We start from the raw sequence: 137598 nt of genomic DNA on the forward strand, positions 1-137598 counted from the left end.
TAGGATGGCCCCTTTTTCCTAGGGTAGGCATTTGACAAACTAATTGTCAACAGCAATGTCCTCATCTGCATTCTTCAATATGACCGTATGCTACCTCTCATGCATTCCTGAAATAAAGCATCCAGGAAGAACTTTTCAGTGTGAAATCCCACTTAGGGTTAATAACTGACTCTCAGCCTGAGAAGTTTTATGACTTTTCAGGCTTTCTGTAGGACAGTCCACTGAGAATCCAGAGCAGTGTCTCCTAGGTAAAAAACCAGCTTTATTCAAATTGATGTTAGCCACTGGACCCTTGTGCACAGTGGCTGACAGCTGTATTTTAACTTAGGGAAGTTTCACTTAACATTAACCTTCCCTTCAGGAGGTCATTGCTAGCTCAGCATGACAGTCAAGATTAAAGAAACAGCAAAACCCCCTCAGAGATGTCCAAAAGAAGTGTTTCTAGACAAATGCAATGAAACAGGACCAAAACAGAAACCCTCAAAGCAAATCTCACACTATTTGCTAAAGGACTAGCTCTTCTTTGTTTACTGAATAAATATGTTCCAATCTACTGATCTGTAAATACACAGAAGCTTTTCTTAAAAAATAATCCTTTGTACTTACATGCCTCTAGTTGATCCCCACCCCAGGGGATTAAACACATTTCTCTCAGTTACAGGCACATGGTTTCACGATGAAAAGGAACTTAACAATAAATTCACAATTCAGTTTTCCAGGCCAACATACAAGCAATCACATAAGCAAGTGGTGTAAAACTGGAACTATACCCAATAAGCCAGTTATTAATAGGAGACCAGCCAGTTACTTGAAAATGTGATTAAAGAGGTCAGCAAGTATTCTCATCCCTCCTTGTATTTTCAGTTTACCTGAAAAATGCAGTCCTTCCTTCACATCTATACTTATAAATGCCTTTCCTCATATAATTTGGAAGTTAAAGGGCCTCATGTACTCTATGTCATTCAAACCAAGGCTTTTCTACCATATAGGTGTGTATATATGTATATACTTTCCCACTTAAATGACAACATTTAAATTAGCAACTTTCTCCTCAGTTGGTGAGGGACATGGTGACAGCAGTGGTGCCTATGGCAAGTTCTGGGGCAAAACACCCAAAGAAGCTAGGTTGGAGATTCCTGGAGTCAGGAACTCTGTCTTGTTAGGACGCTGAGGCCTATCTTGGGAAGAAGTAGAAGACCCTCTCCTGCATTTTGAAATATCCCTATTGTGACTGGTTTTGAGGCTTCATTCAGTTACTTCAAAAGCCAAACCTAAAACTCTGCTGTTTGAAGAGATCAACATTTTACACATTGACCTTTCATTCTCTCCTTTTCTTAGTGAGTATTAAATGCTTCTCAATCAGATTTAAATTTACTTCCAACGTCATCTAGACTAACGAAATTAGCTACCACTGCCTTAACTTGATATTCAAGCACAAAGCTATTTTAATAAATGTCAATGAGCAAATTAAATATTTGAATTTTGATGTTGATCTCAAGAAGCAGAAGAGATTTAATGCTCATCTAAGGAAAAGCATGATTAACACTCAGGTCAGACCCAACCAACAAAACCTGATGAGTGTTCAGCACTGACACATTCCTGGTTTCTTTTGGAAGCGCTAGTCATAAGATCTGTTTGCATATAAACATATGTGACAAAACCGACAAGCCAATCATGTGTAATTTAAATATTTGCAGATTACTACAACATGGTTACCACCAAATTGGTGACATAGATGCTGTTGCTATGGGATGTGGTTTGACATTTTTATAACACAGAAGGCATTTTTCCCACGAAGCAGGTCAATGCATGTGTGAGGTTGCTTTGTAAAAATGGAGTTTTATACTTCATTTGGCTGTGGCCAAATTCTGTTCAGGACATCAAAAAAACCCAAAGCTTGACTTTAGACTGCCTTCACTCCCCATATGTATTCTGCAATGATTTATAATAGCTTGGATAGTTCTCCAGTATATGCCAGGTGGTAACATGTCCTATTCACCAGCTATCTTTGGCAGGTCTGCTCATGGTATTCATGGCTTACCTGGACCCTTTGACATCTGGCATTATGGGTACAGATTAGCTGTCCATAGAAACAGTGGCTGTCCTGCTCTGTGGGGTAGCCCACAGCCTGGTCAGAAGAGGAGCAGATTGCTGACACAGCAGAACACAGGCACCTGGATCATCTGCACTGGCCCGGTGGTCTTATCACAATGTCAACAATGTGACATAAATCTGGCAGGAAGGACCAGCACTGTAGCACTTAAGCCAACATAGCAGGAAGAAGGGATTCAGCAGGACCTTGGCAGAGGTAGGTCTGCAGTCTTGACTTCCTCAGTCCAGCCCAGGCGGCCAACATTACTCTGAACACAGGCACAAATGGATAAACAGGGGACAGGAGGAATTGGAAGTAAAGCATTTGGGGTGGAGTTCAGCACATAATATTGTATACAGAACTCACTAAATGAACATCCTTTCTAATGCATTCTGTCTATTTTCCCTCCCGCATTAATCAGCAAGCACTTCAAAGTCAAGACAAAGAGATGCAGATTTGATCAGATTCTTGATTATCATTGATAGAAGAGGGCAAACAAACACAAATCCCCCAGACAAGGTAAAACAAAGGTCTAATTGATATTGTAAACAAATAAATTGGAGATGAGGCACTGCAAACCCTGGATTCCATTTCTGAGGAAGTTAATAAGTAAAAAGAAAGCACTTTTATCTGGAAACCTCTCTGACCAAGGCACATAAAGTCAGTCATTAGCAGTTAATAAATTGCACTCTGGATAGAAAAACCTAATGAAAAAAAAAGCTGAGTGCAAGATGAGGTAGTGCCATCCTGAATATCATTGTGCAAGTTCAAGGACTCCACACATCACTACTCCTCACCTGGCGCATCCTGTATTAATGACCTGGGGCCTTACCGTTAATTACTGCTGCTCCCAAGTAATCACTAGGGTAACATTGTGGGAAGTGGCTGTGGTGTGAGAAGCCACTGGACAGTGCTGCAGCCACAGACAAGCACTTAGGAAGACTAAGGGCTGAAAGAACAAAGACCAAAATAAACCCAAACGCTGGTCAACATCTCTACTTTGAAGAAGAAAGAAAAATCCTCCCAGGAAAAGAGCTGTTTTGAATTCAAACATGGATTGCCCTGAATCTCAGTCACTGTAATTCACCATTCAAATAGAGCAGACATATAGAGAAAAGAAGCAAACACTATGGTACAGGAAACATTTGTTTTCTATCCTTGGATAATCCTACCAATGTGTCATTGAATTCAGGGCACCACAAAATTCTAAATTTTCCATTAGAACTAATATTGTGGACTCTGGGGTCAACCTGAGCTTTCTGTTAAGAGACTGTAAATTCAAAGACTTCATGAAGTCATCTTGGATTTATGAAGGTATATTTGGCCTTTTGAGTCCCTGAACTTAATGGTAATTGAGATAATTTTATGCGTTAAAAAAAAGGAGAAAAGCTATGTTATGATCTTTTCAACAGCAATTTTTTTTAAAAGAAACCATGAAAAGAAATCTTCAGAGAAAACTACTATTAAGACAGCATTAAAGGAGTTGAGAAATGAAAAAGAGAGTAAAGTGCTGAAGGATGCTCAATTAAGAAACATTCTGATATAAGCTGTGTTGTGAGCTATCACTGACAGAAACTGTGGTATCTAACTGGTAGGGAAGGTCTTATGAAAAAGTGGGGAATTGCAGAGAAAACAGGGAAGCAGTTTTACTATTAACTTTAATTTACCATGTCGAGGTTTAACTGAGGTATAAAGCATAAGCAACAGTGCCTCACCTCGTAGCCTCCCTGAGTGAGAACTGTCCAACAGCTTCACCCTCAGAAATAAGGGGAAAAAGCTAAGGTAAAGAAAAAGACAACTAGAAAACAGGGTGGAGAAAATATAGGAGATCTCTCATGTCATAGCCTCAAATCTACCCCATCTGAGCAGTGCCACCAAGAGACCCTAACACACTACTTTTCCTCCAGAAACAGAACACATGAAAAACACAGAGGACTATTCTGTGGGAAGCATTACATTGGTTTCAGCGAGGTCTCTATGTCTGTTACCAGCTACATTACCTGAGTACCAGAGATACAATATTCACTCATTATATCCCATGTCAGAAATTTGGAGCTACCAGGCTAAAGTGCCAGGAACCAGGTGTTTAAGGGCCCAGGACAGGGAACTATTAAGTTCCCAGATGCAAGATCTCCCAGAATACTCTCACACTTTCAGCAGTTCTCTGCCAATCACTGTAGACCTTCTAGCTGTAGCAACAAGGCAGTAATCCTCATTTAGCAGGTTGGCTGCCCCATCTGATAATGGGAAAATTAGCAGCTACCCCTATATCACCTTGTATTTAATTGTCTGTGTTGATTTTGATCCTAGCACAAAGCTATAAGGGATTAGAAAGCCATGAAGAATGTAGTTATGGGGAATCTAAATTCAGCATCCTCCTGGACACTAATAAGTTAAAAAGAACATGCAAAAGTTTTCTGATTTTGACTAACCAAAACACGTTGCAAAGCTCATACCCACGTATGTAATTTATTTGGCACTGCATTTAAAACTCCTTGAAACTCATGTGTCTTTTCAAGTTAACTGAACTATGTAATAATAGGCCAAACACGTCAACTGCTGGGAAATCTCACGGCGTCCTGTCTATTTTTACTTCTTTTAGTATCCTTACTAATTTAAAACACCATCATTCATAATAGCATGTTACTCAAATTTTAGCAAGAACAACTCCCTCGGAGGCCAGTATTTGGTAAGATTCTGTCATACCCAATTCAATTTAATTTAACAGCAATAACGATCCCTTCCAGCACCAAGGATATGACAAGCAGATATCTGAAATGGAGCTCAGGGTCCTGACTGTTTGCGTGTTACCAAACTATGATCTACCTACACTTGGTTTATTTTTAAACTCGTAAGAGTAACTTTGCATCTGAATAAGTTTTTTTTTGCCAGAGGAAAGAATCCCTGGGCAGCATGTTTAATACAGTTGAGTTTGTTGATTTGTGATTTGTTCTTCCCCTTCTTTGTGTTCTAAGCTTCTCTGCCCTCTGATGGATTACCTCCTCATGGGCAATGCCCACCGAGTACGTAAAGCTGTGATTCAAGTTACTTGATATATATTGGTTTGATCCCAGGATATTTGGTTGAAACATCTGTCACATAAAAATAATTTGCATCTTTTTCTTATGCCAAAATAGATCTGTTACTGTAGAAGCTGAAGAGTAGCCAGCTCCACTTACATACATCCACCTCAACTTAAGAACAGAATAAGTAAGGTTAAAATGATAGTCATCCATTTTGACTAAGAAGAAGAAAAAAACCTTTGTATCTACTTTTTCCTGACTTTTTAACACTTTATATGTTCTAGATGAGGCCAGCAACTTACCCATTCCCCAGGTCTGGCAGGGCACACACGCATGTCAAGACAAGTTGCAGGATTGGTATCCATCCCTTCTGACTTCAACAGCCTGAAAAATAATCCTAAACAGTCCCAGGGGACTGGTGAAAATTCACTACTTTGAGATATCAGAATGAGGAGTGCTATGGATGAGAGGTCAGATTTTAAACATATGTAAAAAACCACAGAAGTTAAAGATGCCAAATATGAAAATCAAAGGCACTGATAAGCCTAATTCACATCCCTCAAAACCTTCTCACTGTAGGAGTGAAAGAATCCCAGCCCCAAAGACCTCCTAGTCTCAATAAGATTCAGAAGAAAAATCTTGACCAATTGTGTCAGTGCTGTGTCAGGAATGCAGACACAAAGATTTTGGAGCCAGATTAAGGTATTCGGGCACTGAACTGCTAGTAATTTTGAACAAAACGAATTTCCAAGTTCCCAAGGATATTATTATACCAGAGTCTTCAAACACTACATCTTCTCAAACCCAAGCCAGTGTTTCCTCCAAGCTTCCAGGCAAATCTTTGGAGCTTGCAGACCGATGTGTCTGCACACAACATACACTACACATCCTCCACATACACCATCAAAGCAAAACTTCCAGGAGATGGTTGGCATTTTCCTGAGCACTATTTGTATTTGCATTCATATTCATTTGAAGACCTTAGGAGGGTTTTTGGTCTCCCAAGTGAAATTAGCTGTGAATTAAATATAAAGATGAAAATATGGAATACGCTAATATTGTGCTGCATATAATAGAATAACCTTTGAGAGATTAAATGCAGCAGCACAGCACTTATGTGTACTACTGGCTCAAATTCTTGTTTCAGGCTTTCTGTGTTCCATCCAGCTCCTTCACAGAGAAAATTCTCAACATTTGTCACTTTGCCTAGATCAGCATTTACCAATTTACTAAGACAAAGTCAATGGATTAGTTTTCTTCCATTTCTTCCACTTGAAATAGTGTTAAATGTTTATCAATTCAGTGATTTAAGAAAAATAAATTCATTTCCATGAAGAATTGCACTGTCCTTTCAAAAAATGAAGAATTAAGCAAAGACTGGAACTGGGGAGAGAACCTGGATATTTAGGGATTTTTTTTTATTTGTTTATGATTTCTGAGATTAAATCACGCGATGTACATGTAAGAGTTTCCACAAGCAGCACTATAGCTAGAGATCTGTTTTCTTAGCAGATTGATTCTCAGACATTGACTGAGAGAGCTGGACAGGATCTAGCACACACAGTGGAACACTAGTACCCAATAAAATATTATTGCTAGATGCTGTTATATTGTTGAATCTTTTGGTTGAAGATCTTCAAAGGCTAGGTCTTCATCTTTTGCAATGCATTGATAATGAGAAGTCTGCCAAATACTTCTCATAAGAGCCATTCTACCCTTTGGGGCAGCAGATATATTATGGTACTGGACTGCATCTTTAATTCACCTGGCTTTTCTTACAGTGGTATCAATGTGACTGTAAGCAAGTATTTGTGAATATTCTGCATAATGCAACACCATCCATTCCCTTGGTATCTTAGTCACTGCCTAAGATCTTCTTCCTTGAGGAAGAAGTTCCCTAAGGATGGCTTGGGTACTTCTTACAGGGCAATTGCACCAACCTGAGGTGCTGCTACACAAATGTGTCCACCAGCCTCACTAATAGAGAGTGTGCAGCTGTTTCAAAAGAAGGTGTCAGAAATAGGGCATACCAGAATAGGACCCAGCTCTGCAAAGTGCACAAGTTATCCAGAACAAAAGCACAGTGGTTGTACCTCCCCACTGACATCCCAGCATACACTAGCAGACCATAACCCTGAGATGGGTCAGACATTGAGAATGATAAACATTTATAGCCTGTCAGAAGGTGCTCCAGACAGAAAGATGGCTTAAAAGATTGCTTCTTCCACTGAATTTCTCAAGTATCATTGCTGATCTGCTAAACCTTCTGTTGGGTGACATAACTCACTTCAAAACATCAACACTCAAAGTATTAGAAGATGACAAACACTATAGTAGGACAATGTAACAGACATAGGGGGTGCTATCAGTCATGTCTGAATTTGTTCACATGGGGAGGTGGGAATAACAACCCAAGCAGCACAGAAAGGAAGAAAAAAATCTTCTCTATTGGATATTTTCAAGAAAACCAAAGTACTTCAGTAAACAGAAGTACTTTGGTTTAATGATTTCACTCAGACAAAGCTATTGCTTCTTATCCAGCTATACTGATGTTCATGTCCGTGGTAGAAAAACAAGGGAGAATAACAGCATCCCTAGGGATTCTTTACGTCTTAGGGCCTTTGAATATTTACTACCACTGAAATGCAAAATGCTAGTGGTGAAAAATGAGATGCTTTAAATTCAGTGCTTTAAAACAGTACATAATGTGAACTCTGAGGTTGTGCTGGTCAAGCTGCTATCTACAAAGCTTTCCAAAAGCCACCAGTTGCCGCTCTATACACTTATTACAGATGGCAGCGCTCTTTGATTTGTTCTCAGTTTGCATTACCTTATGTTTTCTTACAGAAGCTGTAGCTGAACACGAGGGAACACATTTTTTGCTTTGTTCTGGCTGCCCCAGGACCCATCCAACAGGTTGGAATCAGTTCTTTGACCAAAGGACCTGCAACCTCAGCTTTAAAGCAGACTGAATGGACTCAATTTTTAAGGGTCACAGTGCCATTCCATGCTGTGAAGTCCCACATCTGACCCTGTGCCCAGCCTGTTCAGTTTCTTGAAGAAAGAAAAAGCAAAATCCCACAAACACAAACCAAAAAGTCCCCCAATTTTCCGCTGGCTCAGCAAGCTGAACAGGTATGAGGACCATGTGGCCAGGGAATAGCATCAGAAGGAACAGGATTGCTATGATTACAGTGATGTGTACTACTATGGATTTCTAGCCTTAATATACTCAGCTAGGTGAACCTGACTGGACAAAACAAGGAGACAGAGTCTGTGAGGGGAACAGGGAGCAGCTGATATCCAGTACTTGCATAGTTAAACTTCAGGGATGACTGAAAGAAGACACAGAATGTAGGAGTTTTGTGAAAAACAAGAGGATGCTCCAGAAAACTCCTGGACTGGAATAAATGACTTGCCCTGAAAGGGCTCTATGGGCAAATCAGAGGTTTACTTTCCAGAATTTAATTTACCTCATCCAGTCCTGAGTCCTGATAATTACAGGACCAAAGAGGGGAAAAAGCAAGGAGGAGATGACTGAGGCTAAGGAAAATAAAATATTAGGCAGGGGAAATGGAAGAAGCAGCTAAAAGTACAAGACTGGAAAAAAAGACTCAATACAAAGCTTGACAAGAAGCAAGATTCTTGATGAGTCTTTTCCTGTATAGGGTGTCTTCTCTTCCTCTTTCCACTTAATATATCCCCAAATCTGCCCCAAGGATGGGGCAGTGCACGTGTGTGAGAGGCTCCTGCTGAACTTTCTGGTTATCAACTCCAGGGCATTACATCCACAACATGACCATACACCAACGTGCCTGGTTTGGCAGTGTACACCCCTGTATGATGTTGGTCATATTCCCACCAAATGCACTCAAATTCTCACCAAGAGCAGGCAATTAAAAGTCAACTTTCCAATCTGTTCAATGCCCAAGCTGGTTAGGGCATTAGTGTGCAGTCAGCTCAAATTTATATCCCAGACTGAGCCAGACCAGGAATTGGACCCACATCTCCCTGTCCCTGTAAGTTTCCCAGGCCCTGAACTGTTTCAGAATAAAGTCCCCTCTTCTAGTCCTACCAAAAAGTATCCCCCATGCCCTTCTCTGCAAACTGGGAAATATTTCCTGAAAACACTTATGTCACAAACATTATTCATTAATCAGGAAAGTTTCTGCTTTTTGCTGAGCAGAAATATTCCCAGCAATATGCTCTAGTCTGTCCAACTAACAGATTTACCTTACCCTGCCATCTACTTCATACTTCTGATTTCTGAAAGTCTCTCATTGACAGTATTTCCTTCTTCTAGAGGGTCAGGAAATAGCACACAAATAAAATAACCCTTGATTTTTCCTATTTGCCTCTCCAGCAACTATTTATCCTATGTATCAAGCACATCTGTGATTACATTCTTAGTGGGAAAATAAAATTATTGCCTCTTATTAAAATCTGGTGATATATATGGCAGGAAAAAAAGTGAAAATTGCACAGCATATCTGTTAAAGAATTGTTATAAACTCATCTGTGATGACTTCAAAATAGAGAAGAAATATTCTGAATGTGGAAAACAAGTCTGTCCACAGGTTGCCATTAAGAGTGCTGTGGCTTGTACAAGGTTGCCTTTTTAAAAGTAGTAGGCTACTGCACTGAATGTTGATCTTCACTCATAGGGTTTTCTTTAAAAAATTGTGCTCCATCTGGAACAATAAATTTCTCTTGCCTCAAATATTAAACCTTTTTTAATCCTACAGACTAAACAAGAGGTGGGAGATTAGTTTTCAGAATTAGCAGCCAACTGCTAGAGCAACTCTCAGCCCAATTACTTTGGTTTGTGGTTTGAACTTCATGGTTTAGCAGTAGCCTACATTTCTTACCAGTAGAAACCAATGTCAATACTCCAAGACGTGTCCCATTACCCCAGTCCCTCCAAGGTGAAGACGACTTCATAGTCCTCACACTAAAGGGAAAAACACTTTTGGGCATTAAACCTCAAAATGTAAAAGGACTTCCGCTGCAAAATATAGGAAAAGTTTTCAAAAGCATTCTGGATTTTCCTAATATTTTCTCCCACTGCGCATAAAACCCCACAAACAAACAAACAAGCAAACAAAAAACCAAACAAAAACCACTCCACCATACTTTTACTAAAATGAAACATATTTAAACTGGTACTCAATTGAGATAGATAAATAGGACATTATTTTACCTGTCCAGGAGAAAATATAAAATAAAATAAAAAAAATTCCCTGTGTCAAGTTGACACTAATAATGAAACTGCAAAAAACACAAAACCATTCTCCAAACTAAAGGCACAGTGTCAGCTAAAGTCAATCATATGACTTGAATTGTTTTGTTCTAAATTTGATCAGTAATCAAAATAAAAATGACCAGTTACATATGCTTTTAAAATTTATTTCAGTCTAGAAGACAAACTTTTCAGTCAGCATGTGTTGGTCTGAAAACACCTTAAATCTGACCTTTTTTTCTTTAATTTTGTAGACACTTCTGAAAACATGTCCAAACTTCGTGTTTCATTAAGCTGGAATTTTCTGATTAAAAATATTTGAGAAAATCCTGACAAGCTCTAATGCAAAGCAAGTCTGAAAAATTCCAGTATTGAGCAATTTAAACCATTATCCCTCATTTGTATAGGTGTATACTTTTCCAAGCAGCCGTTTTCACAAGTGGCCATTAGGAGTGCTGCCATGGGAACAGGCAGGCTATCATTACGGATCTGGAAGTCCAGACAACAACTAAGCCATGGGCATCTCCCTGCTCCCTCCTGCCCTGATTGTTTGGTGACCTGTGTGAGGTAGTTACCTTGTTTGTCCCGAGTGAGAGCAGGCACCTCCAGAGCGTACAATTCATCTCATCTATCAAACGCTGATCTCGTGATTGGACTGCTCAGCCTCCTCTGCAACAACTACAGAAGGAGGGCAGCTACCTGGTTTGGTCAAAATGCTATTGCACTCCACAGCTCAGAGCAGAGAATGCTGATCCATCCCTGTGTGGGCTGTTGGTAGAACTATCTAATGAAGGCCAATGTGCTCTCTTGCAGACTAAGTACCCACAAGGCTGATTAAGGGGCAAGTAATTGCTTGAGAATGGCTCACCTGAGATTAAAGTGAAATAAATGAAAGATAACAGGCAGAGACAAGGATATCTAATCTCAAAGTTTTTCTGACTGATACATTTCAATGAGAGCTTCCCTTCCATTTCAGTTAAATCTACCACCACTCTATCACTGAAAATACAGAGAATCACCTGCCCACTAGAGTTCACCACCAGACTTACAGATAACTTTTGAGTATATTTAGACACAAAAATAATTAAGCCATCACTATATACTGGGCTTGTTAATTGAAAAATCAACTACACTTCACTTTAATTAGCAACTGTTAGGTATTTACTTAGTAGCTTGTCATGCTAGAACTTGTTTAGCTTGCTGCCAAAGATATTTTTGCCATGCATATTTTCCATGTTGGTTTGAAATAAGAGGAGGATGTGGTGCATTGCACAAAGATGTATACATTTATGCAGCAGGCATAATTTCCAACATGATTCTAGAGAAGAGCAACAATGGAGGTGCCACAATCATTTTTGCTCTGCTCAAACACACAACAAATTCCAAGCCTCATTACAGCTGTTTGCCAAACCCATTACCACTCTCCTCCCTGTCCAGCCTAATGCTCAGTAGCTTCTGCAATAATGGGCCCATCTCCAGAGCTGGTTCCAGCTCAGACCCACTCAACAACCTGCTGCTGCTCTGCCCTCCTGGCTTGCTTCACTGATAATTCCTAAAATACTCCTTGTTCTGTGCCCCTACCGTATGTACACTGGTCCTGCTCTCTTATACAGGTTGTTCAGCTTCTTGTCACACTTCCCCACCTTTTTTAGGACCTTACTGAGGTATTTGGTTAGCTGTATGCTATTTTTTCAGATGTCTCTATGCTTTCCACTCTCTGTCCCTCTACATAGGGATCTATTTTATTCATGACAAAGGCCCTCCAGACACTGATCTACTGCTTTGGTTATATCTGCAGCTCCAGGGATATCTGCTTCTTCCATTTAGTTGCATTTCTCCTGCTAACTCAATTTTTTCAGTCTCCTCTCGGTCTCTTGTGCTCCTGCTGCTGTCTGTCCATAACTACTACTCATGGTAAGAGCCATAAGGATCTTCAATGCTTTTAAAACTTATTTTAGCAACTCAGCTCAGTATTTATCAGAGCTCTGTTTGTTCCTGCAACTAGACAAGGGTATTATTTCTCCTCTTTGTTATCCCATGAACCCATCTGAAACGGTTTCTGGTGGGATTCAGATCAGACCTACTCCCTACAGAGTGAAGCAAACTTTGCAAGAAGGGAGTTGGAGTGATTTAGTTTCCATACCTGTTCTCATTGAGGCCTTGCCCCTGAGAATATCAATGAGCTGCCAATTATTACTCTATTGTCAGAGCTCAATGCCAGTAATGTCAACAGTGAGAGAGAGCTGTAAATCTCAATTTGATAGGTCAGAAAAGGTGTATAGGGTTGACCTTGGCTGGATGTGAGATGCCCTCCAAAGCTGCTCTTATCACTCCCTTTCCTCAGCTAGACAAGGAAGAGAAAAATATAAGGAAAGCTCATGGGTTAAGATAAGGACAGGGAGAAATCACTCACCAATTGACAGCATGAGTAAAACAAACTCAACTTGGAAGGAAAAAATTATTACAAATTCAAATCAGAATAGCATAATGAGAAATAAGAACGAATCGAAACCCAGTTTCCCTACACCCCTCCATTCTTCTTGGGCTCAACTTTACTCTAAATTTTCTCTACCTCCTCCCTGCCCAGTGGTGCAGGGGGACAGGGAATGGGGGTTGTGGTCAGTTTGCAACATGTTGCCTCTGCTGCCCCTTCTTCCTCAGCGGGAAGACTCCTCACACTCTTCTCCCTGCCCCAGTGTGGGGTCCATTCCACAGGAGACAGTCCATCACTTCTCCAACATGAGTACTTCCCACAGGATACAGTTCTTCATGAACTACTCCAGTGTGGGACCCCCACAGGGTCACAAGTCCTGCCCCAGCATTGGCTTCTCTCTCCATAGTGCCACAGATCCTGCCAGGAGCTTGCTCCTGTGCAGGCTTCCCACAGGGTCACAGCCTCCTTTGGGCATCCACTCGCTTCAGCGTGGGTTCCTCCACCGGCTCCAGGTGGATTTCTGCTTTCCCATGGACCTCCATGAGCTGCAGGGGCACATCCTGCCTCACCATGGTCTTCACCAGGGGCTGCAGAGGAATTTCTGCTCCGGCTGCTGGAGCACCTCCTGTTCCTTCACCTTCACTGACCTTGGTGTCTGCAGAGCTTTTGATATCACGTATTTTGATATCACTTCTCCTCTCTGGCTGCAGTTGCTGTTGTGCAGGGTTTTTTTTTTTTTTGTTTCCCTGTCTTTAATACATTATCCCAGAGATGTGGCTGATGGGCTCATCTTGGAACCCGCTGGCATTGGCTCTGTCAAACATGGGGGCTTCTAGCAGCTTTTCACAGAAGCCACTCCTGTAGCCCACCCACTACCACACCTTGCCAGGCGAACCCAGTACAAAAGGCCATAGGAATGCTTATGTGGAAAGTCAGGAAGCAACATAGGTCTCACACCATTTAAGTCAAAGCTCCAGAGTTACCACCTTTCCTTTCTGTATACAATTCTCCTGTAACGTCTTCCCTTAGATACTGTGTATTTTAAAAACCACCTGTTATTTAACACCCACTTCTTTAGAGCCTGTGCTTTGTCTGCGATATTTCTAGACAATAGCAGTAAACATTTAATTTTAACCTTAGAAATAGCAAAAGACCACAATGCGCTGAAGATTGAATGTAGAAACAAAAACCCACAAGCATAATATTCAATTAAATTAAATGCCACTTCATTTGTTTTCTTTGATTCTTGACAGCTCAATACTCAATTTGGAGGAACTGTTCTTTGGCAAACATATTGAGGCGGTAAACACATTCTACTGACTTTTTCCTGTTTGAAGAATTCTTTCCCTATAGTCACCATTTGTAAGAATGCAATTATCAATTCCTAAAATGTACCTCCCCATTGCATTGCCTTCATTTTGGAGAGGGCAGGATGGCACTTGCTCAAAATGAACTTGCTATAAGAAGAATTTTTATACCTCCAGGAAAAGCAAACACGACAGAGTCCAAGAGTGCAGAAGTTAAATATGCAGCAGAAAAGGGGATGGAAGTCTTAATCCACAGGACCATTCAGAATACAAAATCTCAGCAGGATCTTCTATTCACCTCACAACTGGTGAGAAAGAAACAGGATACTCCTGGACTACATCTGCACAGCAAGTAAGTAATACAGCCCTGTCTGAAGACTGAACAGCAGACTGTGAGGGGTAAGAAAACCCACGCGATATTCAGAATGAGCTATTCTGGCAGCTCATGTGATGGCACCTTTTTTTTCAGCCAGCACAAGACACAACATCAAGCATCTAATGGATTTAGGCATATTCATTCCCAAAGGACTACTGAAAATCTGTTATATAGCCCACATGCATATCCATGTCAAATTTTGAAGCTGAAGTTCTAGTAAGGCTACATAGGGCCCAGATACTAGAAAGAGATTTGGATGCTTCCAATGCCCTTACAGTAAATAGTCTATTGTGCTACTAACTGCTATTGCCATATGCACACTTTCAGGTGAGGGGTTGTATTGCCATTATGTATCTTTATTACCTGCTAGAAGAGAAGCAATTGGACTTATTATTATCCATTACAGCTACCTGGATACATTTCCTGAGGGAAGCTTTCCACTAATTCATACTCTTGTCATGCTTGCTGCATTGCATCTAATGTCATTTTTCTAAATTAGATAAATAAAATATTTATATTTGGTGACCTTGAAAAGAAATGTGGACCACTAGCTCAGGATGAATTTCCTGGAATTCAATAAATATTAATAGAATGCAACAAGCACCAGAGCAGAAAAAGAACGACTGATACACCTCTAATGAGTGTGGTGGCATTTATTATTTAAATGACCATTAGAAACACTCTTAGCCTTTTGAGGAATTCAAGCAGAAGTAGTAGACAGATGCTCCTGAATGCAGGAGATTAATCATTCTCTCTGTAAAATGCAGGACCAATTAATTTGTTTTTTGAGTTGTGTTGTTTTTTTTCTTTCCTGTCTTTTTTTTTTTCCCCTCCAGTAAAGAAAAGCAAATTAGAATTAAAATCTGGTTCTTTCTAGGTGTCTAACTCATGTAGTTGTACCATGGTTTGAGATAGCCCAAAATCCAATTCTCTAGTTCTATTCCCCCTCCCACATCTCAACCCAATGTGAGATAGGTTTTTTCCAGACAAAACACAACCAGACTCAGAATGGGGGAAAGGGAATATATTACAGTGACTGTACAAATAAATACTACAATACATTATACACAACCTTAGCTATCTCTACGATGACATAAGTATTTACAATGGATCAGATCTCTTCTCCCCTCCAAATAAAAGTCCAGGAGGGAAAGAAGGACAGATCTCTTCCAGTCTCTCAGGGCAGCAGCTTCTTCAGAGTAGCAGTCACTAAGCAGCAGTATCTTCTAAGGCAGTAGGTTCTCTCTCTCTCTTCTGTTTCTTGCAGCAGCTGATAGCTGGATCTCTGCCAGCACACACGAGGGGGTATCCCCCTCGGCCACTCGTCCCTCCAACGAGGGGTCTTCCGTGGGCTGCATTTCCCAGGACAAGGGCGCTATCACCACGTCATATCACGAAGCACAGGGGGTCTTCGCGACAATCCTTATCTTCGGGGGACTCAGCCCCTTGCAGAGCTCCTGTGCCCTGCCTCAAAGATGGCTGCGAGCTTCTTTGTAGCTTGCAGCAAGGGAGGGCCTCAAGGTCAACCTCCACACACCGTCCTGGCTGAACTCTCAGGACGACTGAGCTTCTTAGCTCCTTTACCCATTTAGGACTTCTAATCAGTAAGAGTCCACCTGCCTCCATTTTTGGAGGGATCTCCAACGAGGTTTAGGGGAGTTTTACAGTCCTTACCCCCAAGCTTTCTCTCTGTAGAAACTTAGTTCTGTTCTCTGCTGCCGGTCTTTCTCTCTCAGCTTGCAGAAGTTCTGCCTGCTTTGTTGCATGGTTGTTTTGCTGCTCTCTTATCTTTTGGCTCTGCGCCGCCACTTTTTCTCCGGTCAGTGCTGGTCTGCTGCTGCTGTCTCTGCTCACATTGAAGAACCATTCCCCAGTTCATAGCTACAGATACATAGTCCAGCTCAACACTGTTCCAAGTCTCTGTAGCCCCCAGCTGGGGCTGGGGGGGGGCAGAGGCCCCGAGGGGCTCAGAGCCCCTTCCTCTCGTGGCTCACAACATGGCTACTTCTTCTAACCTAAAACTACAACTCTTCCGTTTGGCTGTGGTATGTTTACATTTTTGCAGGAGCGCTCATTGGACAGAATTTCAAAACTTCAGGGATTTCCACCCCTTGGGGTCTACCACTTTTCTTATCCTCTGGGGGAAAACAAAGTCCAAACCACTACAAGTTGGAAGTACTGCTATGGCTTTTAGGTAGGAGATGACACTTCCCACACAAACTACTGTGCATGGCTGCAACCAGTTTTGTTAATCCTCACAAGCAAACCATGTTTCAGAGTCAGGATGACGGGCATGCTGTCATAGAATAAAAAGCATTCTGAGATGCTTGTGCCAGAAATAGCAGTTGAGGTCAGGAATGGAAACTGCTGGATTCTAGGAGATCTCACGAGCTGTGTAACAGACAGATATGAAGGACGGGCTTTAAGACTGAAGTTTCATCATACTGGGATCTGGGTAATGTAAGTTACCACATTTGATTAAAATCAATAGATCATGGCCATCTACACCAACCAAGACCATGGCAGACCGTAGTAAAAGTTGAGATAAGAAAGAGTGGGGATATATAAGACAATTCTTCCCTTTATGTCTACAGTGACCGGTCTCAGCATATGTCAAAGAAACACCAGAAACCCAGGGTGCCCCAGTCTCATCCTCTAGTTGATTGCCCTTGTCTAACCCTCTGGTGCTGGTACAGGTCTATGGTAGGGTAAGTTGGTTGCAGGGTCTGTGCTTCACCTCCAGGACTCAAAACTTGCAGAACATCCCCTGCCATAAAACCACAGGCCAAAGGTATCAAGTTTGCACTCGCATAAACAGACCCTGAAGTCAGACAAAGGCTTTAAATTCCACACTGTACATTTTGCATTTCAGTGAACAAGCACAGCAGATTTGTCACAATGAAGTTATGATGCTGGTTACAATGTAATTCTGATTATTTCCAAAAGGATGAAAGGGGAAACAAAATTATGTCAAATATGGTGCTACATAGCTATATAAGGCAAATATGATAGTGAAAAAGAATACTCCGTTGATATAATCAGTACTGCCTGGCATCTCAAAAAAATAAATTCCAAAATAAGAGACTGCTATTTAAACACAGAAATTTTTCAAATCAGGATGAGTGAAAATAGAAACAAAATTTAACATTTTTGTACATGTAAAGCAACAGCATTAAAGGCTTAGTACCACTTCTTCTGATAAATCTTTGTGAAAGATAGAAGAAAGCTGAAGATTTTAGGCATCTTTTTATTAAAGATAAATGCAGCAGAAGAGGCACATTTCTTATATACCTTGCTACTGCATGTCCTTAGCTTCACACTTTGATTTGCTGGCTGTTAAAAAAGAGGAGATCTTGCTTTACAGCCGGCTTGTAAGGTTTTGAAAGGTTATAAAATTTTGAGTAGCCTGAAACCATTTTAGATAAGGGTCAAAAAAAAAAAAAAAGTAAGATGTTTGATGAGATAGTTACTCCACCCCTCCCTTCCCCTGCAGAGTTCTGCTGATAAGTAGGTATCTCTCAAAAGGCCACAGACAGGAGACCTTTTGCCTCCAATCCCAACTCGAGTCCATGAATATCCACGTTCAGGGTTCATCCAAGTTGGCAAATGGCATCCCTAACATGGGAGCTGGGACACAGAAATCCTAATGTCTTTTGGATGGGTTTTCTTTGTGATAAAGGTAAGTTGGTAAGATTTTTTTTTTACAAGCTTCAGAGTTTAAAGCCAGAGCCTTATTTGGTGTAAAACAGCAAATCAACTCTGATTTCTGATGACCTATTTCAATGAAGATTAAACAAGTAAATGACCAAGTGAAGGGTAGTCTGCTTGTGGAGGAATAGAAACTAGAAAGAGGATGACATTTGACTTTTAAGACTGCTTTTGTAAAGGTCAGGTCTAAATGCCTGTACATTACATCATACTGGTTAAGGATCAAGTTATTTCACAATTGCCTGAATAAAGTCATGTTTACTGCAAGGTGGATAATGATCATCTACTTGAATATGAGAAAAATGCATTAGGTACTGGTGGGTCTCTTTGAAAAATAACATTGGTGCTGAGATGTTCCTTTCTGTTTCCTCCAACACTCACCACAAAAGTTTAAGTGAATTTCCTGTTAGAGTTACAGACTTAAAGTTCCCGAGACTGAATTTTTGAGTTCATTATCAGAGCAAAGAGTATGGGTAGGAGCTGAACAGCTTGTTGAGCATGACTTAACACATTCCCTGGTACTGCAACACAGCTACATATACAAACTAGTAAAATGTATATCCTTCCTGATTTTTAAATTTCTTGCTGCTAAACACACCAGCTTTTGCCACCACTCACTCCTGTGCAACACCGCATTTAAGCACCTGATTACCATTGAACAGGTGTTTACAATGAATTGATTTCAGTGCTTCCAACAACCACAGATTACAATCAAGAACATTTTAAGTTTTGGGATATTGTACAGAAGTAGGTGGTTTGCACACTGTACAACAGAAAGATCCTGCACAGCAAAGCAGCACTCCAAAGGTTTTGCTGTCAGTCCCCAAAATCATTTAAACAGAGGCAGTGATGAGAGATTAGAATGCTGGCTTGGGTTCAAGTCCTGCTTCACCACTCACCTCTTCTGTGATCCTGGACAAACGATTCAGGATAATGGCACTGCTTTGCTTCCCAAAGATGTTGCAAGAGGTACAGATACAGTGGTGACTGAAGATCTTTCAGCCTCCTACAAAGAGGTGATAGGTCATGTCTGCATTTGCAATTAAGAGATATCCTGGGGAATATGAGAATGTGAAAGGAAAGCATAGCTAACTGCCATTTTCCAAACTTAATCTTTTCATAAGATTGAATCACCTTGATATTTTCATGTATCACAAAAGAAAGTCTTGCCAAACACAGACCTGCATCCCCATATTAAGAGAAGACAAATTCATTCTTTCTGCTTCAAACAAGAGGGTAGTTTAGAAACATCTATGCAGATTGGGAGGAGGAAAATTAATAGATAAACATTCATTCAACTATGAAGTTGTTATGACAACTTCTATGTAAGTATGAAGTATTTCCAGACAACTATTTCTTTCAGTAATATCACTTATCTATAATGCAAACTGGTATTTGTGTGTCTTACAATAAAAAAAAAAAAGAAAATGCCCACATATCTCTGGAAGAACAACAGACCCCTGTTACTGTTGTCATGAGGTGCAGCTATGTATGGACACGCGTACCTCTGAATTTGATGGAGTTGACGGTCTTGGTATCATTCCATCTGTTCCTCCACGAGCGGCTGTTGCAGATCTGCAGTATTGTCAGGCTAGTGTTTTAACTAGCTAAAAGGACATTCAAACCCACTATGGCTCTTGCTCAAAATTTAGACACAGCTAGATGAATTAGAAGCACTTCCAAATGAAGCATGATGTCTATTCAATGCTGGCAACCAATGCTCCTGAATTACTCTGTGATCAAGTCTGAACTTCACTGTTCCAGAGTCAGGACCATATCATTCAGTCTCTGTATCAACAAGTTTAGTCAGGTGAACATGTACCTGCATATGAGAATTTTCTCTCTAGCACCTGTTACAAATAAACACAGGTCAGGACCAGTTTCCAGTGAAGCTTTGAACAATCAGTTTTACTCAGAATGCATTGCTCTTATTACTAAAAAGTTATTTTCACCATGACACTATAACCCACGAATGGTGACTGTAGTGTCCACAAAGTCTACATAGTTATCTGCACTTGGAGTTTACAAATAGGTTTTCAATGACTGGAAAACCTTTGGATATCCACAGAGTGGAAAACTGCTGACTAATATTAGCAATAGTACAGGCAGAGTGGCATCGTCTGTAGAAAGTGTCCTGGAACTCCACTCCTTTGGCTGGTCTATGACAAACCAAACAGACTCCTATTCACCAATTTCTTGGAGGGTTCTGGCAACAATACCCACTCTTACCTTCTCAAAGCATAAGTCTATTCATTCACACACCATAGAAATGGTTAATGGCCCTAGAATCAACTGATGTGTCCTCAATCTGATTTTTTCACATGCTGCAGTTACTGTGTTAACAAGTCAGATATGGCAATGCACTTTCTGAGCCCTTTCTAATGAAGAATGGTGTGAGACAAGGCTGCGTTCTTGCACCAACCCTATTCACAATCTTTTTCAGCATGATGCTCCAAAGGGCCACGGCAGACCTTGAGGATCGGGACGGTATCTACATTCGATACCGTACTGATGGAAGTCTTTTCAACCTAAGGCGACTGAAGGCCCGCACCAAGACCTTAAACCATCTTGTCCGGGAGCTGCTTTATGCTGATGATGCTGCCCTTGTTGCCCACACAGAAGCAGCTCTGCAGCGTTTAAGATCCTGCTTTGCAGACACTGCTGAGCTCTTTGGGCTGGAAGTCAGCTTAAAGAAGACAGAAGTTCTCCATCAACCAGCACCTCAGGAAGTCTTCCATCATCCCCATATCACCACTGGCGAATCAGAGCTCAAATCAGTCCAGCAGTTTAATTATCTAGGTAGCCTCATCTCCTCAGGACAACAGGTTAGCAAAGGCATATAGTGCCTTCGGAAAGATTCATAAAAGAGTTTGGCGAAATAAACACCTGAAGAAAAGTACCAAGATCAGTGTTTACAGAGCCATTGTGCTGTCTACTCTCTTATACGGATCTGAATCATGGGTCATCTACCGCCACCACCTGCGACTCCTGGAACGCTTCCATCAACGCTGCTTCCGTACAATCCTAAACATCCACTGGTCAGATTATGTGACCAATACATCTGTTCTAGAACAAGCAGCAGTCACAAGTATTGAGGCCGTGTTGCTGAGAACACAACTGCGCTGGGCAGGACACGTCTCCAGGATGAAGGACCACCACCTCCCTAAGATCTTGCTTTATGGTGAACTTGCCACCGGCTGCCGCATGAGGGGAGCCCCAAAGAGAAGATTCAAGGACTCCCTGACACAACATCTCAGCCTTGGCCATATTGATCAACATAAATGGTCTACTCTGACCTCCAATCGTGAGGTCTGGAGACACACCATCTATAACACTGCTGATGCTTTCGAGAAAGCACGCAGGATCACTCTTGAGGAGAAAAGACAACGCAGAAAGAATCGTGTCTTGCAGAATATACCACCTAAGGAGTCTTTCTGCTGTGCCTTTTGCAACCGGACGTATTGTCCTCTTTAGCCACCAGCACGCTTGTAACAAACGGGGGTAGAGCCCTCCCCAAATCTTCGTTTGGGAAGCCCAGCCATCATGATGATGATGATGATGATGATGATCACCTCCCTTTCAGGTGAACAAAAGGCCTCTGCCTCACCACATATTTGTGCTCCAGTAGCAGAGAGCACAGGCTTGTCTTGGTCTGTGACACAAGGCAACAATAGAAAAAGCTGTAGAGTTGTACACTGGCCCTGCCAAACCAGACAGTGTGAGGTCAATTTAAAACAAGAAATGGTTTAATTACACTGACACTGCTCATGGACTTTACCCTCTCTAATCCTATCAAGTCAACTGATTGCTATGTTCCACCATTACAGCTAGAACAGAATGACCCCTTTTGAAAGTGTCATGCCATGTGTGTTGTTACCTGTCACTGGGAAGATGGAGAACATCACAGTTCTATCCCTAAAGCAATCAGCTCAGATGGGCAAGAGTTAAAATCCCTGCCAGTTCCTCTTGCAAGTAATGGTTTGTGTAGTGCTCATGCACACCAGAGTGTCAGTCCTTCTTAATAAACTGAGAAACTTCAAAAAACCCACATAACCCAAAGTGTAATTCGTTATTCTGGGGAGACGAAAGAGCCAACAAAAAACCCCAGAGTAAAATAGACTTCAGAAAAAATGTCTAGAACATAATTATAAGAATTGTAACAATTTAAACATTTTTCCCAGTGTTTCTGCTATTCTGTAAATATCAGGGAATTGTATATGGATTTTTAATCTTCTAATCATTTCTATATTCCAGAAGATACTAATCCCTGTGGCACTCCACTGGATAAGGCACTAAATTACAAGCAAGCACGCGATACTGCAGAGCAGGCAATTCAAAGCCTTTCTTAAAAGAAAAAAATAAAACCATCATTGATTGAAACATCTGTGATTTGGTTTATGCAGGTGATACTAAAACCAGTTTCCTGATGAACATAGCTTCTGGTACAATTATTTATTTTGAAGAAGCTATATGTCTGAAGTGGATTTCAAAAGGCATTGGGCAAAATAGGCATTTAAACTGTTGACTCAGAAGATCATTTTTATCTACACTGAATTGAAATGCAATTGAAAAAGAAAAAAACCCCATTACTAAAGTTAGAACCATGTTTCTTGTTTTAAAGAGGTCATATATACTAGAGATAAAAATTCCTCTTTTTAAATGTGAACAGAATATATACACCATACCTTTTCTCTCAATAATAATTAAGCATGTGTTTAAGTGCTTTGTTTAAATATATGCTTGCTTAGTAAAGGCAGAAGTGTCTTATTGAATTCAAGAGTGTAATGCTAAGTATACACTTCAATGCTTTGAAGAACTGCTTTTGATTTGATGGAGAAGAATTTCAGAGGGAAAAGAAAAAGATGAACTCCCTGAGTTCTTAAACTGAACTGTATGTGCGATTTCTGATTTACAGGAAAGGACTTCATCTGCTGCACTTGATGTCTTTCAAAGGAGCTCTGTAATTACCTCTTGGAGCTTGCCAGTGTAAACACAATGGAACCCAAGAAGCTGCTGTGCGAATGAGGGTTAATGCAGCATATGATATACCATATAGGACCGGACAGCATTAAACAAAGGTTAATCCTCAGTAGCAGAAGATATTAAATGGACTCTCTTATTGAATACCCTGATAGCAAAAGGGGAGAGAAGAAAAAAAGCATTGCCTCTCAGATACTTAATTATCTGCAGTGTATATGCAAATATCCAGATTTTGATGAGGTCTTTACTTTTCACCTTTAAGCACCACATTAGTAATTCATGAAGCCACTACTAACGTTGTTGAGTGCAAGCAGCAGTGAAAATTAAGCACTAATGACTTCAAAGGTAGGGTGCCCATAAAATGAGTAGATACCTCTGAGGTCATCTGTACTATCTGAACATAAGTGATGGAAAAATGTACATTAGCTCAGCATTTCATCAGCTGCAGGTTTCTAAAAATCATCGCTAATGCCAAGGGTAGTTACACAGGCAGCAGGTGAGTTCCTATGAACAAAAGTTCGCACCACCATTACTAAACAGATCCCCATACATATCCTGGCCTAAAATACCACCAGCTTATGAGGCAGCATTTCAAGAAGGTAGAAAAGCAAAATAACACACTGGTGAGTCACTGCACCAGGGAGGTAAGCCAACAAGTTGAAAATCTCTTTTGGTTTTGCCTCCTTTCCTGAGGACATGAGATTCAGGCAAGTTGCAGAATTATGTTTATATAGTCATTGGGCTTTTCAGGGCCACTTGTAAAGCCCTAGTTACCTAAAGAGTTAAACTGTGACAAACTATACTGCAGCAAGTCAGTCAGCAATGACTTTGTTAAATTGCTGCAAGAAATCCACTAGACTTTCAAACTATCCAAGCAAGTATATATTGGATACAGCTAGTATGGTATGTTTAGTCCTGCCTGAGAACCAGCAACATAGTTTATGCAATATTAAACAGCAAGTAATGAATTTACAACATCAAATTACAAGGTTATTTTGAAGTGATTGATAAATTAGTAAATCAAGATACCTGCTCTTGGCCTAACAGTAACTGAGCCTCCTATGAAGATGTCTCTGCACAACTCATTTTCCATCTTACTGTGGTTTCAGGATTTCAACAAAAAAAGAACACTGAAAGAAAATTTTTTAAAATAACTTAAAAAAAAAAAAAAAAGAAATAGACCTAGTGTTTCCATGCTCTTGAACTATTTATGTACTAACATGATTCCAATATACAGCCATATCAGAAAATATGCCACTCTGGAAGACCACAGCCCCTGTTGGTGTCCATTTGAATAGCCCCATGGAGCTGCAGCAATTTATACTCATGGTGGATCTGCTCTAGACCAGGAATTGAGGGGAGATTTGATTTGTAATGTGATATCTCTATGAAAACCTGTGCTTGTAGATGAGAGGTGTATCTGTGTGGTTTGATTTTTGACAATAATCATGAAGACTAGTGAAATGTATATTTAGAATCAATAAACTTGAGTGTTAGCATGAATGGGTGGTAAAGGCCCCCACACTGATGTGCACTAAAAATAGTGAAATCAGTTCATTAAAAATAAACAGGGACAATAGGGGAAAAAATACATTTTCCAGAGTTATGGAACAGCTTTTTAAGTAGGTTCACAATATAAAACAGATTAAATGGAAAAAAATATCCCAATACAGATGCTGCACAATCAGTCAAACGGCATATATTTTATTACAGGCAAAAGAAACAGGTAGTTGAACCCTTTGCAACACACTGAGATTAATCATTCATTGCGGGTCTGTCAGAAAATGAGAAGGACAGGATAAAAGACTGCTGCCACGAGTGGTACTCCCTGAATTTAACAAGGTAAAACTCCTGTTCAGCTGGAACAATGAAATTATTGAGGTCTGGGAAGCACAGGACTGAGAAAGCATAAATGATTTATAACTGACTGAGGACTCCGCCTTAGTGTGTTTCTCTATGAATTCAGCTATGAATTCACCTGCCTCAAACAGGAGAGAAACTTCTGACTATCAGCATGAGCACATCTCTCCCATCTCTCCACAGACCAGGCAGGACACCAAAGGTACATGTCAGTCTCAGGTAGGAACATGGGGCCCTTTTATGCATGGTATCCTTTTAAACGTGGCACCTTAGCCAGTCTACTAGGCTTTTATGGAGGTATTTCCTGCTTTACTGGGTGTACCTCACACCTGCAAAACTTGCCTATTCTTTGCAAGACTTAGTCCGGTGCTCCCTACTGCTGCAGTGCCTGGATCCTGTCTATTTTCTACTGGGTCCAGGTATCTATTCCTCCCAGAAATCATGTGAAGGCTGAAGATGTGGCATGGAATAGCTGCTGCCTATCAGCTGGGGACACCTATGGCAATCAACATATACAAGGCGGGTAAGAGATGATTGCTAAACAAATATAGTTTCCACACCACGGAGTATTTTGCAATAAGTAGTTTTTTTTTTCAGGAGCCTACCCCCCTTCCTGCTCCCTCCCTGGCCCTTTGACCTGCTGGCAGTGGGAGGAGAAGTACACTAAGAAAACAGAATGCCACAGTTTCACTTAAGCCCCACAGTGCCCCTAGAAGAACAGTTACCGTTGGAGACACTAGAATATGTTCAAGAAATGCTTTAAGATAAGCATGGCCAAACTGGCCCTTTAGGGCCAGTATCAGCTGGACTTGCAGACTAGACAGCAAAGTTACAACAGTCAATTCCTATTTGAGTTATAAACTTGCATGCTGCAGGGCCACCACTTACACCTGAACCTGTGGAACAACATTATAGATATAATAACAGATATAGAGAGACATAGATAGATAGATAAATAATATAGATAGGTATAGATAAAAGTTCTGTTGAGGATGGAAATTCTCAGACTTTAATGTATAAAACCCAGGCCCTAGTTATAGGGATCTGCCTAGCTGTCAGCCCCACATTGGCTCTCCATTCCCATCCAGTCTTACTCAGCAAGAATAGGAAGATGTCTGCTCAGTGGTCTAGCTATGTGTATAGTGCCATGTTCCTGCCTTTGCCTCCTCACAAAAAGTGGATTTGTGACTATTTAAAGTGGAAATATTGCTTTCCAGCACAAGAATTTCACTTGCTGTTGGAAATCTTATGCAAAATAAAAATAATATATACTAACATATGTAAAACTGAAAGCAAAAAACTTCAAGGAAAGCATGTAGGCAGCTGGGGAGCAACTCCTGAGAAGACTGTTCTGCAGCAGTTAGTGAATTACTTTTTCCAGAGAGGTAGTAGTTAAATTATCAATATCCAGCAAGTGACTGCCTTGATTGCTGTAAATCCTAAAGGCAGTACATCCTCTTCAATGGAAGAACCACTGCATTGCTATTTGCAGAATCAAATAACTTACTTCATGTCAAGCCTTTGATTTCTGCATGCTTGTTTTGGACTTTGAAGACTGAATTATGCATTAAAACCTGAGCCCCACAAAGTTTCCTCTGCCTTAGAATGTGAAAAGCGTTTTAACTGTGATGATAAAGGGAGAATAATGTGAAAATTGATATGGAAAACCCTGGACAGCCAGCCACAACTTACAGTTCATGGCTGATCTTGGAGACCTAGCAAGGTCCTGATTCAGCTTCAGTTTTATTGCACAAGAACGAAGCAGTGTTAACTGGGAGAATTAAAAACAGCCAGAAACCCCACCTCAAACCCAAGAAAAGAAACTCACCTTTAGTATGGCTTTATTTATCTACAGTGCTTCATTTAATCTGCCTCAACAACCAACCTAATCTTTTACTATTTATAGCATTGAATGCTTCCAGTCTATCTATTGTGCCCTATTAAAACTGATTTTAAAACTGGAGACCTCAAGCTCCTCATGCTCATTTTAAGGACACAGCATCAAGCTCACCAATGTCAGCAGAAGCCTTCATAGGTCCCCTTCTTATTTACAATAATTTTATTTTTGTTGGATTTCTGGGATAGACTTTGAATAAACAAACCTTTTCAAGAGATGGAGACAGCCTGTTTTTTTTCTGTTCTTTCTTACTTTCCAAAGATGTTTCTAAAAGCTCTTAATTTTAAAGATAGGACAGATGTAGCCAATTAATTGGTGCTCCAATTTTCTATGGTACTAGGGTGCCTAACTGCAAATACCACCTCTAGATTGCAGTTCTTTCTCCTAGCTGAACACGGCTTCACAAGAAACAGTCTATCTTTTGTGAAGTGAATCTGAGAGACTCACATTTAGACAGCATCATATTAACTCATTAACTCAAAACAGGTGTGTATAAGGAAACTAGGGACAAAGTGGAGTTCAGAGACCTCAGGAGATAAAAAAGACCCTTCGTAGACATGCACTAAATGAGATACCACCTGTCAGAACAAAAGCAAGGTTTTACTGATTCCTCAAACCTCCATGTATAAAGTGGGGTTTATTGACATTCAGGGAATGCAATATATTTTCCCTGAGGTTTACCTTGTGAAGGCACCCATCATTATTTAATGTTTGTCTTGCATTTTGCTATTCAAATATATGGACATTCAGTATTTTCTTGGGGTGTAGCACAATCCAGAACTCACCAATATTCTCAGACTTCTATCTGCAAAGTGGGCTTTGAAATTAGGGAGGTATAGATGAGTGGAAACATCCCACACCGATTTCTACTTTTGCTAGAATATCCTTTGAAATCCTGTAACTATTAAGAATGGAAAACGCGGGAAAAAATCAACAGCTTGTTTCTTAATATAGATGTGTAGAAGAGGATCATCATACCCAATACTAAATGGCTAAAAGCCAGGCATCTAGGCTAAGCTAATTATTTTAAAGAAATCAAGTGTCTCTTACAGATAACCCACTCCTATCGGAGGGAGCTTAAACCATTACTTGCTCCATGGATGGGCAAATTAATCCTTCCCTGGAATTCCTGCTTTGCATAGCCCTGTCTTTGCTTTTCTACCGTAGCTCAACCCACAAGCAGCAGAAACTGCTATCTTGTATTTACAATCAATGCATCACAGCTCCAAAACAGAAACAGTACCTGGCTGAGTTTCAACAGAAGAAGCTGCCCTCACTCTTCTGTACAGAAGGAGATGCTTGTTGCTTTCAAGAGTAGAATTATGAAGAATTTTTAATGCTGATAGTGTGACATAGTCACCTTGACTATTATGAAAGACATACACATGAAGGCTGCACATGTGTCATAACTCCATCACTACTAATCAAAATCATCCTGAGCAGTTTACAGTGTTGGTGCTGAAAAGTGACACAAAACTATGTTAGTCTATTGTATCAGCATTCTGCAGGTCTGACCACAGCAGTAAACTCAAGTTATGACAAATGATCAGAAGAAGCATCTCTGCAGATGGCTTTTAGTGCCTAATCCTTTTTCACAGCATTAAAGTGAAAGCAGTTAAAAACATACTCAGAACTGGTAAAAGAAGGCCTATGAATAAATGAACCCCTCACAGACTTAAACTGCAAAATTGATAGTAAAAACAAATAATTTGTGCTTAGTCTGACAGTCTCTCTCATACCTTGAATATCCTTGCTGTCTGAGAAATTAGGTTGCACCCAGTGTTGCAGACTATTTGGACCAAGTTATTCTTTCTCCTCCAAAAACCAAGTAGTAACCCTTCTGCATGACACCAGTAGCTATAGCAATACACAGAGACAGTGACAGGCCTCCATAGTGGTCCAGCTTTCCTGCACAAAAGCATCAAGACTTGTACTAATACAAAATCTGCAACACAGAGCTCCCTGTTAAAAGAGCTGGCAGATGGCAATTCAGAGGAGGAATTCCTGGAGAAAGAGAAACAACGAGAAGTAAATCACAAAAAGGTTGGCACAAGAGCCCAATTCACGGCCTTCATAAAGCCCTCTGTATACACAAAGCCTAGATGTGTTTTATGGCTCAAACTAAACATGATTTCTTTACAGCTCACAACCCTGTAGATGCAGATGAGTAGACAGCAAGCCAGGGGCAACAGCAGCAGTCATGGAGTAACCAGAGACTGGTCAAGGCCTCCAGCTTTTCCTTCAGTTTAAACTTCATTTGATGTTTGTGCTACACATGGTGCCTCAGCTCTGCGGGGGAAAACCCTGTTATATAGGGCTGGAAGTCAAAAACCAGGCTTTTCCCAAAGGTGGAAGAGGGACAGGCTGTGGTCCAGCCCAGTTCCTCCCTGCTAGCTGCAGCAGCTGACAAGCCTGGATAGATGCTTGCCACATTTGTGTCACAGAGGTGGGTGCTGGTGGCACCAGCCAGGAGATGCTTTTAAAGGCCAGCTTACACATTGTTCCTAGACATATTTCCTTTTTCTTCTGGTTCCCTTGGTCCTCATTCATTGCAAAAGTCTTTTCAAAGGGACAGACGGATTCACCCTGGCTCCCTTACTCTCACCATCAAATGAGCATGAGGGAACCATTTCTCCCCTCCATCATTCAGACAGAAGATGCACAGCCCAAGCCACCTCTGCTCCTGGATTGCCTGCATACATGGAGGATTTAATTCCCACAACACAAGTTCAAGGCACATGGGAAGGACCTTATGACCCTTTGTCACTGTAGCCAACAGAAATGGCCCTCAAAACACTGAGTACCAAACTAGCTGGGAATTACATTCACTTCCCCTTGAAACTGCAATATAGTTTTCACTGACCTGAAAAACAAACCCAGTCTTCTTTCCAAGCAAACATAAACAGTACAGCTACAGTTACTCAAATACTTCATGAGAGATCCAAAGTACCAGTTAAATTTGGAAATGTTCCCCCTGGGCTTTAAAGACTATCTCAGGCACCCACAGCCCAAGTACACAGACTTCAATGCCTCTTGGCTGACTCTCCAGGTTTTGCAGGCATCAGGGCTGTGATCTGGGATCAGTAACCCCAAAGGGCAGCTCAGAGGATTCCCTGCAGCCAGCTGGCTTTGAAAACAAGCGGGTGCTCATGCAAGCAATGCCAACACAACTGGAAGGAGATGCCAGACATCTGGTGTAGGAGTACAGCATAGGGAACATTGTTGTATCCTAGACTCATATTTCCAATTTATCTAGCTAGATTGACATAACTGGTACACACCAGCAAAGCATCTGTCTCCCTATGACATCTGCTCTTTGCTCTCAAAAGAACACCAAGCTTCACACAATCAATGAGGTGATGAGGTTATTTGTGAAGAGAAAAAGAACAGAACTCACTATAGACTTAGTTACATGCAAAATAACTTTGAAAACTACAACTAACCACAAAAGAAATCCTACAGCCCTCATTATGTCATTAATAAGGGACTGTTCATCTACCTTCCCCTGTTTTAACCAACAGGTCTGTTATCAACAGCACTGACAGCAGGATGATTTCTTACATAAAAGCAGTCACCATGTGCTGCTTTTCTATGGTCAAGTTTACATTACAGTTTTAGAAGAGTGTAGCATGACTAAGTTTCATAGAAACAGAATTCTTTTGGGACCATAATGCTTCCCGTTCTAATTAAGCTTTGTTAGGATTATTTTTGCTATATGTATGTATAAAAAGCCCCCATTGTTTCATCAAAACAAACTCTGTACAGACAGAGCTTGCATTAAGGATAGCTTCACTGGAAGAAATTGTACAGATCCAGGAAAGATTTCCAGGGAAATTAGTATTTTGACTATAGGAAACAATTTGAGATACCTTTGTCCCTGTTAGAGAACTACATGGAACATACTGTGTATCACACTAGACTTGGCTGATGGGTACATCACCAGATTCAGACTCAGTTTAAGATGCCACACAGGGTGAAGAGACTAGCAGCCTTCCACAGTGACTTTTGGGTGACCTGAGTGACATGATCACAGCCAGCCAGCCTGCCAGGCTCCAGTCATGCTGCTGGCAAGCAGCAGCTGGGCAGAAGGCTTCAAAAAAATGAAAAGAGACAAGGTACTTAAAGGGTCAGGCATTAGCCATTGACTGAATAGTCAGCAATGACCAAATTAATAATTTAGCCATGTACCCTGAGGCTGAATGGACTGTCAGGGAGCTGTACAGCTTAAGTTCCTTCCCACCCCCAAGTAGCTACTGTTTTTCATTCAAGAATGTTTGTTCTATCTAACATTTACTGAAGGAGAAGAAAAACCATGAAATATTAATTAATTTGAAGAAGTGGCCTTTCAGTGTAAAGGGATTTTATTTTACATGCATAATTACAGAGTCTGAAGTATAGGAGTTAAATCCAGAAGGGGACATCCAACAAGAGCATCCATGGTGGAACTGTCATCTCCAAGGAGAGACTAGGGTGCTAAAAGACCTTCAGTAGCTAATGGTACATGCTATCAAAATTTGTGAGCACATTCTAATTCTGCCAAAGCTTGAATTTTATCTTCCATAAGTTATATGCCTCTAAACCCCATCCCTCGGGCCTGGTTATGAAGCATGAAAGACCAGAGGACTGTACAAATGGCTGCCCTTTTAAAAGACTTTTCTGAAGTGTAGGCATACACATTTGTTTGAGACATGTCACAAAACTCAACTCCATATCCATTGCCACTTTTCTTACACCACTGACCATGCCCACACCTGCCAAGACAACCTTACTAATTCACTCCAAAAGCACAACTCACCAATGGTAGCAAACTGACATTGCTGGATTATTTTTTTATTATTGTTTTGTTTTGGTTGCTTTTTTGTTTGTGTGGTGGGGTTTTTTTGTGGTTTTGTTTGGCTTTTGTTTGTTTTTGTTGTTGGGGGATTTGTTTGATTTTTGTTGTTGGGGGTTTTGTTTGTTTGTTTGTTTTAATCTGGATACTTGGGGAAAACTCATGAAAGTACCTTGTTCCTATTCAATGAAGAGGCAACAGCAACCTGAAAAATGTATTTCTCCATCCATTTGAGTCTTCAATGTTAAGAGGAAAAGCTCTCACAAGCTGAAACTCTAGCACTGAAAGACTTATTCAGAAAGACTCTAGCAAAAACTCACAGGAACCATACCCAGCTTAAGGGACTGTGTGAATCACCTAAATCCAGCACATTCTGGCTGGACCACATCTCCCACAAACTCTCCCAAACTTTCTTCCTGTGGTAGAAAATAAGAATTTATGGCTTGTCATCTGAATAAACTCTGCATCCCAATGCACTGCAAACACCTTCCTAGTAGCAGAGCTGCATCAAGTCATCATCTGTGTTGTACTTTGAAGCTGGAACCCTAGCTATTTTCATATGTTGAAAAAAAAACCTAACAATGACAGGAAGTTCTTGGGCAAAATATTTTAATGCAAAACAAAGTTCAGCCAGGCTATTGTTTCTCCTTTACCTATCGCAGCAAATAGCAGATGAGATATGATGTATTCTTTATAGGCAGCTTTGTGAAACCTTCAAGTGCTTGCTATGTGTAGTAAAGTCTGCTGCTGAGATTATGATCAAAAAACCTAATACAGGACAAATGTCAGAGTGAGAAGAGAGCTAGGAAATGTTAATAGTATGCCTTTAATCGCATGCTGGCTCTTCATCACAAGGTAAATGGTTTGCTAGAGCTTCAGTTGTACTACAGTAACAGTTTGCTGAAATGAATGTCGCAGCATTGTTAACGCTGAACTACTATTATGTTCTTAAGTGTGCATGACTTACTTTTAACAGAACAGTTCAGCTCACATTTTTGACACAGACAATAGCGGTACTTTGGAAGCGGGTATAAAACTTTCAAATCTCCAGAGACACATTCAATGTGACAGTATTTCACGGGTTGTTCAAAGATCCCTTTGAACAGAAAATAGTCTCTTGCACTAATGCAAGCTGCTAGCCCTCCCCCTCCCATTTTTTTTTTTTAAACAAGTATTCCATTCATAAACTGGAAGTCGAAGTAATAGCAAAAAGTTTACAGCCACTGCTAAAAACATACAAAGAAAATCTAAAACCTTCTCAAAGTTAATTCATTTAAGCTGCAAACATACCCAGAGAGCATGAATTTCACTGGGCATGAAACAAGAAAATGGCATCATCTGTTGATGTGCAATAGCCCATCGTTTACTCGAGGCAGACAGAGGGAGCTGTTGCTGTTCAAACGGGAGATGCTCCTAGACAGACACATGATTATATACAATCAACTAGTTTGAAAGACAACTGACACCGAAGGCCTCATTTACTGAGGGCAAAGAGAAAACACATCTGTAATTCCCCCCATTTCCTTGCATAGTTTTCATCTCTTCTTGCAAAAAAAGCACCAATAATAGAGAAGTGTTGTCTAACATTAAAAATAAGTTTTTCAAGCCTGCCTCCATTACAGCCCATTATTGAAGCCAATTAGATTTGAAGGCATTTATCCTCCGATGTGCCTTATACCGCTGTAAGGGGAGCACTTACCATGCATGGACCAATAGAAGATGTTGCAGACTGAAAGGACCAAGGGGCACTTCCCATATTGCCTCAGGGCACCACTGACCCAGGTTCAAATTGACTGCTGCAGGCTTGCAAAATGACCTTGGCCAAATCGCTTAGCTCTGGTCACCCTCCCTGCAAGAGTGTTCTGCCTCCCAGCACTGCTGATACCAGTTCTAGACAGGATCCAGCTCCAGTTCACCAGGCTCAGGCTATTTTCTCAGTGACCCTAAAGGCTAGCACCTAAATTGCTGAGGAACCAGTTGTCTTCAAACTCTAGGAACAGGAAGCTATGAGGATGTGTTCTGGATCAGACTGAAGTCCAGCTAGCTGATGTCTTCTATAGAGGAAGGATAAATACAAATTTTTACCCTGCAGCATCTTTTCACTCTGACAGGTAAGAGATGAATCTTCCCATGAGGGGTTTTATCTAGAGCATTAACTGTATTCATAGATATTAAACATGTTCATTAACTTGCCTAAAACTTTCTCAAGTTTTACTAATACCCTCCAGAGCATTCTCTAGCAGTGAGATCCACAGGTTAATTAATTTCTGCAAGGAAAAAATATTTTTAAACTCTCCACTCAACAGCTTCATTTGTTGCCCTATTTTCTTCATATGAGGAGTTTATCAACAGGTTTTACTTTCCACCCCATTTACAGAAACAAAACCATTGTAGAGTTATCAGCTACATCACTGCTGTTCTCATAGAATAGGGTTTCACCATGGAGTGAGGAGAAAGCCAAAACCTCAGAGATGCATCCAGCACAACCCAGTTATAAAGCCCACAGCTTTAGGTTAGCTGCATAATGCTGTTTTCTTTGCACTTCTTGACTTTTGCTTTCTAGCAGCTTCCTTCAATGCACTAACAGATTCCCCCATGCAGCACAGCAACATCCTTGGCCTCAAAAATTGTGACGAGACTAGCAACAATTAGCTTTAACTGAATATCTGAAAACCTTTCATTAGCAGACTCCGTAGCAAATAGTCTGCAATCCTCTTAAAGCAGGGAACTCAGCTCTGAACAGGAAATTTTAGGAACACAGAAAACATGCCAAAGTATTTTCTGCTATATTGCTTTTGCTCATATTGGCAAGAACGTTGTGCTGTATGAAGTGAGCTTTAGTTCAATATTTACTGCAAAAATAATAAAAAAAAGCCTTGCAAAAATTAATGGCATTTTAACTGCTATTGGGTGAAACACCCAATAAAACAAAAAAACACAGGAAACCAGCCTGACTTTCTGATCCCTTTCCAGCACCACATCCTTGCTAGGCTTCGCTCTGTTACAAACAGCAAAGCAACAGAGGACAACAAGAGGGCAGAGACGGTTTACCATGTTTAGAAGACACCCTTTGGAAGATTACCAGAGAGATTATTTACTCCTTTTTGCTATGTCTCAGCTTTAACAGATGGAATCCTGGTAATTAAACAGGGAATCCTATTGCATGCTCCTATGGAATTCAGTGACTGACATCTACTCAATACCAGAGCTCAGGCTTCTTGCCTGTACTTCATGCTGAAGTCCTTCAGTTGGGATTCCCCAGAGTACTCAGCCTAACTCACCTTGTTGCAGCCAGTGAAATAAAACCTCCTGACCTATGCAAGAATAGTGTCCACCAATATCCTAGCTGCTCTTTCTCCTGCCTTTGAATTTGTCTCCCTACTGCCACAGACAGTTTAACTGATGTCAGTCAAGTTGCTAAACCCCCTTGTTCAAGTACATGGACGAGACATACATAAATGCTCTTCCAAGCAAAGCCTCAAGATATCTACTGCACAGAGGGGATTCAGTTTCAGAATATAGCCCAAAACTTTACTTTCTACCATGTTTAATACTTTGATTTATATTCTCATTAGCATGGGGAATAGCTCCTATTAAAACTATTAAAGATAATTTTTGCAATAATATCAAAGGATATGAGTAGGCGTAATGATAGCACTAATGATAAAAATTAATAACATTCATTATTTTTAATCATATGTACAGTTGAAATGAATAATCAGGAAAATAAACAAGACATTTTATATGAGGGGATGTGAAAACACTATAAATTACCCTCTAAATTATCAGTTGTCCACTCAAAGCTTAATATTGCACTTTTGCAGACAGGAAAGTATTCCACAGGCAGGCCAGACAACCAGGAACCTGTGACCAGCATAACATCAAGCAAATGCCTGTTCACCTCTTCTGTATCTGCATCCTTGATCCCCCCTCACTCTGACATACCCAGAAGAGTGTGGGAATTCAGCACTTTACTTCCAGGTGTGTATGAGAGATCACTGGATTGGGATGTTATTAATGCTGAAAAGCATCAGTAATAGCATTTCTTTCTTTTGTCTCTACAGCTGTTCCTTTACCATTCTACTGGCCATATCTGTTCAGATCTTCAGCATGACACTATTTCTCACTCATAGGAAGGACAGTGCAGCCAATGCCTCTAAAGACTTTGGCAGCAACACATCCTGTGTTCAAGATCAGTTGTCAGCACAAGCAAACAATGGAAACACCCATGAAACTTTGCAGGATTTAGCACTCTGACCAGTGCCTACCCAAGCTGGGTTTCACACAACAGCTCTCAGCAATGCAGGTAGAAAACTGGCCTGACCTAAAGCAAGAACTGTCCTGCCTTAATACATACACAGTAGTTGATTCTTCCAAACATGTTCCTTTCCAGCTTCAAAAAGTACTAACTTGTTTTGGATTTCAAACATGCAAGACTAATGTCCAGCAAATAAGACAATGTACTTCCCATCCTTGTTTCAAAAAACTCTAAAAACATAGCTCACACTAAGCACTACCTTCATAAATACATAAATGGTACTTGCACCTTTTGGTCTTAAAGGTGGGGAGACTTCTTCTCGGAAGAAGGGCTGTCATTCAGATTTTAATTAAGGACAAAGTGGCGGGTGGGCAGTCAAGCAAGAAATAGACCTCTTAACCAATCAAGTTACTTTCAACAATAGAACTGCAATTTTGCTTTTCGTTACAAGTCATCTTAAAGGTTTTGCAAGAGCCTTTGTTTGATATTAAATTGTCCAGTAAAATATGATAGTTATTTGTAAGTTGAAGTGATTTCATCTTCATAGTCAAACATAAGCTCTGCTGATGTCAAAACTTCTCTGTTTGTGCCATTTAAAACATATGTCCTGTCTTAATTCTGAAATAAACGACACAGCTTTTGGACTGCAGATAGGTTACACCTTTCAAAGTTTCACTGCCCCAAAGCTTCAGTAGCTACACTATTCCAAAGCCTTAGTAAAAGGAGGGGGAAATCCAGGTCACACAAGACTTTTTTGAAAAATATGGTTTTATCTTCTCCTCAGATAAGGTGCTAGGACAGTGAAAAAAACTGGCAGAGAAGTGAGCACTGAATGCTTATAAAGGCCCTACCCAGCTGATGAACTGGAGTCACACACACTAGTTGTCACCTCAGCAGCTATTGGGGCCAGGCAAACCTCTCCAAACTTGGCCACTGTTACAAAAAGTCACAGCTGCTCCCACCACAAGATTCGCCATGCTAGGAATTGCAGTAGTAGCTCCCAAAAGAATTTTCCTCCTGGGCCACTTGCCAAATAAGGTTAATTTCCATTATCTTGTCAGCTTAACACACCTGAGATCAGAGGAACAGTTTCACTAAAGCAAGTTGCCCACAAATTGACAGGCAGAGTCCCTTGACAACAGTGGCCAGGCTGTCCTAGGTCAGTAAAAGCTCTTCATCAGCAAGAAAGAAAAAAATCCAAAGTCAAAGAGGAAAAAAAAAAGGGTCTCTTACCTCCTGCAGTATTTCAGTTCTGTGTTCCACCGGCAAGGTGTTTGTCCAGGCCTCATACACCTATTAGTCTAGCACACAGCTTTGTGCAGGACAGTGCTCATGAAGTTTGTGACCTGTTCTTGGTGGGAGGAAGTCTTCACTATCTGGAGAGAAATCAGAGGAAGGAGAGACAACATGAGTTCTGCTCCAAGTCATCAGAAACACAAAAGGACTGTTGGTTTGGCCAGTTAGAGGATCACAGAAAACACAATCCCTTTACTGTGTGAACAGGGACTTTATATTTTGTGCAGCTAAAGGATTTAGATGCTTTTCCCGTCATGTTTGCTTATTTGCAAAACTTGCACTCTGACAACAACACAGTGAGTTCATGAATATCAGTGATGCCCTGTAAGCACGTGGAGATGATGAAGCACCCAATTTCAGAGCACTGTGCAGATTGTTATACAGGACTTGCACAGACAGGATACACAAGCAAGTATATGTTAATCCAAAAAAACTTCAGGTTCATAAGTTCATACAACACAGGTCAGCTCCTGAAACTGGCTGCTTAACTCAATGGAGGAAAGAGCCCTTAAGGTCTGTTACAGACTAGAACTGAGTCAGAGCTGAGACAGCCAAGGCTTACTTCCATAGAGCCCAGGGCAGCCATCCGCACTCTCCACAGCACAGCACACCTAAGCCCTTGTCAAATCCTGTCACTGTCTAGACCCATTTCCCTACCCCAGAGGGGAATCCCAGTGAGGTACCAGGTAATACTGCTCAGGGCAGTTAAGGCTTGCTGGTGCCCTCAGCCACTGGCTGCTCTCCACTACAGGGAGAGGTCTAGAGAGGTTCCAGGACTGGCTGCTCCCAGGGACCCCTCCTGAGGCGAGTGAGGAGACAGAGAATTAACAAGGTAGATATATGGAACTAGCCAAGCATTTTGTCTCTTCCAACTTCCCCCCTGTGGGCAGTCCTGGAAATCAGGTTGGTCAGGGCCACATTGTATTCAAGGCAGCCACCTGCCCACTGTCAAGATGTGACCAACAAGTCCCAAGTAAGAGGCCCCAGCAGCCCTACCAGGGGAGCTGGATTGCTCACAAGCAACTTCTCCCTGGGGGTGAAGAGACAGAAGAAAGGTCGCAGGCAGCTCCAGGAGCTACTTAGCTGCTCTTAAAGGTGCTGATCCCCAAGCTGTGGCAGTGCATCAAGGTAGAGAGAGGTATCACCCTATATCCCCAGAAGAGCCAGAAACCAGCACCAGACATCTGAGCAGAGCAGCATCTGATAAGGAAGGGTCGTAAGTTTTAGGGTGTACAGTTGCAAGCTGACAAAAGCCTTCTACACCACTTCCAACTGAACCTAAAGGTACAGGCTAGCCCCAAACAATCCCACGATGGGAAACCAACCAGAAACAAGCCCCTGACATTCACCAGCCTCATAGGTGAAGCCCAGCTCCCCCAGAAGCCAAGCAGAGCAGAGCGAGAATTAACAGTGGGTTCTGCCAAAGGTGCAGCACACAGAAAGGAAATACAGAAAGGTGCTGAAACTGAGACATCCAGGGAAGGACACCAAATTTAGGAAGGACCTGAGGTGCACAAAGACCTACCTGCAACAAGGAAAAGAGGAAGGACCCCTCAGCTGGAGCTTAAATGGCAGTGGGAGGACCCTGCTCAGGTTAATTAATTAATTAATTAAGGTTAATTAATTAAGCAGGGGCTTAATTAAGGGCCCTGAGGGACTGCTGCCCTTTGCTACCTGAGAGCAGGTTGTCTCTCTGGGAGAAATAGAGCAAAATCAGACAGTCAGTTTGGTCAAAAATCCCTGGCTTTTTGGTCTATCTTCCCTCATGTTCCTTGCATAGTTCTGGGAGAGACAGCCAGCTCCCAAGACATTTTCGTTTCCCAAAACAATTAGTGAAGAGATCTTCCAAAGTCAAGAGAGTTAGTTCACTGCCCAGAATCAGGGAGGAGGGATGAGAATGAAAGGTTCTGATCTTAATTTGAAGGGTGCTGTTTAAATCCCAGCCCAGTCAGTCTACAAAGTAATAAAGTATGTATGTATGGCCAGTCTTCGCGAACGAAGATTTGGGAAGGGTCTTTACCCTTCGAGCCTGCGCAGTGGATTTTTTTAGGTGAGACACAGTGTGCGCTGAGCTGAGCCCACCCTTTAATCCTGAGGTTCATCTGCCGGGGCCGAGCGAGCTTGGACAGTGGCAGTGAGGTCCTCAGGACGTAGGTTTGTTTTTAGAGTGACCTTCTCTTAGAAGGATGGCCTTACAGGGCTAACGAGCTCCATCTACCCGGGGGACTTTTTCTCTGACCGGGAATCGAACCCGGGCCGCGGCGGTGAAAGCGCCGCATCCTAACCACTAGACCACCAGAGGGCCCCACAAAGTAATAAAGTACTAATACAACAAGGTGGCAGACATGACACTGTGGCATTACAAAAGAGCTATGCCTTTCCCTTAGAAATATGTGCAAGCAGCTGGGAGGCAGTTAACTGTGAGCAGAAGCTGATGGCTCCTGAAGCCCTGCAGCCCCCCAGACAGATCCAGGGAAAGGAAGGGTCTGTCCAGCATAGGATTTACCAGCTGCAATGCCAGGCTGGGTGACTTCCTGTCCGTTTGGAAAGGCCCCAGCCTTCACTCACCTCTGGAGTCCTCTGTCATTGGCTAGGGCTGGAGACTTGGCTTCCATGCATGAGACTTCTCTTTTCTCCTGGCACTTGTTCCAGCGAAGAGTTGTAGGAGGCTTTGTGTCTGTCCTTCAGGCACAATGAAAGAAGCAATGTGTGTCCTTCATACATCCACACTCCTATGCACAAATCTGATTGTAGAAAAGAGGCACTAAAGTGATGTCAGAGAGATCGCTGGGCTTCTCTTTGTTTTTATCTTTCCCCTTGCTTAGTATTTTACTTGTGAGAGTCCTACGGACCCAGCCATGTGCTCTCTATTGAAATTGCAGTTCCCAACATGTCTGTGTGCTCTCACAGCAGCTCTGACACTTTCAGTGCCTGATCCAGTGCTGCTGTCAGTATATGGGACCCTGAGGGAACTTTCTGCTCTGCCCGAGATGTGGAAATGGATCATTATGGTTGTTTTTTTTACTCTGGCTTTGCTTTCAGAAACATCAGTTCCCAGATACGAAGGCATTATGTGGCACCCAATAAGCTGAGCGACCCTTGGAATGAGGAAGGTGACAGGCAGGCTGGGACTAGAGTAACTGGTGCAACCCAGGACACTGAAGCCTGTTCTAAACCCTGTTTTCCAGATACGGGCTCAGGGGGGCAGTTTTGGGGGTGCAAAACCCCAGCTCATCTGACTTCAAGAAAGAAGGGCAAGTCATGGGCTGTGGGCCTCAAATGAAGACACATGTCCCTGAGCCTTAAGACCAAGAATCATCAAACTCAGAGACTAAGACCTGTGTTTTCTGTTGAAAAAAACCTCAAGTCCTGAGTTTTCCAGACTTGAAAACAGGTTCACGGAGCTGTTTTGGGTGCTCTAAAAATGAAACACAGTCTTGTGTCTTTGGGGTTGGGAAAAGGGTTCCTGGGGCTGGGCTGTGGAGTTGGAGCAGAGACCAAGTCCTGTATGTTTGGGCTCAGAAACTGAGACTGAGTCATCTGTTTCTGAGCAGGAGGGTGGGAGGGATTGGGAAGATGTTGTGTTCCAGGTAGGCAGGAGGTGGGCAGGGTATGTAGACCTCTACCAGGGGTGGGGGTTCGGTCATATTGGTCCCCAAAGTTTGAGAGACCAGCCTACAACAGGCTGAACTCAATGTCTGAAAGAGTCTCTGGGGAAAAAGACACTTTTCATACTGTTTTTGTGTGTCCAACTCTTTATTCAAGGTGTGTACAACAGCTGGAATAGTCATTAACTCATTAGTTCACATTTAGACAATGCACAATTATGACAGCTCATATTCCTAAGACAGTGATTGATTTATGACCTTGCCAAAACCCACACTGCTACAATGAGCAGAAGCTTTAATTAGCTTAAAGATGGGCAGGGCTACCCCTGGACAGAAGCAGAGCAGGCAGCAGCATTGTCCTCTGCACAAGCAGCCTGGCTTCTTCCTCAGAGATTCAGGAAACCCTGGGCAGGTCTCTCCCTGTTTCCTTTCAAGGGCAGAAATGATGTGTCCCAGCACATGTATGGTTCCTGCTAGGCAATTTGTGGGAGCAGTGCCACTGGCCCAGTTGCCCACACTCACCAAAGACAAACTCAAGACTGAACCAGCTCCTCCACTCCGGGAAGGAAGGCACTTTTCCAGAAAGCAGCCAAAGAGCATCTTCAGTTTGATATGTTACACTTTTACAATACTTTCTATGCTTATTAACTAATTATTGAGTGTTTAATAATCAGACAATATTTATAAACTAGTAATTCATTACTATTTATATATTTGTAAGTTGATTATTCAACACATACTCAATATTAAACTATGCTACTTATAATCAAGTGATGGCAGCAATTTATTTACAACCATGTCAAGAGCTCCCTCTGGTATGACAACGAGCAGGAGTTGCACTCCTACCCCCATGAATGTGGTAGGAGCCAGGCAGGATCAGGCAGCACATGGGCAGTTGCCCAGCACAGGCCTTTTGCCTCTGCATTGGGCACATATCCAAAATATGCAGGAATATGAGTGGTGTGTTTCATTTTTATGAAGGTACTGTTGCCCTTACCAGTGTGACTTTCCAGTATCATTAAAATTAATAAGGTGTTGATTAGCAAAGCAAGAAGGAATAGCAGTAACTCTGTTACTTCTCAGCTTTTCAGTTTGCAGTCTCATATGTAGCAAACTTAAAAGTTGACTTAATCTGAGACTGTTGGGTAGTGTAAGATATTGGTGTATCTATCAACACAGTGTAGAAATTTTAGGGAGATGCAGGCTGTGACAAATGCCATTTGAATCATTATTCAACTACACAATAAAGCTACAGCATTTTTACATTTTACATAGTTACTTAGGTATAACTAAGAGGGTGAAGCTGAATATGCAAGTAGAATACATGAAAGCTCCTATGCAAATTCTAGCTAGTAATGATGGCCTGTTGCAGACGCTAATCACAACAATGAGAACCAGATAACAGCCCAGGAAGCCCACTTAAAAAGTAGGAGAAGACTGCAACTTCAAAAAACTAATAGTATTTTTAATTGGAAAAAGCCCCTAACAATCCAAAACAAATGCCCAAATAATGAAACAAACGAAGACACTGACAAAGTATTCAAACTTCAGGAGCAGATAGTCTTACAAAGTGATTCTGTAAGTCTCCATCAACTTCTAGGAAAATGCTCTTAACCCAAGCACTTTTATGGCGTACTGGGGCTCTCTGGTTTGCTGTACCTCTGTAGGATTACGCTCTGCAAGACAACATTTTAAAAGAAGCAGCTGAACCTAGTCCTCAAGCTATTGATTTTAGTCATGTTCTTTCAAGAAAGTCTATGTAAGTACTGAAGAAATCTCTGAGGGGAGAATAATTAATAGGAAAATGTTGATTCTTCTGTAGTAGAAGAAATGTTGAAGGAAAATGGTTGTTTTGGGCAAACTCTGGCCAGCAGCTCAGCCCCACACACCTGCTTGCTCGGAATCAGAAGAGTAAAAGTGAAAAAACTTGTGGCTTGAGATAAAGACAATTTAATAGCTAAAGCAACACCGTGGAAGGAAAGCAAAACAGGGAATTCATTCACTGCTTTTCAGGGGTGGGCAGGTGTTCAGCCACACTCAGCAGAGCAGAGCTCCACCATGAGTAATAGATACTTGGGAAGAAAAATGCTTCATGTCACCTCTTTCCTTCTTCTTCCCCCAGCTTTTACTGCTGACCATGAGGACATGATATGGGACATCCCTTTGGTCAGTTGGGGTCAGCTGCATTCCCTCCCAGCTTCTCATGCACCCCCAACTTACTCAGCAGCAGGGCAGTGTGAGAGGCAGAAAAGGCCTTGATGTTTATAAGCACTGCTCAGCAGTAGCTAAAATGTCCCTGTGCTATCAACACTGTTTTCAAAACAAATACAAAATATAACCCTTATAAGGTACTATGAAGAAAATTAACTCTATCCTGGCCCAAACTAATAAAATAGTAGAGGATAATCTTACCTGTTTATAACTGAGGCTTAAGTATTGCATTTCATGTTTCCTGAGGTTGACACTACAGCACATGATTATAAGTCATAGGTTAAAAGCTTCCTGTGAGGGAAAGGAAGATGGTAAAAATCTGAGCCTAAATGTAGCAATTGCAACTGTAAACATTATCTTTTTGTTTTTATAGGCCAGAGATGGAACAAAAAAATAACAAACAACCTCATGAACAGCAGTTTAAGAATAATAGCTAATAAACTGAATAAAAGAATTAAAACCCCCACTTCTGAGTATGCTGTTAACATCTGACTCCTATGGAGTAAGAACTGAAATAGTCATTAACATCAGTTTTATCTTATTTTTAAATGCCTTCAATAAGTATTACAGGAGAGCAAGTAGTTAATTCCACCACATAAATATTAACAAGTACTCACTGACTAACTTTGCTTTAATGATTTCCATTTTTACATATTTATATGAGGAGGAAAAGGTGCAACACTTAGTTTATGGCCAAGACTGAAGTTATGGAAAGAAGAAAATAAGGTGTAAATTCAAGTGTCTCAGAGTCCATAAAAGAGAAACTCTGTTTCTGCCCACTATTAAATATGATCAAAATGGCCTGATCGTGAATATGTTTGTGTAGAAATTGTCAAGTATGTATATAAGTCTCTGTAGATATAATTTATGTATTTGCAAATGATATTTAAGTTGGAAGAAACAAGTGATTCAATTAAATCCAAATGTTTCCCACATGCAATCTGGTAAAGTATAATTTGTTATCATTAAGCTATCTTTGCAACTTCAGAAGTGAGAACTATACTTTCATGTCTTTCAGAAAAATGTTATAGAAATTAATGGTCCTTAAATAGGTAAAAGGAGTAGGTAAAAACAGATTAAAAGCAGTACTTGGCAGAGAGAAGAGCTTTCTCAATTAGAGACGTCAAAAACCCCTAAATTTGTAGTATGTGGGCATGTAACTTTATGAGAAAGTGTTATGAAATGACTAACCAGGTAATTGTAAAAATATAAAGTTATTCTATTCCTTTTCTGCATGCCAGCCGTTATTTTCCCATCCTTTGAGCCAGATAGTAAAATGCGTAGTATGTCAACTTTGCAGTATGACCAGTCTGAAGTTGCCGCCCTCACTGTACCCGCGTTAGAAGAGACTCCACCAGTGACTGAACTTGTAGGAATCTGTGAACAAAAGGGGAACACTCAGCACTGTGCCCTCAGGGACAAAACTGTTTCTAGGAAGTGACTGTGGGTTATCCACTGTGTCAAAATGTTGGTCTGCCAATTACAAGACATGATAACCTCCCAATAGTGCAACTTGTTCGGGCCTTTCAGCTGCACAGCTGTTGCATTTGGCCTTGTACCCTGTTGTAAACTGTCAGTAATATCTGCCATAGTGTGAACTGTATGTTGATGGTTGTGTAACTGCATCCTGGCTGCTGCATGTGCACAGTGTGAGCTTTCATCCTAGCAGTAAGCAAGAACAGGTCAGTGGGTGGGCAGTAAGGCTGAGTGTTGTCAGAGCATGCTGTGCTAGGGTCATTCCCACTGATGAGCTGTGCAGGTCTTTGACCTGTGCCATGTGCTGTGCCTCTCCCCTTGGAGTCTCACCACCTTGTGCTGACAGATACTGAAGGCTGCACCTGCTGGTGTTGTCATTAAGGTAAGAATTGTCCTTTCTTCTAGGTCTGGTCTGGTCTGGTCCTACAAGTTTACACACTTGTGCTAGGGAGCAAACAGAGTTTATAAGATACAGAAGATATACTAGAAGCTAATAGGTAGCCAATAAGTACTTCCCACCAATGCACCTGCATAAACCTTAACAGCCAATTAGTGCTGCAACTTCTGTGCTGATAAAGCACAGTCAGCAAGATTAGCTTTGTAGGTGAGAGAAACCAACTGGGAGATTGAGCAGGACCTGATGAAATTAGGATGCTTTTCAAAAGCCTTGGCACTTGACTTTCAGCTTACAAAGATCTCTTTTATAGCATGTACTCAGGTCTGCTTTGTGTGTGCATGCCTCTCTTTTCTAAGAAGCCTTAACTCAGAATAATATAGTTGGAGGAACCTGAGTATGGCTGGCACAGGCTAGAAAACATTGAATCAAAACCTTCCACATAAAGAGTATTTGATAAACCGAATCACCAGCAGCCCAGAAATTCAAATAGGAAGATCTGATAAACCTGACCAAAAATCCCACAAAATTCAAGTTTTCTCATGCCAGGGCCAGGGCTACCTGGTATTACCAGACGAATATGAAATGAAGCAGGACTTCCTCCTGTCTGAGTCTCAAGGAGTTTCATTTTGGCGTGCAGATGGACTGCAAGGAAGCTGCAACAAACCCAATATATGCATATAAAAATGTTTCTTGAGTTAATTTGAAAGGGAAGTGTCAAGAGTATTTCAAAGCAGCCTGTTGATTATTAGAGAAATTGCCAACATTTTTTAATTCCATTTTCATTTGACAGCCCCTTGAGTGCTACTGAGCTAGGTTCCTTTTCAGTAAAACAAAACCATTCACTGAAGCGCAAAGATGAACATCAGCTTCCTGGGAAGGTTAAGCAGATGGAGTGGTGGACATAGACACTGCCTGTCAGACTGCAGATGAGAAGTTTAAGGTGGGTTGTCCCTGCATTTGGCTTTGAGGATCTCAGGCAACTAATACTTGAGTTCAGGGAAAAAATTATGGGATAGTAAGGATAACATTTTTGGGTGAAATTCCCAAGTATTATTCATTACATGGATTTCTCAGTTCTCCTGTCACTTGGGCTGTAGTCAGCCAGATTCTGCCCACTTTCAAACATATTTAGGATCAGTATTTCAGCTTCAAGAAGTAGTTGAAATGCTATCTATTCACTCCAACAAACACATGAATGTGTTCGATATTCATTCGATGAAACACATCCATCACCCTGTCTTCATAGTAGCTCTTTGTGGGCCAAACTAACCACAAGATTTCTTATTTTCACAACCTCAAAATAATACCCCCAAAGGAAAAACTCAAGGAGCTAGTCAGAATTTTATTTCTTAAATTTTTATTGTTATTAGGCTTAGCTATCCTCCCCCCCTCCCCAAATTATCCCAGTAGCTGTCTTGTCACAGCAAAGATGTCCAAAGTTACTGATGTCATTCTTCAAAACCTAGAAAACCTGAATATCTCTAGCACTGCTGAAGGAGTAAATATCCCTTCAAAACTGTGCCCCACCAAAATACTCTAAGTAGCAGCGGTGAGACAAGAGGCTGATGAAGAGTGGCTTTATGTAAATGTTGCAGTCTGTGATGCAGTGAGATGTTCTTTAACATCCTCATGAGGGGAAGTGGAGGGGCAAATAGCAATTTCTTCACTCTCATGACCAGTGACAGAACTCAAGGACACAGCACGAAGCCCAGTCAGGGAAGGTTTAGGTTTGATATCAGGAAAAAGTTTTTCACCTGGAGGGTGGTTGAGCACCGGAACAGGCTCCCCAGGGAAGTGATCACAGCACTAAGCCTGACAGAGTTCAAGAAGCATTTGGACAATGCTTTCAGGCACATGGTGTGATTCTTGGGGTGTCCTGTTCAGGGCCAGGAGATGGACTCAGTGATTCTCAGGGGTCCCTTCCAACTCAGTATATTCTGTGTTTCTATGAACTAACCCCTTAGGCAGACTGCAAACAAGTAGAAATATCTCTCCTGTTTTGTACTCAGACAGGCAGTGGGCTACCTCTTGAGAAAAATAGTTGTCTCCCACAGGTCGTATTTCCTGTCTGCCATTAGGCATCCAGGTTCAGGCAAAATGAATGTCTAAACTATTTCTAGCTATTATCCTAGTGCCGGGCACATGCAGAATCACAAGGTGTTTGCAGCAGTCCAACTCTGTTGTTTCCCCTTCTCCCACAAAAAAATAGCCAACCACACTCTCATGTTGAAGAATATAAATCAGGATCTATATTTAAGTCCTCTCCCATGTGTATCTATGAAGGCATTACTTGTTTGAGGTGCAATTAGGTAGGTCATCTAGCTTGTCTACCCCAATTATTTTTGCTTCTGCATTTGTGCACCACTTTAAAACTCTTTCTTGATTTTGCTGTATGAGATATGACACAGAAGGAATCTGTCATGCTTTGACCTTTCTAGAGGGATGCCTGTGTGTCTTATAGTTCATGAAGGCAACTTTTTCCAATGTGAGAGGCCTGAAAAAGATGTTGAACTTTGATGACAGGTTGCTACAAAGAGCGTAGGATTTGTAGGGTGTCGTGGCAGTTTAATTCTCAAAGTTGAGGGGATTTTCTTGCTAGCAAAACCTGCTTTCTTGTCTGACATGTGGGTTCTATGGACTTGATGCTGAAGACATTGAGTTGTACTCTCAAAAGGACTTACGCATTACTGCTAGGATTTTTTTCTCTTAATGATTTAAGTGTCTAAATTCTGGTTTTGAAGTGATTTAGGGCAGAGTCAGGGAAGTATTTTAGAATCCAAAGTTATAAAGTAGCTCAGTAGAGGGATTATCAAAACGGCTCATAAATGCTTTCAAATCTCCACCATTGGGACCATTTTGAAGAAATGCACTTGCCAGCACCCTTGAGTTCCCTATAGTTTTCAAAAATTCAAGAGTTCCTAAGTGAGGAAGGGGTTATTTGAATATAGAGCACTGAAACAAATACAAATATCCTCCACATACAGCAGAATATAGTTCTGATTTGAAAAAGGGAGAGGGAATAAGGTTTATTTTTCACAAAAATATGAAAACTTTCATGCAAAATATAAATTAATCTCTTTAAAATAGATAAACTAGTCTCTATTCATCACTTCTCTTCCCATGGACTCTTGGGGGAAAGTAATGATTGACACAGCTAGGTAGGGAGGAATTGTACCTGAAGGCTGGGTAGCCAAGGAGGCAGGATGGCCTCCAAACCCAGGCAGTGTGCGACCATGGCATGTTACTGCCCACATCAGACCCAGAAAAAAATATCCCTGCAGCTTCCAAATCTATGATACACCCCTCTTCCCCATGAGACTCAGACAGCTCAGCCAGGCACTAAGTGGCTGCATTAGTGTGGGGCTGTGTGGTGGCATTGCCCTCCTGTGCCATTTAATGTTCTCTGCTTTGAGTGCTTCACCAGCACCACAACATGCAAGTATTTGGGCTTGGCATTTGGGCATGACTTCTGTTCTCCACTTCAGGTTTTTGATACTTGAAAGTCCCAGCCTTTCAAGTTGCTAGCAGCAACTCTTTGAATTGCTTATACATGCATTAATGGAAATATCTATCAGTTGTGACTGGAAAAAGTGCTGTGCTAAGTGTTAGAAGAGCCAGTAAAAATATGTCCGTGTATTTTTAGTCATCCTGGGATTAATTCCCAGGCAAGTCTTTGTTTACAATGCTATATTAACATGGAACAGCCATGTGGAATAGGGATATTCCTCCTGACAGCTGCTCTGCTTTCCTCAAAGCAATGGAGGGAGGGACTGATTCAAAATCATACCTGCTGCATTTCTGTCTCCCTCCAAACACCATCACAAGTGCAAAGGTGACAGCTACCCCAGTGCAACCCCTCTGCTTCTCACAGCTCACGTTGGTAGGCTGGGGACACATATTGTCATCTCCTGCCAGGAGTGCCCCAGACAGAGACCTCAACCCTACCCCTGGGGAGACATGGTCTAAATGTTGCCCCATCACTCACCTCTCAGCACTATAAGGCTTGCAAACAGTGTGTCCCTTCATTCATCTGAGGGAAGCCACTTGTTTTAAGGTGTGGTCATTGGCCTACCCATGCTCTCCACTATGTTCATTTAGGACACTGTCATTTCCTAGAGCAGAAGACAAAAATAAATTGAGTGTATCAGTGACAAACATGACATCTTTTGAAACTGCTGATCTTCATTTTACATATCTGAATTTTTAAAAGCAACTCTTATTTGCTCTTCCCCTGACTCCTGTTAAGTTCTGATCTCTGAGCCCCCTTTGATCTCATTCACAGGCTTGGTGTGCAGGAAGAGTTTCTTTCAATCTTTCCTGACTGCAAATACGAGGTCAGAGACTATTCTAGCCATCTCATTTCCAGAGAGGCAAAATTTTGGAAGACACCCCCCCCCCATCAATATTCTAGTCCTGCACTGAGGAGTCCAGCTCTTGAATAATGTCTGGCAACTGCAGCTTCTCTTAAGGTGATGTAGGAGAACCAACCACCATGCCAGCAACTTTTACAAGACCTTTGCTAAAATAGTCATTCATAGCTGTGCCTGCCTCGGTGGCTCACTACAGATATCATAATTGCTGAGGAACAGAGATGAACGGAACATGTGCCCTGTGGATACTGCCTTTTACCATTGCATTTTTCTGTGCAGGATTGAGGTGTTATTAGTAAGCAAGGATGAGGGCAGCTGTGTATCTCTGGATTCTTCTCATTAAATAAGGTAAGATAAGAAGCAAAGCCCACTTTAACCTGTCCCTTTGTCACGGCAGTAGGAGAACAAGCACACTGGACTGCCTTGTTCCCCCAGAGAAACCCAGGAAGCAGTAGAATGAGAGAAGTGCAATTGCCTAAAAGGATTCAGGTAGTCCAGACCAGTGGCTGAACTATTCCCCTGTTGTTATCCTGCCTTTACTTCATGCTGGGGATACAGGGCAGGGACATATCACCCACAATCACAGCCTGTATTGAACATTTTAGAAAAAGCTTCCCCACAAAGGAATTTTCTCCCCTACTTTGCCAACATGAGCATAGCCAGCCAAATGTTCAATCTCATTCTAAAAAGCCTGACATCTGACCCTGTTGAAAATTTAACAGTTTTTTTTCTTCCAAGTTATGCTGAGCTGCATAATAGAAGGGACGTTGTCAAAAGTTGCCATAGAAATGGGGAAAGAAAGCAAAAAATATTACAAAGAAAGATAACAGATGACACTGGGGCATGTGAGGTCATAAAACCCTGTCCCACATCTTGCTGAGCAGGGCAAAGTGACCTAAGCCCTTACAGGACTGAGGCAACTTAGAGAAATACAGAATAAACATCTGAAAAATCCCTGAAATGCAAGAAGTGTGTTTGCTAGCTTCAGCAAGCAGATCAACACTGCAAATATTCCCAGATCCATCTTCCTTGAGTTAGGCTTCCCAGTCCAGAATTCAGTTCCCTCAAAGAACATTAGCTGTGATTTACCTGCCTGAAATACGCCTATTTCCCTTGGTATAAATGGGCTTCAAAGGTATTTTTCTTGTTCAAGTGAGCAGATCAAATTTCTGTGAGCTCGCTACACATGGAGACTGGAGAGTTCCTTCTCTAGTCAGCCAGGCCTAACTTTACGTTGACCATAAAGTTTGTGAAATCATTCCTCCCCAGGCAATTGCTACAGGTTAATTACTTAACACAGAAATTATTTCTAAGCTGTTCTGCAGGTGACTTTTTGCAGATGATTCAAGTGATTCCTGCATTCATAAAACTTCTTGGCACTGGGAATTTCATGTTCCTTCAAGTCATCAAATCCACAGGACAAACCTCTAATTTCCTATTTGTGCTGTGCTGGGACCACTGCAGCCCACCTTTCTTTAAAACTCCCAAGGAATGTCTTAGTCTTCTAGAGATATGAAGAGAAAGAAGGTGTTTTCTGGGAGTAAATATGACTTGTAGGCAGGTATATGGCCTGACAGATGATTTCAGTTGGGGTGAAAGGAGTGTGGAAGGCTTATTGCTGAAGAAGGAACAGTCTACAGAAGCTCTGAGTTTCATCACAGCATTTCTCAACAACTGTGAGGAGTACCTAGAACACCAGTAGGACTTTGTGTTTTCAATGTCAGATTAAAATAGAGAAATACTCCGTGAAACCAATGGCAACGGACAGTAGAAATGAAATTGGAAGAAGTGACTGGGTTTGGGCCTTTTTGTGTGCAGAAATGTCTGGGTCTGCACTTAAGGCAGCATGGGGGATGAGACAGAGGAGGACTAGCCCACTGAACAGTGGACACTGTGGGTCCTGAGACAGGCAATACCAGCAGAAGACATGAAACTGTAACATGATTAGCTAGACTGGCCTATCTGCTACTGCAGGGACAGGCCAACCAGACTACAATTTCAACATAACCATCCACTTGGGACAAAAAAAGTAAAAATAAAAAAGGACCACCCTTAGCACTTTCCACTTCCACTGCTATTAGGAGCAAATAAGCATATATCATAGCAGCATTAGGTGCCTGGCATTCAGGTTAGCCATGGAAGGAGCAAGGGTTCAGCAGTCACTTGTATATGCTCCTTACCTCCCTTTCTAGTTTTTTTGCCACTCTCCAGTTATTAGATTCGGTGCCCTACTACATTTCAGAAAAAGCATTAAGCTATTCCAAATTTAACTTGAAAATTAAAGCAAAGTAAAATGACACTGAGAAATCCTAAGTACTTTTGCTCCCAAATGTATTTCTCACAAGCAGATTTTACTGACTTAAGTACTGTATGCATGAATTCTGGCTATATGATTTAATAAATGCCCCACAGATTGGTTTCGGTCTGTTTGTTTTCCTCCTAAAGGACTGCGCTGCCACTGCCTTCAGTTGAAGAGGATTTCAGCAATTCCAGTGCAGGGCTAACTCTAAAGCTGTTTTTTGGTGATAGCAGAAGATCTGTAGTCCTCCTTATGCTCACCTGTAATTCAGATGAATGTCCTGTGCTCCTAGATAAGCACAAAGGAAAGCATTTTCTATCAGAGAATGCTTTTGGGGAAAAAATGGTGATCTGGTAATACTACAGGTTTTTTTTTTTTTGGAGAAAGAACCTTTCGGTTTGCCTTCACTTTTTTTTTATGTCAGAGTGGGTCTAGGGAGGGAACAAGGTGCAGGATGGTAACCATCTAGACATCTCAGGTTGGCATGTTGGGTTGGGTTTGAGTTTTTTTTGTTGTTGTTTTGTTTCCTTAAACAAATACTTCTGTCATTCAATTCCAAGTGACTGTTCCTTTCCAAAAGTTCCTTTACATCTTACCTTAAAATGTCTTAAAACCTCAGCCAAATACCAAAAAAATAATAGCAATTAAAAAAAAAAAAAAGGAAAAAGTTTGCTCTAAAATATTTTAGTTGACTAAAACTTGGTATTTTCTGTCTATTTTGTATCGACCTGAAACAGAGTTTTTGTTTTTATTCTTGAGTACATAGGGACTGATGTATCTCTACCCTTCTGATATGTGTCTACAAGCAGAATTGATTAAACAACCCACAGGATCACAACTGAATTAACAGGCTCTGTCAAAATATGAGGAGATTCATTACCCCATTGGCAATTAGTTGCACATTTTTTCATCTTTCCTGTTTAATGTGAGAACAAGACAGGACCTGCAACAGACATCTGTCTAAGCGGAACCTGCCACAATAAATGTCCAGAGCTAAATGCAAAAGAAAGCTTATGAACAAAGCATTTTGTTTTGAGTCACTGAGAGGTCCTAGTAACAGGCTGCAATCATGCCAGTTCCTTTAAGCTGAATCTGACATCTCTCTCTTGTCTAAACAACTGAGATTTTCAGGGACAAAAAAATGATGGACAATCAAGAATAAAAATGCTGAATCAGAAGCTTCAGTAGTACTTTCATAGTCATACAGCAAGGCTGAGCTTTAAAAGGCAAAAATGTGTCAGCAGAGGAAAACAAACAATACCCTCTGAATTTTTAGGGAAAGCTAATGAAAGTGAGAAGATCTTGCATATAGGAGAGGGAGCACATGGGTGTTCAGCAAGAAGACGATGATCCAGTCTCAGTTGAGTAGAAACATTTCACTACCTGCATTTGGCACTGAAACTTTAGTATATTTGACAGGTTATTTTTACCAGATTTCCTCAAATAAGGATCAAACTATTTTAATTTCTTTTTTGTGAATACACAAGCATGAGTGCACACGACTGTTTCCATGTGTTACATTCAAGATACACTTAACAGAGGTTTTTAAAAACATCTAGAAAACAGGACTGAAAAGCAAAAATATCTGCTCAAGAAACAAAGTGCTGAGAAATTTCAATCTGTGGCGGGAACATCAGTTTTAATTTGGGAGAGGCAATAGATGTAATTTTGGTGAAGGCAAGAAAAATTAATATCACCATCATCTGTGTAAGATTTCTGCTGTCCACAACAGATGTACGCCAAATCCTTTCCTCCCAAAGTTAAAATTCACAAAATCGCACGTGGCTCCCCTTAAACTGCAGCTGCAGATAGAGACTAAGAAATACCTAAATCCAGACAGCAGCAGTTACTTATGGGTGATTGATTCCCAGCCCTACATTTGCTTTAGGCGCAGATCAGTATAATCCAGGTGAGCAGAAAGGAAGCACAAGGTGGAAAATTCTCAACTTTTTGTTCAGAGAGATATGTCCTACCCGTCACTGGGTAGGCAGCCCACAATCCTCTCCCTAAAGGGATTGAGGAGTGCAGTCCCGCTGCCTTGCAGGGAGCCTCATGCTCTCAAATCTCCTGAGCGCTTTGGAAAAAATCACCTACAGAAACATTAAGCCTTTGCTTTTGAAACTTCTTCTTAAGAGATCTGAAGGCTCACTTCCTATTAATTTTAATTCATTTCAAAATCTCTGGAAAGCCAGCAAACCTGGTTCCCAAGAGATCCTCTGAATGGGGACAACTTTGCACACATAGCCACCTCTGAAAGCAATTTGTCAGCTGCCACAGATGTGCAGGATGTACCCATGCTGCCATGACCAGCTTGGCTTTAGAGAAGCCTCTGGTGCTGCAAGAATAACAGAAGTTATCTAATATTGAATATTTTAGATTATCTCATCAGTTAACTAATGACTAATGGGAGATAAGCCTTTTGGCATTTTTCCTCCAGTTGTGAGCACTGAACTCTTGGGAAACTGATGCTGGGATATCTCAGAAATGGTTCTTCCCAACACTGTGCTGCAGCATCCCCTCAGGTAAATGTACAGCCACCCTCATCTTCACACTGATGGTACAATTGTACCCTGCAGTGTCACCCTTAACAGCAGAGCCTGATACAGCCCCTAACAGACTGATTCAAGCTCTGGGAGCAATACAGCTGCCCTGTTATAAATCCACCACCCCCAGAGTGAGAGCTTGACCCGCATTGAGCTCTCAGGCCTTGCTGCAAAACCATGTTAACACATAACCCTGCTCCCATATCCATCTGAGGGGCAGGGGTTATTAAGGGAGACCAAAGTCATGCTCTACTGAGAGGAAAAAGCCCATCCCGCTTATCAAAAAAAACAGTGCAGTCCCACAAGTCAAAGAGCAGTCCCAGAGGCAAGACAAAAATGTCTACACATCTCCCTCAATAATGAGTCCAACACCATTTCTAGAATTATGGATAACCACTCTCTATGGTGCTGTTATATGGAGAGAACAGCATGCTTCAAGGAGACTTACAGAAAACATTACAGAAAATATTGAACTTAATAAAAACAAGGTCAAGAATTTTGGTAGCCGATAGCCCAACTGCAGTCAAATTCACAAAAATTATTTTTGATGCTTTACATGTATGAAGAAAATAAACAAATATTCAGTAAATGTAGTAGCTAAGAAGCAAGGCTCAAACAACTAAGCACTTGCCAAACTGTGAAATAAGTTACCCTTTAACCTTTGTCTCTATTTTATATGCTTTATAGCTATAATTTGTAGCAGAGATAGATGTATCTGTCCTAGTTGTTGCTTGAAACATAGCATTATCACTACATAAAATACATTTGAAAGGAGTCAATTAAGATTTTTTAGAAATCATGCCCCAAAACTAAAGCTAAACATCTTCTGTTATAGACCCCTCCAAGCTGAGGAATTTTGTTGCCTAGGCAACCTGCTCACAGTGTATCTGTTCAGACTATCCTCACTGTTTTAAACAGAAATACCATCCATTTAATGCACAGCTGATTTTTAGCAAAAGGTATATATGTGTAATACATACAGATAGTGTATTTGTTTTGCATTAAGAAGCTGATTTGCTCATGCAGTACTCACAGAGGATCATATGAAGTGTAAATCTAAGGATGAGTGAATAAAAATGTAACGACGCTGAAGTAGCAGTAAAGCCTCATTAGCAGGGTGGGATTGTCAGCTGCATGGAGAGCCCGGCATGTATGAGACGGTCCTGCTGATCTCATCACAGAGATGTGAGGAATAATTGAGCAGTGTTAGAGGGAGTGTATACAGCTATTTTGCTTTGCTTCATTATATCCAATTAGAAACTGGTCAAGCAAGTGAATCAAATGACTTTATGATCCCACTTGAAGAGATACTGGCTAAAGACAGAATCATGCAGGTGTGTGAAAAGATTTCCCCATAAAAACACTCCTTTAATTTCATACCTAATTTTTTTTCAAGAGTCAGTAGTGCTAGCAAACGGTGTGGTGTTACACATTGTTGAATCCCTTGGCAGGAAACATCCTGGCATTGGCCAAGCACAGAAGAACCTAGGAGGTGTTCAGTGTAAGGCTCAGTACCTTCTGTATAGCTGGGTACGGCAGGTGATGATTTCTGTGAAGATATTAAAATTTCCTGGGCAAAGCTGCCCAAAAGATGTGAAGTGTCGCACTACCAGAAAAAAAACCCAAAAAAAACCAAACAAAAAACCTTCTGAAGAAGTTGGAACAGAGGGACTACAAGACCTCAGAGAAGAGGTTGGGCTGTAAGTAATCACAATCACCAGTGGGATTTGTATTGATGGGCACTGCCTACATTGAAAAAATGGGCACTGGAACAGTCAAGCTGACAAGGGAGAATCAACTTTTGTGTGAGTTTCTGCTTATCAGAGACATGATCTTTACAAAGGTATCACTTAGTGAAGCGATGCCAAACTATCTGCTTCTCAGATGATATGTCACCTCTTTAGCCCATTGAATCATTACCAAATCCCTTGTACTGCCTTTGCAAGGAGAGACCTTCCACATGAAGACAGAGAGAAATGGTTGGTAGTGAGACAGGAGAAAATCCTTAACCTAACTCTGCCTGGCATGGTTTTTAAATGGCAAACTCTGCTTTTGTATAGCTTAAGTTAGTTGTGGGAAGCCTTGTGTATCTTACAAGATGTCAAAAGACTCGAGGTTGTTCTAGGCAGTATATGGGACAAACTTCAGAGATGGCATCCCTGTGTGAGCATCAGTTAAATGCTGTGTAATACATCACAAGAGTGGTGACATTCCAGAAATACTTACATTTTTCCAGTTACTTTTATGTACTGTTATATGTTTGATGCCTAATACTTGAATAATGCACAGTAGTTGCACATGTGTAAGTGGGCAGGCTTAGCTGCAAGCATGGTTCCAGCAATTAAGCCATTTCCCCACATCCATAAATTCTACTTCAGAGTTGTTTGGGTGACAGTGCACCACTGATTCTACCTTCTACAGAAAGCTTGCAAAGCAAATCAATAGGACTGTACATTTGGAGGTCCCTGATGCAAAAAAAAAAAAAAAAAATCACCTGCCATAAATACTACCATGCCAAGATAACAGTTTGTTTTGGAACAAGATTATGCTAAGACATTGAATTAATTGACCTGATTTATTGCCCCTTGAAAAAGGTTATAAATTATGTTGACCTCAGCTTTTGTGTCCACAAATACCACTACCTAACCGTCTTTATTTTCCTTCTTGTAATTTTTTATTTGTTTAAAAGCCTTATTTGCTAATAAACCCCATACATTTACAATAATTCTCCCATCCTGCACTGCAGGTAAGGAGCATAGAAACAAGGAATACTGAGAAATTTAGCAGAGGTAAGTGGCTAATTAGATGATGACCTAGGCATTGGTTAGGTAATTTATGATCCTCAGAGTGCAGATATGCAAACAGTTCCTTTCAAATAAAGAAGATTTAACTTTTATTCTTCCTTTGATCTGAACTGAATTCTTTCACAGATTATTGAATCTTGTAGGGAGATGGAGGTTCTGACCTCTGTTTATTTATTCCATTTTGCTATTTAACTTCAGTTTGCTAGAAAAAACAAGGACAAGGCTGTGACAGTTCACAGAGATGCAATTTGTCTATTGAACTTAGCTTGGCATCTGTTAGACACACAAAGAAACAAAAGAAACTGCATAAATATTCATCTGCAAAGAAGTCAACCAGGATGCAGGATTTGAAGCATTATATGTTATTTTTATAATGATAATAGTGATTCATCAGCCCTAATGATACCTCAGTACATTGCCTGACTGATCTTTTACTCGTGTGAGTATAATTTATTTTTCCATTTTATGTCCTGCCTATCATTTGTTCCCAAAATAAGGAAGCAGATTTACATAATAGAATTCTACTTGGTAGTACTGGACAGGTTGGAGGTTTTTCTTTCAGGTAGTGACAATGTATCAGCTCGTTCTTCCCTTTGCATTTCATTTGAATAAAACCCATAATGTGACAAGTAGAAGATGGCACTGCCTTACAAACAGCTAATTGGGGGAGGAATTACGGTGTAGGCATGAGGTAGCAGAGACTGAGCTTTGAAATCTATCATCACCTCTTGAGAAAAAAAATACTTTTTCAGCCTCGTTTCAAAAGCTAGCTTTCTTTGTCAATTCTGTTTATCCTTGTAAATGAATCTTTTAATGACTTGTTTTTCTGGATTATATGTCTGCCAGAACACAGAGAAAAACTATCCTGTCTTACAAAAAGGCAGAGTTCAACTTAACACCTTACTACTACAGCTATTGCAGCTGATATTTTTAACATATTGAAGAAAGTCATATTTTTAAAAGTGCAGTATAGTCCTCAGTCTAACTGACTTTCAGTAGGTGCCTAAATCACTCAGGGTCTTTTTCATGTATGCCTGAAAGCCTCTGAAAGCTGATGGGGAAGGATAGCTCATTCTTCTAGACACAAGGAAAATTCTGACCTGAGCTCATAAATGTACAAATATTCTACAATGCATCACAAAATTGCCTACAAATCATCTGAGTTCCATTTAAAATGTGAACTGAAGGCTTGCTTGATTTGTTGGAAGAAGGTAAAGGGAGAAATACACAAATGCATTGTTGCACTCAAAGGATTGCAAAAAGATTGGGACAGATTTTATTCAAAAGAAAGGTACCCTTCCTTTTCCTTCAAAAAAAAAAAAAAAAGTGGAGATATTACTTGAAACCACCAAATATGCAAGAAAAGACTCTTCAAGACAAGCTGCAAGGGGTGAGTGAAGATGACAACTGGAGCACCAAAAGGTCTGCAAAGAGCTGAGATACAGCTACAGTCTGACCCTGCCAGGCTCTGCTAACCTCTGGCAACCCCAGTCCTGAGAGCAGATAATGTACTGAACTGTGCTTTCTGGGAGGACAGGAGCAAGGGCTCAGAGGGGCTGCAGAATCTCAGACCTCAGGGGCTTTTAAGTCTTAAGTGGACAAAGCCTGAAGCAAACATGTCTGGAAGCAGTGCTGGCCTTACCCTGAGTGGAAGCTCGACCTCTCCCTCCAGCCTTAGGCTTTCTAAAGGATCACAGCACACAAGTCAGCAACAGAGAAACCTGGTATATTTTCAATATGGGCTGAGTGATTTCGGCATCACTGTAAAACACCACTTATTCTTGCAGAAAACAAATGAGATTTTGATGAACTGTGCTGTCAAGGTATGTTCATTTCAGGTCTCTTGGGAGATGTTTTCCCTAACAGTCTTGTCCTGCCCAAACTCACTCCCTCAAAACTCTTTACAGTCTTGTGGTTCTCCTCAAGGTACATTCAGCAGCACTGGAGGTCACAGAGGTCCCTAGCAAACACCCTCCTTGTGGCTGTGGCTCCTTTCACCTGTTCTTTGCTGAGCTCTGATTGGGATGGAGTACATTGTTCTGCACTGAATGGAGCATCTTGCATAACTAATACACATCCCTTTCCCTCTGCTCATTTCAGAAAACATTTTTGCTTATTGCCTGCTTGGTTAGGAATCATGAAACCAAACAAAGTAGGTCTGGGAAGCACCTCATGGGATCACCTCATCCATTACCCCTTCCCTAAGGCCTACAGAGTTAATAACGGAACAACAGGCTTGCAAACTCCAGCTGCCAGGCTTTTAAAGTTTGGCTTCTCCTAAAGAAGTACATTGCTCTTGTCAACATGGGACAATCTGCATGTGCTTGCTGATCTGTGCACAGATTAATTTTAAAGCGTACATTGTGCCCAGACGGCCCACTGCTACCATTACATGCATCAGTGAGTTTCATATTATGCAACTACCAGCACTTATGTTCAAAGAAAGCGCTTTTTGCTCCTGACAAAAGGTAGTTGCTCTGGTCTCATTAAAAGACAAAAGCAATGAAAGATAGGTCCTTTTGAAGCATCATCTTCTGCCTATTCTCTTAGAAAGCATCTATTATATTGAGGAATGCATTGGTAATTTTCTGCACCTCTCTTTCATGTAGCACAGCTGATTTCTAAGGCATATCTTCATTGGATTTGACTGCTCATTTGACTGCCATTATCAAATACTCCTTCCATTGCGCAGTTTTTCTGTAGGTCATTTCCCTGAAGACATATCCATACAGGAAAAGCATTGTTGTCTTTTCTCTATTCCTTGTTTCATTTAGCACTAATTTATGGTCATTCCTGCCTCTGTAAAGCTGGATTTAGAAACATTATGTAACAAGGAGCCCAGATACCTGAGCATGATCTTTTCCCTCCCTAGAAGGTTCTGTGTATTAAGTCTGGTCCCAGGACAGTCAGAGCAGTCAAAAAACTGTTCTAAACCAAGGACACCAAAGTCCATGTATATCAGCAGCTAAAGCAGTCTGACAGGCAATTTGCAATACCTGCAACACAAGGAGCCTGAGGAACTTAGTTCAGGTACCTCTACACAGCGTCATGCATCAGCTCTGAGACAGATTAGCAGAGTAGCCTCAGGCTTTTAGCCGGTCCAGCCTACAACTGGACTAGAGTAGACGTGAGCTGTGTGGGTCTTAAAGAATGCCTGCGTGTTCCTTGTAACTCACTGTGTCCCAAAACTTAAAGAAAATGCACTTGACACTGAGGTGGGCAAACCATGGCCATCATTTCAGCTAATGGAGAGCACTCTCAGTGATCAAGGAGGCTTTGGGCACAGCAACATCTCTGAACCCACAGTTCAGCTGCAATGTACTCTGGAACCTTTCCAGCCATATCTGACTCTGTTGAGGTGACTGATTAGTCCTGTGTCCCTGACATTTCCAGCACATAACACTGATCACTTCTTCCACGCTTTTTAAAGTTTGCAAAATTTTTGTGCAGTTGCTCTCACCTGTTTTGAATTCTGGTGAAAACAGTGGCTTCCCTTTTTTGCTTATTACAAATAATGATGGTTTGCTGACTCCTAACACGCTGAAAACTTTTTACTACAGATAAAAGTTTGCTTTGAAAACATCCATCCAAATAAAAATCTCAGCACATCTAACACATTATATTATTCCACAGTTTTAAATGCCCAGTCTCAGGCTGTCAATCACCAAAAAATTTCTTGCAGGACTGTTCTACAAAAATTGAGGGATAGTGGAAAGTATGGAGAAATACGAAGGGTACAAGAAGAAAACCACTGATAATATACATAAAGGCAATGTTAGCTTCCGTTGTAAATGAAGGATATTCCTTTTTTACCAGTGAATGCCACCCTCCTATCTTTTCCTTTTCCTCATCAGATTAGAGTGTAAAACTTTCCTTTATGGGATAATCTTCAACCCTGGCCTAATGTGTAAGAAAGTCTAAGATCTAAATTTAATAACAGAGCTGTATTATGCCAAGATGTGATCAGAATCTGCAAATGTTCTCTACAGAAACTTTCCTCAAACAAGAAATCACGATTTCTCTCAGTTTTTCAATCAGTAAAATCTTTCACACAAGTACAGCTTAAGAAGAGTATATAGAAATGACATAAAGTATACACAGAAATAGCCCAAATAGCAAAATCCTTATCATTTCCATGGAAATGTTGGCAATTTATCAGAAAAATCCTGCATTTTACTGAACCCTATCTGCTCTTTGTGTGAGCTGATAAGTATGATTTTAGCAGGTTCATCATTCTGCATGAGAGCATTTCATTGCCAGAGATTTTTACTCCTGTGTCTACATTATTTTTTAAGCCACGTGCCTTCTTTCATAGAGGTGGATTTTATGAGTTCAAATGATATTTTGTTTTAAATCCCTGTTTAAAAAAAATAAAGTTAAAATTTAAACTTATAAAAAAAGAAGCTACAGAGACCACTGTTATATCTGCAGTAAGTTACCTTCATGGATACTTAAGGTTAACTTTAAAGTCTATAAGCTAGGCTTAGACTATAGGTCCAAGCACGTGATGGAAAAATAACTTCTAGCAGTATTCACCGTCAGCACATGACCAGCCTTGAAAGCAGTAAGGAAGCAGTGGAAAGCCTCATAGACAACAAAGCAAAGACCAACACTTTGATGAAAAAGTTAATACACATTCCTTCCACAGATTCTGTATATAAGATGTAAATTGAGAGCTACTCTGTGAACCTGAGAAGAAAATTTATACTGCTCTATCTGGAAGTAAAGATTTATTTTGATGATGATAGTGGAAGTTTTTGTAATAGCTTCTAGCTGACTGAGATGTAAGAAAATAGTATTTTCTTTGGGCTTTGCTGCAGTTGAAGTAACTGCATGTTGTATGCACAGACTTCATTTTATTTAGATGAACAGGATGTGTGCCACATTGTTTCCCTTCCTTTCTTAACCCACTCCCCACATTACAAGGTGATGTAAATTCAGTCACATCCTTGATTCCTGTGGACGGAATACCGCAAACATGGAGGTGTGAGACAATATAAAATGAAGGTGTGAGTGATGCAGTAATAAATGAAAGACAGGGCATTGCAGAGGCGCAATTTGTCTGGAAAGAGATTAAAAGAGGAACAGAAGCTGCCTTCCTTTGCAGTCTTCCATGGTAGGAATATTTAAATAGTCAGCTGTGAACAATATTGTGATTTGGAAGTGCAAGACCTAATGAAAAAGGAGACTGAACAGAAGCAATGTGGTTAGTGAAGGAGTACTGAGCAAGTTATAGGGTTCCTCTTGTCTTGTGACCAGTCAGTGAAGTTGTAAACAAGAACCTGCTCAGCCCTACTGTTCAATATGTGATTTTGTTACTGTGTGCTATTTTAACCTAGGGAAACTTGATGCTGCAGTAGCAGTGTGCCTTTTAGGACTAGAACAGCCTTGCTCCAGTTATATCATAAAGGTATGTTTTTTCAGAAGTAGCAAAATCTAATTTGTCGCAAAATTCAATAGGAATGTGAGTCTAGTTCCTGTAAAACATCGTGGGAAATTCTCCTTAGTAAAAATGCAATCCAGCCTAATCCTCAGCAGCAACACAAATCCCATGCTCTGCAATATTTTTGATTTCTGGACAGTTTCTCTGGGCCTGAGCTAAAGGAATGACAACAAGAATCTTTCCACTGATTTGACTAAAATCTTTTTCCAGCCCTGGAATCAGTTCCCAGAGGACTACCTAGAATAAACACAGCATTTTGCCGCACTGTAAAATACAGAAGTCTCCAGTCAGATGAGAAATTCCATGAAGATCTCATGGTGATCTCTGAGACTCATGTGCAATGCTGAGCACTTAAGAGAATTTAAAAAAAATCCAGCCACTGTGCAGAGAATAGATAAGGATCTAGAAGCTTTCATGAAAAAGGGGAGTAGGGAATTATCTAGGCATTGGCTGGAATATGTAGAAACATTTGCAATGTACATTATACCAGAATCATCTACAGGAATGAGCTCCTGCAAAATGGTTAAACTGGTGTATCTGAATCACTTAGATGGCTTCGAAAAAGTGTCACCTATCATGCATAAATAACAACTGGAAGCCCTGTGGAGTCACTGTAAAGAGGTAGCCATAGTGTGTTCTCAGATTAAACATAATGTGTTGATTCAAGGCACTCATTGCACAGCAATTAACCTAGGAGGTTATCAGCAGTGATTTGCTCTGATACCCTATCATGCAGAATTGCATGTTGCTCCACAGAACTGTACCAAAGCATCCCTTATGCACTATAAAATAGACTTAATGCCAGAAAAAAAAAATCCCAAAGTTATTTTCCATAGTGGGGGAAAAACTCATCCCATACCTTTTATTTTCCTGAGGAATTAGGTTTAAAAGAATATCACCAGCACCGGACAAGAAAACTATCAGGCAGAAAGGTAGTTGTAACTGGACTGAAACAGAAATTATTAGAGGGACTGGAAGACAGAATGGGACTTGTCAACTGGAAATGAAGAGAAGAGAGAACTGTACTTGGATAAGTAGCTCAACCTCACTGTTCACTCTTCAATAGTTATTCTGCATGATGATCTGGAAGTTCCTCTGTGGTTATTCCTTTTTAACAGTTCTATAATCGCATCTTAATTTGTCATTTCTTTTAAGGATTAAAAGAAATGTTTTGCCTCTGCCAGCCCCGTCTGCACCCGTGTACATGGAGACCACATACAGGCAAAGCACGTTCAAAGCCTGGGGGCAGTCATACCAGCCTGCCAAAGCCAAGGAAAACTATCCTTGAGAGTCTGTTTGCTGTACCTACATTCTCTTACCAGACTCTTTCCATATTAACAGTGTTTTATTTTCAGGAAAACAACCCTCAACATCAGAGCATCCAAAGTGTTGGAGAGACCCCAGAGATAATCTAAGCCATAGGCAGAACAAGTGCTTTCTGTTAATCTGAGGGTGCTTTACCTCAAGAAAAGACTTGAGGTAGCTTGGTGGAGATCTCCAGTCAGGTAGAATTCTCCAAGAACTATTGGAGCCTTATTGGTAGAATATTTTCCTAATGCTTGGCTTGAAGTTTTAGATTTTTTTTGCTCTGCAATTGGAGTCCCATTGCTTTTTCTTGTATCCACCCTGAGCAAGGAAAGCAGATTTATTGCCTTCCTCACTGCAGCAGCCTTTTATTTATTTGGAGAGATGTCCTCCATCATATTCTCTTCTTTACACTAAATAATTCAATTTATTCTCTCTGCCAACCTAAATAAGTCCTTTCCTTACAGTTAAAAAATCCCAAATTTTGCAAAATGTCTTGTTTTTAAGTGTCTCAATTAAATAAAAAAATATGGACACGAGGAGCAATTTTAAACTGAAAGTTCAGATATTTCAGCCAACAAAATTTTGAAATTCAGTGTCTCAGATAATTTCAGTGCCTCAAATAAAATTTCAGGTATTTTTACTGCACTGAAAGAACTAAGAGTATGTGCCCACAAAACATCCTGGTATCAACAGATCTATAGCATTTTTCACAAATATGTTTGCTATGAAAGGTTGTCTCAGCTCTGTCACTTATCACTTTGACCCAAACTGAATAAAGCTCTTAAGAACATGCTTAACTTCAAAAGTGTGAGCAGCCCCACCACAAACAAAATCCAACTTAGAAATAAAGTGTTTCCTTAAAATTCTTTGTCCAAGAAGCCAATGCTTGCAGTTATAAATGATCCCTATTGTGGAACCTCCACGCCTTAAAACTGTGTCCATCATTTGAGGGATGATTTCCTTAAAAATATGTATTTAAGCATTTTTAAGAAGTACTGTCCAGCAAACCAGCAAGAGGGAAGGGATGTGTCTTACACTGAACTGTGTGTGGAATTGATGTTAATGCTAACACAAGCTGGAAAGGACACAGGGGTATCTTGCATGACACAGTCCAGTGGTGACAGCTGTGCTGAATTACTCTGGATAGCCTCTGAAATTCTATAGAAATAGATTCATAGGGCTTATTCTGGGAGGGCTTTCATGGTCACTGAAGAAGACAAGGCATCTCTGAAAGGGAATGAACTGTAGGTGAGCAATTGGAAGAACCCTTCACTCTCCTAAGCCAACTAGACTTTCTAACTCAAGGCCTCTGGGAAATAGCAGGATGAATCTGGGGGTGTCGGTATCTTTTGGGATTTTTGTTTGTCCTTACTGGTACTCAAAGAAGGATTACGGTAGAAGATTTCCTTCTATACTAAAAAGAAGCAAAGTCTTTTTGTGGAGTGTAATAGCTTGTACATAGGAGGATTATATCATATTGCATTATATCAAACCTGTACTTACCCACTGACTTCAGGGGTAAATCAGCAAGAGAACACCAGTATTTTCAAGGGGGGAAGCAGGGTGGTGTGGGTGTTATACCACTCTCCCCTCCAATTACTTATTGAGGCTGCAGTTACACTGTGTGAAATGGATGGATTATAATAGACTTTCCTTCTATTGCTGCCAGGTCCTGATGCACACACTCCTCCACTTCATAACAAGCAGCACTGGCAATTATGTATGTCAGATTTTTGTTAAAAATGTCACACATATATCTTCTGTCCCAATATTTCCCTAATTTATCCGATACTAACTTTGCTGCTTTCATAGTTCATCCCTAACCACTCTAATTAAACTTATTGAGAGCTTCAGAGGAAGGATGTGTAGGGAATGGGAATGTTTTTTTACCTTACTTCTATCTCCCAACTCTGTGAACAGCTGCTTCTTAGAAATAAACTTACCCTTTTAATTACTTGCATAAAATTTAGGTCAGGTATGGCCTAGAGATATTAGTTAACTGCGTAACAGCAGATACTTTGGGAATCTGTATTCATGGGATCCCACAGTAAAGTGGGACGTGCTGGGAGGCTGTATGGAAGGAACTCAACGTAGATATGTGGGCTGCTATAGGCTTGTCAGAAGCTGCAAAACCTACCCAAGGATTTGGAACTTCTCTGAGGATCAGCTTAGACCAAGCCATACTTTGTCATGGGTAGACAGGAGGACCAAATACAAAGTATATTTTCTGGTCTCATGTCCCTTTCCTTCTGTCTTCTCAGGAAGTTCTGATGGATGTTCCACTTTCATCAACATAAGCACTGTCTCTTTGCCTCTTCCTCCCAGTCAAAGTCCCATCCCACCTGGGAATACTTCCAGAACCTCTGTGCCACCTCCATAATTGGCTGCACTTCAGGTTTGCTCCCTGAGCCAGCTGCCAGCACCCTCCAGGGGTATGGGTCAGAACAGATGGGCTGTCCTGGCATGGCAGAGCTGGGCCACAGCTTTGGACAGCACACAGGGGGCCAGCACAGCCCTCAATTCCCAATTAGACATTACTAAAATACTTGGTGACAAGACATATTAGTACTTGGATAGATAAACTATTATGAGAGGGAAAAATGATTAGCCAAAGATGGGAAGTAGGGAGAAGAAAAACCTTTCACTTCGAAATGTAAAGTCCAAAGCAGAAATAATGTATTTCAATGATCATATATCCCAGTTTAAAGCTAATGTATCCTCCATGAAAGACTTGGGGCTTAACGCTGAGCTATATTATTTCATATTCTTTGACATAATAAAATACATATCTTTATGTATGGCTGTAAAATTGCATTATTCCTAAAAGTTGTTTCATTGAAGTGTTTGACCTTTTTATGATTCGTTCATACATTTCTTATACAAAAATAGAAAAACTGACTGTAAACCACTTTATGTTAAAGTACATGCTCATTTAAATATCATAAAGTAGATGATTAGAGACCACTATGTGATATTTGAGGTTGTAGAGATAAAGAAATGGTTCATAAAAAAAAAAAAATCTGAACCTTCTACTTAGAATTCCCCTGTTATTTGTTTTCACTTAAATTTGATTTTCTTGTTTTTAATTTTATACACCTGGGGTTTAAAATGTTCAGCAATTATCTGATTTGTAGCTACAACTGTAACATGTTTACTTGTAAAATGTCTTGCAAATTAAGATCATTATTCGTCCTTTTAGATGTTCTCTTAACTTTGCAGCTGAACATTACAGAAGCAGTACTTTTTACATTCCAAATGGCTCTAATGCCAAAGCATTTTGCTGATTTAATGGCTGGTTTTGCAGGATAGAAAAATACTAATAATTCCCAGCAAGCAGAAAATCAACAGCTATCATTTTTCAGATGGGATTTCTATAGCTCTGTCAAGTGTCCCATATTGTAAAAAGGAAAGGCAATTCAATCCTGTGTTTGATTTTGTCTCCAGAGACAGAATCTTGATTCACCCTTTGTTTGGAACCCAAAATGCCAAATAACGCAGAGTTCTAAGGTGGCTCAGAACCTTAAACACAAGACTTAAGTGTCAGGAGTGTCTGAATCAATTGGGCCCAACTATTCAATAGCATATTCAATGCTCAAGAGCTACTACCACATTTAGATGCCTTCCATCAATGTCCAGGGATAGGGCATCCACTGATTCTCTGAGACACCAGCTCCAGTGCCTCACGACCCTCACAGTAACTAATTTCTTCCTAATATCCGATCTAACCCTATACTCTGTAAGTTTAAAGCCATTTCATCTGGTCTTATCGCTACAGGCCCTTGTAGAAAATCCCTCTCCATCTTTCTTGCAGGCCCCTTTTAGATGCTGAAAGGATATAATCTCAACTGTCTCTTTCCAAGTTTCTTCTTTCCTCGCCCACAAGCAAGGAAAAAATGGGCTTATGCCCAAAATTTCAGGACAGCCAATACAGTGGAAAATCTCTGTAAAAGTAGACGAGTACCTTCTCCTGGTTTGGTTAGCTAAGCAGGTTCCTGATCTGCATCCTCCTCTCTTTATTTCCTCCCTCTTTGGAAGTCTGGCATTGGACAAGTGCTTGAACAAGTGCTTTGAGATGAGGAACACATTTGCCTTCTCCCTGATGTTCACAATCTGACTGGGGTGCTGTGCACACACCTAACAGCACCAGTCACGGCTCTGCCACTTCGGGTGCAAGAGGACCACGGCCATCAGGCATGTGTGTGCTGGGAGTCCCAGAATTCCAGCTGCCAAGCCTTTTGGTAAGTGTGGTTTTGTTGCTGTTTGCATGGTGACAGTGAGCTGACCGCTAGTTTGGGTGTACCTGCACATGCAGCTGTTGCACCTCTGGATGGCAGTGTACACATTGGCGCAGGGATAGGGACACGGCATGATGCACATCTGAGCCACAGCTGAAAGCACAAAAGTGAGAGCTGTTTGAGCATGTGAGCACATCTGCGTGCACAGAGGACATTTTGTAATCCACAGTAAAAAGCAACAGTTAGGCAAAATAATTTAAGCACAAATTCCCAGCATCTTAATTTTTCACTCAAGCTTACTTCTGGGTACTTAGGGTGTGATTGTCATTCATTGCACACAGCAGCCACCGTGGCTACTCTGAAAGCAGCACTGAGTAAGGAGCGTGTGCACATTACCAGAGTTTCAATGTGGTTGGAGCCCTCACACCAGAGCCAAAAGGGATCACACAGGCATTTTTCAATACCTGAATAACTGCACATTGAACTCCTCCTGTGACTGTTTAATTCCCAGGGGAAGCTGCAAAGTTACAGTGAACTCAGTACTGCAACAGTTTTGCTTTAGAGAAAGATAATTGGGAATTTTCTGCCTTTTTCTGAAGCAAAAAATTTTGAAAGGGGGCTACTATTGAAGAACAGTGGAAATGCTCAGCCAAATCTCAGGGTGCATCTCTCAGTGATCTACCCCGCTCCAATGTCAGCACAGACCTGCAAGCTCAGCTTAGCCAACCTGCTAAGATGAGGGACAGACTGCTGTACATCATAGCTGTGTCACAGCAATCTGGTAATGTGGAAAGCAGTCAGGACTGGTGAACATGACCCACATTCCTTTCTCAATTCCCTTGGGTGCCTAGGGGGGGTGTTTTTATTTTTCTGACACCTGTATCAGGTATTGTGCAGCCCTGATGATTTTTTTCCCAAACAAATCTCATCTGTGATTCTCGGAGGTTTTTAAAAGGTCAAAGACAAGGCAGTGAATTCCCTGGAGACTGACAGTGGGGTCCTCACACAACATCTAACTGCAATGACTCCTCAGAGGAAACAAGAGTGATGGCCTGAAGAAAACATGTAGGAGACCACACTGTATGTTGCACTTTCTGTGTTTTGCAGGACAGCCTGAGAGACCAAGAAAGTTTCAATACACCAAGCAGACACAGTGGAGGGGAATGAGGGACAAGAGAAGACAGGATGGTCTTGCCCAGAAGGTTTCCTATAACTGTGGACACTTCACCAGCCAGGTGTCTTCAGCCTGACTCCCACACATTTGCCTATTCTAGAAACAAAGGCAGTGAAATGCTCGGCACAATCAGACATACATTGAAAAAAAAAAGTCCTCTGCTTTTAAATAGTGTTCCTAGTGTAGATTGATGAAATGATCTGTACTCCCCCACCACACCACCTTCTGACATCCATCCATTGACTTGACAAAGCAGGTAGTCACACACACTCCACATGAATGCACCCGTGGCCAGGTTGCCTTGGAAACCTTCACTGCTACCTAATATTGTTATAATTGGCAAGAAAATATAGGTTTTCTCCAATGATTCGCAGTATGTTTCCATTTTACATAAATGTAAGCTTTCCATCTGCAGTTTTCTGAAGGTTTGCTTTGCTTTCTCCCAAGAAATTTTAGAGACATTTCCTCCCCAGAAAAATTAAACTGTTGTTTAAATGTTAGAAATGCTGTTGTGTCAGCACAGGGGGCCAGACAGCAATTCCAGCTTCCCTGTCTGTCAAGAGAGACTTCTAACATTGAGGAAAAGGAGCCCTGCAGTTCTCTCTACTGCATTTAATTCTTTGCACAGCTCTGGAGTTAGAACAGGTCAGCCCAAGTGCCTCCATGCAACCTTGCTCAGGCTGCATGCTCTCCACATCACCATCTACCATCTACCTGGTCCAGCACAATTACTAGAAGCCCTGAGTAGATTTTACTATCTGAATACTTCCAGTGCAGACTAGGACTGTTACAGGATGTTTGTTCTCATCCAACACAGAGTCTCAAGGGAGTGTCTGGAGAAGAATCACCTAAAGGAGGGCTGCATAAAAGCTACAAGTGTGTCCACATTGCATCTACTTACCAAAAAGAGATAAATGAACTCCTGGTACTGTGATGCAGACAGACCCTAATTTCTGAGCTCCTTTGGAGAGCAGCAGCCTGCAGCTACTTCTCCAGCCCAAGGCCCAGCTTGTGATAGGTGGGAACTGCAAATTCTGATTCTCCCATGAGCAGTTTTGCCTAGAAAAGAGACAGGCAAAAATCAAACACTCTGGAGCACTGCGTGTCAATGGGTTCAAAAAGAAATATCTGGAGGTGGCTCTCAAAAAGGGTACAACCTAAAGTAACAGCCTCCAAATGAACAACCCAAAACACTTGGTGGTCATTGAACAGAATGCCTTAAGTCCAGCTGAAATGAAATTTTCCTTGGAAAAGAAAAAATGAAGTATTTCTAGCTAGCCCAGACGAAATGCTGTGCCACTCCATGGTCACTGTAATACCCAGTTTCACCATGGTATAATCCTTTGAGTTTGAAGCCCCACAGCCCCTTAAAAAGCTCCTCCAAAAGAAGCTTGGTGACCCCCAGGCAAATCCTGGGGCTTCTGTAGGTGCTTATCTTAAGATGCAGGAGGCACCCTTTCCCAGGGCTGCTGCCTTAGCCAGGCATACAACCTGGTTGCCACAGCAGAGCCAGCAGAGCCCAGGGGGCTCCTCACCCTGTCGTCCTGCTTTGGAAAAATAGTGAACCCAACTTTAGCTGATAACAAGTTACATGAGGGAGGGAGTTTTGGTAAAACTAAAATAAAGTAGATCTCTGACTTACGACTTTACATTGGCAAGTTAAATCTGTAGTAAATCAACTGTAGCAAGACCAGAGAGTATCGCTTTCCCATGTATTTTAGGGGAAAAGACAGGAGTTTCTTTCCTGTGCCTGTGTGGTACAGCTGTTCTGTGTTTTTGATTACGGCCTCAAACAAATCTCTTGAAACTGAAATGATGGTTTTTAAATGTAAAAGTATTGACTTGTATTTTAGCAAAAAAAACCCCAAAAGCTCAACCAATTCAATTCAACATTTTTAAGATTTCATCTGCATGGTTTTTGGACAACATAGTTTGAGCAAATGTGTGCTTTAGTCAAATGCAATTAAGTGTCTCAATTCAAGTTTCCCCTGACATTTTTTCCCATCTATCTGCACCAAGGCAGTTATGTTTAGGAGATGCAGTGCTTACCTTAACTCTATTCAAATGAGTTTTAGACTTATGTTCCAAAAAGAGCACAAAGCCTAATTTTTAAATGCTCAACATACACATTTAGAACTGTATTCTTCAAAAGATCTCAGGGCTTTTGAGGAGACATGGTAATACGGATACCACGTTTTGAAAAGAACTAAAAACTATCAGTGAGATACTCAGTTTCCAGCATTTTCACTCTTCAAAACACCTGAGTATTTGAATTCCAGATCAGCACTGGTGAATTTGGCAAATCTACCTTGAAAACTTTGGCTTTGGTCGAGCAGAGCTGCTGCAGAACAAAACCAGTTAAACTAGAGGATCTGCATTTGAGATCATGGGAAATTTAGCAAGAAGGACAGATAATAAAATGAACAAAGTAAAGGTTAATAACTCACTAGGTGTCACTCAGTACTCATCCTCTCTAAATATCACACTATTTATTAGGGTGTCTGCCTAATCCTTCGAAGTCAACATCACATATCCATGTATGTGCTATTCTTGCAAATGCTCTAAAGTATAGTCAGCCCATGCAGGTTGAAATAAAAGCAATCTAGATGCACCATCATGTAAAACTTGCACAATTCTTGGCAAAACACCTCTTTGGTTCACCCTGCTTTTTAATTTTGATAAATCTCCAAGATTCAAAACTTTGCAAGGAGGAAAAAAAAACCTCAAAAGGTAAAACACCACAGGTGAGAGTTCCCAGGCTTATGAGACTGGAAATTAAACTCTTCTGTGAAGAAATAGGGCACTGCCCCAAATTATTTAGTAGGGTTTTTTCAGACAGAAGGGCTCCTAAATCAAAATCTTCTTTAACACAGACCACCAGAAGCTGAATTAAAGCCTAATTCTCCAACCCTAACAAGCTTTTCTAACAGCATCTGATCCAAGGGCACAGTCACATGACACTTCAAAACATTTTGTACCAGATGTTATATTTGCAATTTTTAAGACTAAAGCAACATGATTCTTTTCACATGGAAGACTTCTAGATCTGCTTTTTATGAATTTTACACAATTTCTTGGAAATTTCTTGTGCTGTGAAAATCAGCACCAAAAAAAAAAAAAATCAGTTTTCCTGTAATCTCAGACACTAGTCTTAACATTCTTATTCATTTGAAGTACTGAAGAACAGATCTTGTAAAACCTGAAAGAAATCATGATGGTGGGGACGTATTTTCTCCTGCTGAAAATGTTAATGCTTGATTTATCAGTGAATTTCTCTTATAATTCTATGGCTTTTCTTGGAGTTGCTGCATTGTTGTTTAGGGGAATGGAATTTTTTTTCCTTCAGCTCTCATTCTGTGCTCATACTCCTTACCTTTCTGATCAGAGCAAAATGCTGGGCAGATGATACACAGCAGAGGGAAAACATTCTGATGGACCAGCTGTTTCCTTAAACAATATTGTTTTAGGAAACATTCCAGTTCAGACAGAAGAGAAACTATCTGACATGGAATAAAATACTGAGCTTTTTATTACTGCCTTTTTTGGGGTCTCAATTTCCTATTTCGTTCCTACTTTTATATGACAGCCTGTCATTTTGAGTCCAGCATCTCATAATATATGCAACATATTTTTATTTATTGTTCTCCTTCAACACAATAATCACATGAGCAATTCCAATGTGGCTGTTTCACTAGTCTCCATCTAAAGTGGTACTCAGCAAACAAAAGTAGCCATTTCAGTGAGAGGGCATATGGGAAGCAGGGTTCTTGCCCTGACCTGTTGTAAATAGCTAGAGAAATGTCCTATTACACTCACAAATACCATAACAGGGATTAGAACTGCAAAAATACAAAGATGTAGTGCACCCCCCTTTCCCCTTTTTTTGTAGTAAAAGCTATCAAACTGCTAACCTGGGCTGGCTGTGTGCCGCAGTGATTTCAGCAGAAAGGCAGAGCCTGGCTGCAGCAGGTTCTGCAGGATGGGAAGCAGAGGAAGGTTTGATACTCAGCAGATGGCACAGATGGGCACCGTGCCAGCCCAGAGGCACTACCTGGTGTGCTTACGAGATCACTTGCTGCATTTGTTATCGAGCTGGGAGTGAGAGACAGCTTTGTTTTACTCTCCTTTCTCTTTCCTCTTTATGTGATTTTGCTTTTAGCCACCAGACAACAGCAGTACTCTTCTCCGGAGTGTGAAAGATTCAGCAATAAAAGGGGCCCAGAAAAGAAAAAAAAAGAGGAGGAATCTGTTGTTTTTCTCTAACAACTGGTCAGCTCAAACCTCCAACCTCTCAGCCTCCCGTGATTGCTAATAACTCTGTTTACTTGGAGCCAGACCACAGTGGGGCTTTTGGACCACAGACTGGGCTGGCATCGTGTAAGCGTGTAAAGAAGCAATATTTATCATTGTCATGATTTTGTTGCTTTCCCCCACACTTGTAAGAGTTGATAACAAGCAACTCCAAGGCAGCACAGCTGGCCTGCAAGATGTCTCTGCATGAGCGAAGGAATGGCTCTGTTCAAAGAGCAGGCACGAGTTATTTCTCCCAATCTATAAATAAGTGCCAGGGTAATGAAAAAATAGCATTTACCCTTGCACCTTCTCTCTTTGTTTTGTCTCAGGACTTTGTCTTCCTGTATGTTCCATGGTGCAGACCTGGGGCACATTCTCAGGACAGTTTGGCCTCAATGGCAGAAAAGTGAGGCAGGGTTCTTTTTTTCCATCTATATATTTGGGCCTTCCCAAAATGGGGCTGAACATAGGGCTGGACATTTATTCTACCAATGTGTCAGCCAACACGTAGGGCTCCACTATCTACAGTCAACTAGTCACTGAAAAATCTCTTGTGCACACTTCAAAAATGAGGAATTCTTGGAAAACCATCAATAAAAAGTCCTTATAGATTTCTTGGGTGAGTGTGATGTGAATTTTAGAGATGACACAACTGACATCCATCACCCCCAGACTGAATATGTGGAGAAAAAGTAAGTAAATCTTTTCTCCTCCCCATTGAGGTGGTTCAATGTAACATTTTTCTCTACCCTTTTTGTCAGCCATAATGTAAGACACCAACAAAACCACATTGTACTCCAATACAGCTCAGCAAGAGTAAATCTTTTCTCTTGGGAAGGTTTGCAGCAAAGCAATAGAGAATTTCAGGGCAAGTCTAAGCTAAATTGACTCAAGCTGCCTCAGAGACGTTTACCTAAATCACCCTTCTTGTAGTGCAGGCACAACTATCCTTCATTTTCAAAAGCACTAAAAAGAAAACAGAACCTTTGAATTCATTTCTTCACAAATAAAGAGATGTTGGAAAGCAAACTCAAGTTAACCACTTGAAAAATACTTTCCTAGTACTATAATTCAAAATAACAAGGAAAGAAAAAGAAGGTTTTACATTAAATTGCATTAACCAATAATCTAATAATCAGCCAACTGCATTCTTTGTGAAAAAACCCTGCTATATAATGGTAGCCCACATGCAGAAGACTGATACTTTGTAGTAACTGGGTCTTTGCCCTCTCATTATAAAATAAAACATAGAGTATTTTAATGTAAAGGATAATGTCAGGTTTGATAACTTGAGGTAATTAGTAGCTGTGTTTTAATACTGTGACAGCATCATTCAGGTTTCCATTCTTGACGAAAAGTAAATTCTTTTTGCACATAAGGAAATACACATTGTTTCAAGATTTTTGTAACAAAAATGGTACAGACATTAAGTCAGAGGCATGAAAGATTATTCATGTTCAACTTTAAAATCAGGCACATCCAAAATATTATCTTTCAATTTGCATTTCTTTTGATCCGCTAGACTTGAGCTGCGACAAGAGAGGAAATTAAGTCAAAGACAATTTCCCTTCCAATTAAACTCCAGTAGAGGCAGGAGGATTAACCCTCTCCCCTGTTCTGCTCAGGCTGTGTGCCCTGCAGCTCCTGAGGGGTGGTGAATCACCCATACAGTCTTATGGGGAAGGTGTCTTTCCCATGGCAGCTGGATACAGGTCACCAATGATGAATTTCTCTGAATCAGCATGGGATACTCCTTGCCCTGGCATACAACCATCAGAATGCCCCCCACATACAGCAGTGGGACATGGAAAGTTATCCCCGAGCTCAGTTATTGTGAGCTTCACCCTGAGCTATTCTGAAGGGGGAATCAGAGATAAGGGGAAAGGAACCTCTTCAACCATGTCCCTCTGGGGGGGAGTTTTTGGTGCATCTGCTAGTGCCAGCAGACTGTGGGATAAGAAACTCTGAGTCTTCTCTTCATCCCCCCTGTAGCAACCAGACTAGTTGCATCATCTATTATCTGATTTAACTGATTTTGGGATGTAGGACTTGAAGATGGGGACAGTTTTTTGACAGAGACCTCTGTGTAGTGTGTGACACATGGTTTTCTGTTAAAACAAGAAGGAGTTAAGCTGTCTATGCAGCTGATGCATGGTAGGATTTAAAACTGTAGGCAGTAAAACCCACATCATTCATATCTCTATGTGCATTAGGATTTAAATAAGGATGCCAAAAATGAAAATGCAGCATACTGAAGAAGGGAAGAACACATTTCCTAATATAGATAAATTTTCCCATTTCTGGAAGAAATTGGGAGAATTAGCAGCACCTGCAAAGGCAAAAAACAAGAAAAGTAAAAGAATCATAGATAATTAATACTTTGAAGGAAAAGACATCTTTTATGGAAAAACATAATGGGCCAGAAATTCAGCTGCTGTACATTTTCTGATTTACATCAGCTGAGAAATGTGTTCCAGTATGATTTAACATTCTTCTTATGTTACCTGGGAGATGAGCGATTCAAAACACAGAGAGAACTTAACATGCATCATCTGTCATCTTTTGTTGATTAATAATTTCAGATGTTGCTGCTATTATTTAATATAGACAGTCATTACACAGTAAGTTAAAATACAACAAAACATTAAATGCAGTGAAGCACTTAAGCATAATCTCTTAAAACCCCAAGTAGATGCCGCAAATAAATTTTAAAGGTCATTTAGGGGAGCTGAAGTTGTAACAATGAAATTACCAAACTATCTCAGGTTCCAGGCTGCTTCTAGGATACCTAATGGACAGGGCAGAGTTTCCAATTTTGCTCTCACTGATCACCCTGAAACACTCTGCTGGGGTGAGAACATCCTATTATGTTCTTACTCTTCAGGTGGAACAGCGTGTTTCTGGCCACGGTGTGTGTGTTTGTGTGGTTGCACTTTGCTTGTCTGAAAGGTTCCTCTTAACAGCATTTGAGTTGCTTGACTGGTTTCAACCGAGTTGGAAGGGAGGGTAGAAATCTCACAGATGAATTAGAGCAAACTGCAATAATTGGGGATAAGTGGAAGAGTTCAGCAATCTCCCAGGCCATGCGTCCAGCTGAGCAACTGAGCAGCCCACTGGGCAGCTCAGCGTGAGCCTCAAAATGTGCCATCTCCTTCCTGGGCAACCATTTGCAGAGAGATGGAATTAGAGACAGAAAGCTGAGGACAGGGAAAAAGGGAGGCAGGGAGATGAGGAATAGTTGGAACAAGTGTGGGGAGGAGAGTGAGAGGTGATGAGTAAGACCCCCTTCAGCACTGAGAAGCCATAAGAGACTTGCAAATAAAGAAACTAAGGGATGGGTTTTGGGAAAAACATATCAAATTAACTGGAAATGTTCTTCTCTACGTCATCTTCCTTAGCAGGACAGTAGTCTGCAAGAGACAGCTACAGGATGGCCAAATTTGCTTAGGTTATCCAAACTTTAGTGCCATGGTAACTGCTGGAAAATTAGCATCCAGCCTTGCATTGATTTTGTATTGTGAAACAACCACACCCCACATCACTGAAGATCTCTACAATGTGTACTTCAATGTGGTGAGAACCAATAAGACCAAAAAAGTTATGATTGGATGATGAAGCAAATGCACAGGAGAAAACAGGATTGTGTTTGTACGTGTAATAGGCACGTGGCTCCCTGTACCAGTCCAGCTTTCCAAGTGACGATTTCCACATCCTTCAGATCTCTTTAGGTTGTGGTAAAAAAGGATCATCTTCTTTGATTTAAAGGTAAGATTAAAACATGAGCCATTAATTAACTGAATGAAATTCTGCAGTGGTACTTTGTAGTACAGTAAGACCAGGATACACACTTTTATTTCTGGAATAATGCAGACTCATTCCAATGCTGTTTAGAGTGGGTCACCTTTTCCTGCTGTGACCTAACAGCCAGCATCTTTGACAGCTGAAAATTAGTTCAAATGAAAGAGAGAAAAAGCTTTGAGAGCACCCAAAAAAAGGGAATCACCTATAAGTGCTCAGCCTATTGCCCATCCAACTGAGGCTCGTGTATACAACAGATTGTAATACAAGTTCATGTACCAATAAGTATAAAAAACAATGTATTAAAATCAGTGTAACCAAACAATCATATTTTCCTGCTTTCTGAGCTAAACTATGAAGTCCCAGTTGAATTTAGGAAAGATGGAGCTCTGGCCATAGGAAGAAGACTTCTATTTACCCTAAAGTGTAGCATTAAAGGGTTTTGGGAGAAACTAAATGGTTGCAAGCCTTTCTCCTTCCCCATTAAGTGTTCTAGACAGTGACACAAACAGTGTCTGATACCGGTGCAGATACTTAGTGTGGTTTACAGGAGATTTGAAAAAATCAGAGGCTACCTGGGATCTAATTCCTGCACAAAAAGCAATGCCTACCTTAGCCAGCAGGAAAAGCTGAATGCAAAAATAATTAGGGATAACATAAAATAGCTTCTACCTGTGAACAGCAGGAAAACATGTACTGCAAGTAGAGCTGCGCGACTAATTGATTTTAGGGGTTTGTTGGCAGTCTGAAAACCAAACACACCCAACAGTAGGTTTTTGAGTTAACAGAGCTAATGTATCCTATGACAATAGGCTCCACTATGTGGCTTCCCCAAAGTCTAGCACAGCATGAATTTGGAAGCCCCTCCCTCAGCAGGATAATTGTTTTCCATTCAGACATTTATTTTCGTAAAATTTAAAGGAGCACCCATGAGACTTTTGGGTTCCATCCAGACACTGGGTATAATTGTAATTAAGGGGGAGGGGGGCAGGCACAGGCATATATGCACACAAATATGTGACAAGATGGGGTAACAAATGCTACTTTCTCTCAGGATCCTACTGTATTTTTTATAGGAGGAGAAAAAACTAGACCACTATTTTGTCAGACAGTCACACATACTAAGCACTATGCTTGTGCACCCCACAGTACTGAGAGCACTTGGGAAAGAAAACTCTTCCCCATTTATCCATGTGAAAATATATCCCTTGCAGTAGGGTTGAATTACCTTGAGAAAAGAATTATCCCAACTTGACCCTATTATATCCCGTTTGTATCTCCCAAACAGGATTGCTTTCTCCTCAGAAGAGTAAATGAAAGAAGTTAGGTGAAGGCAAAATCGGGTATCCTTGCCTCTAAGCATTTAACAAACCATCAGTGAATAACAAACAGATCCTTTACCTTTCCTAGCACAGCAGCTGTGAACTCTGACAGACAACAAGCTCTTTGCATCAACATATTCTGGGAAAATTTCCCAAATACTGTGCTACCCTGGTGGTCTAGTGGTCAGAAAAAAACACCCAAAACAAAACAACAAACCAAGAAGAATTAAAGATAACCTGTTTCAAAAATAGAGACAATAAGGGGAAACAGGACTTCTTTATTCTCCCACAAAACCACTATGAAGTAGCCCTTCTGTTCATTTATCATAGTACAAGCAGAACACCTTCCTAAAACATCTCATCTCTGTAGTTAGTACAGCATTGGTCATAACAGCAAATTTCCACAGTGATACAGTTACAAGAGCTGTTGAGACAGAGCTATACATAAACACAAAAATACAAAACACTCCTGATTAGCTCCTTACAAGAGAAAGCTGTAGCATAGGCAGTGTCAGACAGTGACCTCCTCCAAATTGCAAACTTGCATGATGAAGCACTCAAGAACCCCTCTTGGGACAATTCCTGCTCAGAGCTGATGAGATGCCACCAATTCAGCAGCTACAGCAGGGATTTTTCCAGAAGGGATGCCATATAAGTTTTAGGGCAGCAATTCCTTTTTACCTTACTATACAAATTTCCAATACCTAATGTAACAACAGTCTAATGTAAGGATGAATTACCTTCTCTCTTGGAACAAAAGAACTTGGTTCAAAAATCAATAGCCTGGATTGCTCTCTACACCTCTGCTTTTAAGAATAGCGCCACTTTCATCTTAGTAAGTATTCAAGATACATGCAAATATCTTGTGCTTTGTTCTCTTAAACCTGATGATCTTTGCAGAGAGACAGAAAGGGGTGTGCCTCACATTTTAGAAACAGAAGACATATCTGTTACTCATTTCCAGGCCTGAGAAAGAATTCAAGTAGCTAATTTACAGAATTAAACCATTACAGTCTGACACTTCCATCCAAGACCATGGAAGAGCATAACCTCCGACCATGCCTGAGGGCACAGCATAGAGGCACATGTAAGAGGTAAGGTTTTTAACAAGAGTAGCATAAAATTAACAATTAGCCTGTTAACAGTTGGTGTGTATTAGCCTTTATGTTCACAGGATGCTTATTTCCCAAGTAGGTTCAGACCCACGAAAAAAGAAAGATGTCTCTGTCCTCAGGAGGGTGGAAAAGAAAGTCTGAACAGTGGAGGAAAAAAGGCTGGTAACAAGGGATCTTGGGATGCTGCACACCTGCTGCAACTTTATTCTTTTCCAGTGTGAAATGTCATGACACACTTGGAAGCCACATTCAGTCATCAATATTTATAAATCCCAGAAACTATCAACTTGCTTTTGAGAGCAGATTTTTATATACAGTGCAACTCCAGCAGACTATAAGACAAGCTCGATACCAAACTAATGAGAAATGAGATGAAGTTAATACACTGTAAGCCTTGGTTAAATCTATTTGTCCTATTTATTCATTGCCTTGTTGATATGGAACCTTTAAATATGAAATCTGTTCTGTTCACAATTATTGCTTACTTAATCCTTCAAAGTCTATGAATAATGAGACAAAAATATCTGTGACCATCGTCGAAAGAAGGAATACAGAGATTAAATACTCTGTCTAGAACAGGCACTTGTAGAATAAATATCCCCATTTCTTCTCCGTTAGCAAATGTAAAAAAACTCTTTTTCCTAAAAAAATTATAAGACTGCAAGTATAAATGTCAGCCAGCCCCAAGGTAATCATCATCTTACTTGAGAAAAAAAAATTATAATTTTTGTGGGAATATGTTGGTTGATGGGAACTGCTTGGCATCTCCCATAGCCAAGCCACAACCTGGACAGAGAGATACTTTTCTGAAGCTCAGCTTTTCATTATTCAGTATCTGCCATCTTCATGTGTACAACTGAATTTACCTTCTTACAAATCAGCCTAGTGAGCCAACACTTTAATGCCTATTTCAAAAGAGGGAAACATAAACCAAGAGTGATCAAGTGTCTTGCCAGTATTGGAGGAAGAAAGCTTCACACAAGAAAGATGTTGAGGAAACTGCTCTCATTTCTCTAGCTTACTGGGGGAAAAATTAGATAAATGTATATGAACTCAGTAGTTCTTTACGGAAAATTTTTAGTTGAAAATTTTCTGGTAGAGCACGTAGGCAGTAATGAAAAATAGCAAAAATCTGGGCTTGAATGAATGATCCTTACAACTATAACACACTGTAAATGAAAGACTAGCTAATGCTATGTCCTGTCTAGCCCTGGCTCCATACATTTTTATATGGTGTGAGACTTGGTCTGGAAAACTCTCATTTACACACATACCAATACCTGAAACGGAGCCTGAAGGACTGACAAAACTTCATCCAGCAAAGATTATAAATCCTATTATTAGAGATTTCCAAAGAAAAGCAGCCTTGGGTTGACACAAATGTTTTGTTCTGCTTGAAAGTCCATTTTAGTGATCATCACTTTTTTTTTTTCTTTTGCTTGCAAAAATATGTTGTTTTCTTACAGTGAAGATCCAATACTCAATGATGATTAAAGTTGCAAAGAGGAGTTACCTTCTTACTCTGGGCTAAGAACAAGCTACAGGATGAACAGGTTACACCCATGTGAGAAAGAGAGGAGAGAACTGCTGTAAGCTTCTAAGGAACCTGGTGATTTATTTATCCAGAAAGTCTCCATCCATGCTCTTCTTCAGCTTGTCCACCCTCATACAGGTCTGAACAATTCTCAGAAGACTAGCATGGAGTAAAATGGAGAGGTCCCTTCTGAGAAAAGGGTTTGGACGGGGGGGTAGGGGATCAGGGGAGAAGGGAAGACCTCCAGGGAAAAAGACAGAGGTCAGATGACCAAGTGATTCTCAAGATGGAGTCCTTTATCTCACTGAAAGGAAACACACGGGGGCAGTGCTCAGCTTGCTGGGGTCCAAGCTTAGGCTCTTTTCAGACCTATGTTTTTCTAGCAAAGTGAGAAGTCCAGCATACTGCTGGATGTTACACTGAATAACACTGCCCTTCTGGATGTGCCAGTGGAATAGCTCCCACATGGTTCGATTAATATATACAGCTACTTCAATTCAGGCACTACCCTCTGTAGAAACTGAACCCCAACTACATGCTTGCCTTGAGTGCTCAGGAAGGCTGGCCAGATGCTGGACTAACCTGTAATGTGCTAACACATTGGTTAATTCTTTCCTCTAGCACCAGCTGGGAACCCTTCCGAAGGCAGGTGCTCTTCAGCTGTGTCTTTTGCTGTAGCTCCTATTGTGTCTGTGTTTTTGTAGTGGGTGTTCTCCTGGTTCTTGGGCTGAAGTGGCTCAGTGTGCCATCAAAGAAAGGCTGATTCTCTCTCCAGCCTAATCAAAACAGTGCAAATGCTGAAGTAGAAGAACATTTTGTATGTTGAAATACTATGAAGAGACAGTGGTCTGAAGACAAAACAAGACACTTACCAAATCTGCCTTCCTAAGATGGGTCATCTTGCAGTGAGGAATAAAGTCTGCAGGTTCATTTCTTCTTCCTCTAGTGCCTCAGGGCATTTCCCTTTTTAAGTAGTCTCTGCTCTTTGTCTTCATGGACACACACATGTGTTTCCCACCTCTCTGAAAGGGAAGGTAACAACAGAAGAAAGATTGCAATCATTAAAATCCCACCTGCAAAGAGTGCAACACCCAGTACCACCCTGTGAGAGCCTAGCAGGTAGAAATGAACCTGTCACGAAGCAACTGAATGTTTGAGCCCTCTTCCATTCAGACTACCGATAAAAGCGAACGCAGGTGGGATAAGGCTGTCAAACAAAAAGGTCAGTCTTTTAACTCAGATATTTAAACCAGATTTAAAATAAACACCCAGCCTGTCTGAATTATTTCAGAAGACAGATGAAGGGAGGACAATGAATAACTGCCTTCTTCTCTCTTTACTTGGCATTAAACTATCTGACACAGGGAACAGTCAGAGGACTAAGTAGATTTGCAACCTGAAGCAGAATGGATTCAGAAGAACCAGGATGCTTTGGGGCTCAATTCCCTTTATAACTCCAGCCTCCTTGGTCAGAGAGAAAAGGAAGGGGACACTCTATGTCCTGCAGTTAAATTAAAGTGGCTTTTCTGTGCTTCAGTCTGCAGCCAGGTATCAAGGAGTCGGATGGGATCTCCTAAGGAGCTGCATATTAAGGATCAGGTGCCAGAGGCTCTGAAAACCTCCACATTGAGATTGTCGGCTTCTCTGAAGCTGGAAGTGTTGAATCTCATGTGACATAAAGCTAAGCATTACTGAAGTGATTAAATGAGCTGCCCAAGGGAGAAGTCTTTCAAAGAGGCTCATCCCCTCAGTCACCCTCACTTCCCCCATCTCTTGCCACCCCTCAGAACTGGGACTGTCTTTGTGCTCTGCCACATACCTTTCTGTTACAGCCAAAACCTGTTGCACAGGCAGCTGGCAAACAAAAGTATCCATCCCACTGGTATACAGGCAGATCAGGAATGTCCTCTCATAAAAAGTATAATGACCTCAAAGCAAACGAGGTGTCTCTTACTACCTATCTTAAACATCACTAGAGTGCGGAATGAAACCAGCTTCATGCTAGACAGCTTCAAGTCTAGACTTGACACTATTGAACCTTACCCAAACAACCAGAAGCACTCACACTAGTCCATAAAAAATATTACTGACAGTCTCTTTTCTCCTCTAAGCCAAGTGAAAAAAAGCAGTGCCACATGCTTGCCAATGATATATTTTGCAGTGAGTATCATCTCAAAAAACCACAACCATTTCCCAATTAAGAAATGTGGTCTCCAGTGAGGCTTAGCACAGATCTCATGGAGCCACACTCTGTATTAGTACGAGCTGAGCACTGGTCAGGTCTCGTATCAAGCCGACTGCTACACCCAGCAGTGTCTCAGTGCCCCCAAACCAAAATTTGAGCATTAAACTAATTAGCAGTATGCTACTGCTTTTATACATCCCCTGCAAACAGCAGGATAAAAGATAAAGTTGTTAACCTCTCCTAAAGGCTTCCAGACTATTTATTTATAGACTCATTTATAGGTGCCCTTCACAGAAGCATCTGACCTTTTCATAATGATTACTGAACCTCTCCCATAAAGTCTGTGCATAATGAGACAGCATTATGGTGCCCATTTTAAAGAGATCAGAACATGGACTGAAAGCAAGTAAATGAAATGGTCTGGTTGTGGATGCAAGCTGTTCCACAGACACATGCCAAACAAAGATGCTATTGCTCTATTACATCTCCTTTAAAAGCCACTCAGACTGGTCTGGTGCTGCTGGAAGAACTTGGCAAGACTATAACAAATTGGCACTGGATCCAGCAATGGCAGTAATAAGGTGCTCATAGACAAGCCATCCTATCAATCACCAGCAGCACCTTCTGATTACTGTTCCTTTTTGTGGAATGGACCTACAATGGCAAACCCACACTTTTGAGGCTGACCTTCATTGTAGTCTCCTAAGTTGTTCTTGATGCACCACTCACAGCGGGCAAAGGTTTCTTCTGCATGGAAATTAGGGCATGTTGGAGAGTCAGAGCAAAGCTTCATTTCAGCCCTTCGAATAAACCCATCACTCACAATATTTACCTTTCATTTCCTATCAGTGAAACAGAGATTGCTGTACTGACGTTTTTCCCTAAGTACCAACTGCAAATTTGATTCTTTCCTGCACTACCATTCTGGAAAGTTTCCAGGTGGTTGTTCTCATGTGAAGGTGCCATCTTATCAACAAAACAAATGCAAAGAAGCTACTGCTAGAGCTGCATCTGGGTGACAAATAGAACCTCTCTATTTCTAGAGGATTACTGGTTTTAAGCCTGCACCCCAGGCCACTGAGAATCACCTAATGAAACCAAAGATGTGGGAATGGTCACTGACTTTCATTATCAGAGAAGGAGAGACCTAAGATCAGCTGCAAACTAAGTACTGTCACGCCCTAACTTTGTGCTTTTTGCCCCAGAGGTAGTTGACATATCTGCTGAAAAATTCTGCTGGAAATATAAGAAACATAAGGGACCACCCTAAAAACTCCTTCCAGCTTGATGTTTATACCAGAGAACTTTCTGTCTAAATTCTGATTTAAAACAAACAAACAAACAAACAAATCACAACAAACAAACAAACAAATCACAACAAACAAACCTTTAATTTTCTCCACTGGTGAAGAACAGAAGCGTAGGCATAACATGTCTCTCCCCTGAAGGTAATTTGTTAGCAAGTCCATGGAAATATCTTCAGTCTTACTCTTGTCCAATGTTGAAGGGATGCATGTATTTCTCTTAAGTTGTGCTACCAACAACCTCTTTTCCTATAGACAGGATCATAAAATAGTGGAGATGGGTAAATCTGGCCCATTTCTTTTCACACCAGAACAGCTTCCAGAAGAGCATGAAACATCCCATCACTCTCATGTCCTACAGCAGTGTTTGAGGCATTCAGGGATTCAGCAGCAATGATGTTACAGAAACTCACCCAGACAGGAAAGAACAATCCCAGCAAAACACATCAAACGGCTTAAGGGTAAACGCTTTTATGAAGGATTTCATGACCTCATGGGAAGCTATTGCTATGTCCCTATACAGTTTGTACAAGTTATTAATGGATAATTATCTTCCTAAGGAAAGAACAAGAAGTGTACAGTTTAAGAAACTGAAAAGATAATTACTTTGGAAGTATGACCAGGTGATCACAAGCACTTTTGAATAGATGCCATCTGAGATATGCCATGCTTTTCCTAAAAGTGCCAGGCCCTCTCAGGTGCCCCATACAGGCAACATGGCAAACTCATGACGGTGCTGACTGAAACTGGAATCAGAGGGAGGAAAAGAAGAGTGAGTGAGTACTGCAAGTGCCTAGTTTTTCAAGTATATTTGAAGATTCAGGAGGTTGTTTTCCACTCAATCCTTCTTATCACTGTAAATAGAATTTCAATTTCAAGGTAAACACTATGTTTAGAACTCAAAATTTCAGTGATTTGTGTCATGGGATTATCTTTTCTTTCAATAAGAACAATCAGAGGCCTTAATTATCTTTTTTTCCCTTTTTTGTCCTGTAAACATAACTCCTGCCCCCATGTTATTTATACAGTTTTGTTCTATATTAAGGTTTTGTACTAACGAACCCTGAGATTTCCATCCCAAATGGTAAATGATTTGATTTTACACTGTAGTATTCTAATTGAAACAGCTTCTAAGGGCATCACCATACAAATAACTCCAGACATCTGTACCACATCAACTAAACAAAATTTTCAAGTAGCATCTCAAAAGCTGCATTCAGGACACAACCCTCTCGTTACATTTCAGCCTGGCATCAGTGAGAGAAACAGCAGCATCCTGTTGTGTTACATTATATGGTCTCAGTTAAAACAGTGCAGTTCAGAGGTTACCACTCTATAAAGTATTTGTTTTTATTGCCTTGTTCTTTTGATACTTTGAAGAAAGATAAGGGTAAGAGAGGGACATATATAAAGCAATTTTATTGTCTGAGCACTCACTGTGTTACACAAAGATTCAATGCTTGCTTTCAGCTTTTTTATTATTATTTTTTAAATAAGAAAAACCTTGCAGGAGACATAGAAACTGTTATGATTATTTGTCCAACTGACATGATGCCTCTTAGGCTAGTTTCTAGTTTTAAACTATCATTTTGGCAAATAAAGATTAGACTATTTCCAGACAACAGTGGATGTACTAAGCCACCTTGTAATGCCTGCAGAAACAGAGGAACTAATGAAGGAAAAAAATATCTTTGTTATCTAGACCTAGCCACAAGTGTACTCTTGACAGGATTCTTAATGAATATTTTGCTGCTTTGTGCTTTTTGCTTGATACCTGCCCTCCAACAACTGCAGATTCTGGAAAGACTTTACAATCACAAGAGATTGTGCTGTAACAAGCAATATTTTAACTAAAAGGCAGAGAGTCCCTGCAGACAGATCTAGATTAATTACAGGACTGGGCAATCAATAATAAGGGCAAGTGCCAGACTCTGCACCTGGGATGGAGCAACTCTGGATCTATGTACAGACTGGGGAATGAGATGCTGAAAAGTAGTGCCATGGAAAGGGACCTGGGGGTCCTAGTCAATGGCAAGTTGAATGTGAGTCAGCAGTGCCCTGGCAGCCAGGAGGGCCAACTGTGTCCTGGAGGGCATCAGGCAAAGCATCGCCAGCTGGTCGAGGGAGGAGATTGTCCTGCTCTGCTTTGCACTGGTGCAGCCTCATCTTGAATATTATGTGCAGTTTGAGGCACTGCAATATAGGAAAGATATAAAGCTATTGGAGGGTGTCCAAAGGAGGGCAACAAAGATGGTGAAGGGCCTTGAGAGGAAGCCACCTTGTATGAGGAGCACTGAGGGCGCTTGTTCTGTTCAGCCTGGAGGAGACTGAGGGGAGACATCATTGCAGTCTACAACTTCCTTGTGAGGGGAAGAGGAGGGGCAGACACTGATCTCTTCTCTCTGGTGACCATGTGACAGGACCCAAGGGAATGAGCTGAAGCTGTGTCAGGTGCAGTTTAAGTTGGATATCAGAAAAAGGTTCTTCACCCAGAGGGTGCATTGGAACAGGCTCCCCAGGGAAGTTGTCACAGCACCAAGCCTGACAGAGTTCAAGAAGCATTTGGACAATGCTCTCAGGCACATGGTATAACTGTTGGGGGTGTCCTGTGGGGGGCCAGGAGTTGGACTTTGATGATATTAATGGGTCCCTTCCAACTTAAATATTCTACAATTCTGTGATTAAAATCTCAAAAATGTTTTGGTGGTCTTAAAGGATATTTATTCTGCAAAGAAAGACTTCTAGTTCTTCTAAATCTTTTCTGGTTTTCTTTTACCTTTAAGAGGTACTGTTACGTTCCAATTGAGAAAAAAAGCCTATCTGTGGAAAGTGGTGGGGAAAAGGGGTGAAACAAAGCAAACTCAGCCTTTTTCTACTTACTGGTTTTCCAGTAAAAGCCATAAAACAGCAATAGCTAGTCTCCTGAGCCAATTAAGTTCAGGGTAAGTCTTTACTGAGTGGAGGTGACCTGAGCTTCTGTTACACAGCAGCACTGTAAGCGGCCCATCTGGAGTGGACTTGTATATATATCATATAATCTATATGATCTGAATTCACTACACATTACTAAATTCTATGACCATACCCTGACCTCCATCTCAGCCAGCAACACGCACAGGTGACAAGCCACCTTTGCCTTTCCTTTGAGGGATGTGCTCCTGCTCCTTTTCTCCAAGGGGGAGCTGTAAGTGCTGGGGACACCCAGGCTTGCTGCAGGAAATATGGACCTGTGTTGCACAAAAACCATATGCTGAAAAAATGGTGATGGTACAGTGTAAGACAAACACACCTTGTGTTCAATTCACAGGACTTAAAGGGGGTGAAGAAAGTTTCAGTTGGGGTCCCACAGCACAACATCAGACCCAGCCCTCCAACGCAGGCTTGATAACCTGCAATTAACCCTTGCTAAAAGGCTGGGTGAAAAGTCCCAGACTCCAGTGAAGTACTGCTACGTCTATTCTTAAGTTTTAAGCAGCATTTAAGTGGTCAAAAAGGTTTGTTCTAGACCCTATATTTCACCCGTGCCAGAGCAGTACAGTATTTCTTGCTTATATGAGCATTTCAGTGTGATTGACTTTGGGCAGCAGAGAGCTGAAGTCTTGCCAGACCTGTTTCATTCTGACATTTATTTGTGCAATGAAATTCAAGGATCTTTTCTTTTCTCCTTTTTTTTCCCCTATGTACTTCACTCAGTACTCTCTCTGTGACATTGAAATCTATCACACTGCTGGCCCTGGTGTACCCATTAGATCGTACGTGCCAACAATGTTAGAACTTTGTGATGGAGGAAAGACAGCAGTAAGAAAAAAAATATATGTGGCCTGAGGAAGTAAATTTTAATTTTTTCCCAAGCTTTTTCTGATTTAGGGTAAGATTCTCTTGCCCTTAATCATGCTGTGATACACTAACCTCCCTCTCAAGGAGGAGGCAATGAATAAATGCCATGCAGCCAGAGGCACTTCTCCTCCCGTTCATTCAAGCACTGCACAGGATGCCCAAAGCAGTCTTTACTAGCATTAACCTACCCATCAGAAAGAAACGTCCACAAAAAGAGCCATTTCCTCAATTAAAGAAAATTAGGGGGACAATTAGTGAGAAGTGGCTCTTTCCTGCTCCTGATTACTGACAGACACACAAAGCCATGCAGCTCCAGGGTCTGGAACAGAAGCCAAGTAGTTCTTTAAGATTTCCCATACAAGCTCCTGCACTTCTTTTTACTGTGTGTCCCCTCCTCCACCCCACTAGAATAATGGGTTGGAGTACTCGTGGCTGATGCCTGTAATTTCAGAGTCCTCCTGCAATTGCTGATGAGTACCTAGAGGAACGAGCCTTTCTCTCTTGTGAAGGAGAAAGGTCACCTGAAGGACAACGCAGAAGAGTCTCCCCATCACTACCTGCGTGCCACTGGAGACAGAAGAACCATCAGCTCCACTGTCAAAAGTCCTATTAGTTTTCATCAGTTGCTTGGCTTGCTTACAAAATGCCATACAGGAAGGCAATCCATACAGCCAGAGTTTGAGCATAGGGTGGGAATCCAGCATTGCCAAGGCTATATGCTCTCAGATGTACAGCAACATGGAGGCAGGAGGAGCAGTATTGACATTTAGGGGCAGATATGCAATGATGGCTCACTTAAGCTGTGTGAGGTTAGCGGCTGTACTGCTAATTTATCTGAGGCCTTTCACATGCAGTTCTAGGTGATTGGTGTTCAATTTGGCTTGAACTTCATTCACAGTCAATGGTCCAAAATAAAAGCAAACTGAAATAGCTGAGAGCAAGTGCTCATTTTCATTGCCACTCTGTGATATGAACACCATTAGCATTTCTGGGTTCAGCACTGCAAATACACATGCATGTGTCAAATGACACTGGGTAGCTATAGTGCTGCTCCAGAGTTCAGTTCTGTTATTCCCAGTTAATGACAACTGGTCCTAATGACACCCAAATCTCCACCCACCTTAGGGCTGCAGAAAAGTCAGGCCATGATCAGGGAAAGATACAGCATTGTTTTAGCTAGAATAGAGATACTCGAGCTTGGTCTGTAGTCACCGTCAAATGAAGGGTCTCTTCAGTACCAAGGGATGTCTGCTGTCCACTGGACTCATGGTGCTTGAATTCAGGCAGAATCAGCAGAGACAAACATAACAAAATATGAGGGGATGGAGGAAGGGGGGCAAGAGTTAAATGGAGCAAGAAGGCTCAAAACATATAAATGAAATTTATCTGGAGCAACAAGTTAATGGGGCAGAAGAGAGAGGAGAAAAAACCAAAGTACAAAGTAAGCTGCAATGGGGTCGGCAGAAAAAGGAAGAAATGGAAGAAGGTTGGGAAGCACAGAAAAAGCTGAGACATATGTGAAAAGAAAAAAAAGAGAAAATTTAGAAAAAAATGCATACCATGAAACCATATCTCTGACTACTGCCCTCTCCCTTCCTGAAACCTATCTCAGGTTTTGCATGCAGCTCTGTTACCATAGCCTTGCATTTAGGCTGTTATTCTAAATTAAACACAAAAAATCAAAGAAGTGACAAGGCACATTCAAAATATTGTGCATTAATATATCCCATTCAGGGCAAACCACACCTCTTTGTTCTTGTCTGTTGCCACTAAGAACAAGTTGCAGCATGCGCAGTTTTCTGAGCATGTGGTATTTTGCAGAACCAAACAACTGGATCTCTTTGCTCCTCGCTGTGTTGAGCAGTGCTCCCTCCAGATAGCAGAGCCTGATGATGCTACTCTCCTTTCCAAGCAACTACTGCTCTTATCTACAAGCACAGAGTTCCAAACACCAGTCCTCACCTTCCCAAGTAGCTTTTATTAACCTTGTCCCATTTGCAAAGTTTCCTCTGAAAAAAAGATGTGATGGAGAGTAACTAAAAGGCAGTTTTTGAGCCCTACTTTATTACAGATCTCCGCTGAGAGAGAAAACTCAGCATGCAGCTCTTTCTTCAGCTGTGGTGTTTATAGAATTGCTCTTCCTTGTGCAATCTCTTCTTGTCTTTCACTGAGCTTAAAGACCATCTTTCCTTACTGACAGAGACTCTCTCCTATACTTGGATAGACAAAACTTGTAAGAATTGACATACTTGTCAGATTTGTTCAGATTAAGAATTACTGGTAAGGAAAAAATCTGAAAGAGGATTACTACATACACTCTATTTCCATTGGAAACCAAGCTAAAAGCATTACAGATAGGCTTAGAAAACAGTTACACCCATTAATCTTTGATTGACCTTCCTGATGCTATCAAAACTGAGAGCAGTGAACCGTGTGTTTTCCATTTGATTTGTTGTGTTCTTGTTCAATAGGTTAAAATCTAGTACATGTCTTGAAAGACAACTGTTTGACTGGGGCAAACAGAAACTGTCTGCTTGATGATGCTGTTCCACACTACCTGTAAATGCTTGCCATCTCCCAATGGCAGAGGATCTGCCAGCTCCAAAGGCTCACAACTTAGTGACACAAGTCTGACTTGCAGAACAGCTGTCACTATTGCAAAACAACTTCCTGCCTATATTAGTATCTCATGTCATTAATGAGGCTAATGAACATTTGCCTAAGTCAGGTTCAGAAAGTCAGAGAAGAGTTTAAGGCACTTTCAAACACTAAGTGCTTCTTGCACCTCTCCAAATTTCTGCATATATGATAATTTTGACCTCTGAAATAACAGACTGTAAATACAAGAATCTGGGGTAGACCGAAGGGCTGAAGCTAGACAAGTCAAATACACCATGCCAGAAACCACTCCTGCACACAGGAACCTGACAGTCGGCTGTGCTACATCTGCTGATCAGCTCCAGCTTGCTGCTGCCTCTGCCAACAAAGCATTTCCCAAATTCTGCCATTAGCACAACCCAGGAACTATGTCTAATAGGCAGTTTCCATGTGGGCATGCAGCTCAGCTGAAGAAGTTTAACAGTATGGACAAGGTCAAGTCCTGCCAGCTGGCCCGAGAACCAAAACTTGCTCTCTGCTACTGTTTAATCTACTAGCGCAGATGTTGCCCACAGATGATGGAAGCTCTGACAGCGCTCACTTCCTCTCATGCCATCCACCATTTACTTTCTCCAACTTTAAACCTTGAAAAGCTGTCCCATTCTTTAAGGATCCTATACTGTCCTACCCTTATAACATGTACATAAAGCCACCCCAAAACACAACTGTAACTGAAAACTTAATCTCTACAGATGGTAGTTACCAATCTTTTCTGAATTCCTCCATTTCCAAAGAGGTGGCAAACATTTTACAGAGATGCTGATGTTTTGTCTGGTATTGTGTTCTAGATGCCTCTATATTACTGTATTTTAATCTGTTTTGCACACACAGAGGAAGGTTTACTAGTTTATGGTCCAAAGGGATAACTGCACAATCTGATGTTGACACCACTGGCTACTGCTTACAGAGGACTCTAAGCAGACAGTAATCCTGACGAACAGTAAGTCAAATATTTTGGTATGTTTCACCTTCATTCCCACTGTAAATAAAATTCAGGTTCATGACCTCCTGAGGAACCTGAATGTACACAAATCTATGGAACCCAATGAGATGCATCCCAGAGTCCTGAGGGAATTGGCTGATGTAGTTACCAACCCACTCTCCATTATATTTGAAAAGTCATGACAATCAGATCAAGTCTCAGATGACTGGAAAAAGGGAAACATTGTACCCATCTTTAAAAAGGATAGAAAGGAGGGTTCTGGGAACTACTGACCTGTCAACCTCACCTCTGTGCCTTGGAAGATCATGGAACAGGTCCTCAGGAAGCTGTGCTAAGATGCATGGAAATCAGGGACGTGATTTGGGGCAGCCATCGTGGCTTCACCAAGGGCAAGTCCTGCCTGACCAACCTAGTAGCCTTCTGTGATGGAGTGACTCCATCAGTGGACAAGGGTAGAACTAATTGCTCCACTGGAAAATAGCATACTATTATCAGAGAATCATGAAATAATTTGGGTTGGAAGAGACCTTTAAAAGCATCTTGTCCAACCTCCCTGCAATGAGCAGGGATATCTTCAAATAGACCAGGTTGCTCAGAGCCCTGTCCAAACCTGACCTTGAATTTTTCCAGGGATGGGGTATCTACTGGGCAACCTGTACCAGTGGTTCACCACCCCCATCATAAAAAATATCATCCTTACTCTCAATCTACCCTCTTTTAGTGTATAATTTTTAGCCTTTGTCCTATTACTACATGCCCTCCTAAAAAGTTTGTCGCCGTCTTTCTTAAAGCCCCCTTTAGATACTGAAAAGCTCCTGTAAGGTCTCCCCAGAGCCTTCTCTTCTCCAACCTGAACAGTCCCATCTCTCTCAGCCTGTCTACATAGGAGTGGTGCTCCAGCTCTCTGATCATTTTGTGTGCCTCCTCTGGATCCACTTCAACAGATCAATGACCTTACTGTACTGAGGACTTCAGAGCTGGATGAAATTCTCTAGGCACGGTCTCACAAGAAGGGCAGAATCACCTCCCTCGCCTTGTTGGCCATGTAGCTTTTGGTGCAGCCCAGGACACGACTGGCTTTCTGGGCTGCAAGTGCACATTGCTGGGTCAAGTCCAACCTCTCATCCACCCTGAAGTCCTTCTTGGCAGGGCTGCTCTCAATCTGTTGATCCCCCAGCCTTTACTGATACTACAGGTATTTCTTAGGAACATGGATTAAGTAGAATGACATGCATGCTGAGGATGTTCCCACAAACCTCTCAAGTCTTTTATAAAATAGTATTTAGTTTTTTTTCTTTTTTTTAAAAAAAAGGCTCTTTCAGAAAAAATTCTATGATGCACCCATAAGTGAATGCCTGATTTCATAGTTCATTCAAATGTATTACTTCATAGTTATTACATTGTCGTAAGTGGTATATAATATTATTTTGCTTTCTCTCGTTTTTTATAATCTCTTCTGAAGGTAAGTCATTATTCAATGAGGAGTAATGTCATTGAAAATTTGCACTCCTGCATAGTTCCACTCTGTTGGCTGGATTCACTGATCTCTAATAAAATGTACGTTTTCTTATTATCACGATGCTGCTGTACAGTGTTGCTTCACTGCAATCAGGGGTGTCATTTTGGTTGGACCAACACTGGATCTCACTCTCTTGACATCTGACTGCCCTTCTCCTAGGAGCTTAATTACTTCTGTACACTCTTGAGTTAAATTTCGTTAAAATTGGCAAAAGAATTCTATAATTATATATCCAAGGAGGTAAACTGCAGACAAGGATAGTTGAAGGTGCCTCAGCTCATTTCTTCAAGAAATTTTCAGAAGGCAATGGGGGATGGTCACTCTTTAATCTCACAACAGCTTATGCATTGCACAAGGTCCTTACCATGACTGCAGGAGCCCTGCACATCTCTCGGTTGTGTCAAGGTCACTCTGTGTATACAAACAACCATATCCAAGACTTACAGTGGTTTTCAGAATCACTGATTTTTAAGTACATCTACAGCATGAACTGGCTAGATTTTGTAAACACCACTCATAACAACTCCACCTTCTAGCTGAAGAATCCGTGTGACCCAAAAGCATGAGAAAAAGCAGATGTTATGAGATGTAAGGGAGGACTTTGCAGTGTTCTTATCTCCAGCTGAGGTCAAGTGACAAAGTGTTGACATATCAAGCATTTTTAGAGCTGAGATATCATTTCCCAGCTAGCTTTATGGTTTTTCAAAATTAGTCTTGTTTATCCTGGTGCTAACATGAGGTGTGAAAATGAGATATGTACTTATCCAATCTCAGTGATCAGGCTTGTCAGCCTGTACTCCATGCTAACCCAGTAAACTTGGCAGGCTGCAAATCTGTCTTACCAATTTCTAATAGTAAACCTTGCCCACAGTATTATAATACCAGTTCAGCAATCAGAGAAAAAGAATATTCTCTGGGTCCTAAAAGACAGAAGGGTTCTTGGATTTTGTCTCCTAAAGGGAAAAATAGACAGACAGACTGCTGTTCAGGTCACCACATAAACTGCCCTTCCAAAAAAATTCTGCAAGAGCAAACGTATAGAAATTGTAGAGAAGAAAATTGCTTCTGTTGGCTCTTCAGTCTGAGCCATGGCCCTATTTCAAGGCTGATAGACCACAGGAGAGCTAGATGCTCCTGGACTGTTTTGGCATTAAAGATGTGGCTAAGATAAATAGCCAAGCTCTACAGAAGAGTGTTTTCACAGCTCACCCAGGCTGGCAGCTGGGCCTTGGTAAAACGCCAAAGCATAAAAACTTGGCTCAAGTCACCTGCCCAATCCAAAATTCAAAGAGTGGAACTAGCCTAGGCAATCAGAGAGAAGCTTATCTCCAAGCAAAGGCTGGGTGCTGTATTCTTCCAGCAAAAAGAAAACCAGCATTGTGAGCAGAGTATCTCTAACAGTATTAATTTATGGAGGAAGGAAGTCTACATAATCACCTTTAGAAAGAAAGACAGGTCTGAAGCACCAAGTTGCACATTTTTTTCAGAGATTCAGCACACAGCAGTTGCTCTTGACCGTAATGACATGAAGAAGATGAGATTTCTCCAGCTCTGTCACAACAGCACGGATCATTGAGGATTCCTGTGGCCAAGCACGATTTTTCTATTTGAACATTTCTAAAGATTTTTGTCCCCTCACTATCCCTCCTGCAAAAATACATGTATCAGTGCTGCTTAATTCATTTACATTCAAGATCCTAAGAAGTTTAAAAGAGTCAATGTCAACATTTTGCAGAATTGAAACCCAACATAAATAAGTAGACTCAAATTTTCTTTACTCTGGGTGTGGGAGAAAATGGAACATTTTTAAACCTGACCAAAAATTCAAGCACTATGAAGCACTTGACTAATATAGCATGTGGGAGGTACACAGAAGAGACAGAGAGAGAAGTGGGTAGGATGGGATTCTCATGCTGTTCCTCAAGCCATACAGAGATCAAACAAAAAACAGGTCCAGAGAAGACAAATCCTGAAGGTCAGCTGAAGCACTAAAGTCTGTTTTGTTTGCTGCTTGGAACACTTTCAGTGACCAGGGGAACACCTGATTTAATGGTCTCTGTTCCTCTGTGTCCCATTCAGGGACTGCCGAGCCCAGTAATGCCATGCTGACAAACCCAAACTCCCAGGGCACTGTAGCTTTCTTCATCTTCTAAAGTCAAAGAGAGAGAAATATGCTATGCTAGGTCGGAGCAGTAGTCTAAGTAATACTAAAACAGCAGACATCTTTGAGGTTTTTTAATTTCACTGGTGTCTTTTGTATCATAAGAAAAGGATAAGCAACCTCATACTCAACAAGAATGCATATGTATGCTGTTTGCTCCCTCCCTCATTTCCTAGCAATTTTGAAAGTCTTTTTTTCTAAATATTTTCTATTTCTTCCATTTAGGTAAGGCTGCAGAAACCCCACTGCAGGAAAGACAAGCTGCAGTGGGCAACCTGTGCCTCACTGCAAACATCAGATGACAGGGAACAGCAGCTAGACTACAAGAAAAGGCCATGAGATTTCCGCTCATATCCTAGGACATTCAGTGAAGGACCATCTTCCAAGAGGATCAGCTCAGTATCCTCCTCTGCACAGGAGGGTAGGCTGTAGCTGATGAGCCCTGTGCAGCCACAGTGATGCCTGTAACCTGCAGCAAAGCAGAAACTCACGTACATGCAAAGATCCATGTGTAATTTCTGCCTGGTTACTTCCATTGAGAACCTGATTCAGCTATATTTGGCACTAGCACATCAAAAGCTCTGGGTAGAAAGGAAAGTCTGTGGGAGCCCAAACCCAGCTTTCAGCAAAGGAAAACAAGGGCTGACAAAAACCTCGTGATCTGAAGGAGCTGGACCCTTCTCACAAGACCTGTTAAAGTTCTACCTCATTGATCAAGCCTGGCTCCAGCAGAAATCAGAAAAGACTTTTGAGATGATTGTATCAAACCATGTCTAAACCCCTTAATCCTTTCCCCCATGTAATCTTAGTTGAAGGAAATGTTTAACCCATTGGGCAACGGCAGTAAAAACTTGTGTAATTCCATAATTAACATAGCTCGTCCCCTTCATTAACATGTCCAGCCCCAGATGCCTTTAAAATAGTGTTCTTGTGTTCAATAAACTATTCCAGTTTCCCCATACTGGGATCGTGTTTAGCTTTTATTTTTCAGACCGCCACTAAAGTCTTTGCAGCAATGAGACACTGCCTAATTGGATGTCTCTTCATGTGCACTTTGCTTCATTTTATTAAGTAACACTTGCATCTCAGCATATCTAACTCCTCCTATGGAAAGGCTTGTGGCAGAGCCCCAAGAAGGTATATCACCTTCTTGCTAATGGAGAAAATCCATCATCCAAAGTAATTTAAACCATTCAGGATAGTCAAGTTCATCAAGACAGCCATGACTGTGACTAAGACTACAGCTGAGGCAACTGCATTCAAAGCCTTTTTGCATTTTTTGCTAAGGGAGAGGCAGAGCTCCTGTCTCTCTCTAAGGCTTGAGACTGAGGTTATGGTATCTGATTAAGGAACTTCAAGCAAGGTATCTGAGGCTGAACTGGATAGGCAATGCTCTCTGATTTCAGAATGTGTGTTCATCAGCCTGCAGTGATGCCTAGAAAGGAGCTGGAAATTGTATGGTCAGTGACAGTGCTTACACCGACCTCATTGCTGCAGCTGTGGCTCTGCTTTTGTGTACATCACTGGAGTCTGGCCCTACAGTTACACAGAGCAATATGAATCACAGAGCAATAATTTTGTAGTTTCCATCAATAAGTAACATCAGTCAACATGCTAGACACCGCTAAGAATAGTCGCAGTTTATCTCTGGTTGAGGAGGACAGAGATGCTTCAGGCTTCTTTCTCCTCTTGCATGCCTCCTCCAAAAACAGAGAGCAACTAACGGTCAACACTGTTTAAAGTGGTGGGGATCAGCTCCCTTAGCAGCAGCTGTTCTGATTTTCTGTCTCCTCATGTGTTTTTTCTAAAAGGTCAGGCAATTACTAAGGACTGAAAAATCTGTGTCAAAGCAATCAGTAGTGGCATCTCGTTGACTTCAGAGAAATTGCAGCAGGAATTAATCTGACTTCACAATTCTTCCTTTCCCTGTAACAAATGAAATAATCTAGATAGATCCTGCCTGTAGGCAGCACCAAGCAAGATCCCACTTCAACCACAACTGTGGGGCTTGATCCCTCTAAAATGCCATTTTTCTCACAGAATCCTCCCACACCCGGCAGCTAATTTGAGCAGTTAGACTAAAGCAGACAGGCACTGAGATGTCCCCCATATCTCAGCAAAGAGATGCAAGGAGAGAACCAATGGGATCCTTGTCCACTCTCTTCCTTCCCTATCCACAGGGTGGCATGAACAAATAGGGTTGGTGCTGGAATTAGAGTCAGAAGCAAAAAAATACAAGCACAAGGAAAGTTTTCTTCCTGAACTTGTGAAAATACAAATAGTTTACCCTGCTGTCTAGCCTATGTACAAAGGAATGGGGAAGGATTTTAGCAGAGACCTTTGAAACACAGGGAAATAGATCTTTATCCTTCCTCTAAATGCTACTTCATTTTTGCACTTTCTTTTCCCCAGAGCTCCTTATAGTCTCACCAAAACCAGTCTACTGAAAGAAAGGGAAGGACAGAAAAGGAATTGTAGTGATAGATGTTACTTTGGCAAATAAGCCACCAAAAAAAGTGTGAAGAAAAATATTTTCTCCTGAAGCAGGGGGCCGTGTTCATCATTTACCTCATGTGTTTACCCTTGGGCTATCATTATATTAGCCACATTTCCTGACTGAGCTGGAGCACCTGGTAACTATAGTAACCACATTTTCATATCTGCCCATAAATTCCCTCAGTTCTAATTAGGGCACCCATTTATAGCAGCAATAACAACACGGGAGAAACAACAGCAGACTTAGCTCAGATGCAGTCATCTCTGTTTCTCTTGTGCCACAGAAATGACCCATATTTGAACAATTCTTATACCCTAAGATGTCACTTATGGCACAAAGCCTAGTTACTTGCCATGCCAACCACTTTTTATCCATCTGCTATGTTGTACATACCTTCTTTCTTTCTAAAAAGTCTGTTCATCAGCCTTCCAGTCCAAACAAAAGCCAGCAAGCTTCACATCAGGCTGTTTCTCTTGATAGAAGAAAGAATTCACATCTAGCCTACAACAAAATCCCATCCACAGCACTATTGCAGATTTTACAAAGAATAAGTAGATGGTATTAACAAGCAGAAAGGCTAAGTAGTTCAGTTTACAAATTTGCCTATGCAATCCAGATAGTTTTGAAGAGAGGACAAACCGTGTCATCCAAAACAAATGATAGGTAAATGATGAAGCAGCAATGTGAAAGAAATCAAGATCAAGTAATAAACAATTGCAAAGTTCAATGGCTCAGTGTATTTCACCACAAATTATTTCCTTCTCTATGAAACAATAAAGCTTAGTGAACAATTTGAAGCCTGCTGACATGATTTAAAAAGATGGATGGGCTGGTAGGTAGTCGAGAGTGTTTGCTTTATTGTTCACAGAGTCGCGGCTCAGAAGTACATTTGTTTTGGAGTCTGTGTGAATTATTGTCAAAAAAGTGACAAATCTCTTTCTCAGTTTAGGCCACGCTGTGCAGGCCTTACATGAATTTCTTTTGGCAGAAGAAAAAAGACATCACATCTATGTATTGGCACAGATAAGACAACAAACCTGTCTCTGCAGAGGCCAAGAGAGCAGCGCTGCTCTGGCTTCAGGTTTTGGCGAATTTGTTGCCACTAGAAAATTTTCTCTTGTTCGAAAAGCATGCCAATTATTATAACTTATCCATGACTATCAACGAGATTATCTTCTCGTGAACCTTTATCCACTTTTCCTCTACATCTCCTGAAGGCTGAGGGAACTGGGTAAGAAAACATACCGGAGCTTTTGCCTGTGCTGTTGGTGATTTCCAGTGTGGAATATTAAATACCAGCTACCCTACTTGCCTTGCCAGCCCTCATGTGGGGAAAAAAATGCCAAGCCCAGTGGTGATATCATATAAATAGGTGTTAGTCCAAGCTACAATGGCATGACAGCTGACTTTAGCCAGGTATGTGGAGACCAGACGATCCACAGCAGACAGAAAGGGTGCCACCTTGCATGAGAAAGATATCTGCCTTCCCACTACCAACACAAAAATTAAGGGGAATGTTCAGGCTCACTGAATGGAAAAACAAAAGGTGTTTCACTGAATTTTTTACTTTGGGATCCACTGGCATAATCAGGGATGCTGCGGCAACGCTCCACAGAGCTTCCCCATTCCTTTGTACTCTGTTTTTATACCAAGAACCCACTGAGAGAAACAGCACCTCCTTGGCCCAGTGAAGTGATACCTGCCACTTGTGAAAGCCAGTGTGTGTTCCTCTCCCCTGACTTCCCAGTGAAGGCTCAAAGCACCCTGGGCAGAGATGGGTGAGCCATCCTCAGACTGTAGCTGTAAAAAGCAGGTAGGGTTTGTTCATTGTCTTCTATTCTATAGGTTTATCTGTTCTTTGCACCAAGTAATAAGGGCTTTCAAAGTGAACAGTGTTGTGATGAGAAAATGTAAACTTTAGTGAATTGCCAAAAAAGGTTCCAGCTATTTGCCAATTTAGTCATCAAGCACCATTTAGAAGCGTGGATAGAAAAGATATTGATGATCAAATTCTAATATAACCACAAAAATTGATTTAAGATGCTGCCAAACATGAAGCACAGTAACAGTCAATACCATCTATATGTATTTTCATTTAATAAGTGAAAAGTAATTTCTGTCACTTCCAGACTGGATTAATTTTTGACACTTCCTTCAGCTCATGAGATGCTGTTTGGCACTTGGGTGGAGAGTCCCCTGCTGCAAGTTGTGCCACTCATTACTGTACCTGCATTTCTCCATCAATTTCTTATTTATTCAGGCTGTGCTCTGTTAAGAGAGATGGGTATTTGCAGGATGCATGATGCATAATGAGTCTACAGTCTCTATGGAAGCCCCTAAAACTGCCCATCTTATTTTGCTTAGTGGCTCTTCCCATTTTTATCAAGAGGGAACATTCTCAAACTGTCAAAATCTTTTCAAATGACCCCACAGTAACCACTGTAGCCTAGAGTACTTCTTGGCTTGTTAAATATTAAAATAGAATGTGAAAAACATGTTTTATTTGATTTTAATAGTTAAGGAAAGCAAGTTTTTGACAGGAAAATAATAGCTCTGAAAATAAGGAAAAGAACTAATTAAAAATAAGATTAAATAAACAGTTTCTATGTGATCTCTTGAGCTAGTTTCATTTCAAAGACATGCTTTACCTGGCATAATGTGTGGTTTGCGAGACCCCCATGTAAGGTTAAGCATTCCTTGGTAGTTGCCTGGAAACGACGCCAATGATAGTTTGTTCTCATTAAGGGCAAATAATGCAGAAAGGCTGTTACAATTGTACTTCTGAACACCTAAATAAATTCATTTTGGACATGTTTTTTCCCCTCTAAAGATGCAAGTTCTGAAATCTTACCAGAAGCGTTGGCACAAAATAGATTCCAACTTAAATAGATGAGTATGCACATAAAGTAATTTGAAATTACCAGTATTACTATTATTATTTTTTTAGTCAAATTAGTGCTGAGCAGAATACAATTGTCTTGGTTTTAGACTGGTTTTGCACTGACTTCTTTTTTTTTTCTGTTCTGTACTGTGTGAAACTCAGCACTTTTTAATAAGGCCCTCTGAAAAGTAGGAGACAACTTTCAAAGCTGCTGCTTGGGAAATCAGCAAGAAGAGCAGAAATCAACCCCAAAATCGCTACCATTCTTAGAAAGGAAAGCCCACAAGTTTAGTGCTTGCTTCACGGTTCATTAAAACCACATTGCTGCCCTGGGCCCCAATCAATGATTCCTGTGCTCACCTGGAGGCACGCTTCAGGTTCACAGCTACCCAGGCAGGGCAAAACCAATCTGCACAAATGTGACTGTTCAGGTGTCTGTGGGGACACCATGACTCCTTTAACTTTGTCAGTTAGCAAAGTTGTGGCCCCAGGCCAGCTCCCTCTGCTTTCCATCAGACCTTTCCTTTACAACCAGGTGATACTGTGGTCAATCATGGGAAGCACAGACCAACCAAAGCACCTGTTTTACAGAAATCAATGATGACCTGAGGCATCACCGCTGCAATTAGAAGAGCTTTGGCTAGTTCAACTGTTCGTAAATGAAAAGAAGACTGGGAGGAGAGCATTTATTCTTTTGCCATTCCAGCCAAATATTTTGTCATGGCGATGAGCAGGTGAAGAGGTGGACATATTTGTGATATTTATGTGCCACAGCTGACAACCTTGCATGCTCATTTTACATTTTATCTGCAGCTTGTCTGTTACATTGTATTTGCCTTAGTTTCATATAATCGATTTTGAATGGATCTAATGGAGGAGGGGACTACAAGTGGCAGACATTTTATTGTGGCCAGAGTCAGAAAGAAAATCCATAGAGCTATAGACACTCACTGGAAAACATCAGTATATTTAGTACCTATACTAAATTTAACACTATATTTAGCAAAGTTCATTCCATCATATGAAATTTTCTTCCTTTTTTTTTTTTTTTTTTTTTTTTACATGAGAGATACAACAGGTTGGGAGGAGCAACTAAGTAAGAATAAGAGAGGAGGGGAAAAGCAGATTTAACCTTTGCGGGTTTTTTTGTTTGGTTTTGTTGTTGCTGTTTTTTTCAAAGAGAAAACCACACACATGGTGATAAAAGATGATAAACAACAGGGAACCACCTTCCTGCATGGAGAGAGTTGCATTAAGTTGCCATGAATATATGCTAGTTACCTGCCCTTCTGCAAAAAAGGGAGAATTTATCTATTTTATTTCCTAAAACAAGATAAACTCCACTTCATGGAGAAGCCTACAAACACCTGGATGAGCCAGCCAGCCAGATAGATATGACCAGACAAGAAGCAGATTTTATAAACAACTAAAGAAGTTTGCCATCTGGCAATGCTGGGCAGAGGAGATGAGGGCAAACTCCATCCCATTAAGGGAAATTAAGACAAAGGCCCATGCCAGACAGTGAAGGATGCATGAAAGATAATCACTGGCAGCAACACTTTCCACAGAGTTGTTTCTCTTCTCCACTGCTGCATTGTCAGTTTACAACTGAACAAACAGGAACTGCTGAAAGAGAGAACGGAAGATATTTACCCTGCCCTTGGAAACTGTGTGTTTCCAAAAAACACAGAATAAGGGGAAATATCTGGAAGAAAGCATAGTTTATCTTGATTGATAATGACTGTTTAATGGCTAAAATTTGTACTCCAGCTCAGATGTTCTGAAGAGGACTGCAGAACTGAAGCTCAATCAGAGATGTACATACAGAAACTTTGTGGAAATGAGCCACCACATACAGCAAATTAGCTCATGTTTGTGGCTTCTTAGGCTGCTGGAACAAACATTTGTCAGCATAGGAAGCTTGGATTATTAACAGAAAATAATATTAGATGTCAATTTATCTTCTTTCCCTCAGTGACCACTGGAAATCAGAATATATTTCCAAGCCCAATTCCATGCATGCTTGTCAGATCGCTATAAGGAAGATTTTTCACACAGCATAGAATATGAGGCTTTTTCAGCATAGTCATTGGCTACTCACAGTGTGTTGCATCTAAGTTGCATCTGTCTTGCATGTGTGTATCTCTTCTCTCTAACTGGAAGACTTAAACTTACTAAACAAAAAAATTGCAAGAAATTAATAAACACCATTTTCTCATGACAGTAACCCCTCCTTATCAAGTGAGGTAATTCTATTCTTCCCATCGCAATGGTAGTTTTCTATTCTAAATTCTAGCCTCATGCAAAGACGTGACACAAAGTCTCGCTAAGATTTGAACCTGCATCATCTCACACTTGACTGCCTGCCAAAAAGAAAATTTTTACATGTGGCAAGTAAAAAGCAGCCTCAGGTGTAGGCAAAAGGAATTGCAATTGAACTGCAGTGAGATGTGGTGGTGCATCGTGTCCCCCCTGCCCGCCTCCAGGCTGCACTCTGATCTAATGCTTGTACAGGTGTAAATGCCATTTTGTGGCATCGGACACCCTTCACTGAGAATACTTTAATACCTTGTCCGAGACAAGTAGAACAACCCACTCAAAGAAAAGAGTTCCTTTTCCAATTTGAAAGGCGTTCTAATTGTAAATGAAAACTGTAGGATTGACTGAGAAAAAAATTGAACAAGGACATGTCCATAATTCTGTTAAATCCATTTTGTCACCTGATTTTCCTCTGGCTCGTTCTGCCCAGAGACAGGTGTGTCTACAGCAAGGAACTTAATCTAGCACCTATGAGTGCTTTTATCCCAGTGTATCACCATGGCCTGCAATCCTTTTCTTTTCACACATGAAAAACAGACTTTTACACAAAGTAACTAACACACAGCCCTTCCCCAAATATAAAGTCATAAGGCAGATGGATGGACATATGTACAACCACCACTAACTGCTAATGTAGCCATTTGCACTCAACAACATGACGCTGGTTTGGGATATTTTCTGGAAGAATTAATTTTTATAAATAAAACCTTGGTATCCTATGACTGATATAATCCTGCTTTCATGAAACCTTTGTGAGACATTTAAAGGGACACTGACCTCATTCTCCTTTCATCCCTCTCTGCTGAAGTTTCAAGAATATCCTTTCCTCTCGTCACAAAAACCACTTTACTGGCATGGAAATTTGCTATATGACACTGAACTTCAAAACCCACTTTCCTTTAAGTTCCATCTTTTTAACTCAGAAGAACAGATTCCTGCTGGAGGTATTTAGGTTTAACTCAAGAAAATTCTTACATTGGCCAAAATCAAATGGAGATGGTACAAGAGCAAACGAGAAAATACAGTGAAAGTCTACAAGGTTATAAGTCTTCTTCCAAAATACGTCTCCATATCAGGAATGAAGACGAGTACATACCCATTCACGTATTTTTTTGAGGTCCATCACTATAGACATCAAAGTTTTCCATGTGTGGAAGGACTATAAATTCAGAGCTTTAGTAACAGCAACTGAATCTCCATAATGGAATGAAAGACAGTTTCATGCCAGGATCCCTCCACAGCTAAACTAAGCAGGTGGTGAAGTGATGCTGCAAGAAAACAAACAGGGTCCTCTCCTATTTAGAGCATTCAACTGGGCAGAGAGTTTCTGAATTTAGGTGATGCTGATGAGGTCTTTCCCAAGGGGTTACCTATAATAAAGAAGGTAGGCTAAGTCTGTCAATGCATTAATAGTCTTCATAGGAGTTGTCTTTATCTTTTGCAAAGAATTCCCTTTAAGGAGATGATTATATCATTGCATACTGTTCATATATTCATTCAAAAGCACTAAGAGCTTTTTTGCAGGCTTCCATGTAAACACCTATAGCCAGATTGTTCTTGAAGAAAGAGCAAAAGAGTTTATTTTTAAAAGTCACTCTTTCATATAGAATTTTTTCAACTCAAAATGAGTTGATTTACAAAATTTACAGTAAAGCTTTAAATTATTTTTTCCATCCTTGGCTTTTTTAATAGATTGCTTACTTCTCCCAGGTGAAGCCAATATACAGCTACAGGGGGGAAAAAAAGTGCACAAGGAAAAGACTCTTTCAGTCGTTAGGTCTTTTGCATTGGCAACTCTCTCTGTTTTCATCTGTGAGTTTTCTAAGGTAATGGAAAATCTCAAACCATGTGCTGAAGTAATAATTTCATGATAAAACTAATCTTTCCAATAAACAGCTCTCTGAAACACTCTACTTTTCATTTTCAAAGAGCCAGAAGGATTATGGTAGTGATTTGGATATCTGTTTTTCTAAAATTACCCTCCAAGTCTTCCTTATTCTAATATAATGCACAGAGTCCTTAGCAAATAGGAATTGCACCTAGAATGGGACAAAAAAACCACAGTAGAAACAAATGTAACCTTAGAAATCACTGATGTAAGTAGTTTCATTTCTTGTACTAAAACCCATTTGAAAACTAATCTACTGCATGTTCCTTCCTTTCAGAAAACGTAAATTGATCTTTCAGTTTGAATACCTGTCAAAGTACAGCCACTATAACGTTGATAAGTAATTTTGCTCGTCAGCCGATAATGTCTGATGTACTGCAAAATTACACGTAGCTCCACAAGAACTGCTGGACTAGATTACCCCAAAGCAGGGTAGGGGGTGTTCAGTCTTGGAGACTTTAGCAGCAGCATGACTGAGGAGTGTCTTTCTCCCACCAGCACTTCCCAAAGTGGTGTGCAAGCACATCACAAATAAAGACAATTAAATCAGGTTATGATAGTTCCCAACACAGTGTTGGTTTGTTAGTCTTCCACAAGCTGCCACCGTACCCCTTCCATACACTACTTCATGTTAAATATCTGTTCTATGTTGTAGATTATGCCAGTTTCAATAAAATGCCCACTATTGGGGAAAAAAAAGGCTTTTGGGAAGGCACAGAAATATTAGCTATCTGCCTACCCTTTTTGCTTGTTTATAAACTTAGGGTTTAGCACTCAACCTACACTATAGTTTTGTACATTTACTGTAAGTTTCTGATGGATGTTGCTTCCTGAATGGAAAGACTCTTCTTCAGAAAATACTGAACAAAGGCAAAATTGTCTTGGATTGCAACAGAGCTGGGAATTCACTCTGTGAGTAGCACTTTTCCCCTGACTTGAGTTTTTGAAGTAATACGTCTTGAATAACCCTGGGCTGTGTGTTCCTTCCAGGAATACTGGGAAAGGACAACATCTCCAAAGTGAGAGGCAACTCATTTAATAAGTCTACAGATCTCTCCTGACTCCTTAAGAGTGCCTACAGGTCTAGTGAAACTTTTAGACCATCACAGTAAGGTGAGAAAAGTCCCTAGAAATCTTTTTCCAGATTTAATACCTTATTTCTAGTTTGCCTTTTATTCAGGAGCCACCCCTTTCTCTCGCAAGTGCATAAAATTTTCAAAGGCACTAGCTATCTATGAGAAAGTACTTTTAGCCTATTAGCTGTCTCTAAACACTTAATCTCAATTATTTGTTATTTGAGTGCAACCGGTCTGCTTAATTACTTGCCTGTGTCTTTTTGTGACCTCAACAGATGGCTGAGCACAGTTAAATCAAGAGAATAACCAAGTTGAAAAATAACAAAACCTTTCTTCTTTTTTTAGCCAAAGAAAGACTGATGACACACTTAAAATCACCACTATTTAAATATTGGTGAACAGTGAGAAGGTTACACACTGAAAAGGTAGTTTTGCATGTGCTCATCCTGTTCATGAAAGCAGCTACTCTGCATGGAAATCCTTTCTGTTTAGCCAAGTTTTTTCCTATTTCCCAATAGTAGCTGTCGGATCCTGAACAGAAAAAGATGCCCAGCAGGAAGAAAGGGGTGCTGGCCATGGGTGGCATTTCTCAGAGGGAACTAAGCAAGTGTACAAAGCAACAGGTGGTGTTTTTTTAGGCTTGAGGATGATAGAAGCAACAAAAGAGCCTTGATGATTAAGCTTTCAGCCCTAATAAAAATCCTCACAGGTTGTTTTTTGGCCTGAGGAGGTGCTGCAGCTCTGGCCGTAGATCAGGTATGATCAACTCCTCAGGCACAGCCTTGTGTTACCACATAGACACTCTTCAGTGCAGCAGAGCTGTTTGAAAGGTACAACATTACTGATTTCTCACAAAAAACCCCCAATTTTTCCATCTCTTTCTATGAAATTTTTCTTGAGTGGTATTTAGGAGTCTGAAAGTTACTTGAAAGCCAAATCCCTTCCACTTTGATGAGAGAATAGGAGAGAGCTTCATAAGAGGTGGCTTTTTCCTTTTCTAGAGATCACAAAGACCTCCTAAGAAGTATGCACAGTTTTGCTCAGACTGACAAAAATTCACCCTACAGGACAAGCAAACATGCAAATTTTTTGTTCTGGCTTTTAAAAAGAAGCAAACAAAAAGGAAAGACTGTCCAAACCTAAAAGAAAAGAACCAGCATCATAAATGCCAGTACTTTTACAGTAAAAAGATCCCACGTGGACGGGGTACCACTGCTGTGAAAAGCAGTTTTGAAAACTAAACTTTTAGCTTTCAATTAAGTGATGTCCTGTCTCAAATCAGTGATGAATTTTACTGTTCAACCAGACAGTTATTTCATGAGGGTTATGTTCAGCCGACCTTCCTCCCCCTGCTCGTGTGACTCTGCTCTGGCTCCCACTCCTCATGTACTCACTCATGCAAGGAATGCAAAATGGATGTCACTTGCTGCCATACCAGTAGCTTTGTTCAGCTCTCACATGCTCTATTTAATGATATGCAGCAACTTTTTGTTATTTGGCACAAAATTTGAGCTGGTTTTCTTTAGACCCTCTCAGGTGCCCACCGCTTTTTCCAAATGCAGACTCAATTCCTTTAGGGAACTCCCTTACTTCTCAATCACACTGAAAATAACATTGTCTCTAAGCTTCTCTCTGCTTTCAAACACAGTTTCACACTTTCTGTCTCAATTCTGTTACATGCTTGTCAATCCCATTTGCTGCTCAGTGCGGATAAAACCAGACTGTCTCTGCTTAGAAACAACAGGCTTTTCTGGGAGTTATACTATTTCCTGAATATTGTTCAGATTTCCTGCAGAATGAATTGGCTGCAGAAGGCACATAGCTATTTTTAAATCTGCTTTTTTCTCCCCACTTCGCATCTATCCCAGATTAAAACTCAAAGGGATTTAGAATAGATGCTCCCAACTCATCATCACAGTCTCTCATACGTTAATACCTCGGGTCGTCTCTGTCAGGAGCTTGAAATGTTCCATGTTACATAGTACAAGTTTAACTTCAATCCCTTAAAAACTTCTCCACCTGAATTTCTAAATATATTAACTCTGTTTCTCCTTGTAAATCTAAAATTTCTCAGATGCAGAGCGCAAATCATCCCATTGGGAACAGAGCTCTCAAAGTTTTCTGAAAGAAACCAGGTCCTTTGAGATTGGGATTCATCAAGCAGATCATCAGTAAAGGAGTCTATAAGGTATTTGGTTCCTCCAGCCTTGTAAGAGCATGGGTGCAACACAGGACTGGATGATGTGGTTAGCATCCCTCTTAGTGAAGAAAATGTGTTACTTCTTCAGTACCTTAACGGGCTACAAGTCACACCTAGACATAAATCTCTGAATAACCCCAAAGTCCAGAAAAATACCCCCAACATGAAATTTACCCCAGGTGTGTACATGAGACAGCATGTGTGTGCAAGCATGTGTGTATGTACAGTACACGTGAGGGGGGTGGCTGTGTATGATATGACTGTGCATGACTGTGCTCAGGAGTGTGTGCAGGAGTAGGAGCGCAGTCCAGTGAGTGAATGTAGCTGTTCTGGACAAGCAAGATGTACTGAAGGGGATGAAGAAGTGGAAGGAAACTTCTGTGCAGTGAGCAGAAAGACTTAGAAACTGATTTCTCTATACTTTTCCTATGTGTAAGCACTCAAAATGGGTACCAGCACGTGCCTGGACTAAAGTGCTTGTTCTGCGGGATGCTGGAGAGCCAGAGGACTTTGATAACCAGGCAAAAGTGCTAATATACTAACCCAGGAGACAGGTATCTTAAACTTTAAGCCTTCTTTACCTTACTGGAGGTGACATGCAGGTGTCGGGATGACTTACATATCACTAGGTTACCCAACAGCTCCTTATTGTCATTAGCAAAGAAAGACTGAACAGGTGAATCCAACAGGGAGCAATGGAGAAGCCAACATTGGGATTTCTTGCTTGTACCTGTAGGAAAGATGAGAAAGGAGACCATGGTGAATGAAACACCACAGGTTAGTACATGAAATTAGATGCCACACAGACTAACTCACTCCACAATAGGGCTATAGCCTCAGGGACATATCTGGAGCAGCAAGAAGCCTCTTAACTGCATGAGGCCAAGGTAGAAGGAGGCATGAAAAGGCTGGTACCTGGCCTAGCTGAAGGGCAAGACCAAGTTGAGACAGGGCATGGACTCAATGGGATCAGCTACTGAGGAAAATGCAGTGCTTGAAGTTTTTTATCCTGGGTCTTTACTCTGTCTGTTCTTGATTCTCAGTCATGGTAGCAGCTGAATGAGCCCAAACTCACACACTGTACTCACGACAGACCAACGCAGCTCTAGGGGAGAAAGGGGCCCTGCCTTGGCTGCATGAGAGAGGAAGAGTCTCATGGAAACAGAACATTTGGCTTTTCCCAAGATAAAGTGTGGCCAGAAATGATACTGCAAGAGTTCATCCTAGCAGTATGATGTCAAAAATCTATTTTTACACAACTGAAATTGTTTGGGTCGAACAGGGCAGGGAGCTTTAGCCAAAAAACAGTATGGAGAGGAGAAGAGGGAAGGTATTAATTCCACAAGCGAAATAGTGTCTTTCCTTTTTTTTTTAGATACAGCTGTTCAACTTCTTGTTTTGAAGGAAAATTTCTTTTTTAAAATTGAAATAGTTAAAAAGCAAAAGCATTAGAAAACAGAACAAATGAAATGTTTACATCAATATAATTTTTTTCTTTTTTCTCCCACCCCCCTCCCCTTCCCCGTTCTCCTAAAAGAACTAAACAAAACGTCTGGAACAATCATGTTGGCTGCTGAACCAAAAATCTATTTTCCCAACAGCTCTTCCCTGGCTCACAATCCCTTAACACTTCCCAGGGCCAGGTATTACAAGACCTGGCTAGAGTTTAGTTAGAGTGACGAGAGTGAGGATATTAGACAATGCTACCTCTTATTTGTCTTTACAGTAAGCATTTTTAACTGGAGTCTGACCAGGTCTTAAACCAAGGGTTTCTTCAATTTCTCTGCTAATAATACTTTTTTATACTGCCATCTAGCATAAATTATGGAAGTTAGGTCTCTCCCCAGAATGTGAATTTTTTTAATTCCACATTTTTAATTCCAGAAAAAGGGAGAAATGTCCTGAAATACCTCAAGGATACATCCTTTGGGGAATATCTGGATGCTGCCCCATATTTTAGAGATGATCAATATTTTACCCAAGCATGAAAGAAGAGCTATTTGCTAGATTTCTTGGTTGCTGCAAATTACTAACCTGTGTTATTACTGAGTGCTGTGTGTTTAGGCACTGGAGGAGCTCTTGGGAATGGCTTCAAGCTCCATGCCTGAACAACACCTGGTAGAAGGTCAAAAAGGCCCTCTGGCTCTACCTCACATTTATGTCACTGAATCATAAGCACCTTTCTAGCAGTTTAGTGCCTGGACATCACTGACTGCCCACCTTAAAATTCCAGTAGCTACAAATTGTGGTCATGCTGTCCACCCAGCATGTGAACTCTGTTTTCCCATCTTTGGATGACTTTCCTATGGGACCTGGGGCAAATTACATGATGTCTCCATAGTTTAGCTTCCTACATGTAGAACAGAGATAACTTTCATTAGTAGTTTCTTGTGGGCAAGGGCTATCCCTACACTATCTCTTTATGCTTCACCTTATGTAGAACTGAGCCATAAAAATGAACACCTGGGTCCAAACAAAAGACAAAAGCAACACATTACACAAGGAACAACTGAATGTAAATAAAGATTAAGTACTACTGATGTAAGGAGGCATGCTGGTACAGGAGCTGCAGGGTACACAGTTAAAATTGAATTTCTTTTATTTTCTCCTCCATTCCCAAATAGAGTTTAATTCCTCTCCAACACATTTATGCAAGACTTTTTTAGATGGTGCATTTCTCCTGAATGCTGTGTCACACACATCAATCTTTGTTCGACCTCAGGATTTTGTTTGATGTCTTTGTCTTGAGCAAACAAAGGTAAATGGGAAAGAGAAAACTGCACTAGAAAAGAGTACAAAGGTAAATGGGAAAGAGAAAACATGCACTAAACTAGAAACTGCTGAATCTTCTGTATAAATGTTTCCATTTGCTCCCCAAGTTGGTTATGTATTTCCTCTATTTAATCTTTTATAACTATATAAACACCCCAATGAATCCAACTGCCTCTCACATTTCTAAATGAAAAAAAAAAAGTCAAAATGTGGTAGACATCATAATGTTGAGGTGTGCCAGTTTTGGGAGATTAAACCATACATGGAGCTTGTAAATTATGGAATGAGTAAATTAAATGCAAATACAGAGTATTTTTTTCCTGGTAAGAACCACAGTTTTAAAATCTCTAGCTCCTTTCCATGAAATATTGCATCATTACAAAGCGATAAACCATTGGTCTCATTAGACTACATATATAGACTAGAATGAACTCATAAAATGGTGATGGGAATGAAAAATTAGTGGTTTGTACAATGGGAACTGAGGTTATGAGAGTATCTAATCTACCCAAGCCTAAAATAGTAATTTATGACAGAGCTAGGACTTGAACTCAGCGCTTCAATATCTTAATGCAGGTATTTGGACCTTCCTCCTGAAGTATGTGGCATATTTTGTAACACTGAACTTCATGACCATTAGAAAATGGGATGAAGGGAAATCCAACAAATGCCAACCTGTAAAGCATGGACTTTGAGTGAATTATTGAACACAGGCTACTCTTTCTGATACCAGAAGTAAGATAAGAATCTAATTAACATGGGAAAAGGTAAAGGGATTCTGAGCAAGGTGTAACTACAGTACCTTGTGTAAAAATCAAGGAGAAAAGCCAAAGCTGGCAAAGAAAAGGGGACGTGCTGCTGCTTTAAGAGACCAGAAGTTGTTGGTGGGTTAGTCCTTTTCCTGTATGACATTCCTCACACTGAGAGGACTCTGAAGGCACCCTGCAATCAGTGACTACTGCCCCTTGAAGGCAATGATCTCCTCTTGACCCTTTCCAGCTGCCCAGCAGTGGTCAGCAGCTCTACAGCAGTGCCCTGGCGTTACCTGTTCTCCCTGGGGAATAAGAGCTTACTTGATAGCATCTCATAAGGCAGCAAATTAAAAGTGACCTGAATGATGGCCTACAGTAGCAGGGAAATGACATTTGCGGCCCTTTTTCCTGCATGTATAAAGAAGATATTCATAAGACCAGGGCAGAGGCTGAGGTAATGCAGCACAGCTCTACTAAAATCAATAAAATGAAGCCAAATGGGATAGAATGAGGATCTGGCCCTTTGCCAGTGACTTTTCTTTTTGTTCATTGGCTTGTAAAACAACTGCAACAAAAGTGGAATACAACCTGAATACAGGTCAGCTGCTAAACTAATACAGACTTCCCATAAATGACTGGAAGGATTTACAGACATAATCCATGTACAGCAGAACTCAGCATTGCCATGGAAACAATTACATTCAAGGAACAAAATGCAATTGATACCATCCATTCGGAAGGCATTTAAAACTTGTTATGCACTTAAAGTACAAGGAAATTAGTTTGCTAATTAACACACTGTTCCCAGCCATTTTGTTTCCTTAATGGTGAGAGTGGTATTTGCTGCTTTGCTTTCCCTCCTAATGCTCCCTCCAACAAATACTTAGCTTAAATACAATATTTCAACATTTGTTTCAAGTCACGTAATAGAAGTGCAAACCGCAACTAGTCTTTATCCTTTCTTTTTCAGCCAATGCCTCCAATAGATCCTTTTTAATCTCCCCTAATGTCTTTAATGTAATGAATCCTATATATAATGACATTATAATGGTTAGAAAGTGCTTAGGCAAGCCTTCCCAAAAGAAATAGACTTCAGACTCTTTGAACAAAAAGCTAAAACAATAACAAACACCCCTCCAATAAAAACACCTTTTAATTGACTGCAGTTCTTAGGGCACTGCTTAATTGTGAATTATGATTTCTTATATCCCAGCTCTGGTTTTGCATGAAGTCAGTCACTAATTTCCCCAAGTTTGCAACAGAAGAGCAGTTTAATGACCCCAAATGACACCTGGTACTTAGAAATGCAATGCCGGTTGCATGTTAATAGAAAAAAATTCTCTTCTTTATGACAATTTTATCATAAGCCTCCAGAAGTGACAGGATATAGGAGAGATTAACGATGCAGATGGTACTCCTTAGTGCCTCCAAGAAAAGGGTCTTTTCTGTATTACACTTGCAAAATTCCTGCATAGCCAGTGAAAATACTTCAGGCCATGTAAATTCAGTAACATCTGTAGCTCTCCAGATCTTGTTTCATTTCACTGTCTAAAAGGGTCATGCAGTTGCTTAACTGTTTCCTTTAGCCATTGGACAGAGATGAAACTCCAGAGAGCAATTCAGATCTCAGCTGGGCTCATTTGCTTTCTGGAGGTTCTTCTGTCTCTGTCACCTACAGTGTGACTGCCACATGATTATCTCCTGTAGTGGGGGTAATTACAACCTTGAAGACCACATTGGTGGAATAAATAATATTAAGTCCCCTTTATTTTGTGAGAAACTGAGGCACTGAGAGATGCTGTGGCCTGACTGTTTTTTATTAAGCAAAGCAAAAGAAGTACATGTTTTCAAATCTCTCATTTCAATGTGTTCTGCAGGAATATAAGACCTGCTATCACTCATTCACATAAAAATACTGATTTGGGCACCAGCTGAAATGAAAACAAGTCCCAAACTACTTTTATTTCTTCATTTTCAGACTGCCACCTCCCATCCGGGGTGGAACAGTCTGCAGAAGCTTTTTAATCTCTGTGCAAAGCAACTGTATGTTTCATTTCTTTCTTTCTTGTCTCAGAGCTGCTGTCTGAGTGAGCATAAACCACTTCCAAGCTTCTCTCAATTCATTCACTGGCGGGCTGGAGACAGCTGCATTAGCCACACTACCAATAAGAGCACACTTAGGGAGAAAAGCACCCTTCAATTCTAAATACTGTAGACAGCCTGTAAGAACAACACACCTCCTAGCTAAAATTGTGTCCCAGTGCCCATTTTCAGGGAAAGAAGCATTGCCATGCGTCACTAAATACACCATTTCCAGCTATACTACTGGCCCCAGTATTTGGCTGGAGTTGAATAAAACCCTCAGGTGTTCCCAAAAGTATAATTTGCATGATGGAATCTAAAGCCCATGTTCAAAGTTAAACCTACACCTTAGAGTTTTGCTGGACTGAGATTTTGGTGCTTAGACCTCTAAAGCAGTCTTTTGGCAATTCCCAAACCAATTTAAGCTAGTAGCTTCTAGAAAATGAGCCAAAATAAAAACCAAAGCAACAACCAACATAAAAAAGAAAAGCCCACTTGGTGCACTTTGCTGCATCAGAAGACCATAATAATCAAGGTAGTTTTCAGGGTTATACTAAAAGACATAAAAGCAAATCAAACTCCTGACCTGCAGAAAATCCCCTTTTGAGAAGAACTGTTTGCAGAATCAGGACTCAAGGCTAAAGAAATTCAGCTATTCAGTCTTAAAATTGTAAACCTTTGAATAGTAAAGCAGTCTTGCTATGTCTAATCACAAGATTACAGGTTGGAAGCTCAGCACTGTACATGTGATTCTGCCTTGAAGTGTCAGAAAAGGTGGATGGGAAGTAGTTTAATAGTTTTCCTTTTACCCTGTCCAGACTGCAGAAAAAGACAAAGATGACCTCCCACTTATTGCTTTCAGAGAACAGAGGAAAATGTATAACCCCCCTAACAAAACCCTCATTGCCTGATTCATTTTGAATGTTAGAGAAAATTAAGCTCAGAAAGCTACTTGCTGGCTGTACATGGTTAATGTCTGTATACTGACTATCAGTTCTTCACTACGTCTTGGCTGTGCTGGGTGGTCCCAAAGTTACTCCAAGATCCTGATAACATCATTTCCCACATGGGACATTAAGTGCAGTTTTCTATCCATTACATCCCTAAAAAAAAAACCAAAACAGAAAAAAAAATTCCAAACTGAACCACCACCACCTCGACCCCTCCAATTAGCTCAATAATTGTAATTCCTGCCATATTGCCTCTTGCTGAGATCCTGTTCTTTGAAAGACAAACTTTGAGCTAATCATAAGGTGTTATTTATGATCCTATAACTCTGCCTCCACATAAAAAATCCTTGAAGAAGACTAGAGCATATTTACAATATATTCTTTCTGTCTTTGGGAGTCAAATGCTTCTCAGAGGTAACTTAATCACCAGTTACCCATAAAGTTGGTGTCAAGCATTGCCACTCAGTTTAATTTGCTTCCTGACAAAGAGCGCCTTTCTGGGGATATCAATATGCAACATAGGAAACAGTTTGTGAAACCAGAGGAAGAAAATAGACAGAATGAGAGTACATTAAGGTGTTTAACCTGCATATGAAGTACATAAATCATAACTGCTCAAGGAAGGCATAAAGCCCAAATGTGGAAGCAGACCAAAAAAAAAACCAGCTAATACAGGAAAAGGAGGGATGCACTTAATGCCTCAGCAGCTTGACCTTTACAGTAGAATAACCACAAAGCACACTATCTAGCCTAAGGGAAGAAATAACATGAGCTCTAAGCAGAACCCAATAGTCTGACCAGAACCCTGATGATTCTTACATGCTGGAAGGCTGAAAAGGCCATTACAGGTTAACAAAAAAGTCACAGAAATGTTTACATTTGACCTTGCCCTTGGGCTTACTTGCAGCTACAGAGCCTGAATATTTATTTCTGTGTATTCTGTAGTCTAGAAGAAAAAAAATATCCTGGCTTCCATCAGTCTTATAAGTGCTGTAGCCCCTCCCAGAAAGACTGCACTATGGGTTGCTTGTGCCGTACATCCCTGTGAGGGGCAGCTGCATGACCAACTCAGAGGTAAGAAGACCCATCCAAACTGAGTGCCTTGGTCAGGAAATTTGCAACAAATCACTAATTCTGGGGATTTCAGTAACATATTCATATCATAGGACAAGGGCAGGGAAGGGATTCAGGAGCACAGGTTTTTTTATAATTTCTTCTCTCTCAAGGTAGAATTACTAGGGACTTACACCAGAGTCAGCTCCAACTAGTGTTTTTTTGAAAGTCTGTAAAGGGTGTTCTTTGTTCCTCTGTAAAGACTAAATTAATGCTAACATGCCAAGCCTGTAGCAGCCCTTATTAAAAAACTTAAAGGAAGTAGCCCTAAACTTCGACAGAGTGATCAACAGTAGCATCAAGAGAAGCTCAATCAGTCATTTCAACTACCTTTCCAGCTGCAATATGGTGCAAAACACACACGTTGGGTGCTTCTTACAGTGTAAGGAAGAAGAATTTTCTGTTCTATCACATTTAGTATTACAACGCCTGTTTGACATTGAGTCAATGGAACAGGAATTCTGAGTTGCACTGAAAAAGCCTGGCCACAGGAACGGGGTGGGCCCACTGTGAAAAGGGCACGTGGCTACAGACAGGGTATGGAGAGGAGAAGCCAGAAAAAGCTGAAGCATAATACTAAAAGCATGTAACCTGCCATCTGCATAGTTGGGGATAGGACTGTAATGGGTGGTGAGTATTCTGCTCCCTTGTAATCAATTTTTAAGAGTAGAAATTTTCAATACAAAAAAACAGCTGGGAAAGGTTTACCTCAATTTCAAGACGTGAAGAGATCAAGTAGACACCTGTAGAGAACACATTCAGAGTTTGCAGCCTTCTTGAGCTGCAGGAAGCAGTCTGCCTGATGTCAGGCTTTCTGTGGAGCAACTGGACATGCAGGTTAGTTTTCTCTTTTATCTAAAGATCAGGTGCTGAGCCTCAGGTATCCAATTAGGCTCCCTCTAAAGTCATTGAATAAACAAGACAGGGGCATCCTACATCCTCAAATTGTTGCTACACCTGTATTATGATGGATCAGCACAATTTTCAAGGCACCAAAGTGACTTGCAAGCCTCAGTATCAGGGGAAGGCGTAACATCCCACATCTTACAAGATGCTTCAGAAAACAGCTCTCAAAGTAACAATTTTTGTCCTAGCTGGAGTCTGGCCAGCTTGATGTCCTCCATATAGCAGGGAGTCCAAGGGCAGAGTGTTCTCTCCCAGCTAGCTGGTGAATTAATTGCTCTACAGAGAGAAAGTAGCATTTATTTCCTGAGGTATCCTGGGCTATCACTGCATTCCCATAATCTCAGCGTTCATACAATCATAGAGCTTTGCAGAAAAATGACAATAGTGGATTAAATACAGGTCTGTCATCTGTATGTTTTGCTTGCCACCTATTAATGCTTTCTCTTTTACTTGAAAAAAAGAAGTCATCTTTACAATGAAATTTCCAGAATAAGTAGAAAAGTCTCACAATGATATTTTTTATTAACAGTTTCAGGATGTAATAGGAGTAAATTTTTTTCAGCATTAAAGGTGCAGAATACTTCATTCAGGAGCAGGCTGAATGGCAGGAAATACATGAGGAGATGCAAAGTCTGAGACTATTTAAAGTTAGAAGATGTCTAGTTATCACAATTATAAAGTTGGAGACAGCAAGATGGCAATGGACAACTCAGCTTAAGTGGACACCATCTGTTACCACCCACATTCTGCGATTAAAAAGTCATCCTGATCTGTCAGGGTATTGCTGAACTAAAGCACATCTGGCTCTTGACTAGCTCTTGAGTATTTGAAAATAACCATTTTTGATATTATTAGCTATTGATTGCTCCTTTCCAGAAAGTAGTTTGATATCTCAAGGCACATCACACCTGCTGAATTAATATTTTAACTTGCTTAAATTCAATTACAGCCTCTTTGCACAGGGGAGAGGCACCTTCCTGGCCTTGTATAGCAAGCTCATGGAAGTCGTCTATACACAAGATTACAACAGTGTTCGCTCAGCCACAGTGTCCTCCTTCTCTTTATCTATTTGAACTGAAGCAGTACTCCTCTCTCAGCTAACAAGTGTTACCATTTCTTTGAAAGACAATATCTATTCTGTGAACCCTATTATTAATTCTTAATATATAATTTCAGTTTTCTTTTTTAATCATTTTTGTAAGTAATAGAGAGACATGTGTTTACAAACTGAAATGCACAAAACAAGCCATGGTTAAAGGATTAAAAGCTATAAAATATACAAAACTAAAGAAGAAATCTTAGGATTTAAGTCTCATTCCTGATGTTGAGACAGTGTGTTTGGCAACAGAAATTGCCCTTTCCTTCCCGCAGTAATTCTTGTTCCTCTATCAGAAGCAGAATAAAATAAAATATCATGTCAGTCCCTCCACATTTCTAGGAACATTAATTTGAGATCTGGCCTTGGTTTAGGACTATCCTTGGCTGTACCCCTTTACCAAGTTTTTGTTTACTTGAATGTTCTTGAAACTCCTGTGCTGATTTCTGTCTTTTCTTCCATGAGATGCAATATGACCATGAACACAGTCCATTGATATTTAAAGATCTTTCTCTCTCCTCATCATTTATTACTTGTTGGGTGAAAAAATATGTTATTTGTTCTGCAAAGTAATGAATCCTTCACACTCCTGAAAAATAAGACAAGAGCTTCAGTAATACTTCTGACTGTTCCCTAAATTACATACTACCAGAACCCATCCTTTATTCCTCTTCACATTAATCATCCAGCTGATGACCAAACACATGCTGTAGAGCAACCAAGTTATGTATCACCTCTCTGCAAGGTGTCTGCAGTCATGTATCACCCCTCTGCAGCTTGGATCAGCCCTCAACATTAGATCACAAGTAGCTTCTGATAAAAGAAAATTAAAACCTACTGCAATGTTTAGCCCTACAAGTGATACAAACACTCTCTACCACCCTTAGCTTCACCACAGCAAACTTTGGCTTTCAAAGCAGTGTTGAGATACTTTCATTCAACATTCACTACTTGGAACTATTCAAATTATCACAAGACCCTGACAGTCTATATACACGTCTCTCTCAAAACCACTGCCTCTGGTTCAACAAGCCTTGTAAAGGATAGTCTGTCTCTGTGTCTTTTCTCTTTCTTGGGCTGGGCTCTGGTGGGATCAGCTCTGCGTGGGCACAGTAAGTCCCCTCCCAAAGCAGCCCTTGCTAGTGCTGTAGCATAATAAGCCCAGTGGCTGCTGTACAAGGAAACACAAATATTTTAGCACTGCTTTTATTTAATTGGCTCAGAATAGCGTAAACAGTCTGTAGGAACATATTTCAGGGTAAAGTTAGCAAAATCTTAAGGCAAACTATAGCCAACAAGGGAGGAGCACAGCCCAGTATCTTTGAATTGAGGGGGATAAAGTACTAGGCTAGGGCACCAAATGTCTGTTTTGCATTTCAGCCCTGTCCTCTACAGGATGGGGTGTGGGGAACAAAATTTGCCCCCTGCTAACCCACGCTGCTCAGGGCTGCAGAGGCAATCGCTTTTGTGCATCTCTGTCCTGTCCCCACATCAAAGAGGAGTTGTTTGTGGACTGAGAGGAACACAGGGAAGGGCAATTATCACACCCAAGGGAGTATAATGAAATATAATCCCTTTTCCTCTGATATCTGGGGACAAAGGAATCAGGAACAATGAAGAGAAAATACCACCTCCATTAATTCACACCTCAAAGATACCTGTAAGCTGCTCTTGCATCTAGAGAGGATAAACTAGACCTGCAATCTCTTCTAAGCAGAGAAGGTCCCTGTGGAGCTATTTCTTTTGTACTCTAAGTAGGTATCTATGGGGGTGAACCACTCTTTCATGCCTAAATGTTTCTGTATTATTATTTTGCAACAGTATTGCCAGGGTTACCTTATTATTGTTCCTGAATTCTTCCTTTTCTCTCCTGGAATATTCCTCTGGGCAAGCTGCGGCTCGCTTTGGACTTTTACAGAAGGCAGTCAGAGGCAGAGGAGATAAAAATCCAGTTAACTTAACAGGCAGTAAAGTGTAACATTGAAAAACAAGCCTTAAGGAATGCAACAGTTAAGCCAGCAGAAAACAGCACTGTTTTCTGTAGCAATTTAGGACCATCATAAAAGTCAAGGGCATCTAATAATGTGCAGCAATGGAGAGGGGTGTAAAAGCAGGGCATCTCTAAGCCCTGCAAAGACTATCATCTGGCTCTGTGTTTGTAGGCAGGGTCAGCCTCCTAGGGAAGGCAATACCCCAACTCACCCTAGAGGCATACACGTGCTTAGAAGGTACCTGGTAGCTGACACTGTGTCTTAGTGTCCTGGCCTCACTCCTGCTTCACAGGTCCAAGCAGCGAAGAGGGAAATACATGGCTGTGCAGCCAATACACCAGCTGAGGCACAGAGACCAGAAATTGGAACTTGCTGTCCATCAAGCTGTGAGCCCGTGACATCTGCCATGTCGTGGATAATTACAGTTGTATACAAATACAGCTTCAATTTATCCACTTGGACAAAAAAAGAGCAGGTTGGTTCATCAGTGAAAGAATTTGGTAAAGCCTTCAGCTTTATTTGTGCAAGACTTCATGGTGCACACAGGAATGATGTGGACATATTGAGACACTTTGCAGAGACACTATGGTAGACATAGCAGTGACATGGGCTTCAGCAAGCCCACCCAGACACACTTTATCATAAGTGAAACCCATACAGCTAGTTAAAAGCTAACTTGGACATAAATATAAATGATGTTCAATCCAGTACCTGTACTGCAATGTAAACCAAACAGCAGAAGATTCCCATTTAGCTCCTGGTCTGTCACTGACAAGCTGAGTGTCCTTGAAAAAGTCACACCACTTTACCAGCCTCTGTTTAAACTGCAGAGCAAGGATGGGAGATGCAGTCTGCTGTAACAGGACCTGGATCTTGACTGAGATTTCTGATGGTTCAATAATCCCAATAATAAACATTTCAGAGACAGAACTACCTGGAGTCATCCTGAGGCATTTTAATGCATTGCATATGTATATATTCAAATTTAGGCACCTACGCGTTAACTGTAGGTGAAGGCATCACCTTCTGCTTTTATTACCCAAAGTCCAAAGAAACTGCACATCCTAAAAGGATGAAAGAAGCTGAAAGACAGAAGCTGGTAGAATGCCTTTAGCTATAAATCTGCATGGTAAAAACTGGTCTCTCTTTCCTCCAGTCCATTCAAATAGGCTTTTATGTACATACTGAGAAACCCTCTTCCATGCACAGTTTGAGGTAAAACAGCCATGTTACACACTTGGAGCCTCCAGGGGCATCAATAACTGAAATAATTGGCATATTACCACCAGAGACTCAGAAAAGTCACCTTCCAACTACAATGGGTTGCTTCTCACAGAAGTCATCCAAGGCGCATAATGTCGTTGTTGCTCATTAGGTTTCCATTAATGATAAAATTTCTGATTTCAATATTTAATACACCTCAGAGATCACAGTGCATAATTTAATGTGCAAGCAGATAATTTGCTGATCAAGGTACATGTTTCGCATTAAGACAAATTGTTGCACACTTTGCTGATTAACACACACACACACATGAAATACTACTTTCTTCTACCAGTGAAGCATTGTCCTCTCTGGAGCTGGTTTCTCACAGTAGAGAGCTAAACCCTCTACGTCTCATCTCTTTCATATGCAGTATAAAAGCTGTATCATCCACACTTGAACTGTTTTCCATCCTGATGGGCTGTTTCCTTGCACATACATCATTTCAGGACACCCTTTGCAATAGTAAAGTAGCCCATGCTGAGGTTGCTGTGTCACATACCTCCTAGTAGTTTATGCTGAAACCATTCTGCAATATTTTGCTGGAACACTGCCCATTAACATGCAGCTAAACCCCTGTGAACCACTTAGAAAATGTAGCCCCAAGTATGAATTTGTCAAGATTTCTCAAGACTTCTATATGCCTGAGATCCCAGAAGGTACCAGCAACTTGAAGAGGTTTTTATATTTCCTCTCTGTCTTCGAGCTCAGTTAAATTAATAGGAATATATTTTCTCAGCCAATCACACTGGTGGAAATTTAGCTGGCTATTAATGGTTTTAAACAGCAAGCAACCCCTGGGCTGGAAGAGCTCCCAGTGGAGCGCCACTCCAAGTTTTAGCAAAAATCAAACTTTTTCTAAAGGTTTCACAAACTTTTTTCCTTTCCACTACTAATTCTCTCAAATGCTCTCCATGGGCAGCAGTATTACTTACTTTTCGTCTGTGTGCAAAGTGACTTGTCTCATAGAATCACAGACAAATTGTCCCTTTTCCTTCTTTCTCTTAAGATATTTGGGAAACACTCTTCTCTCTTGAGGAGAGCTATAATCAAATGTTCTTCACACATGGTTTCATGTGACTATTAATCATTACAGGCTTTGTCCTTTATTATCATACTAGTTTAACTTATTCTCTCTGCGAAGCCAAAGAAAGGCAATCTATGGTCAGGAACAGAGAGGAGTCCCTGGCCACTCAGCAAGTACAGGAATAAACAAAGGAAGGGGAATCCAATTCCAAAACTCATGGACAGGCTTTCAAAAGGTCACTAGCCTGGATGTTTCTTTTGTTTGCCATCTAATTTTGGGTCAGACTGGGGGAAGAGATCTATTGTACTTTGTTTAATCTGCTGAATTTAAAATGCTGACAGTGCTAGGAAGCAGGGCCCAAGCTCCCCCACATCCTACCAGCAGAGCATCCTACGTACCACATTGTGAAGTCAGGTGGCTCTCTCCTTCCCTCTCCTCTCCCCTCCACTCCCAAAGCCTCCTGAGAATTTTGTTGTGCCATGGCATGTCTTTGATACCAGAGTATGTTCCTGCTCTGTCTGGTTATTCCTGGGAGGAGACAATCCTCTCTGTCTGAGGATTGCTCTGACTGATCAGGGTCAGGAATTCCTCTGTTACCAGCAGCGCATTAACACAAAAGCTCATTTTTCTGAAGTAAGACTGCAAACAGTGTTCCTATACCAGGGAATCTTCTCGTATATCTCAACATTCATTTATATATATGGGTCAAACACCCAGATGCAGCTGTAACACAAGAATCGTGCCTGGGCACATGCCTTACAGCCTTGGACAGAAGAGACATGGAGGTGCAAAGCTACATGTGAAGGCAATGCTTGCTAGAGGACTAGACACACAGAGGTTTCTATCCTGCAAAAGTAGAAATACTGGAAAGTCTATAGCATCCCAACTCTCAACTGAGGTAGCTGAGTTTCCTGCACTCAACCATTGTAATTGTGGAGGCAACAACCCTTAGCTACTTTATGAGCGGTGAGGGGGTTCTGATAAGCCCAGCTAGGCCTCAGAGCAGTGCATCTCCTGCCAGAGTCCTTCTGGCTACCTGTAATGTACCACAAGGATAATTTCCTTCAACACGCTTCAAGAACTGATGGAAGTACCCGCACTGAGAACTTCAGCTCCCTCTACCATCTGCAGAGTGAAGGTTATTCCATTCCAGTAAATCCCATGGCTATATGTGCTACATTCTTCCCACAACTAAAAGAACCTCTCTCATTCATTGCTAGTGACTCTATGTCCCTTCTATGACGGTGGAATCACAAAGGTGATTGCCTCACTATAGCCATCAAGCTCTAAATTTCAAAGGCCAGATCCACTCAAATATTCAGACATCTACTTCTCACTCAGCAACAAACTCTAATTCCTGCAGGAGAAGAAGGGCACCAAAGTACAGCAATGTAACCACCCCTCATTCTGAGCCATCCCTCTCTCCAGCTGTGCCAGCTTAAGTTCAATGTTTTGCAGGTGTCTTTATAGCAGCAGGCTTCCAACTTAGACACTCTCCAAACCTCTTAAAGTCAGAGATTTTAGGGTTTGAAACCTTAAACACAAAAAGTGCACTTCACAACAGCTCCCATGGGTATTATAAGGAGCAAAAAATGCTTTTAAGCGCTCTTAAGAGAGAAGAAAATGACAATGAAATTGAGGAGAAATAGAGAAGAGGATAATCACACTGCGAGTTCCTGCTGCTCTCATCTCCCAGCTACTTCCAAGGCAGCAAGAACCCAGGCAGCTGGCAACAGCTGCCACCCTATTAAACTTCACAATTTACAGGTGCTCAGAGGGAGCATTTGCGTGCAATTAGCCGAGCAAATTCACTTACTTCGAGATGCAGGGCCCCACTCTTGCTGCTGCAGTTTGGCTGTGCTCTGTTGGCTCTGTGGAGTACTTCCAAGTTACTCCCAGTGAGGGGCAGGCTTGTGGACGTTAAGTAAGCTGGGAAAGCCTTGCTCTACAGCATGTTCCTGCAAATGATTCCAGGTGTTTCAGAAAGTACAATCCGCTTTTCTCACTCTGCAAGTCCTCTCTGCCGATGGAGGGTACTGGTGCAGTCCATTAAGCCTATGGTAAAAAGGGAAAATAGGACTCCAGCCCATGTAAGCCTTTTCATTAGTATTAATTCAGCCAGCGAACAGGGACAGGAAAGACAGAGAGGGGTAGATTTGGTGCAAGTAATAACGCTCCTACGCTTGCTTGAAAGCCTAGTGTGGGCAAAACACCTGCATCCCCACTGACTCAGGCCAGAGCTAGAAATGGTCTGAAGATACCTTGCAACATGGACCTGGCCAGGTCTGACAGCAGTAGGCAATTTATGACACTTGTGTTGGATGTCATGTGTGTACAAAGGGAGCCCTGGACAGGAAGGCTGCAGCCCAGACAAAGGAAAGAAGAATTGCAGAGTCATAAACACCATCCATGCAGCCAGGCAGGCAACCTGCTTCCACCCTGATCTTCAGCACAAAAGCCTTCTACCTTTGCTCCATGCCTATTACTGCCTATCCTTGCTTCTATTACTTGACAAAAAAAGATAATCAACAGCAATAAAAATTGTCTAGCAAAGCTTCAGCTACAGGGAAGCCCAATGTTATCAATTCTTTGCTTATTTGAGCTGGAATGAAACATGGATAGTTTGGTGAACACAGCCCTTTACAACTCAGTGGAACTACCTGCATTTATTCCTGATGAAACTCCAGCCCAGTGATTTAGGAGTCAGACAAGAGAAAGCTGGGATGATTGTTTCCAATATGGAATAAATAAATAAGAACCCTCTATGATACGATGTCTCTTTTTGTGCTGTTCTTTCTCGTGCAGTTAATCTCATTATTGCAAATTAGGGAGTTTCTCTGGCAGTTTAAAAGGTGTACTCTAACGCATACAAAGGAAATAAACAAAGTATTTTGCTTCTGATCTCGGCTGCAGTCAATTTATTCTTTGAGCCTCTTGACTTAGAAACCATAAGACTTTGGTCTCTCTGCCTGTATCAAAGTCACACACAAATTGAAACAGCTCCTGCTCACATCCACTCAAATTCAGTAACACTGCTGCTCTGATTTTGCAATGACCTGAAAATACTTCTGTATTCTCTTTGTTTCTACCTGCTTCTTATTCCCATTTTCCAATTAAACTGCAGAAAAATTCAAAGTACCTTCTAATTGAGGGCAATCCAAAATGAAAGCTGGCTCCAAGGCTAAAATCAAAGAGCTGAATAGGATATCTTTACTTACACCAAACAGTCCCATGATAGCATCTAGGAGAGAATGATGGCTTTCCTCCATAAAAGCCAGGGTCATACTTGTTGTATAGGAATACAAAGCCCCAGAGCACACTGCAATAAAAAATGTAGTATAATCCTAGGCTACTGCAAATTAGCTTTCTACTAGTTTGGTGCATGCTCTGTGATGATGTTCCTAGAGCTCAAAAATGTCCTTTTGCTGTGAGAATTCCTCAGATTGGGCAAGAACGGTACCTGAGAACAAGATGAGAGGGATTGATGCTAGAAACACCTTGTTAAATCAACATTTTATTTAACATGATGATTAGAACAAATATTTCAGAGACTTTGGACAATGTTACAACTTTAAAACAGCCCGAAAGCATTTAAATTGTGTGTCTAAAATTGCCAGCACTTAGGAAACTGGCAATGAAGCTGTTTTGAAGCTCTTGTTAGGCACCTTTAGGAGGATCTTGGTTCTTGGTCTCTGTACACGGTGCAGTGGTGATTGCCTGAAGGTACAGTATGGCCCAAGAGAAAATACCTCTCTGAAGCCATCAGGGACATGGGCTGCTAAGAAAAGCAGAGCCCCTCACCACCAAAATTAAGAATTTCATCTCCCTGGGCCCCTGCTCCACTTAGCAGAGGGAGAACCCTCCAAAGCTGAACTTGGCCCCTCTAAGTACAAAGAGGATGATGAACAAGAGCTACAGGTGCTTTCATTAGACACCTGAAGCTACTGGATTGATCTAGATGGATCCAGATCAGGTGCATGGGAACTGTTAAATTTAGTATTAATGTTGCCTAGCTGCATGACTGTGGAATAACAGGAGAGCAACAGAATGAAGATTTTTGCTCTTTTTGCTATGACTTGTGCAAAGAATTTTGGACTGAATTAACCATGGTAAGCAGTCAGTCACATACTGCAGACACTTTTATGTGCCCCAGCTCTATTTATTGTAAGATCCAAAAATCAGATGACTGTTTCTCGTATCGTAACTTTTAACTGAGCAGTAACCCACCAGCTTCACCTCCAATTTTCATTCTGGCTCTGTTTATTGCCAGAATCCCTGCAAAAAAACTTGCTTTATGACACAGCAATTCATTCCTAGACTAAGCCTTAGGCCTCCTGAGGTATTAAGAGAAAGATAAGATCCACTGAGAGATGTGTTGGCTTAGTCACACAGTAAACAGCCTTTTACCAACTGGGCATCATCTCCTTATCAGATTGTGCCTTATGCTTGTATTCTCTGGTCTGGCAAGTGCTTTTCTGGGATCAATTAGAAGCAGCACAAGAGGAAAGAAAAATCCTTACTGAGGATTTCACCACTAGAAAGATTTCTTGGCTGTAAACCAGCTAGGCTGTTAAAAATCAGGTATGCTTAAAGGAGAGCAGCAACTCATATTATTTGAGCAGACATCCTCCTAAACTCAACTGGGCACTGCGGTTTATCCCAGAGCACTCAATTCATGACATAACTTCTGTGCAAATAGCAGAGAGCCAGGAGAGGGTGCTGAACAATAAGTAGAAGATCCTCTATATACTGATCATGCCCTGGCAACAGGGATATTTGTACACAGCCACTGACATGGAATTGCCAGAATCAAAGTGAAGAACAGAGGACTTCATATTTTAAAATTTTCAAAGGAATTTTAATCTAGCTCTTTAAAAAAACATTTTTAAATATAGAGAAATCCACTGGATAAGATTTTGAAAATGTGGGAGTCTGCCTGCCAGACTAAGGCATTAAGAGTTAAATGTCACCCAAATCCCAGTGCCCATGTGTCCTTTCAGCAACGACTATGAAGGTTTCCAGTCAGTCCACAGAAAACATCAAGTATGGAGATCCTTGAGGAATCTGAATTAGTTGAATTTGTGCTTAACTTGCTTGGACAAAATATAATGTCCTAATACTCTAAAGTACTGAACTGCTCAAGGATTTTTGTCAAGCAAATTTTCACTGCTTTTTTTTCCCCCAATTTTGAACATATTGCTTTAGTTGGTTGTTAAGTGGAATAATCTATGGTCTTCAATATTTGATAAATAAGACAGTGTTTCTAAGTACAGGAAATATCATCTTTTTGTAGGGAGTTTTTAAAATAGAGAAAACCCCCCGAATATTGCTTTTGAGATTGAAATATCTGATTAGAAATAATTATTACTATATAGTAATTGTCATTAAAAATTATTCTTCATCAAGAAAGACAGAACCTCGTGTGTCCACACAGCTCCTTCAGGAGTCAGGCAGGAACCAGGACTCCAAGTAAAGGTTATGTCTATACAATGTTGATATCTGAGGCTGACCAGGATGGGAATCTGGGACTATAGTTTACTACTGACACATCCTTTATCTTGCTAACTGAAAATGTTGTCATGCAGTATGTGTTGTTTCTGTCACAAATAACCACAAGGGATTACATTTGCCACAGCAGAATGAGGAGGCAAAAAAAAAAAAACCAGCAAAGGAGGTGTGAATTTATCAATTAAATTTGAGGCTGAACTTTTCCGTGGAGTCTGCCATCACAGCTGCCTAAATTGGAAAACGGTGAAAATTCAGGCTCTCTGGACTGAGCAAATGACTATAATTGGATTTAAACGACATAGGAATCAAAAGTTGTCTCTATTTGCTAATTCTATAGCCCCGTTTTTCCTCATTGTTTCTTCCTCAGACTCCTACTGTTTATAAAATTGAAGAATCAAGCTGACTTGACTGTCCAATGCCTTCGCTATGATTGAATCTCTCTTTCTGTGTACGTGATTGACAGCTACAAAAAATAATGTTTTCCTTAGCTAACAAACACTAATTTTGGCTTGATTTTATTTGCCCTTGCATGGGATCATTCAGCCCTTGAAAAGAACACCTCTGGGAATGACCTTCTCATTGGTAACCTCCAACTGGTAACTCAGACAGATATTAAAACAAGTTCTGCCAGACAAGTGACGGAAGGGTTTCATACATGATACTTGCAAGACAGCCTCTTGTAGCTCTGGAAAATGGCAAAACACTTCTTGGACCTATTTGACAAAGTCCCTGTGTGAGGTTAAAGATCCTTGTTCACTTTATTTTCTGTGTAGAGGGAAACACTGATCCACATAGATATTATTTTCAACACCAGTTTTAAGTCACTGTAACTTTCTAGCCCTCTGTGGCATTACTGCTGCTCTATTTGCATGTGTGGAGCAGGAGAGCCAGATCACTCTGTGTATTTGGACATTGCTTCCTAATGTTGCATTTTATTGATTTCTCATGGAGATAACTGACCACTAGATATGTTTTCTCCATGATTGCAAGTGCTGTTACCTTTAGAAAGGCCAGTAGAAAATCGTAGAAAATAGAGGGAGAATTTTTTCCCTTAGAAAATGAAGGGACCTCAAGAGAATATCTGTTCAATTGCCCTGCCCGCAGCAACTAGACTAGTTGTGCAGGATAAATACTTATGCAGACTGTTCATTAAAAAAAATAAAAGCTAATAACAGTCATGGTTTAAAGGTCTCCAAGCCTGCTCCTTGGGTGACTGTGAATGATACTGAACTGCCTTATACTGTGATCTGCACATTCTTCTTGGGTAAAAAAAATTATATTAAAATATTATGCTATATATATGATACTCCTTTCTCCACATTCTCCAAATGTGTATTACGTAGTCCCAGATATATAACACTGGTGCACTGTCTGAACAGCATCCACCTTCATGGAATCTCATCTAATGACTTTTGAAGTCAGATACTGCAAAAGCTGGCATTTGCAACCAGGCAAGTTTTAACAGTATAAATAAGACTCAGAAGTGAAATAAGTTCCTATTACATATGTTAATCAAACAGTATCTCCCAATTAAACTAGATAAGGGTAAAAAAAAAAGACAAAACCAGAAATCCAACACAAAAAAATAAAACCAAACAACCCAAAACGAAAAAAAACACCCCAAAAACCTCCAAAAGCAGCACAGGAATACTGCATTCTCTCACTTCTCTATCGTTTTTACTTCAGGGATCTCAGCTGATCTCAGTTGATGTTTCTGCTCAGTACTTCAGGAAATCTGGCTATTTAAGCCTGTATATAGGAACTGCAACATCCTGAAATATATCCCTGTAAAGACACTGGTGGCGAAGTAAAAGGCTGATTTCCACAGAGAAACATTATTATCCCTTATTCTGAGATAACAGAGCTATCTCTAAGCTAGCAATATGTACAAGGCAGCACAATTATACTTGAAACTGGGAAGCAGAGCTCCCTTTGTTTTGGCAGCCCAGTGCCCAGGCAGAGGACTCGCAAATTATGAGGTGAGGGAACTGAGGGTTGCCAAACCATTTCTTTCTCTAATGAGTACCCAGAAACAATTTGACTCAAAGTGCAGTTGCTGCTTGAGGAAAGCCAGAAGAGATGAATGGAATATTAATGACAAGGCTGTATTTCAGCACCAGCACTTGTTTTGCTTCAGGTGTGTTTTGCTGGTCCATATGTTGATAGGGTGTCCATGAGGACATAAAGCCATTGAAGGTCAGAAAAGTGAAAGCATAGAGTGTGACTTTTGAGTTAGGGACAGTAAGCAGAATAGAGTGTGAACATGAAAAATACTGACAGGAAAAAGTGGGGGTGGTGATGGTAAGATGGGGAAACTCTGGAGATGGAAACTGCAACATCAAGAATCAGCCCCAATCCAAGGAGCGATGTCCCCATCCTCCTGACCTGGCCAGTAAAGACTTTTAATGTTTTACTGAGATGGTGAATGGGTTAATGCTCAGACTATTAGCTGACTTGTTTTATTGGGTGCACTAGCCTATAAGTAATATCTTACATTTTTCATTTATGCATATCCTGTTTGAACACAGACCAACTCAGAGAACAACGGCTATGACACATATAAGAAAGCTACATAAAAGTATAGTGGAAAAGAGATGAAATTATGCTAGACTAATAAACAGCACATTCTAGCTTTCTTAGTAATCATCAGATTTAATCAGATAACAACTAGTTAGCTCTATATTTTCTCTCTGGCATAAGGCTGGATCAATAGTAGATGGATATTTGCCATCTGTTTTCAAAATCTCCAAAGATTGTCTTAAATTTTCAGGTTAACAGGATCCTTACCTGGTTGCTACTGTTGACAACCACAGTTCTTTGATGCAGAGCTTTAATTGAATTAGAAGCTCCTACAGTCACTGATTCGTCATTCTAGCATTCAGTGCAACTCAGATGAAAAATCTGCGCATTTCCAGTCCTTCAGGGGCGGCCTTACTAGGACGAGGATTCCTTCCATCCCAGAAGCTATTAAAGATACAAACATCTTGGCAATGAATCATTTTTATGTGACTGCTGGAACACCAGTCTGAATTAGGGCTGTATTTACATAAATCAGTGTAGTAATGGTCTTCTCCGCCTTTTTTTTAGTTAAAAAACAGGAGAGGGAGCGAAGGAAAGAAGAGAGAAGTTGAAAAAGAATAGAAGCCGCAGTGACATTTAGTGGAATAATTTTATGCTGCTACAAATCAGTGTCTAACCACTAATGACAAGCTATAGATATATATACAAACAACCCTAATAAAAAGAAACCCTATTCCAATCTCAACAAAACATTCAATGCCCAATGCTACCAGTTCAATCATAAAAGCTTTCAGCCTTAATTTGTAATGCTGGACTCATTACTTGTAAGTACTCTTTCTATTGTCTTATAATTGTGTTTCTGGGGTAGCTTTTGGGTTTGGTCACACCATGGCCAGATCCTTAAAAGATGTCTCAAAGATCAAATTGAGGATGGCATTTTCTTTCCTTTTTTTTATATATGCTAAAAAAATCCCAAACTGGGCTCGCTCTTGTTTCTTTTTCAAGGCAGGATAGTCTCCAGCAGTCCCACCTGGGAACAATCAAATACCAGCCACCAAAACTCCCCACTTAGGTATCTGAAAGCAGATGTGCTGGGCGCTGAGCCATTTCCAAGTCTGGCCTTCCACCAACTGCAGGGCTATTCATGGCAATATGATTCATAACAATAAACGTTTTTGAAGTGCTTCTCATTAAATTATCCGCACAAGCTGATGGTAATTCCTCCGTGATGTGGAACAAGGCTTTGCAATGCTCGGAGCCTGCTAAGCGTGGTGCAGAGGAACATGCAGGCTCAGACAGATTTTTGTGGCAAACTCCATACCTTATTGTTTCTTGCAGCAAGATCCTGAGGCAGCTCATGAGAACCAGGAGCCCAGAGGCTGAGGTGCGGGATGATTTCTCTGAAATTGTGCCTAAAAATCTGCCCCTTCTCTGCACGATTTTCTATGAAAACAAAGAAAGCTCCAGCAAATATTAGGCTCCTAAATCCCCCTGGCTTTAGCATTTTCACTGAGAATAAACAAGGAAGACACTATTTGCCACAGGCTCATGGAAATGCAGTGGGAAATGCCTGTCCCCTCTAGCATGCCTTAACCCTCTGCACTAAATAAAGCCATATTTCAATATCCTGCTATAGACGCAAATGTTCAGTCTCATTGCATCTTTAGAAGGATGTGTAATGATATATATTCACATGAAAACCTCTGAGTTCCTTGACTGCAAGGAGGTTTATAGCTTGCGAGTGTGGTACTATTATACACTGCATGTCATGCCAGGATACAAGAGTTTGAAGTGTTGCTATCAGGCTCATCTAGCCTAACATATTGGCCCTTAATCTGGTTCCCCTATGGGGAACCCTACTATCATGTCCACATGTAATCAGACCTGTGCAGCTGCCTACATGTTCTTATTAATTGGATTGAAGTTAATCACAGTAGGATTAATTTGAAGAGATCAAGGAAACAGAGTGATATTTTGTGGAAAGCAGATGGTTTCTTCTGGATGGAATAAAGCTCTGAAAGCCATAAGAGGTGTTTAACTTCTCAGGTTTACCAAGATTAAAGCTCAGGGATTCTGTAACTTAACTATAATATATTTAATCACATTTATGCCATGTAAATGAAAGAAACCTTTGGAAACTAACTGTGTGGTTTTCAAAAGGAAGTGGCTTATTGACAGATAGCAGCATCTGATGATCATCCAGCACTCTGAAGGGAGGAATGAAAACATATGTCCGATCCTGGCATAATTATTCCCAAGCAAACAAAAGCTAAGCACTGCTGTTTTCAGGAGAACAAAGAGCATCCTGCCTCTCCAAAATGGCATAACGTGTCATTGTTAAAAATTAAGCATAATAAATAGACTGGCAGTTCAGCACTGACTTGTGATTTCAATTGTATCCTTTTTGCCCTCCAAAGAGAGTTTTTTGTAAAGGAATCCAGTATCAAAGCTCAGAGTAAGTACACATTAGGTAACTAAAATTCAATCACCTAAAACCTTGGGCATGTCTGAAAATCTGGACTTTAAAAAGTTACAACAAACTTAAAGAATCATTTCGTTAACAAGCTGCAATTCTTTTTCCATCTCCTATATATTTATGTAAAACACATTTGCCCGTTCTCATGCTCAAATGACCACAAATATCCTGATTTCTCTGCAAATCAGACCTTGCTGCTGAAATGCCATACTTTGTATATGACATACATATTAAGCAGGAAAGAACCATGTCACTACAATAAGGATGTAAACTAGATGAAATCGAGCCAGGAATAACAGAGCAGGTCTGCAGAGCAGGAAATGGCAGTCTGGGGGAACACACATGCAGGGTCACGTTGATGTGTCCTCAAACTTTCAGAAGGAGAAAGTTTTCCCAAACTTGATGGGTAGATACAAGAATCTTGGTCTTCAACCACTAAAAAAGGTACCTAGAGCTCACTCACTCTCTATCATCACTGATTTCACACATTCTAGGGTAAACCAAAGGCATTTCACTCCCACACAGGGTCAAAAAAAGAAAGAAAAGATCAATCAACCTCTCTGTAATTGAAGACAAGAAAGTGCATTATCCAGGCCTGCACAATTCCTTTTCACAATAAATCTTCCAAGGTCATGCAAGTGGAATTGCCTTGTACAGAACTGGGAAGAACTGGGAACAGCTAAGGCAGGACTAATGAAAAGGACTACACGGAGATGCTAGATTTCATAATTTTTCTATTCAAAATTATCCCAAATCTGACCAACCAATTAAATTCTACCCACAGATTTTTCTCTTCTACTGATTTTAGGGTAAAACACAGAAGTTTTATAGTACCACATTTCTATTTCATTTCTAAGAGCACTGAACAGCAATAATTACTGAGCTAGGTTCGCCCTTTGAAAAGACAATCTTGACTTGAGAAGTCTGTCCACTCCAATTATATTCAATTGTCTTGTGTAGAGATTTTAAAAGACATGCATCACTAATATTAGCAGGGTCAGAATACCATTAGAGTGAAATGCATTCTTTCATCCAAAACTTCTAATCAGACTTCCTTATGATGCAAGAAACTTTCTTACGAATTTGTCCCTACAGCCTCCAGTATCATAGCAGATAAGAGGCTCACAATAGCCACAAGTTTACTTTCAGAAAAAAAAAAAAAAAGTATGAGGTCAGTATTCCCTATTTAGAGCTGAGGAACACAGAAACGAATACCAGAGCAGATCCTCACCTCTTTCTGTACCTGTAAAAATAGAAGCAGGTGGAAGAACAACAGACTCAGGAAAAGGGAAAGCCACCGGTAGAGAAGGTGGCACAGCATTAAGACCACAAGGCTACTTCTGTATGCCCACAGGCTTGCTGTGCATACCCTACTTACAGCTACATACAACTTTACACAGAGAAGGTTATAAGAAGAATGAAATCCATTAAGATGTATTTTAATCTGCTTTAAACATAACATAACTATTCATTTGCTATAAGCATGTCTCATTTAAACCCCGGGGTCTAGTTCTCCTCCCATTATATGCATTTATTAAACATTTCATAATCTGCTAGTGCTGAGAGGCAATTTAGGGCAGGACCTCATAGTGATTACCACTTAGTGCAAAGGAGCTTATTACTTTACACCCACACTCCCAAGCAGTCACTAGAGATATGCCAGAATTTATATCTGCTGAAAGTAAAGCTTAGTTATGGATATTAATAGATACACAATCATATTTTCCAGTTGGATTTACGTAACTACAAACTTGCCCTATTGTAAAGTTTCGATTTTCATCATGTAATTAAAGGTGATATACATTAAGCTGAAGGTAATAACATTGTATATATTACCCTTTTGACAGACTAGGAGATATGCTGCTAATAGCTAAGTATATTTACTCCACAATTGTTATAAATCGTGCAGGAAAACCTTTGGTTATATTACCGTATAATTACAAATATGAAAAAGAATAATTAGGTGGTTACCTTGTAACTAAAACATAATTACACCACAAGTACAGTGATCACTGGTTTTAACCCCCAAACAACAGCCTTTCTACTCACAGTACACAGCTTATTTAATTTGGGGTACTAGGATCAGCAGCTAAAAAATGATGTACTTCTAGTTGTCCCTGGATACAAACACCTAGTTCAACTAAAAGCAAAAATCACGTCACCCCCACCTCCTCTTGTCCCGCAAGACAGTAAGCTTGCTGGAACGTAGTGTAGTATAGTATATACCTACCCAGCTCACTCTGCATTGCTCAAAGCTGAGGACTGTGTAAACTGGCAGTGAAATTTCCTGGAGTGGTACTTTTATGTATTTATGTTTCTTCTAAAACTGTGGTCTACAAAATGTACCATTCCTTATGAGTATTAATTGAAACAAACTGGAGCTGTTACTGATGATGGTAGTAGAGAGGCTTTCTCAGCAGATATGCCCCTAGACAAGCTGCAAGAGCTCTCGGAGGATGATGAAAGAGTTAATTAGAAAAGAAGGATCAGAGTGAAAAAAATAAGTAGAGTACAAATGAATGATTAGGGGAGAAAACGAGAGATCAATTTTATAAAGGGAATTGTATTCAAATGCCAACTTCATCCAGCTGTCTGCATAATTCATGTAATACCTCTAGCACATATGTGTCACTTGATATCTGTACCTGTTTGAGGACATTAATAACAAACCAGAAAAGTCAGTTATTGTATTAAATAAAAAGATTGGATAGATAATGAACATAACTGGTACTTAGCAGGAAGAACATTAACTCTGATACCAAGACACCACAGACATAGGTGGATGGAGAATCTGACCTTCATTCTTGTATCAGAAACAAGTGGTGTCATTTTAGAGAATGTTATTTTACAGTGAAAAATTGAAACTGGTCCAGTATAGCCTCTGGGCAAATTTTTTGCGTAATTTCAGTTTTAGAAAATAAAGATTAAACTAATTTGAAATGAATAACTTTTCAAAGTTGATTTTCATGAGAAAAAAAAAATCAAAGTACTTCCAAAAATGAAGTACCTTCATAATGTGAGAATTAGGCATTAGTTGCTGTTACAAAAAAATTAAAAATTGAAAATGTCCTTTTGATTTCTCAGAAGCTGTAAAAAGACCTTCGTATTGAAACAAAAAAAAAAAAATCCCACTGAAGTCAATGAGCATTAAGTCACACATTTTGGGACAGTCCTTGCACACGAAGTCCTTCTACGTCTGTAGATGAGAAAAGTAAAGATTGTCTCTATGATATTGCCAGCTTCTCACTAACCACAACACACCCATTTCATTTGTCAAATACACAAGCTAAGGTGGTTGGTAGCTACAAGTAGTGCCAGCCCCTGAGTTGTCTATACTGTCTGCAGCTTGGACATGGACACACAGCCTGGATATCCCGAGATGTGCCAGCCGGGGCTTATACCTACTGTTCTCACCGGGTGCAGCTTGTCCTCCAGCACCCCAAACTGCTCATCAATGCTTGTCACTTGAACACACGAGGTAAAAACTAGCTCAGTTATGTGTTGCATTGTATGTGGTTTCAGCATGGGTGGTTCTGAGTTGACAGACTTGGTGTTTCCTTTGCTGGAGACTGAATCCTTTTTCCCCAAAGGCAAAAAATACTTGTTGTAATCTGCCTCCTTAGTAAGCACAAGGACAACAAAACTTTGTATCCCCTTCCAATCCCTTTCCCATCTGCCTCCGTGGGTCCTATGTTGAGGATCTTGCAGTGTACATAATTCCCTATTCTCCTGTTGCATTTACCGGCTCAGTCAGGGAATACTCAGAGGTAGGTGTGCTTCAGAGATCTCTCTACTTCTGCTCATCTGCTTGCATACTTTGCCATGTCTCCTGTCCCCTGTATGATGAGTACCAGGATCTCTGTTCATGAGCAAATACAGTAAGAAAGCCTAAGAACATTTAGTAGTCAGTTTTGCATGCTGCAACCAGTTGCTTCTCCTTGATTGCTCCTTTTGTGTTAAGAGCTTGTCCTTCACACATCTTCAACAGCAGAGAAATTCTGCAGCTAATCAGTGTGCTAATGAAACAGTTGTTCTGTTAATAAAAATTTTTAGAAACTGGTAAAGAAAGAGGCAGCTTTACAAATGAGTCCTTCTCTTCAGCTAGAGCTCCCATTCAACTCAAGTGCCACAAAACAGCACTTCAGCAGTGCTTAAGCTTTACTACTTCAACAGTTCATTTCTTTCTCCCCAGGATCATAAACCAATTAGAAATGTTACAGGAATTTACCAAGAATAACCAAGTCAGTCCTATGGTTATTACTATAATAAAGTCACCTTAAGAGGCCAAGCCCCAGCTGAGAATGGAGCCTACTGAGTCGTGGGCTGCACAGACCCATAGCAAGGGTCCCCACTTCTGACACTGACAGTCCATACTTTATGGGGACTCACCTGTGCATGGCAGTGCTGACAACAGAGTCCCCCATGCCAGGATGCAGTGCAGCC

The 137598-nt window shown here is 40.8% G+C and overlaps 1 long non-coding RNA gene across 2 annotated transcripts; it reads right to left on the bottom strand.

Moving 5' to 3' along the window:
* Positions 1-41271: 41271 nt before the first annotated feature.
* LOC116786016 lies at positions 41272-98974 on the bottom strand. Of its 2 annotated transcripts, XR_004356797.1 has the most exons (6): positions 98729-98974; positions 82104-82253; positions 70071-70228; positions 48979-49105; positions 43322-43411; positions 41272-41509 (listed from the first exon to the last, which is right to left on the bottom strand). It is a non-coding gene; the product is annotated as an uncharacterized LOC116786016 (long non-coding RNA). The 2 variants fall into 2 exon arrangements; XR_004356798.1 differs by lacking the exons at positions 82104-82253; positions 98729-98974 and adding an exon at positions 73081-73362.
* Positions 98975-137598: the final 38624 nt, after the last annotated feature.

This window comes from Chiroxiphia lanceolata, chromosome 4, assembly GCF_009829145.1.
Source record: "Chiroxiphia lanceolata isolate bChiLan1 chromosome 4, bChiLan1.pri, whole genome shotgun sequence".
In the NCBI taxonomy this organism is placed as follows: domain Eukaryota; kingdom Metazoa; phylum Chordata; class Aves; order Passeriformes; family Pipridae; genus Chiroxiphia; species Chiroxiphia lanceolata.